The following is a 137,763-nucleotide window of genomic DNA, read 5'->3' on the forward strand; positions in this document are numbered from 1 at the left end:
ACCTATTATATGTTGGGTACTAGGAATAGGAGTAAAATATAGTCTCTGGCCTCACAGCTGACAAGGCACCTGAAGCCCAGAGGGGACACTGACTTGCTCAAGGCCAAACAGCTAAAAAGTCTGTGGCTGCACTGGGTCGCAACGCAATTCCCTAGGGACGCCCTCTTCCAGTTTCCCCATAACCGGAAGTCGCGGGTCACAGCAAAGCCAGTATCTCCTGGGTCTGGCGAGTCAAAGGGCTCCCGCGGCCCCAGACAAGATGCTACAAAGAACCAGGACGACGAACGACCAGTCCCGGGAGGTCGAGGCAGGGCCGGGAGGCTGGAAAGGAACCATGTCGCTGATTGAAAGCAGACGCAGAAGCAGGAGGCCCTTTCGCGGAGGAAGATTGTCCCTCTGCAGCCGCCGTAGTGGAGCCGGAAGTGTCCTGTGGCCACGTTTCCCATTTTGCAGGACTGAAGAGAGGGTTTCAGGATGGCTGATGTCTTGTGCTCCGAGCAGTTCGGCTCCGGGGCGGCCCGGAGCTGCCGTGCCGCCCCCGACGGGAGCCTGCAGTGGGAGGCCTGGGGCCGCCCCTGGTGGGGGTTCTCCGGGGCCTTCACAGCGAAACCCGGAGGACGAGATGGGGGCGGAGGGGTGGCTCCCGGGACTGCCTCCCCACCTCTCTCCCGGCTGTTGGCCGTGTTCCTGCCCCAGGGCTTCCCCGATAGCGTCAGCCCGGACTACCTGCCCTACCAGCTGTGGGATTCCGTGCAGGTCAGCCTGGCCGACTGGGGAAGGGAGAGACATGTAGCCGCCCTTCCCATTGACAGACGGAACACTGAGACCCAGCGACGAGCTGTGACACGTCCCAGGCCACACACCCCGGTGATGTGGGGCTGATGATAGATCTCAAAGCTCCATGCACCTGCGTTTACTCCTCACCCCACTTCTTTTCTTCTCCAGGCCTTTGCTTCCAGCCTCTCGGGCTCCCTGGCCACCCACGCAGTCTTGCTGGGCATAGGGGTAGGGGACGCAAAAGCCTCTGTTTCAGCTGCCACGGCCACCTGGCTCGTGAAAGGTGAGCTGGACCCCTGAAGCCTCACCCATCGCTCCTCTCAGCCCTGCCATCATCTCTGTCCTCCTTTTCCTTCGACGGGGAAGCCCAACCCCTCCTTTTTCCTTCTCCCAGTGTTTTGACATCTAACTCTGAGCTGTGATGAGTATGTTTATGCATTCCTGTCTGATTAAATCCAGGAGCCAAGTCTCCCCTGTTCCTCGAAGAGTGCCTTGTACCGTTAAAAAGCAAAATTCAACTGAGTAAAACATTTGTGTTGTCTTTATTGACAACTGATGAATAACACAGGGCAGGAATACCCTTATCCCGCCCAGCAGCCTTGAAGCTGCTCTTTGTTCCCCGTACATGCTGTTCAGTGTCCCTTAATCATCTGGAGCCCAGACTCCTAAGCAAAATGTTCCGCTTCCCTTTACTCTTCATCTGTGGAGGACTGCCTACAAGTTCAATTATTGACTAAAACTGCCAACTGTCTGGGGTGTGGGAAATTAGTTAATTCTAGACAAAAACAATTTTGTAATAGGTCCTGAGTGGCAGAGAGGAAGTTTGGGGAAGAATGAAAGGTGTTTTGGATCCTCTGGGAAAGTAGATGATCTATAAGTGATAACTATAGTAACCATCTGTTGCATGTATACTGCTTTTTGAAAAACCATTAGAGGGGGCGGGGAGTGCACAGAGATACAGTTTGGTACCATGCCCGCTAGAGAGTGAAGCAGAAAAGAAAGGGGGAACTGTTTTCCATCAGGAGGGCCCTTGGTTGTCTCTTGCATCCTTTGTCTTTCACTGTTGTTCCCATTGGGGATTTAAATCAGACCTAAGGCTCATTGCTCCTGCCGTCAGACTGGCCACAGCTGTGGTGAGCCTCCCTGGATCTTTTGAAGAATCTGGAGGCTCCTGCTTGTACCCTTAGCATTAACCAAACTGTCCAAATGTGAGTCACCTCTGGAAAGAAGCTGTTTCTCTGAGAGTGCATGTCAGTGGAAAAGTGGTGGTGATCCGTGGCTCTTGTTTGAGTTGTCTCTTCTTTTAATAATATTAATAATAGTTCCTGAACAGTACTTGTTATGTACTAGTCTTTGGGTTTTTTTAAATTTTGGCTGTGCTGGCTCTTCATTGACCATAAAGGCTTTCTCTAGTTGCAGAGCACAGGCTCCAGAGCTTGAGGGCTCAGTAGTTGCAGCTCACAGGCTTAGGTATGTGGGATACCAGTTCCCTGACCAAGAATCAAATTTGTGTCCCCTGCATTTGAAGGCAGAATCTTAACTGCTGGATCACCAGGGAAGTCTCAGTATACGGGTTTTTAAATGTATTGATTCAGCATTCACAATAGCTCTGAGATGGGTGTTGTCATTGTGTCCAATTTGTAGATGGGGAAATTGAGACATATAACAGTAACTTGCCCAGGGTCACAGCCAGTAAGTGGTGGGGCTTGGATTGGAACCCAGGAGTTTTAGTTGTAGGGTACATTTTCCTACCTCTACACTGTTTAATTTGGATCTTTTCTATTGCATTCCTGTTGCTTAAGTGTTTGGAAAGCAGTGGGTGCTGGGCTCAGTAGTTTCGTGTCATTTCTAAGCACTCTAGTCTAATCACCAACATATTTATATATATCCTCAGCTCAGGCGGGTTATTAAGAAAAAAACAAGACCCATTTTAAGATGAAAAAATATCCACTTACTATAAAACCTTGACATTAAAAGAAGCCCCATTCATTAGAAAGGATGTTACATACTTATTTCCATCAAACATGAGAAATTTGCATGCAGAGCTTTACATAAAAAACTCCCTTGGAATTTTTTGATATGGTCATTTCTAGTTACAGATCTCTTTATGGAACATGATGTTAACTGTCATAACTAGTGATATTAATACTATGAGCAGCCAGTATTTTGACAGCCTGCTGTGTGCCAGGCATTTTGCACACTGACATGTAATATACAGCTTAATCTCTGCCACAGCCATACTGGGTAGATGCTTTATGAATTCCTTTTCCAGAGGGGAAAGCTGAGGCCCAGAGGTTTAACTATTTGCCTATGGTCACAGGGCCAAGATTTGGACCCACACTGACTGACTCCAGTGTGCTACATTTTTAATTTATTTAATTTTTAATTGAAGGGTAATTGTTTTATGGAATTTTGTTGTCTTCTGTTAAACATCAACATGAATCAGCCATAGGTATACATATGTCCCCTCCTACTTTTTTTTTTTAGCAGCTGTTTTTTTAAAAAATCATTTTTAGCTGTGCTGGGTCTCCGCTGCTGTGCAGACTTTTCTCTAGTTGCGGCAAGCGGGGGCTACTCTCTAGTTCCAGCGCACAGACTTCTCTTGTTGCAGAGCATGGGCTCTAGGCACACAAGCTCAGTAATAGAATCTTTCCAGACAAGGGATCAAGCCTGTGTCTCCTGCACTGGGAGGTGGTTTCTTTGCCACCGAGCCACCAGGGAAGCCCCTGTGTCCCACCCTTAACTGCCACACTCTTTTGCCAGTTAGGGTTTTCAGAGGGAGCCAAGTACAATTTGTGGACAGCTGACCCCTTACTAGGATTCAGAAGTTTCTAGATCTTGCAGCTCAGCCAACTGTAAGTGAGGCAAAGAGGACCAGGTGGGAATTAAGTTTCCTAGAGTGGTGTACGGAGAAGGCAATGGCATCCCACTCTAGTACTCTTGCCTGGAAAATCCCACGGACGGAGGAGCCTGGTAGGCTGCAGTCAATGGGGTCGCTAAAAGTCGGACACAACTGAGTGACTTCACTTTCACTTTTCACTTTCCTGCATTGGAGAAGGAAATGGCAACCCACTCCAGTGTTCTTGCCTGGAGAATCCCAGGGATGGTGGAGCCTGGTGGGCTGCCGTCTGTGGGGTCGCTCAGAGTCGGACACGACTGAAGCGACTTAGCAGCAGCAGCAGAGTGGTGTACAGTGTAGACTTTCAAAGACAGCGAGGATGTGTGTCATTATTGTATCCTCGTGCCAGCCTCCACATCTGACAAGGGTTTGCGGATGACTTCCAATAGAGTAGTCCCTTTGTCAGGTGAGTATGTCCTTAATCATGGTTGCTGTCTGCTTTGGAGCCTGGAACCATGACTCTCTGGTTCACTGTGGTCCACTAGACCCTGCCACATGCACATCTCCCGGCCAGACCGTCACATAGTGCCTGGCATACAGTGGAGAGCCAGTAAGCACTTGTGCAAATGAAAGTCAAGTGGATTCCAGAAATTTCTCTGACTCACCCCAGCCTGAGGAAGCCTCTCCTTCTGCCCTATACTCCCAGCTCTCTTGTCCCCAACCTGCAGTTCAAATCCTTTTTATTTATTTATACTCTAATGACTATCTGTGAACCCACTGCCCAACCTAATAACTAGACTATCAATAGTAACCTCTGAACTTTCCACAGAGGGTTTCCTGCTTTTATAAAAAAAATAGTTTTACCATATTGATATATATACCTCAACACTATAGTGTTTAGTTTCAGTTGTCTTCAAGCTTTATGAAGAGCATTTGTTGTTCAGTCACTAAGTTGTGTTTGACTCTTTGCGATCCCCTAGACTGCAGCACGCCAGGCCTCCCTGTCCTTCACCATCTCCTAGAGTTTGCTCAGACTCATGTCCATTGAGTCAGTGATGCCATCCAACCCTCTCATCCTCTGTTGCCCCCTTCTCCTCCTGTCTTTAATATTTCCCAGCATCAGGGTCTTTTCTTTTATGAAAGCATCAGGGATTTTTTTTTCTTTTACGAACAGCATGTGCTGTATGTAGTTTTCATGACTGACTTTTTCATACAGGATGATGATACTAGGATCCATCCATGCTAATGTGAGTAATTGTGGTCCATTGGATTTTCATAACTGTCTAATATGCCCCTGAGTAAGTGAGCCAGAATTTATGCATTCTCCTGTTGGTGAGCAGTAGGTGTCCCAGTTTTTTGCTATTATAAACAGTGCTGCAAAGAATCCTTCTGGGCCATGTCTCTTGATGTGTGTGGGTACCTAGTTCTCTGGGTTACGTACTGAGGGACTACTAAGTCTAGGCACTTCTGACCCCATCATGCAGCTGCTGCTGCTGCTAAGTCACTTCAGTCGTGTCCGACTCTGACCCCATAGACGGAAGCCCACCAGGCTCCCCCGTCCCTGGGATTCTGCAGGCAAGAACACTGGAGTGGGTTGCCATTTCCTTCTCCAATGTGTGAAAGTGAAAGTGAAGTTGCTCAGTCGTGTCCAATCCATAGCGACCCCACGGACTGCAGCCCACCAGGCTCCTCCATCCATGGGATTTTCTAGGCAAGAGTCCTGGAGTGGCTTGCCATTGCCTTCTCCGATCATGCAGCTAGAACTTACTAAACCGGGATAAGCTCCCAAAGGCAGTGACCCAAGATGGAAAGCCATTTGGTTCCAGGCCCCACAGCACCCAAGGCTCTTGCTTATTCCTTACCAATGCTTCTTTCCCCCAGATTCAACTGGCATGCTGGGCCGCATCATCTTTGCCTGGTGGATGGGGTGAGTTTTTCTTCCTGATCCACAGTCTCATGTCTGTCTCACCCCTGGCTGTGTTTTCAGCTCCCCCTCATTCCTACCCATCTCCAAGGGAGGGGAAATTTAGCAGGTACATCAGAGCTAAGGAGTCTTTAATGAGTACCCAGTACAGGTGACTTCCCGGGGTCACCAAGCAGTGAAGCCACAGAGCTACTGCCGGGATGAGATCTGCCTTTAAGAGCACTGATTGGCCCCTCTGCTGCCCATCATTGGAAAAACAGAGGGAGCCAGGATGCTCTGAGCATCCTTTGCTGGCTTGTTAAAAGAGATGCCTGGGTTAGACAGTGGTCAGCTCAAAAGGAATGACCCTGCTGCAGTGAGGTGGCTTAGACACGTGGTTGAATTGTGGAGAGTGGGCTTGGGGAGGTAATTGGAATCCCTGTCCCATGTGGGATACATGTCACCATCTATCCAGAAGGAACTGAGGGCCTTGTGCTGCCTGCTTCCTCTTCTGGTCAGTACTGGAGGACCTCAGGAATGATTTAATATCTGCCATCAGTCGTGGTGGTGAGGTGCAGTGAACTAGTGTCTCTAAAGTGTTTAGCATGTAATAAGCACTCAGTAAATGCCAGCTGCGGTTATCAACCCAAACTGGGCCTCACCAGCTCTCTATGTATCCTCTCTAATTCTTCTAACAACTGTATAGAGTAGGATCAAATGTGTACTTTGTCCAGATGTAAAATAGACCAGGTCACAGAGCTTGCAACTGGTGAGATGAGATTTGAACCTAAAGCCTATGCTCTTTCTGAGGCATTGGAGCCCTCGTGTTCTAGTTCTGCCTTTGTCATGTATTAGTTCCGCCTTTATCACGTATTAGTTCCCTCAGGAGTTCCCTGTGTGCACCCCATGCTCCACCCAGGAATGCTGTCTTTCTGTCTAGAAGATTTCAAATTCAGGGTCAGTGTTAATGCTGCAAAGTCTGAGCTCACCCGAGGGCTATAGTATTTCCTGCCACTGGGATCTTGGAGAAGGGGTCCCTGGGGGTTTGTACAAGGGTCCAGGAGTCACGCCACCTGCAGAGGAGGGAACTGTCCATGGTGTCGCGAAATAGAGATGTCCTAGGCTGGGTGTCAGAGCCTGGCTCTTTCTCTTGGCCATTCCATCCTCATTCTCCACGTGATCCAAGGGAAGTTGGACCCCTCTCCAGGCTGGTTGTCTGTAACACGCAGGGTAGTGTTTACGCTAAATGTAGTGCTTACAGAATATGCGGGCTTCTTCCTGGGTACCCTCTGAAGCAGGAGGAAGAGAGGAGGGCAGATGGCAGAGGAACCCAGGGATGGTCTCCCTCCCAGGAGGGTCAGGGGATGGGGAGCAGCCACGGGACAATCAGTTTTTTCCTCGGTGCCTCGTGGGTTAGTAAGGGGGAAATGTGAGTGACCACTGAAGGTCCTCCCTCTGATGGTGGCATTTCAGGCAGCAGTCACAGGGTGTGGGGACAGAAGTCTGGCTGGGGTGTGGGTTCTTCTTCTGAGCCCTTTGGACCTTCCCAAGTCCTGAGGATGGCCCACACTGCCCACAGGATGTGTTTTCCCCTTAAATCCAAATTGTTGACCAATATCTTCTCCTCCACAGGAGCAAAATGGACTGTAATGCCAAGCAGTGGAGGTGAGAAGGGCTGGAGCCGAGGAGAGGGGAGTCTTCTAGCATGAAGGTCTCTGACCTCTGACCCCCTATCCCTTCCCCAGACTTTTTGCTGACATCCTCAACGACATTGCCATGTTCCTCGAGATAATGGCTCCCATCTTGCCCTTCTGTTTCACCATAACCGTCTGCATCAGCAACCTGGCCAAGGTACCCATCTTGGGGCACCCCTGTACCCAAGATTCCTGCCCAGCTGGTGCTTTGCGGGGGTTCACTTGGAGCCCCGAGGGCAGCCCAGCCTGGGCCCTGTGTTCAAGCCACTTCTAGAAGAGTGAAAAAGTTCAGATGTTTCTTCTCAGACCAAACGGTATATTCTGATCCTCCTCTCCAGGCAGACGCCCTCTAGAGTCTGAGGTGGTCTAAGGTGGTGTCTGGAGCCCGGGGTGGGTGAGGGACCTCTGAGCAAGAGATAGAAGGGGTGATCCATTGTCAACACCGTGGGACCAGCCCTCTGGCCTCCTTTCATTGTTTCCATAAAATATTAAGAGTGCCTGCTGCATGTTTGGCACAGAATACAGGCCCTCCCATCTTTGAAAGAAAGCTACACGTAATTAAATATTTATTGAATGATAGCTATAGGTATTCCAGATGAGAAGTATAGGGGCTGCAGGAGGGTTCAGCAGGGACTCTGGCCTGCTCAGGGGATGTAGGAAGGTCTTCCCTGAGAGTGGGCCCTGAAGAATGAGTGTGAGCTGCAGGGTGGGTGTTGTGGGCAGAAAGAGCATTGCAGGTCAAAGTCCAGTGGCCCGACAGAGCGCAGAGCAGACAGTGAAGCTGGAGGGGCCAGTGGGGTGAATCCGGACCCCTCCCTGCCGGGGTGCTCACCCATGGTTCCTTCAGGTTGGCCTCATCCGAAGACGGAACCTGAGGCCCAGCCTGTCTTGCCCACACGGTTAAGTACCAGGCGCAGAGTAAAGAGTCGGGAAGACACGTAATTGATCTCCCTGGCAATCCAGTGGTTAAGATTCCACACTTCCACCGCAGGAGGCTTGGTGTTCGAGTCCTGGTTAGGGAAGTTCTACATGCCTTGTGGTGTGGCAAAAAAAAAAAAAAAATACCTAAGACCTATCGCAAAGGCCCAACCATCCCTTCAAAATCATGTGTGTTATTCCACGTGGCATGACTGACATTTAGGAGCCGACAGCTCTTTAAGGTGGAGGCTGCTGAGCTCCCTGGCCCAGGACTGAATGCTGTGAGCACCCCTCCCCCTCGAGGGCAGGAAACCCCAGAGGAAAAAAAGATTGTGACCTCTGCCGAAGTAACTGCATTGAGCTCTGCTCTGAGGGCCTCAGTCTCTTCATCTGTTAAGTAAGGGACTCCAGCACCTATGAACTTCCCCTCCCCCTTCCCACCCCTCTCCAGAGTTCTAGTCTCGTGACCAGCACCTCCATCCCCCAGATGCAACAATCAGGAGCCTGGCTGTCATCCATGCCTTCGCCTCCTCCCCCTGTCACCTGTCACCCTCGCCTACGCCTCCATTCAAGACTATATTTTCCCCTCTTAGATCTCTCCAGTCCTTTTATGACTGCATCCCCATGTCACCTGGTGGGTCCTTGTTGCTTAAAAAAAACACAGTAATTTTCCAAGGTCATCTCCCTGAATCTGTTCTCACCGCTCTTCAGTCCTCAGAGCAACCCCATAGTCCTTATTAGAGTGGAAATCAAATCAGGTCACCGCCCTGCCTGTTGCTCTTGGTGTAAAGACCTTAATGAGGCTTTTGCGGTTCTGTGAGATCAGGTCCCCACCCATCACTGCAGCCTCCTTTCATACTGCATTCCTCTTACCTTTGAACAAACGCTGATCATGTCATCACTGGTTTATTTATTTACTATCTGATGATTTCCAAGTTTCAGAAGGGCAGCAGTTAGTTGTATCTGAAGTCTACCACAGCACCGAAATGTGTATCTGACATCTAAGAGATTCGACAAATGAGTGAAAGCCTTCAGTGGTCTAGTCGATGAGCTCTCCCATCTCAGAGGGAGAACCCTAGGCGGTCAGGGCTACTGGTGTGGTTTTTGAACCGGCCTGGAAGGCTTGGCTAGGCCTTGGCTGGGGCAGAAAGAAAATGTAGTTCGTTCCAGGCAGGGAGAATGTAAGTCCCAAGTTGCAAGCCAGACTGGTCCTGAGAGCTCCGCCAGGGGAGGAGGCAGCTAAAGCAGACGTTGGAGGCTGGGGAAGTTCTGGGTTAAGAATGGCCTTCGGGTCTCCACCTGGGGGGAAGAAAGTGAGTTTCTTGGAGCTGGGTCCACAGGGTGGCATGGCAGGCACACCTTTAGTTTTCTCCTGGAACAAGACAGTGGAGGTGGGCCTAGTGGAAATGCAGGGTGAGAATGGGAGACCAAGGACAGCATTCAGGATTTCGCTGGGGGGTGGCCTGAGGCCTACTTTTTCCAAACTGGTTTGAACCATTTGTTTGCTCACCCCCAGAAACACTTGTGTTGTCACAGCTCACAGCCCCTCTGATTTTTACTCTCCTTTTCCCCCCAGTGCCTCGTGGGTGTGGCTGGTGGGGCCACTCGGGCCGCACTGACCATGCATCAGGCCCGGAGAAACAACATGGCCGACGTGTCAGCCAAGGATGGCAGCCAGGTGAGCAGCCGGAATTGGAGGGAAGGTGTGGGGCACACGGGGAATATGGGGGTAGGGCCAGTGTGGGAATATGAAGCTGAGGGCTCCTGAGGGGAGCGCTGGGAGACAGGCGGGAGGAAGCGTCTGTGAGTCTTCGGACAGGTCATCAGGTGTGAGGGCTCAGACTCTGTGGCAACAAGTCCAGGCCCTGCCCGCTGCCCCTGTGGCCAGGAGTGAGCCCCTGCCCTGGACCTCATCCTCTTTAAGCAGAGCCTCACCCTGTGAGGTACGTGTTCTGACCGCATGAGGCCCCACATATTAAAGCTTCTGGCAAGTTAGAAAGGGAGGTGCCTGGAGTCACCGGCCTGAGGCCTCTGCTTGGCTGTACAGTAGGCGCTTCTCGCCCAGCCCCTCACCTGACCAGAGGAGCCTGGAGTGGGGATGGGGATATTCCTAGGGCCAAACCCTTAAGGTATGGGATCCTTCTGTACTCCTGTGCTAAGTACTTGTGTGAATCCTTTAACTCACACCAAGCCTCTAAGATAGACACTATTACTGTCTCTGTTTTACAGATGTGGAAAGTGAGGCCCAGGGAGGTCACAAGTGTGACATGGTTTTGACACTGAAGCAATTTAGAAATGTTTATTCTTGGGACTTCCCTGGTGGTCCAGTGGTTAAGACTCTGCACCAGTACAGGGGGCGTGGGTTCGATCCCTGGTCAGGGAACTCAGCTCCCACATGCCGGGGGTGGAGGGAGTGGGGGGTGTGTGGCAAAAAAAAAAAAAGGAACCTCTGTTCTCTCCAGTCCTGCTTTCTGGCCTTCTCTTATATGAGTCTGTGAAATAGAACTTCATTTAAAGTAAATTAAAACTAACTATTTTCAATAATATTAACACAGGTTCTTTTTATTTTTGCCATGCTGTGCTGGGATCTTAATTCCCTGACCAGGAATTGAACCTGTGCCCCCTACATTGGGAGCAGAGTCTTAACCACTGGACCACCAGGGAAGTCCCAACACAATTTAATATTTTTTAAGCATTAACCGTGTGCCAAGTATTTCATTTGTCTGAACTCATGAAATCCTTACAATGGATTCATGCAGGGTATCATTGTTGCCACTCCACAGCTGAGGTAAAAAAGACACAGAAAGGTTGATTCTCCCTGGGTCCCCCTGGGCTTGTCCCTTCTCTCAAGAAATGGTTTCATGAGTTCTTCCCCATTGTCTTTTCCAAGGTTGTTAGGGAGTGAGTACACCAGGCCCTTCCCTTTAGAATCTCCCAGCCCCATGCTTGCTGTCTCGCCTGTTCTCTTTCTAACCTCCAGCCCCTTCCACCCCCAGGCCCATTTTCCAGGGCCCCAGGGCTTCCTCAGTTCAGAGGCGGTAAGGTCATTGGGGCACCCGAGACCGGTGCTCAGCCCGGGACCAGGCCCCTGCTTTCTGAAGCTGTTGCTTTGCTGCCACTCCATGTGTCTGCTGGAGATGACCGTTCCCACCCCGGGGAGGGCCCTCTGTACCAGGACCACCTATCCCAGGGACCCCCATAGTCAGGGATCCCAGTTCAGACTTCTCCCTCCTGATGAGTCGGGGGTCATGGCCATGGGTCTTTTCCCCTAAGGTAGGCACAGTCAGGCCATGTTGGGCCATCAGTGGGGTCTGATAACATTGATTCTCCAGGGAAGTTGGGATTTTGTGCATTTCTTCCTAGGTAGTTCGTTGACCCCTTTGCAGAAGTGTCTGCCTATTATTGCATACCAAGGGGCTGGGGGGATTGGCCTCTTTTTTTGTTGGCCACACCATACGGCATGTAGATTCTTAGTTCCCTGACCAGGCATTGAACCCATGGCCCCTGCAGTGTAAACATGAAGTCCTAACCACTGGACCACCAGGGAAGTCCAGGGAAATCCCGGATCAGCCTTTTTAAGCCACCAAATAAAGTTGTTCTGCTCTGTGGACACTTACTTGCCTAAGTGTAGGGCTACACAAGCGATGCTTGCAAAACAAATGTTCCACGGGCATTGCATTTAGCTGGGCAGAGAAGCAGATGGTATCTCAAAGGATGGCTCACTCATCAAAAATGTTAACAATTTCCTAGGCACCCATATCGGTGTAGGGAGAGTCTGGGGCAGGGAGGACTATGGTGAAAGGCACTCAGGGATGTTCAGTCTGGCCTGGAGGGGAGCCCTCCAGCTCCCAACCCCTCTGCCATTTTCCAGGAGACACTGGTAAACCTGGCAGGACTCCTGGTCAGCCTCTTGATGCTGCCCCTGGTGTCCGATAGCCCCAGGTAAGCTGGGATCCAAGGCAGGGAGGAGGCGCCCGGCTGGGCCTCTGCTCCCATGGACCAGCTCACTCTCTCGCCCCAGCTTAAGCCTCGGCTGTTTCTTCTTCTTCACTGCCCTCCACATCTACGCCAACTACCGAGCGGTCCGGGCCCTTGTCATAGAGACCTTGAATGAACAGCGGCTCTGGCTGGTCCTGAGGCACTTCCTTCAGCGGGGAGAGGTACTTGGCCCCACGTCAGCCAATCAGATGGAGCCACTGTGGACAGGTGACCCAACCCCTTGGGCTCAAGTCTTATGTCTCCTAGCTCCTTCCTCTGCCCGGGCATCCTGACTCCAGCTTCCCACAGGTTTCTGGTCATCTGTATCTCTATCCTTGGGGGCCCCCCTACACCGTGTGATGTCCAGGTGAGTGGCCCAACGTCTCCCACCCATCACCTCTGTCACCCTCCCCTCAACATGTGCTCCTTGTTCTTTTTTTTTTTTTTAATAATTTTATTTATTTTTGGCTGTGCTGGGTTTTTTGGTCATTGCTGCATGGGCTTTTCCCTAGATGCAGAGAGCATGGGCTACTCTCTAGTTGCAGTGCAGGGGCTTCTCACTGTGGTGGCTTCTCTTGTTGCAGAGCACAGACTCTAGGCGTCAGTAGACTCTAGACTCGAGGGCGTCAGTAATTGTGGCACTTGGGCTCAGCAGTTGCAGCCCCCAGGCTCTAGAGCACAGGCTCAATAGTTGTGGTGCACAGGCTTAGTGGCCCCGTGGCATGTGGGCTCTTCCTGAATCAGAGATCGAAGCCATGTCTCCTGCATTGGCAGGCAGATTCTTTACCACTGAGCCACCAGGGAAGCCTGTGCTCTCCTTGTTCTGATTATCACTGGCCTCCCCTGACCAAGCCCTACCTCTCTGGTTCTTCATTTCCACTGGCGGTGGTGGTGGGGGGTGTCACTGTGGGTGCTTGAGGGCAGGCGGTGTATAACATAAATATGTGGGATCTTCGTTCCCTAACCAGGGATTGAACCCATGCTCCTTGTAGTAGGAGCACTAGAGAAATCCCAGATCGGCCTTTCTGAACCGCCAAATAAAGTAGTTCTACCCTGTGGATATTTACTTGCCTGAGTGTAGGGCTACTCAAGTGACTCTTGTAAGACAAAGAAGATATGTTTGTTGGTGTGTTTGTTGGATGCGGGAAGAAAGGAAGGGTTAATGCAGGGGAGGGTAACAGCTGAGGGGCGGATGGGAAAGGTGCAGGACAGTTTGGGTTAACCATTGGTGGCCGTGCAGTGACTGGATGGTCACGCCTGCTTTGTCTTCTCCCCCCGCCACCAACTGCACACTCTTGTTTCCTTTAGTGTCCCTGAGTTGCAACAGCTGCTTGAGGGGCACCAAGAACCCTACCTCCTTCGTTGGGACCAGTCACTAAGTAAGTGTGCCGTGTTCTCCCAGCTTCAGACTCACCCTCCTGGGCTCGGCCTCTCATTCCTCCAGCCCCTGGGCCCCAAGCTCTGGACACACACTGGACAGTTTGGAGTCTGCCTGCTGTCCTCAAGGGAGCTTGAAGCTGAGATCAAATCCATTCAAATTATATAGCTTCATGCCCCTGTAAAGTTCCCTTGGCCACTCTGTAAAGTGGAGCTAATTACACCTGCCTTATTATCTGCAGGGTTTTTGTGAGGATCAAAAAAGGCAATTATATAAAAGCACTTTTACATTGCAGCACAAACAAATGAGATTGTGACCTTTGGTTCTCCCTGAGGAACCTCTTTTGTCTCCTATTCAGGTCACCTCTTGAGGAAGCAGGCACTAAAGTTTAATGGTCTACTGGTCGTGTGTTAAAAGATGCTTTTTCTCACTATTAAAGACATGCAAAATAAGCCTACCTCAGGGAGCTGTTTTGAAATTGTATCTTGGAAATTGGGCATTTTAGCTTGGCCAGAGCATTGGGGAGTGACAGGAGATGAAGTTGGAAAGGAAAAGGTGGGAGCTGGCCTTTCATGCCAGGCCAAGGCCTTTGGGCCAGACAGGGATGAAGCAGGCAGGTAGGCCTGAGAGAGTTTCAGAGTTGGCCCCTGCCTGGTACCAGTCTGTCCCTGGATCTCTCCAGACCAGGTACAGGTTGTCCTGAGTCAGATGGCAGGACCTGAGGCTGTTCTAAGGGCTGCCACTCACGGGCTGGTGCTTGGAGCCCTGCGGGGAGATGGACCCCTCCCAGAAGAGCTGGAGGAACTGAGGAACCAAGTACAGGCAGGTAAATGCCTCGCAGTCTAGGCTTCTTCTGACCAAAGCAGGGTAGAGAGGGGAAGGAGCCTGTTCGGCACCTGGGAGCTTCTGGTTCTTCACCCCTGTCCAGGTCCTGAGAAAGAGAACTGGGTCATTGTCAGGGAGACACACCAAGTGCTGGACAAGCTCTTCCCAAAGTTCTTGAAAGGTAACATCCTTCTGCTCCACGGCTCCTGAACCTTCTCCCCAGAGGCCCTGCCTAGCCCCATCCCTACCCCTCTGTCTGGGAGGTGGAAGACCTGGATTTCTCTCTGTGATCTCAAGTCTGGGTCTCAGTTTCCCTGTCTGCAGGACGGGGAGGTTAGGATGGTCTGTGACAGACTATGGAAGCCCAGTTGGCACTGGAGAAGAGGAGTGGGTGGTGGGTTCGGTGGGAGGGGGAAGGCTCACGAATTACTGCTGATGATCTTTCATTTAGCCCCTACTCCATTCCAGCCCTTTTCCCTGCGCTGCTTGATGAATTCTTACAGCAACCAGATGAGGTTTTAGCCTCATTTTACACCAGAGATCACCCCGCAGAGGCAAGGGGAGCCTGAGCAGTGTACCCAGCCGGTGCTGCGCCTTACCCCTCTCCCCAGGGTTCGCCCAGTCTCCCCTGCAGCACCACCCCTCTGCCCTGTCCCCAGGTCTACAGGATGCGGGCTGGAGCACTGAGAAGCACCAGCTCGAGGTGGACGAGTGGAGGGCCACGTGGCTCCTGTGCCCAGAAAAGAAGGTCTTGTGAGCAGCCCCGCCAGAGGCCCAGGTCTCAGGACAGGGGCCTGGAACAAGGACATTCTGGCCGCAGCAGGACCTAGGCAAGGCAGATTTATTTGTTCTTAGGAGATCCACAGTGGCCAGCTGGCCAAGGCCTCACAGGATGTGACTACCAGTCAAATGGACTGGGTCCCAAGCAGAAACAAGTAGGGGTCCCAGGGCCTCCCCGCTACTCTCTGGGCCCAGGCCCTTCTCACCACAGGGGGCTCCCCACCTCCACTCATCTCGCAGCTGTGGCTCAGGGTGTCCAACACAGTGGGCCTCAGGCATAAAAGCCCCAGAGGAACGTGGCCACAGCCATCATGAGCAGGGCGTTGAGGTTGACCACGCGGGCCCAGCGGGGGTCCTCACTGATGTCCTCCAGCCGCCTGGCTGCGGCAGCCGTCTCCTCCTGGGTAGGGCGTGGGGGGCTGCCCGCCCCACCCCTGCTCACGCCACAGAACCAGAGCAGGCACCGCTGCAACAGGCCTGGCCTTGGGGGCGGGGGCGCTGGGAGAAGTTGAGGCCTGACAGTGAGTCTGAGGACACTCAGCTCCCCCAGCTCCCCTGCCCCAACTTCCCGGGCAGTGCCTTACCCTCCATCTCCACTGCGTGCTCAGGGCACCCGTTCTGCACGGGGGCTGCGGTCGGACCTTCTAGCTCCTGAGCATCCAGGTCCTCCCTCTCCTCCTTGCTGTGCCGGAGACTGAAAACCAGGCGGTGGAGCTGGGGAAGGGGGGAGCAGGGGTCAAGTGGGAGCGCCGTCCCCCCACCCCACCCCAGAGCAGGACGTCTCCCATCCACACCGGCACTCCCTCACTTCTTTTTGTCCAGTCTGCACAGCAGCCCGGGACCACCTTCCATGGCTGTCCTCAGGCTAAACCCAAGCTCCTCAACTGAGTGTTTAAAAACTCTTGGCCCTGCTCTGCCCTCGGCTTCATCACCCCCATGTCCCCTGTCTACACTCACAATTCAATTCTAGTACTTTAGTCTTCCAGCCCTGCCAACGTGGTGTTCCTCGCTGTGGGTGTTTGCTACCAGGGCTTCCTCTTGCTGCCTTTGCCCCTTCTGCACCTGTGGAGTCCTGCCCTTCCTTCTGGGTCCTGGCTCTTTTGTCCTGCTCCCCAGCCAGCTCTGTCCTGGGGCACCCGCCTTCCTGCAGCACAAGACCAAGCCCTTTGGGGGCTTTTGGGGTAGTACTCGGTCCCTCCTGGCCACCACTCAGGCCAAAACTCTGGGGCGCTTTCACCTCCCCCATAATCTTCAGGCCACCTCCAAACCACCTCAAATAAACTTGATTTGAATCAACACATTGTGCTTGCTTTGCAAGTAAAGCTTCAAACTGGACTCCTTGGTCTGCCCTCACTAAACCTCCTTACAGACATTTAGATCCTCCCCACTGGGAGTCGTGGGAAGCAGACTGCAGCCTCTGAGTGGAGAGGGACCACACCCGCCCACGTTTAGTGCCTGCACGCGAGGCCCGCACTTACGTGCTTGCGCGGGATGGGTGGTGTGCACAGCGAGACCACGAGGGTGAGGAGGCCGGAGCAGATGAAGAGCAGGATGGCGAAGTAGAGGTAGTGGACGCGGCAGAGGAGCGCGGGGCACGCCGAGGGGCGCACGCAGCTGCCGGAGCCGAAGGAGAACTCGGGAACCAGGCGTGCCAGACCCATCAACAGGCCCCCGATCAGTCCCCAGAAGGCGCCCTGCGGGGCCCGAGAGCGCGTCAGCCTCCTCGGGAGTCCGAGTTCGGCCCCCAGCGCCCGATGTGCAAACACTCACCTTCTCGTTGACACGGGGCACGAAGAGCGCCAGCACGAAGACGGCCGACACCGGCGGCGCCAGGTAGCTGGAGACCGACTGGATGTAATCGAAGAGCTGCCCGCCCTGCGCCGCCTGCACCACGGGCAGCCAGGCCACCGACACGGCCACGATGAACACCACCCAGAGCCTGCGGTGGGCGGCCATCGGGAGGTTCCACCCGGGACCCGGTCTCCCCCTGTCCCTACCGCCCCTCCCCCGGGGCCCGAGATGGAAAACCCAGGCCCACCGTCCTACTAGCAGCAGCTCGCGGTCGCCCGCGCGGGGCCGCAGGCGCGTGTAGATGTCCATGGTGAAGAGCGTGCTGCTGCTGTTGAAGATGGAGGCCAGCGAGGACATGAGCGCCGCCAGCATGACCGCCAGCATGAGTCCGCGCAGACCTGCGGGCGGACTGGAGCCGTGAGCCTGCGGCCGCGAGGGGACGCCGGAGGGTGCGGGCCGGGCGAGGGGGGACGCCTCGCGCTGGCGCCTGTGGGCATGGGGGGCAACCCGGGGCCCGCCCTCACCATTGGGCATGAGCTTCACGACGAGCCGCGGGTAGGCGATGTTGGAGCAGCCCACCTCGGTGCCGCACACGCGCTTACACACCTCGGGCACCACGCACGCCACCTCGTCTGCGGGAAGGAGGGCGCCACGCGGCTAGGGCGGGGCCGGGTCTGGAACTTCGGACCGCCGAAGTGGGGACCGGGAATCCCAGTGGAGGAGAGATGGGATCCCCAGGTGGGAGGCGGGACTGGGTGGCCCAAATCTTCGGACGGGAACGGAAATGGGAGACGGGCACTTGTTTCCTCCACTGAGAAAGGGTCTGGATGGGGCTCAGGATTCGGGGTCGGGACGGGGTGGCAGATGTTACCCGGGTAAAGAACGCGGCTGATCATGCCCGGCATGACCATGAGGAACATGGGCGTCAGCTTCAAGTAGCCGCACAGGATGCAGCCCGCCTTGATGTGGGTGAGGTTTTTCCCAGCCAGGCAGCGCTGCACTATGACCTGCGGCGAGGCGCTTTCAAACTACCCGCGTCCAGCCCCGGGCAGCTCGCCGTTTCTCTGGCCTGGCCCCAAGTCGCCTCTCTAATCTGGGCCCCGCCGCTGGTCCCTCGAGGCGGACAATTCAGTTCCAAGAGCAGACCTTGCCCTTGGATCCACCTCCATCTGCGTAGGTCTATTTGGCAGGCCTCCCGCCCCCACCCCAGCTCGGACCACGCCTTCCACCTGGCTTCCCAGGTGGGCTCAGGCTCCACCCATCTCAGCTCCGCACCCCCGCAGGTTCTCCCCCGGCCTGGCGTCCCGCCGCAGCCCCGACCCCTCACCTGGTCGCTGCACCAGTACCAGCTGGACACGATAGTAAGCCCCAGAAGCAGCGCGGGCCATGGCAGGTCCCCCGTCACAGGGTCCCGGAACAGGTGGTAGGAGTCCGGCCGGGGTCGATAGCAGGAGCTGGAGATGTTGCCCACGGCCGGATCCTCGGACACCGTCAGGGACGTCACTGCCCTCAAGTATTTGTCGAAAAGTCCCGAATACCCGCCCACCTCGTGAAAGGCTGTGAGGGCAAGGCCGTCAGGGGACCCGGCGCCAGCGACAAGGCCCTCCCTCGGACCATCCCGCCCCAGACGCGCGATGTCCCTGCTACCGGCTGGAGAGCTCTGCGAGCTGCGACCTCCGCGCCCCTCCCCCGTGGGCTGAGCCCGTACCGTAACCCATGAGGACGAAGGCCCCCGCAAGAATGACGAAGGTCTGCACCGTGTCCGTGTACATCAGCGCCGCCAGCCCTCCTGCAACCGGCCTGGGTCAGGGGGCACAGCCCAGACAGGCTGACTCTAGTACATAGACTGTCTTTGCGAGAATTGGAAAAGGGGTCCCCTTTTCCAGTTAATTTTCCTGGAGGGCAAATTTCAAAATGATGGCCCATTCTCCGAGCTCCTGCACTCCGGGGTCAGGAGGCAGGGCTGGGTGAGCACAGTGGGGCTGAGTTTGGGGCTCCACGGATGACAGGTGCCCCCCATGTAGGACCTCCACTACAGGCCCTCCTCTTAAGTCCAGGTTTTCTCGTCTATGTAACAGAAGGAGGTGATCCTATAAGGTCCAATTCTCAGTTCCAACCCATCCCGAGGGGCCGGGCCGTTCAGCAGGCCTTGGCACCAGGCCCCGCCCACTCTAGTCTAGCATCAGGCCTCAGACCCCACCCCGTTCTCCCCGGACGTGCACTGGGATTGGTGAGCTATCCTGGAGTCTGGCCAAGTCCACTCGCCCCTCCCAGACGTTAATAAAAACTTAAGTCTTTGTTGTCCAGGCCCAAGAGGGGCTTGGAGCTTTGAACTTCCGGACCAATCCAAGGAACGTGGAGGCGGAAGGAGGGTGGGGAGGGGGAGGGGTAGAGGATTGGGGTGGGGGAGGTGTAGTTTGCTTTCCAAAGATTTAGATCCTTCTGCTCACATCACACTTCTCCAGCCCTCTACCTTTGGTGACTCCTCTAAGCCCCACCCACATCCTTAGCACGGTTCTCTTCCCTAAGCCCCGCCTACAGTCCGCGCCCCTAGCACGGCTCCCTTCCCTAAGACCCCGCCCCCGCCACCTGTCACAGTGTAGATCATGGTGATGCCCAGGAGCGCGATGACCGAGGCATAGATGTTCCAGCCCAGAGCCTGTTGAATGAATACTGCCCCGGAGAACATGTCCACCTTGAGGGAAGGAGCGAGCGCGCAGGTCAGGATTCAGAGGCCAGGGTGGGGATCCAGGTCCACCTCCTGCCCAGAATCACGACCCAAAACTTTTGGGTCATGTTTGGGCCAAACTTTTGGCCACACCTCAAAAGTAGCCTCATTTTTTGATACCACCCACTATGGCTGGAGCCCCAGAAACCGATTCCTTCCAGGCCCTGCCTCCATTAGGTTGTTACAGCGATTGTTCCTCAGTTGTGCCCCCTCGGGGGCTTTCTAGAGACCTACATTGGGTGGTCACACCCTTCCAGGAGCCCGTTCCGCCCACCACGCGTGCTTACCGAAATCTTGGTGAAGATGTACAGAAAAAGCGAGAGCACGGACAAGTAGAGGCGGATACGATGGCCACCGAAGCGCTTGCGCAGGTACTGCGGCATAGTGATGACGCCCGCGGTCAGATACACCGGCACGAAGAACCAGCCAAGTAACAGGACCACGAACAGCGCCTGCGGGCACAGAGCGACAAGGGGGGCGGGGGGGTGACTCCCCGCCCGAGATCCTGCTCTGAGACCGTCCTCGCCCCTAAGGGGTCTGAAGAACCTTCCTCTCGTGGGGAACATGCTACTCCAAGGCAAGGTCGCACCAGGGCCCCAGAGGACACAAATGCAGACGATGACCTTGGGCTCTGGGCCTTCTGGACAAGCTCTTGATACTTCGCTGGGCCCTTAACTACAGCTCTTCTTGCCTTCCCAGGCCATGACCCCTGGCCATCTCTCCCAAGATGACCCCTAGACTCCTCCTCCTCCCACCCCCAGCACCTGAATCCAAGTACAGACCCTTCAGCCCAACCCCAGCCTCTGCCTCTCCTCTCCTCTCCACCCACCCAAACCTTCTGTCCTTCAAGGCTCAGCTCAGAGGCCTCCTCCTCCAGGAAGCCCTGAGCTCAAAGCCCTGATCTCTCCAAGTCTCAGAGGCAAGCCTCAGTCCCAGAGCTTCCTCTCCTGCCCTTTTTCTGCGAGGGGCTTTCATTTGGCTTAAAAATGCTGACAGGCTACCGCTTCGGAAAGCATCAGAAGAAGCACTTAACCAACTTTGAGACTGTTCACCCCATTTCAGAGAGGAGTAAATTGAGGCCAATGAGGGTGTGGCTGGTTTAGGCTCACATAGCAACAGCAAATCAAACCACCTGCTGTATCCCAGTATTGAACACTATTATTCGTGTGATCAGTTTTATTTACAGCCATACTATGATCAACTTTGTTATTAAAACACTGCTTACTAACAGACTCCTTCCTCTGAATTCAAGCATCTTACCCCCATGCTGATATGATCAGCTAATACACCTCCTCGAGACCTACCCTTGCCCCGATCCTGGGATCTCCCACCTGCTTCTGCCTCCAAGCTGGCTGCCTGAGCATCACTTGAAGTCTAGCCTCACGGCACAGTTGGAAAGTCCCAACTCTGGTCTCACACCTCCACCTGGAGCCTCTCCAGGTGTGACCCCTCCAGGTGTTCCCGGGGTGGGGGTGGGGTTATTGGCCAAAAGGAGGGACTCACATTCCACTCAAATCCAGCCACCGCCAGGCCGCTTGCTGCACCGGTCCCTGCCAGGCCCACAAAGTGGCCACTGCCGATATTGCTGGCGAAGAGAGAGGCCCCGACCTGGGTGGCCAGAGGTGGCGGTGAGCCAGGCTGTTTCTCCAGGCCTCCTCCCGCTCCACAGCCCTGCCTCTCTCACCGGCCACCACACCATGCTTCGTCCCGCCAGGAAGTAGCCGCCGACCGTGCCTCTGTTGGTTCTGCACATGGACTGGGGGATGGGAGTAGGGAGAGGCCTGGGTTCGGGGCACATCTTTGGACCTCATTAGCCTCCTCAACACATTCCTCAGCCTTGTTCCAGGCTGAATATTAACCAGCGTGCGGCTCCCCTGATTATTCCTCCCCGACCCCACCTCCAGCCTCCTCCCAAGACACAGATCCACCCAGGCCCTAACCCAGCATCCAGCTCCCCAAGCCCGAATGTGGCTAGATGGGGCCTGACTTTCCTGTGGGCCCTGGATACGGGTTTCTGCTCAACCAGCTGTTATGGAGACAGGGGAACAGAGACCTCATTCAGAATGCTGTCCCAATGAAAAGCCACTGACCCCTTAAAACTAGTCCAGCCCCGAAGTGGGCAGACAAGGCGCGACTGAGTGTGGGCTGGGCCGCCCTGAAACTATCAAAGGAAGAATTGCTTGTCCCACACTGGGTTTCTCCCTCAAAGACCCAGGCATCCTTCCCCCGCCACACACAGGGCTCCCTGAGAATTCCCCCCAGGCTCCAGAAGCAGGGCCCTAGCAGCATCTCCCAGCTTCTCACCCACAAGCCGACACCAATGACCAGCAGGAAATAAGCTGCGATGACTAGGATGTCAGCAGGATTGTCAATTAGAGCCTTCTGCTCCCCCAGCACTGGAGCTGAGCCTGCCTCTGTGTGCTCCTCCATTCTGCCCACGATCTGCCCCTCAGGGCCCCAGCCCCTGGATTTCCCCCTGGGAAGGATTAATGGTTACCCCGGGGGCAGTGAGCCGACAAGTTCTCCTGCTCCCCAGCTTTGTTTAGCTGAATCAGGCCTCACAGAGGCTGAAGACTGTGGTCCTGGGGAGCTGGACACTTTCAAATTCAAGCGTATTCCCCTTCCAGGGCCTTAGCCCCCATCTATTCTCCAAAGACTTGGGCTCAAAATGACTTCTTTAACCGGCTAAAAATGCCTATCCTTCAGCTTTGACCTAGGGAACCTGGCTGAGCTAGCCCCCCAGTTCAAACTAACCCAGAGGAATCCTTTTCTTTCTTTTTAAAAATGTTGATTAAAAATAATTTTTATTTATTTTTAGCTGTGCTGGGTCTTTGTTGCTGTGCAGGCTTTTCTCTAGTTGCAGCAAACAAGGGCTACTCTTTCTTTCCGTGCGCAGGCTTCTCCTTGCGGCGGCTTCTCTTGTTGCAGAGCATGGGTTCCAGGTTACTTGGGCTTTGGTAGTTGTGGTGTGTGGGCTCACTAATTGCAGCTCCCAGGCTCTAGAGCGCAGACTCAGTAATGGTGGCACAGAGGCTTAATTGCTCTGTGGCATGTGGGATCTTCCTGGACCAGGGATCGAAACTGTGTCTCCTGCATTGGCAGGCAGATTCTTTACCACTGAGCCTTTTTCTTTCTTTTTTGAAATATTTATTTATTTGGTTGTGTCGTGGGATCTTCGATCTTCCTTGCGGCATGTAGGATCTTCAGTTACAGCATTTGGGATCTAGTTGCTTGACTAGGGACCAAACCCGAGCCCCGAATCCTGCACCACTGGACTGCGAGGGAAGTCCCAAGGAATTATTTTCAGAATCAAATCTGACAGTGTCACTCCCCTGCTCAGGAAACCTCCAGAGCTCTCCATCACACCTGGGAGGAGGCAGGAGCCTCTCATCCAGAGGTTTAAGGCCTGCCGTGCCCCGACCCCTGCCCACCCTTCCCCTCGCTCCTCCACACCAAACCCAGGATGAAATCACGTTTCCTTCCCACGCCCTTGCCCTCCCCAGGCCCTGGATTCTCATACCCTCTGAGCTTTGCTATAAGCTGTGCCTTCTGCCTGGAACACCCCCTGCCTCCCAGGTGGCCAGCCCCTACTCAACCTTCAGTGCTCAGCCCATAACATCTCTTCGGAAAGACTTCTCTGACTTTCCTGACACAGTTCTGAGCACATTGTGTGGACCTTGCCTGGATCCAGATCTGTCCCCCCAATAGACCAGCGACTCCCCCAAGAGCAGGAGATGATCGGATTCATCCTTGGAGTCCCATTGCTCAGCACAGGGCTGGACGCGAGAAGGGAATGGCTTGATGAATAGATACCCGCTCTTCTATCTTTCTAGAAGAACTGACCAGACTTGGGTGTCTGATTGTGGTAGTAGGGTTCATGGTGGAAATGAGAACAGAGAACAATATTTTGAGGGAAGGTGATGAGTTGTTTAAGGAATGCCTTCATTATGGTCCCTTCGAAAACAGACTCTAAGATGAGAATTGGGGTGCAAGAACTGTATTGGGGAGCTGATTACCGTCAGGGCTGTGAAGGAATGAGGAAGAGACAAAGAAAGGAGAAAAGCCAATAAAGGGTGTGTTGATGAAAAGGTTACCACTGTGGGACTTCCCCAGTGGTCCAGTGGCCAAGACTCAGAGTTCCCAATGCAGAGGACCTGGGGTTCGATTTCTGGTCAGGGAACTAGATCCCACATGCCACAACTAAGATGCAGTGCAGCCAAATAAATAAATAATTAATAAATAAAATATTTTTTAAAGAAGTTACCACTTTGACAATCCCAGTGGGGACCCTCTGAGACACTGTGGGGAACTCACCTCAGAATTGACCCCCAGGAACCAGAGAGCTGGGATAGTTATTCACCAATCCCTATCTCTAACTGACTGGAGGTTCTGAGGTTACAGAATCCCATCTACCCACCCAGGCCCTCTTCCAGACAGAAACTCAGGGAGCACCTGGGGACACTGAGGGTCTGGGAAGTGTCTGCATATGACTTCCCAGATGGGCCAGGTGGATACAGGCAGGGCACCCACAGCATCTGCTTCAGCGGGTGATGAATTTGAAGTGTCTGACCGAGTGGTCCAGTGGTTAAGAGTCTACCTTGCAATGCAGAGGACTCAGGTTCCATTCCTGGTCAAGATCCCACCTGATCGGGTGGCATAAGATCCCACATGCCATGGGACAACAAAGCCCCAGCACCATGACTAGAGAAGCTCATGTGCCACAGCTAAGACCCGACACAGCCAAGTAAAATAATTTTTTAAGATGAAGGTCAGGAAGAAATCTAGGGGCAAGTATCAGAGGACACATTGGGGTTGTAGGCACTTAAAATCAGATCTCTGTGGCTTCCCTGGTGGCTCAGTGGTAAAGAAGCCACCAGTAATGCAGGAGTCGCTGGAGATGTGAGTTCAGTCCCTGGGTAGGGAAGATCCCCTGGAGGAGGGCATGGCAACCCATGCCAGTATTCTTGCCAGGAGAATACCATGGACAGAGGAGCCTGGAAGGTCAGTCCATGAGGTCACAAAGAGTCACACAAGACTGAAGTGACTTAGCATGCACACACCTGCCCTCATCAGAGCCTGCAGAGTGCTGTGTGATGTGGCACCTCGTTCCTCTTTGACCACATCTCCTACGACTCTCCCCTGCTTGCTCTAATCAACCACATTGGCCTTCTTTCCTTTCTTCCAATACACCAAGCTCGTTCCTACCTCCTGGCCTTTGCACTTGCTCTTTCCTCTGCCTGGGATGCTCTCCTCAGGCTCTTTGCCTTTATTTTAGAAATAAACAAGCATGGGACTTCCCTGGTGGCTCAGTGCTTGAGAATTCACCTTCCAAGGCAGGGGACAAGGATTCCATCCCTGGTTGGGGAACTAAGAGCTCACATGCCTAGGAGCAACTAAACCCACTTGCCGCCAACTACAGAGGCCAGTAAAAAAAATAAATAAATGAACAAGCAACAAATATCTGTTTGCATTAGTGATAAGTGAGGGACTAGGGAGGTGCTATGGGTGGAAACTAGGGAGAAGAACCAGCTTTACCTAAGCCATCAGGGGAGTTTTTGTTACTTTATCACACTTGTCATTGTGGTTTTGTTTCTTCTTGTTTTTTTTTTTTTTCATCTGTCTCTCCTACTAGACCAAGGAACATGTTTCTCAGCAACCAGCATGGACCCTAGCACAGTACATGGTCAATGAACTCTTGGGGAATGAATGGCTCAAGACTGGGAGGCAGTTACAAGCCAAGGGATGGACAGCACTCTCCAGGGAGGATTTGTGAAAAAGGAAGAGCCAGAGGCTTAGTAAGACCCAGGAGGGGAGCTTCAGAGAGGAAAGAATCTGGGGGAGGTAGTTTGCCCAAAGCCAAGGCAGAGAACCTCACCTTTGGCTCTTGCCCACACCATAGTTGTGAGCCCCTCTTTGAGCTGGAAGGGCCTTTGGGGATCTATTGTTTCCAGCCTCAAAAGTCCCTGTAGTTAGAGCAGGAATCTAGGCCCCCTTCCTAAGGAACTGCAGGGTCTAAGATATTGGACTTAGAAAGACCCCTGGGGTTTGGGGATTCAGATGCAGCCTGAACCTCTCAGCACCTAAGAACCCCTGGTCCCACCCTTCTCTGCAGGGGCTTGGCTCATGTGTCACCTCCTCAAGAAAGCCCTCCTTGATTTACAAGCTGAGTTAGAAGCCTCCTTCTAGCTTGTACAGTTCCCAGTTTCCCTCAGTGCCCTGACAACCCTAAGTGCCATCTTCTGCCTAAAGGAGATGTTATAAGTCAATTCTAGTAAGAGAAAAGCTGACATTTAATGCTCAGATCCAAAGGGTGAGCATAAATTGGCACTTTCAAATGGAGCCCCATCTCTGAGGGTCTTTTAAGGAAGGGGGTGGGGCTGCCTTGGACTCAGGTGGTTAAAACTGCAGTTCCAATGCAGGGGATGCAAGTTCGATCCCTGGTGGGGGAGCTAAGATCCCACATGCCGCACTGCGTGACCAGAAAGTAAAAATTAAAAAAAAAAAAAATTAAAGGAGGGGGAAAATCTGGAGACCAGACAAGGTGACAAGGGTGGAGGGAGTAGGTACAGATTAAGTGCTTATTTGAGAATATAAGGAACTGATGGGTGGGGGGTTGGCGACAGGAAGGTTTGATGGGGCTCCGCTTGAGTTCCCGTCCCTGCTGGCTGGCAGCCATCTATACAATCCTACGCACGTGGCCGACCTTTCAAGCCTCAGGCTCACCTGAAGGGCTGAGGCTGCAGGCCCGGCTCCCGCCACATGGCGGCGGCTTAGAGACCGCGGCGGCCAGAGCAGTACAAGGGGCGGGGCGTCGCGACGCGAGCCACTCCCGCGCAAAGACACAGCACCGACGTGAAGTGGAATGTGTGTTTATGTAGGTAGAAAAAAGTGCACAGAACAGTGAGGGGCGGGGAGAGGGACGTCTTGGCCTGGCCTCGGATTCGTGGGTATTGCAAGGGCCCTCCTCCTGTCTGGGAGCTCCCTCAAGGCTGGGAACAAAGTGAAGGGCTCACGTGGGATCGGTCAGTGTACGCACCCACTTCGGGAGGCGCGTGGTCGTAAGGGTTCGCAGGGCCTTTTCTGAACTCGCCCACGGAGAACGTACAGTACCTTCGGGGCCAGTCCCTCCAGTGGGGTGGGGCCTCAAGAAGCCGGGCTGGTGGAGCCCCAAGCTCCAACAGCAAGGCCTTGTGGTCTGGAGAGCCCGATCTTTTAGGGGGGGGAAGGACGAGGTCTTTGGGGCTGCGCTCTCCCGGAGGGGCGAGCCCAGCAGGCGGTCAGCCGAAGAGCTTGAGGAAGCAGGGCTGGCAGTAGGGCTTGCCCGCGCGCTCCTGGAAGGAGCCCTTGGTGAGCGGGCGCAGGCAGAAGGTGCAGGTGAAGTGGTCCGGGTGGAAGCGGCGGCCCAGGGCCGACACGCATCGGCCGGTCACCGGGAGGCCACACGTGGCGCACAGAGACCCGCGCCGCGCGTGGAAATGGTTCTCGCACAGCGGGCGGCCCTCGTGCTCGAAAAAGCTGCCTCCCGAGAAGGGCGCGAAACATTCCTGAGGAAGGGCAACCGCGAAAGGATGGGTCAGAGCCACCCTCCGGACCAAATAACTCCCTTTTGGAGCTGAATAACCCCCAGACCAGCCATTCTAAAGGAGATCAATCCTGGGTGTTCATTGGAGGGAGTGATGCTAAAGCTGAAACTGCAATACTCTGGCCACCTCATGCGACGAGTTGACTCGCTGGAAAAGACTCTGATGCTGGGAAGGATTGGGGGCGGGAGGAGAAGGGGACGACAGAGAATGAGATGGCTGGATGGCATCACCGACTCGATGGACATGAGTTTGAGTGAACTCCGGAAGTTGGTGATGGACAGGGAGGCCTGGCGTGCTGTGATTCATGGGGTCGCAAAGAGTCGGACACGACTGAGCGACTGAACTGAATCGAACTGAACTGAACCCCCAGAGACTCCCGTAGCCCCTCGCACCGCCCGCTAGCGTGAAGCCCCGCCTCCCCGGGACCCCGCTCTGACTATTAACCACGCCCAGAATCCTAGTCCCGCCTCCATTGGCCCCTCCCTCCAAGGCTCCGCCCCCACAGTCGCGTACCCGGCAGACGAAACAGTCCGGATGCCAGAGCGCGCTGAGCGCCGAGATGTAGTTGTCCAGAATGGGGCCTTGGCAACCCTGGCAGCGCGGCGCGAACAGCTGTAGGAAGTCCCGGCGGCAGTAGGGGCGGCCCTCCCGCTCGTGGAAACCTAGGAGCGGGAACAGAGGAAGGAGGAAGGAAAAGGGTGCGAGGTGGCACCGGGAGCCCACAAAGATCTGAGACTGGGGGCCCGGAAGCGGCGCAGTGAGAGGACGCAGTGGGTGGAGAGGGACAGGGTCTGGGTGGGGGGCAGAGCGGGAGCGAGTGGGATGGGAATCCACAGGTGGGATAGGCCGGGGCCAGGAGAGAGCAGGAGAAAATTCAGGCCCCCGAGGATTTAGGAAGTCCTAGTGGGCGGGCCCAAAGGGAGCGGGGCGGGATGTCGAGCCGACCTGCAGCTTTCGAGATGGGAGTCAAGCTCTCACCCTCATCTCCGAAGGGCTCCCCGCAACTAACGCAGCAGAAATGCTCCGGGTGCCAGTGGGTGCCCAAGGCAGTAACCATCTTCTGCGGGGAATGAAAGGGAACACTCAGCGTGCCCCGCCTCCAATTTCCTCTCCCCTCCCTCTTCCACCCTGAACCTAAATGAGTGGCTTGAAGTGTAAGTTGAAGCTGCGGGAGACCTAAGCAGGAACTTGGGAATCAAAGAGCGCGGAGTCGAAAGAGCTGCGGAAGAGAACAATGGAAGCGGGGGTGGGGATGGGAAACAAGTAAGTGGCTGAGGCTCATCCCACAGGCTCCTTGGGTGAAACAGAGGCGGGGCTTGTGGTCCAGGCGGGGCTCACGTGTCGGATGGGTTGATTGCAGAGGCCACATCGCGGAGAGAAGCGCTCGAAGTAGCACTCAGGACAGAAGGGAGCTCCATCCTTCTCGAAGAAGCTGCTGCCTCCCAGGGCGGTGGAACAGCCACCGCAAACGAAGTGCTCAGGGTGCCAAGCACGGCCAAGCGCCGTCACCACCTGCGAGTTGGTGGTTGAGGCGGGGTTCAGAGTGGCCCTGGGGCTGCCAGATGCCCAGTGAGCCAAGGCTTCAGTGGCACTTTTCACATCTTATCTCTGAGAAGGATGAAGTATCGAATGTCCAAGCAACTCAATCCCAAAGCAGTGGGGATTTAAGCCGGCTTCCAGAACAGTACCTAGGGCCCATCATACTTTTTGTAGGCCACAAAAATGTTGTAATTTATTTTGAAATTAGAAGAAAAAAAATGAGCTAGAAGAAAATGACTTAATATATAATATTAATGTATTCATCTTCACTCCAACAGTCATAAAATGCAATTTATATATTTTTAAATGGAGGAAGGGGCCCATGAAGGTGAAAGTGCTTAGAAAATTCATAATGTCACCCTGCTTTGCTGAGATTGGAAGTTCTCAGCAAAATGGATGGCGGTGGGGCTCTTTATCTAGCAGGAGGATCTAGATCAACCACTGGGCACAGTTGCTGATAACATCTGCTCAGTCAATAAGCCAAAAACTGGAGCTCCCAAACCAGACTGGTGGAGGAGAAACAGTCTTTGTGGGTACTGAAGAGATGTGGGTGGAGCCAATGAGGCTTTTGTGAAGACTCAGTGAGAAGGGGGACTTCCCTGGTTGTGCAGTGGATAAGAATCTGCATGCCAATGTAGGGGACACAGGTTTGATCCCTGCTCCAGGAAGATCCCACATACCTCGGAGCAACTAAGCCTGAGCACCTCAACAACTGAGCATGCGCTCTAGAGCCTATGAGCCTCAACTACTGAGCCCATGGGCTGCAACTACTGCAGTTCTTGTGCCTAGAGCCTGTGCTCTGCAACAAGAGAAGCCACCTCAATAAGAAGCCTGCGCACCACAACTAGACAGCAGCCCAAATCTCTGCAAGGAGAGAAAGCCCACGCACAGCAATGAAGACCCAGTGCAACCAGAAATGAAATAAATTGACTAATTAAAAAAATTACATGGGGGTTTATAAAGGAGCTAGCATAATGCCTGGCACATAGTAGGACTAGAATAAATAAAACCTGGGTTGGAATTCTTACTCTGCCACTCGCTGTCTGACTTGCAGCTTCAATTTCCTCATCTGCAAAATATGAATAAAAATAATACCCACTGGCTCTCAGTGAAATGGGTCTATAGGTCCCTGGGCTTCCCAGGTGGCAACAGTGGTAAAGAATTTGTCTGCCAAAGCAGGAGATATAAGAGATGCAGTTTTGATTCCTGGGTGGGGAAGATCCCCTGGAGGAGAGCATGGCAACCCACTCCAGTACACTTGCTTGGAGAATCCCATGGACAGAGGAGCCTAGTGGCTACAGTCCATAGGATCGCAAAGAGTTGGACATGACTGAAGTGACTTGGCACACAGGGGTCTCTACCCACTTACTCGCAGAGCTTCACTTACTTGCCCAGCAATGGGTTTATTGCAGGAGCCACAGAGGCCCTTGGCCTGGGTGGGAACGCCACGGCGGCTGAGGTCAGACTGAAGCAGCCCCAGCATGGTGTCCAGGCTGCCTTTGCTGGTGGGCCCTGGTGGGGAGGGGGCGTCCTCATTCACGGAGCTTGGCACTGGTGGTGGGGTGGGCCCCGAGGCTGGAAGCTACAGTAGTGAGGACAGGAGAGCTGAGTCAGCAAGGCAGCACATGTGAGGTCTCAGATGGGTTGAGAGCCATAAATCCACAGTGGCCCACCCCACACTCCCTGAGTGACTCACATGGTTCTGGACACGGAAGTCAGAGAGTGAGGCCATCAGTCTATCTAGCTCCAGGGTGGCTGAGGTGGCTGAAGGTTTTGGGAGAACTGAGGAGGGGCTGGGAGGGCTGTGAAGAACACAACTTGTGTCAGCTCAGGGTATTGCTTCCTCCAGTAACTCCAGCATCCAGAACTGACCACCTCTTTCCCAACCCTGCCAGCTATGTCAGACTCACGGGCTGGGCCTTTTCTTGTCCTCAGACTGGTCCTCCTTCTGCTCCCCGACTGTCTCCTTGCTAGATGGGAACTGAGACATTATTTCGTCTGCAGAAAGGAGAGAAGGGCACTGGGCATGGGGCCATGCACTAGCCTCCTTCCCAGTTAAGGCTCCCATCCCTTTAGCTGCTACCCTGGGAAGTCTATGGGTTCCTTAATGACTTGGACAGTAAAGAATCCGCCTGCAAGGCGGGAGACCCCGATTCAATCCTTGGGTCAGGAATATCCCCTGGAGAAGGGAATGGCTGCTCCCCTTAGTCTCTGCCCAGCCATGCCCTGCCCCCCATCTCATCAAGGCTCGTCCCAGTAACCCTGGTACCTGTTATGTTGAACTGAGTAGCGTTAAGTTCCTGAAGCAACCTGTCTAGCTCACAGAGTCCCGTGCCCAAGACACCGCAGGAAGAGGAGAATGGAGGGGTGGCAGGGGCTGCAGGCTTCGGGGACCGAGGCTTGCATACCGTGCTGGGAAAGAGGGTGGGAGCTTGGGTTCAGGGGTGGGGAATACAAGCCCAAGTCTCAATTGACCACCCCATCCCCCCATCCCCACTCTTCTCACCTGTACAGATGGTCCTTGTCCCCAGAAGCTCCTGAAGATTCCCCAGGCCCCATCTATAGAGAAGGACATGTGTGTGGGATGATATGCCTGTATTCTGCCCTACTCAGGTCCGAGTTTCCTTTCCTCTCACCAAACCTGGCCTGAGTGGTTGTCCCTCTCCCCAGCATCTGAGCTCACCTGTGTCAGAGGAGACGTGAGGGGCTCTGGGGGCCGCTCTTTTAGAGCCCCTGACCTTGGCATGTGTGAGGTTGTGGTCTCCAGGTCAGAGAGCAGGGCATCTGCAGGGAGAGGCCGTCAAGGTGAGAGGTTGAGAGGTCAAGGTTAAGGCAGAGACAGGGCCTTAAGAGATCAGAGAATAAGTGTTCTAAGTGGGCAGTGTTTGAGGAGGACAGAAGCCAGTATTAAGAGCAGAGGTCAAGAATCAGAAGAAATACAAGGCAGACCATGGCAGAGATGTGGAAGGGCAGCAAGGACTATTTACGGTCACAACATCCCACATGGCTTATCCTGAGAGTCCTTTACAAACTCACCTACCTGACTTTAATTCTCTGAATCTTCGGTAATGCAGTCAAAATTGGCTTTACTGGAGGCAAATTTGGCTCCACCCCAAATTGCCCAATTGGCTGTATGCCTGACACCTGCTTTCTGATTGGATGCTCTCTCTGTCACACCCCCTACACCTAAACAGACCCCTCCTAGCCCTGGCCCACCTCCAGATGCCACTGGGCTCCGCCCTATGCACCTCATTGGTGAGTCTGCTGGGACCTGCTTTCTGATTGGTTTATTCTTCAGTACCCGTTACTCATTCTGAGCAGCACCCCCTACTGCAGGGTGCTGGAACTTCTCTCCCACAGAGCGCACAGCCTTCCTGCCCCAGTTCCAAAGGACAGGGAGGATGAGATGCGTGGGTTCTCCATTCTGCCCCAAGTCAGAGGGACAGTAAGCACCCCCACCCCAATACACACAACCCAACTCTCCCCCTCTCCATCTCCAGATCCAGAACCTTTGAACTCTTTACCTTCCAGAATTTAGAAATCCCTGGCCCTTTACTCTGCATCTCTGAGCGCCTTGATGGAACCCTTAACCTCTCCCTGGCATCTCGGCACTCATATATTATATTTACTTTCTGCCCCAAGAACCTGACCCTACCATACTTACGGGCCCTTAACTCTTTCCTTCCCCAAACCCTAGGGCAAGCCCATTTTCTTCTCCAGAACTTACTGTCATAGTCTCCTTTCCCGACTACAGTTCCTGGACCCCAGGTCCTTTTAACTCCTCCCTTCCCAGAGCTCTCGAGCCCAGGCGCCCGCAGGCGCTGCACCTCCCTGCCCATCCGTATGCAGCCAGCGACGGGGGAGCGAAGTGAAGGAAGAAGGGAGGGAGCGACCAGTCTGGCAAAGGCAGGAAGGGAGCGGCAGGAAGGGGGACGTGGAGTCGGAAAGGAGGCGCCGGCAGAGACCAGAAGCGAGAAGACCGGGAGGCAGGGATGGAGAGATGCCGGGAGTGCGAGGGGGCCCCAGGATGGGGAAGCGGGTCCAGGCAGTGGTGAGGGGCTTGGGGACAAGGGGACCCGGACCCCACTCACCCAGGTCCTCCATGACGGGGCGCGGGCAGACCGCGCGGGGCGAGCAGGGCGGGGGCCGTGTCCGGTGGGGGCGGGGGGCGGGGGACGTCCGGGAGCTGGAGGCCCAGCCGTGACCATGTAAGGAAGCCGGGACCCGCTGGGATAAGGCTGTGGCGGGGGGGTGGGGGGGAGAACGGGAGAACCCGGGGTGGGGGCCTGTAAGGGAGGGAGGGCCCCGGCCCACCCAGGCCCAGCCCGCCTGCCTGCTGCGCAGACGGCCACACCCCAGCCTTGGCCTCAGCTGCAGGGAGCCCCAGGCGGCCAGAGTCAGAGTAAAAGAAGTGGCTCCTCCAGAAAAAGCCCGGGATCCTCTGCTCAGGGAGACTCTTAGACACAGACTGAGGCCCCCAAGCCCACCTCCCCCCATCCTCAAAGTTAGTACCTTGAGTCCTAGGCAGAGCTCCCACCCCCTGCTATTCCCAGAAGATTGCTCTAGACAGAATTTTGGAGTTGGAGGCGGTGGTGATGTTCTAAGGATCTGTCAGGTCCCAGGTTCAGAGATCTTCCCAAAGAGACTGTGATAATGACAGAAACAGAGATCCCCGAAGGCACACAAACTGGAGACAAAGAAATCTCCGAGAGACAGAGATGATGAACCCATCCTCAGAGTCTAAGCTACAGAGTTGGAAACAGACATACAGACACAGGTAAATGGAACTTGAGGCCCAAGTCCCACGCAGACTCAGGAGAAATGCTTCCAGGCAGCCAGCCCTCGGCCAACTGTCCCCTGCACCGAGATGACCCAGACCTGTCCCCCAGGGGCCCTTTCCCATGACACTGATGAATATAGAGAAGAAAGCAAGACACAGACTCTGGCCACAAAGAACAAGAGGCTTCCTCTGGACTGAGAAATCAAGTTGGAAATGAGAAACTAGAGATAGGTGTGGATGGACACAGCAGTGCTGCAGACTGTGGGTCTCAACTCAGACACAGGTTGAGAACTGAGCACTGGAATGGCAACTCGGGGGCTTTTAAAAAAATACTGATGCGGGGGGAGGGGACTACCTGGGAAGGAGAGGACATATGTATCCGGCAGAAACCAACACAACATTGTAAAGCAATTATCCACTAATTAAAAATAAATTAAAAAAAATACTGATGCCCAAGGCACTCTCCCCTCAGTCCAATTCAGTTAGAAAGGGCCCGGGTATCAGTACTTTTAACAAAGTTTTCTGGGGAATTCCCTGGTGGTCCACTGGTTAGGACTCCAAGCTTCCACTGCAGGGGCACAGATTGGACCCCTCGTCAGGGAACTGAGATCCCACGAGCCGTGCCATGCAGCCAAAAAGAAAAAATAGCTGGAGAGAGAAATGAGTAAGTCCTTACATAAGTATTTATATAGTCCATTAAAAAAAAAAGCTCTCTGGGTAGTTGTAAAGGACATCCTGAGAACAGAGACCTGGATACTCTCAGAGGCAGCAAGAGGTCCCCTTGGCTTCCCAGAAGTTAATGGGCAGCCCCAGTCCAGGCCCTGTCCTCAAAGTCAGGCTGCCACCTAAGTGGTCAATGATCTGGGAGCCAGGTTTATGGAGACCCTGCCTGGGCAACCAAAGCAATGCCAGCCTAGGGCTCCAGCTCCCTCTGGGCATGACTAGTGGCCTCAGGGACTTGAAGAACACAATAGGTCTTCCCTTAGAAAAACAGCAGGACACTTGGTCCAAGAAATGAAAATGGACCCAGAGACAGAAGGTCCACGATGGGTGATGAAACAATAGTGCCAAGGTCTTGGACATCCATCCCCACCCACACATCCCCTCAGCCCGGATCCAGGTCTGTGTCCAGCTGGGTGGCTGCCTGAGCAATGAAGTAGCCTGAGCAGGAAGCAGGCTTCCCCTGGGGCCCAAAACCACATCCTCAGGAGCAGGCTGGCAACTGTAGCTTATCCTGGGGCTCCAGGAACATGCACATTGTTACTTATTAAACTCCTGCACACCAAGGGTGGCCTATACTGAGACACAGTTGTTGTTTAATTGCTAAGTCATGTCTGACTCTCTACTAGCCCCACCAGGATCCTCTGTCCATGGGATTTCCCAGGCAAGAATACTGGAGTGGGTCTCATTTCCTTCTCCAGGGAATTTTCCAGACCCTGGGATTGAACCTATGTCTCCTGCATGAGCAGGCAGGTTCTTTACCCTTGAGCCACCAGGGAAGCCCACTGAGACAGACACAGACACCTGGACACAACCCTGCTGGATGGGTTAAGAGGTGCAGGTACTCCCACAGGAAAGGAAGCAGAGACACCACACAACAGGGGGAGCCGACTCCAAAGCTTTTAATTCCAACTCCATAAAGCTGGGCCAGGCCAGGTGCCTGGGGCCCTGGGCTGTTCTCCATCTCGAGGGCCCCATGCCCAGACCCTGGCCTTGGCGTCTCACTCCTGAGTCTTCAGACCATCACGCAGGGCTCCAGGTCCATCCTCTCATGGGCCCTTGACAGTGACTCCTTCTGCTCAGCCTCCTCCCGTTGAGAGAGACATCCTCCTAGCTAACTCATCCCTGGGTCTCCTCCCAGGATACATCAACAGTCTAGGTTGGGACCCTTGCCCCCCAATTCCACCCCCATCACCACAGCCAATAAGGCCTCGGTCAGAGGCCCGGCCTCCTCGCCGGCTGCTTTCACAAGCCCCACCAGAGCCAGGGCCCGCTTCCGGGGGCACTGCCCCGGCCCCAGGGTCCAGCGCGCGCAGTGGGCAGCCAGCCGTGGCCGGCCCAGGCGGAACACCTCCCCCACTGACTCTGGGCCACCCTGGGGTCCCAGGTGGATGCGGCCCACGGCTTCTTCCAGCTCCTCCTCCAGCCCTGGCAGGAGGAAACGGCCAGCAGCCTCCAGAGCCTCCTCAGCTTTGGAGCCCAGCAGGGGCTGGCCCAGTGGAGGGACGGGCCCCAGGGCGGCCCCACAGCCCCGGCAGCCATGCAGGTGATGCAGGATGGGCCAGGCCGCGCTGGGTGACAGGCCTCGGAGGGGCACTAGGTCCATCTGGGCTTCGGCAAAGCTGCCAGCCAGCAGGGCCCGGAAGAAGGGGGAGGCAGTGGCTGAGGTGGCTCGCTGGGCAGGGAGCCGGAGGCCTGAGTCCAGCAGGAAGTGGAGGTCGGGGGCTGGCATGGGGGCTGGGCCCAGCAGAGGTTCATAGAGGCAAGGGGAGGGTGGGTCTAGGTTCAAGGGAATTGCAGGTAGGACGGCTGGGCTCCCCGTGGGAGACACCAGGCCTTGGAGGCAGGAAAGGGAATCTGCGGCGAAAAAAAGGAAGAGCGGGTGCGGAGCGGGCCGGGTAAGTGCCGAGAGGAGGAGCCGGAGGCCGCCCTGGTCCAGAAGTAGCCGTCGCCACAGAGAGGGCTTCCTTTGAGGTGAAAAGAGAATCTTTCAGAAGCTGGAAAAGGGCAGTGCTGGAGAACAGCAATCTTGCGCCCCCTGCCCCTGTGAGGTACCCACATCTCCCTCACCGACAGATGAAGGGCAGGGTCAGGGCGCAGGCCACACGGTCCTCTGGGCTCCCAGAGAGCAGCAGGTGGGTGAGGGCCCCCACTCCAAAGGGCGACTCGGCTTGCACTGTCAGGTTCTGCAGCAGCATCTCACCTGCAGGGGCGGGCAGAGCAAGTCAGGCTGGCAGCTGGGGTGGGGGTTGGGGTGGGCAAGAGAGGCCCCTGGATTCCCGCGAGGAAGGAGGGGGTGACCTCAGGGCAAGGTAGATGACCGCAGGCCCTGGAGGGATGGCAACCCAACACATAGGAACTGGGAGGTTCAGGGCCAGAACAGGAAGTGGGATGGGCAGGGAATGACTCTGGGCCCTCGAGGGCCAAAACAGGGCACAGAAGACTGGGCAGTCCCTGGCAGGGTTGGCAGGGGACTTCGGAGGACAGGAGCCTGGGAGGACGTGGTGCCTGAGCCGCAGCTCACATCAGCGTGCTCAGTGGAGTCAGGGACGGTGCAGAAGTCAGGAATACCGGGAAATGAGACTTGGGAAGGAGAGGCAGATTCTAAGCTGTTCAGGCCAAGCCTGGTGCTGGGGTCCCCGGGCCCCAGGACACAGTCAGGGGTTGAAGAACTGTGTGTGGGCACAATGGAGAAGGGAGTCCCTCCCGGGCACCACCCGGTGGCTGCTGCTCGTAGGGATGGCGGTGAGAGCGCAGTGGGAGCGGAAGGCTGAGAAGGGCGCAGCACCCACCCAGCTCCCGGTGCTGGCTGCGGCGGGCCGGCCGGGAGCGCAGCGCCGGCCAGTCGTCGGGGGCGACGCCGAGCACCAGCCAGGCGCGCAGCAGCGCCGCCCCGTAGCTGCGCACGAAGGCCTCGAGGCAGGCGGGGTTGCAGGTGAGCCGCGCCAGGATGCGCAGTGCGCGGGGGCTCGGCGGGCCCGGCGCGCCCGTTACGTAGGCCAGCAGGCCGCACAGGGCCGGGCCGGTCACCAGCGCCGCGCTGGGGTCGGGAGCCTGGGAGAAGCGCGACAGCAGCAGCAGCGCCGGCCCCTCGCGGCCCCACGGCTCCTCGGCGGCAGAAGCGGCGGGGCTGCGGCCCGGCGGGCGCAGGGCGCGGGGCGTCCGCAGTGAGGTGGGGCTGGTCAGATCGGCCGGTTCTGGAGGCGGCGGACAGCACTCCGGGGACCAGTCGGGAGAGATGTCTCCCGGGCCTGCGGCATAGCCCTCGGAGATCAGCCAGGACCTGCAGGGGGGAACAAAGGACATGGAACCCGGAGCCGAGGGGAGGGAGCAGGTCAAAAGATAGGTCCTCCAAGAGGTGACTGAGGCAAAAAGAGAAGGCAGCCTGAGGGGGACAGGGGAAAAAGGGAATCCCAACACCCACCCGCCTCCAACCCACCATTCAGCAATTCCTGACTGCCTATTGCCTACTGCATGCTAAGTGCGTTTCAGGTACTACAACGAAGCAACAGCCAAAAAAGGTCACGACCTTCTAGAGTTTCTATTCAGCGTGGTGTGAAGTGTTTTGTGTGGAGAAAAATAAAAGGGAACAGAAACATGGAATGGGGGTGGTGGTGGTAAGGAAAGAGCTAACGTTTTAAATCAAGTCCCCATGAAGGTAAGTTCTTATCAAGGCATCTCAGAGGAGTGCCCGGGGCACAGGGAAGAGTAACCAAAGAGGCCCTGCATGTGTGCACGCACGCATGTATGCTAAGTCCCTTCAGTCGTGTCTGACTCTTTGCGACACTATGGGCCATAGCCTGCCAGGTTCCTCTGTCCATGGGATTCTCCAGGTGAGAATACTGGAGTGGGTGGCCATGCCCTCCTCCAGGGGACCTTCCTGACCCAGGGATTGAACCCAGGTCTCCGGCATCTCTTGCATTGGCAGGTGGGTTGTCTACCACTGTGCCACCTGCAGAGAGCCAAGGTCAAATAAAGGTGGCTCCAAGAGAGAAGAGATGTATTTGGGGTCTGGAAGGCGGTCATGTTCAGTGAGAACAAGGAATTAGGAGTCAGAATCAAAGTCTTACGAAGACAGAATGTGTGGGGGTGGGGTGAGTGAGGGTAGTGAAGAGGCCTCACCCCACAGTATCAGGTTTGAACTCACTGGAGGCTTCGGAAGCTTCCGGCCTCTGCCCGCTCTGGGGTCCTCTCCTCAGGGAAGTCCCAGGAAGCAGCTTCTCTTCCTTCTTCTTCCTCATCGCCAGCCTCACCACACAGCTGCCCAGCCAGGAGAGGTACCAATCCCAGAGCCTGAAGCCGGCCCAGGGCCCCTGTATCATACAGGAAGCCCACGAGGGCAGCCACCACACGAGGGTGCCAGGCGCTGGCACGGGGATCCCGCAGCAAGCCCATCAACAGCTCCAAGCCCCCAGCATCTCGCAGCCGGGCCCGGTTGATAGCCTCCCGGCACAACAGACACACGGCCCGCACCAGGGGCTGCTGGGAGGCTGGGCTTGCCCCGTTGAGGCCTCGGCGCCGCCGGAGTTCACCCAACAGCACCTCCACGCCCCCAGCATTGCCCAGGGCAGGCCGCACCAGGCCCTGGGCGCACAGGTTGGCGAGGATCAAGATGGTGGCCTCACGCACAGCTCTTTTGGGATGGGAGGTCAGGCCGACCAGTGGGCCGAGTCCCCCACCCAGACTGAGCTGCTCAGCACAGGCCCGGGAGCAGCCTCGACTCAGCTCCAGGAGGGCACGGACCAAGGCCAAGGTCAGTGCAGGATCTGGCGCTGCAGCCAGAAGTTCAGCCAGTGGGCGCACCGCTCCCTGCTGGGCCAGGGCCAGTCGGTGCTGCGGTGAGTCCGCCAGGTTGCGGAGGGCGCGGACTACACTCTGGCGGCACTGGGAGTCCTGGCAGGCCGTCAGGCTCTCCACGAGCAGGGGAACAGCACCTGGGGGTGGGGGTAGGGGGGAGATGGAGGGTGAGTGAGGACAGACCCCCGTCCCCCCCATCTCTTCTTTCATCCCCAAGTTCTAGCTGGCTCCACCCTCAAAGCCTGCTCACCAGCAGAGTGGATGTCCCCACAGCTCTCAGGTTCCATGGCTAAGTTCCCCAGAGCACGGGCGGTTCGGTTCTGGATGCTGTCTGTCTTCACACACTGAAGAATAGTCACTGCAAGAGAGTTTGGCCTCTTAAGGGTTCTATGCCTTCTTGTCTCCCTCCTTAATCACCTCAAGAATGTGGCCTCAGGACAGGGCGCTCAGGGCTGGTGCACTGGGATGACCCTGAGGGATGAGATGGGGAGGGAGGTGGGAGGGGGGTTCAGGATGGGGGATGTATGTACATCCATGGCTGATTCATGTCAATGTATGGCAAAAACCACTACAATATTGTAAAGTAATTAGCCTCCAATTTAAAAAAAAAAAAAAAGAATGTGGCCTCAGAGAGTCAGGGAGGGCCTCCAGAATAGGCCTAACACTTGCAGAATCTGGAAGGTTCGATAGGTAGGTGTTTGCTAGGTGGATGGTGGATGGGAGTGTCATGGGGCATTTCGGGTTTGGTAGCACCCTTTGCAAAGGCCCAGAAGTGAGATCTAATGTTTACGCTAGGACTTCACGAAGGGCTTTATCAGGTCAAGAGATGAGGACTTGACTGTGAAGGCACTGGGAGCCATACAGGGTTCTAAGAATGGACATGACATGATATAAACTGGCAGTCATGAGGAGAATGGATTACAGGGGAAAACAGTAAGGCAGAGGGAGCAACCCAGAAGCTGTCGCAACAGCAAGAAGATGGGTTGACCCAGATACCAGCACAGCCCAGCAGAGTCTCTGGGCACGTGATGAAGAAGGCAAAGCAGTGGGATGGATTCAGGAGATATTTAAAGTACAGAACAGTGAATGAATGATGGGGGTTATACACTAACAACAAAACTTCTATTTATTGAGGATTTAATATGTCAGCCTCTTGTCAAATACATTATGGTCCAGATACATTTTATGAAAATGGAAAATAATGTTTTATTTTATAAACAAAAATAAAGATTTCATAAAAATAGGCCCAAGTTTATAGCTGGCAGGCAATGAAGAAGAACGCTGTGTTCACAATGTTGCCACTAGAAGGCGCCAATTTAGCTGGTAAACAGAAAAGCTGGCTATCTTCTGGGTTTGTTCTTATTTGAAAAACTGAAATGTAGATAACGCACAATATTCTATAAGTTGTGTGCTCTGTTGCTCAGTCATGTCTGACTTCTTGTGACCCCAGGGACTGCAGCCTGCCAGGCTCCTCTGTGCATGGGATTTTCCAGCAGGCAGCAGGCAGAGTGCCTGCTATGAACATAAATGAAGACTAAGAATACTGGAGCGGGTTGCCATTTCCTCCTCCAGGGGATCTTCTGGGCCTAGGGATTGAACACACATCTCCTGAATTGGCAGATTCTTTACCACTGAGCCACCTGAGAAGCACCATTGTATAAGTTACAGAAGTACACTGTATAAGTTACAGATGTACAGTATAGTGATTCCCAAATTTTAAAGGTTACATTCCATTTATAGTTATAACACTGGCTTAGGATTTGTTCTTGTTTTTTTGGCTGTGCCTGGAGGCTTGCAGTTCCCTGACCAGGTATGGAACCTGGGTCCCAGCAGTGAAAACACCAAGTCCTAACCATTAGACCACCAAGGATTTCCCAGGATTTGTTCTTATTGTGCTAGTTTTTAATAAGTGGGACTACCCAGTCCATACCTTTGAGTATCTGTGCTCTGTCTTTGTATTTAATTTTCTCCCTATTCCAATTTTTTAAGGTAGTTATTATTATCCCGTTTTACAGTCCTAATCTCTGATGGGTCTAGGTGACTGCAGAGCCCACTTTCTGAACCACTACACCTGACGTCTAGCTCATCAAATGGGATTTCAGAGCTCTGCACAAGGCTAGACACAGCAGGCAGAGTGCCTGCTATGAACATAAATGAAGACTAAGAATCATTTCAGTCACCAAATAACCTTTTGGCCTCCACAAGCCCAGATGCGAGAGAGGTGATCCTTAATCAATACCCAGGTAATTAGCTGTATTATCGGATCTAGGACGGCTAGCATATAATTTCTACAAAGAGAAGTGACGTCACGGATCTCGACAACAAGAAAACTGAGGGCGCTGCGCCGTGCTAAAACACTCCTCCAGGTGGCAGCACAAAGAACTCGAGACTCCGCCCGGGCCCAGACAGAGGTATGGGTGGAAACCTTCTAGGAAGTGAGGGCGGAGCACTTACCCAAAGGGAGAATGCCTCCGAGTCTGCGCACTTCAGCCCGGCACGCCCCATCCGTACAGCAGTTGGCCAGGATGCTGAGCGCCAAGTCCAGCGTCTTGCGCAGGCGCGCTGCTGGCGAGGGTGTCGCTGGCGACGCCGGAGAGGGGGCGGAGCCCGGAGAAGGGGCGGGGCCAGAAGAAGCCGCTGACTCGACCGACGAGGGGGCGGAGCCTGCGCCAGCCTGGGACGGGGCGGGACCCGCTGCAGCCGCTCGCCGTAGCAGCGCGAGAAGGGGGCGGAGCCCGCCGCGTGCCCGGAAGCGCTCTATTCCCCCGGCTGCCTTGACGTGGCGCGTACGGAGGGCTAAGAGCGCACGGCCCAAGGGTGTCTCGTTGGTAGCTGTGTCCTTTCCCCCACCTAGTCCCTCCCCGGCCGCCGCCGTGAGCTGCGCGAGGCAGAACGAGAGCGAGTCCGTGGGGGTTGACTTCGCAGCCGCCATCTTGGCTCAGGCCTAAGGCTCCTCCCCTCTCCTCGCAGCTCGTCCAAGGGAGCGGAACTGGAAAAGATGGGCGTGGCCAGGCACCGCCTCTCTGACGCTTTTTAAATAGCGCCGCCGCTGTTCTGCAGGTCGGAAGTTGTAGTTCTCGATCCTGGTGCTCTGACTTGCACAGTCGCAGAAAAAATGTTGAGAGTAGTGGTTATCTATCTAATCGTTGTGAGAGCCCTAGAGGCGCGTGCGGTGCATGCTGGGATATGTAGTCAGCGCCAAGTGTAACACGCCTAGCTTAGGATGGATGGGAAACTCTAAAGGGCCTCAGGTGGACCAGTACCTCCGACCTTGAAGTCTCAGTACAGTGCTACTCCAGGTGACGTGTCTACTCCGTCCCCAGCGTGTCCTTGGTAACGACAGCACGCTTTGCCGCCCCCCAGCGGTGGCCGGGGCACTGAAGTCTGCGCTGATGGGCTCAAAACCTCGAGCCAGGAGCAAAGTGTCAAGTTCCTGATAGCGGCTGCAGATGGGAGCACTTGCTCCGCCAGGTGAACGAGAGGGTTAAACCCACAGAGACCGTTCGCTGCCACTTCCTAGAATGGCACGAGCTAGTGGACATTTCCGTTTCCGGTGCTGGATTCCTGGGTCCCGAGAGTCTTCAGCTCTGGTTGTGCTTGTGAGTTGAGTGGTTGGTATCTAGGAAACGGGACTCTCTTCCGGCTATGGAGTCGCGGGCTCCAGAAACGGCAAGGGAGGACTCCGACGGCGCCGAGCAGCGGGGGAACCGGTTGTCTGGATCCCAGGAAATCCCAAGATCCGCCTTTGTTTGCGGAGTTGTTTCACACAAGCGGCCCTTGGTGTCGCCGGGGCAGGCGGCCCCCTGGGAAATGATGCTGGGCCTGCGGTACCTACGTAGGTCAATCTCTGGCCCTGGGGAGAGAGAAACTCCTGCCAAGACCAACTCTCCTGCGGTCCCTGGAGCCTATGAGTATCAGCAGTGTGGATTGACTGCAGCCTACCTCCCCGATCCATCATCACCAAAGCAGCCTCGGCGGTGACAAACCCTACTGCTGTCCCCAGTGTAGCAAAAGCTTCCGACGGGGCTCAGATCTGGTTAAGGAGCACGGGGTACACACCGGCGAGAAACCGTCCCCCTGTCCCCAGTGTGACCGTTGCTTCAGCCTGAGCTCTAACCTCATGCGACACCGTCGCTCTCACTCAGGCCTCCGGCCTCATAAGTGTCTGGAGTGCGAGGAGCCTATTATTGGCCGCAGCTCGGACACCGGCGGGGGCACATGGGTGAGAAGCCTGACACTTGTGCCGAATGTGGCAAGACTTCCTGTGTTAGCTTCAACCTGATCCAGCACCAGCGCATGCGCGCGGGGAGAAGCTCGACAGCTGCAGGGGACTGCGGCAAGCACTTCAGCCTCAGCTCCAACCTGGCGCAGCACCAGCGCTCCCACACCGGTGAGAAGCCCTACTTCTGTGTCTGGTGTGGTGACCGCTTTGGGTGCAGCTCTTATCTGCTCAAGCACCAGCGATCGCACGCGGAGGAGGAGCAAGAACTTCACCCACAGTTCCGACTGCCTAAGGCACCAACTCACCCACAGTGGAGAGTGACCCTTCAAGTGTCCTGAGTGTGGCCGTGGCTTTAAGGAGCGCACCCAGTTCACCAAGCACCAGCAAGTCCACGTGGGCGAACGACCCCATGCCTGCCCAGAATGTGGCAAAACCTTCTCCTACAGCTCCAAGCTGTGGAATACAGTGCCCGCACACAGGCAAGAAATAAGTGCACCAAACTCAGCTGCAGCAAGAGTTTTGTAGACGGTTCAAATCTGCTGCCGCACCGGCACTCCCGCGGGCCAGAAACTTGAGGCTTTGAGCCAGTGTGACAGGAGCTTCCGCCAGAGCTCTCCCCTGCTCATCCACCAGGTGGCGCACCGCGGAGAGAAGCCCTCCGTCTGCCGGCAGAGTGGCAAGGCCTTTGCCCCCAGCTCCCTACCTGGGCCAGCACCATCGGACGCACCAGGGTGGCAGCCCCTGCCGACACCCCTGGCTTAAGTTGCAGCCCAAACTTCAGCTCTGACTTTGGTGCAGTCCTTCAGGAGATTGAGGGCACCAGAATTTCTCAGCAGACCTCTTCTGCTCCTCCGGGGCTGCTGATTTGTGGCCTGAATCAGGGAAGCCCAGGCTGGAGGAATTGGGACGGAAAAGTGGGGTTGGGCATGTTCTCTGAGGCCCTGGAGATGGGACTCCAGCTGGAGGGAGAGTTTGGGGATGGACTGAACTGGCCAGGTTGCTTTAAGACGCAAAGCACCTTTGGCAGCTGCTGATCAGATCCCTTTACAGGTCCAGGGAGTGAGGGGGTGAATTACACAGGAGCTGTGGCCCCTTCTGCCCAGGAGAATGGGGCCAGAAGCCAGGCAAAGCCCCGTGAGGAAGACAGTGGAGAAGAAGGAGGTCGGGGAGGGCCTTGCCTCCAGAGGGGACCATAAGGAAGAGTGTGTCCTAGCACAGGGTTCAGAGAGGTTGAACTGGGGACCATTAGGTGAGCTCTGGGGTGTATGATCTCTTTGAAAGACAACTGTCTACACGATGAAGCTGGTGGGGCCCAGGACCAAAGCAACAGACCAGGAAGCCTGGTGGCATTTCTAGGCGGGGGCAAAAGACCAGAGGTTGGTCATCTGCCCCTTCCTCTCCTTTAGCGTCTTCCCTCGAAAGTTTCCCAGGTTCCTCCTCTGATCCCTCAAAGAGGAGAAAACGGTGACATTTTAGTGTGCCCAGACACTGGGCACTGGACTCAGCACTGTAGTCTGACCACTGGGGAGGGCTGCCTATGTAAACAAATATGTTTCTGTTGGTAAAACAGTCGATGGGAGCCAGAGGGAGGCTTCTCGAAGCACAGCACAGTGTGCATGTGTGCCCAGAGCAGAGGCTAGGCTGCGAGGCTCTGCTTTCTTCCCTGTAGCCAGCTGTGTTCCTGGGAGGGGCACAGAACGTAGCCCTTTTGAGGTTGAGGGAGGCCTAGTGCCTGCCCCAAGGAATTATGAGACCCACGCCTCTGGTGCCTTGTCCCGAAATTTTGCCTCTTACCAGCTTGTTGCATCTAGAGCTGTGCCACAGAGAATAAGGGCCAAAGGGAAGGGATGTGAGCTAGCACAGAGTATCTCTTCCTAACTGCATGACCTTGGACAGGTCTGCCTCTTCTGAGCTTCAGTTGCTTCATCTGTAAAACCGAGGGTGATGGTTGCCTCCCCGGATGGTAGTAAGCTCCCATGGGATCACTGACTTGAAACGCCTGGGTCAAGGAGGTAACTCGGCAAAACTCGGCCACCAGCTCTGCTTCCAGCCGAGCACCCTGTCACTGGGGGTGTCAGTCTGCAGGCATCACACCAGCGCACTTTTTGCCTCCTCGTGAAGGTTACAGAAATGAGTGAGACAGCCTCAGCCCCAGAAGGAGATGGACTCGAACCCAGTGCTGGCCCTGGAGAAAGGGCATCACCTGCAGCGAGTTTAAGAGGCCTCATGAAGGTGCAGCTCACGGATGCCACTCGTCTCCTCAATCTGGGTCTGTGATGAAGGGAAGGGTTCTGGCATGTTCCCCGTTGTCGACAGCATTTCAAAGAGCACAAGCCAGGGTTTGAGTGGGAGGCCTGAACCGGGCACATCCCTAGTAAGCACTCAATAAATGGATGTTATGATGAGCTGCTGTTTATACTCTTACTCGTGGCCTTGGGGCCTCAGCTTCCTTAAAGCTGGATTCTATTCTCTGCAAAATTGTAGGTGCAGATGGTCATGAGGTTCATGGTGGAGGTGGGCATGGGAGGGGGATCTGTTTGCAAAAAATCCCTTTCTGTCAACTGAAGCTGCTTCTCACCTTAATGTAAGTAGCCCTGTGCGCCATTCTCTCAGTTGTAGAAACAGGTTCTGCCTGGAGCAGGGAGGCAGACCAGACCTTGGAAACAGGAACTGGGGTTTATTCAGCATTCACTGTGCCCTGAGCGGGGAGAGAGGAAGTGTCACTGCTCAGGCATGTGACCAGTGTTCAGGGCAGAGACGGCAAACACGTTAAAACTATTGAGCCAAATGTGTGTGTGTGTGTGTGTACACGTGTGCGCACTTGTGCAGCTTGAGGGATCTTAGTTCCCTGACTAGGGATCAAACCCATGCCCTCAGCAGGGAAAGCAGGAAGTCCTAATCAGTGGACTGCCAGGGAATCCCCATGAGACAACATTTAAATTTGGAGATTCCACATCACAATCTAGATTTCTGGTTTGGGAATTGGGGAGAGGGGAGAGGATAATAAAATTCAGCAACACTGGTTCTTTCCAGCAATAGCTATTGACAGGACTGAGTAATGGCTGCCTGTGACATGGACAGTCCACACTGCTCCGTGCTGTGTCCCTGAATCAATGTGTTTCATTTGTATTACTTGCTTAACTGCTACAGAAAGGTGTTTGGGGGTGACCATCCCCACCCTACACTTTCATGGGTGACCAAGACTCTTCATGCAGTGGAGGCAGTTTTTTTTCATGATCCCTTCCTGCCCCCTCCCCCAATCATTTTTTCTCCTCTTCCCTCCTCCCCTGAATCCTCTGTCTCCCCATCTGAGATATCACCCTCCAATATTGAAACTCCTTTCCGTATCTGCGAGGGAGTAGGGACAGAGCTTACAGATTCGGCAAGGCAAGGCAAACCTGTGTGCCTTGGTCAGAAGGTGAGTATTGGACCCTGTGAGCCTTCGGGGGAAATCGCCCCTGGCAGACATCCCTGGAAGGGCTATTTTGGGAAGCAGGCAAGTGTGGATACACCCAGTGGGCTCAGAGGGAGGGGGAGTCAGTAATACCATTTCCCCTGGGCTGGCTCTGCTTCTGCTTAGTTCTGGACATGAGCTCGAACTCCATCCACTTCTGTCTCTGATCTCATCCACTCCTGGGACCCAGGTTCCACGTCTGGGCCTGGTGGGCCGTACAGAGGCTGGTGCTATGTATTGGGTGTGCCATAGGCTGGCAGCTAGAGTCCCGCCCACCTAGACGCTCAACAGTGGCTGGCAAGTGCTTTGGACGTGCACTGGGGATGGGGGAACAGCACCGCAGCCCCAAGCCACAACCCCTCCCTCTCTCCCTTCTCTAGTCACACTCTGGGAGGACAGGAGCTCCATGTTTGCTGAGTCCCCGCATCCCACATGGGACAGGGGCAGATCAACTTTAGGAAGGGCTGATCACTGCCCTGGTGATTTGCCGATTCACTTCCATAGGATTCAGGATACCCTGCCCCTTTCTCTATTTCCTCCCAGTTCAAAATACTAACATCGCTCTATATACCTAAATAATGTGTATTTTCTAAAAACAAGGACATTATCTAAGTCAGTAAATTATCGATGCTCCAGTACTATCATCTAATGAGCGGACCTTATGACACCAGTGATTCCAGTAATAGACTGTATAGCACATGAAACACAAGCGCGCGATTGGGACGCCCAGGAGAGCGAGCCCTGCTGCTGCTACTGCTGCTGCTAAGTCACTTCAGTCGTGTCCGACTCTGTGAGACCCCATAGACAGAAGCCCACCAGGCTCCCCTGTCCCTGGGATTCTCCAGGCAAGAACACTGGAGTGGGTTGCCCTGGCCAAGGTGATATGGCTTAACGTGGTGCTGCTGCTGCTGCTGCTAAGTCGCATGTCTGACTCTGTGCGACCCCATAGACGGCAGCCCACCAGGTGCGGTGACATCTAAAAATCTCTCGCTTGAGGAAAGACCGCTCCTAGCCGTTTCCTCTCGCATTCTAATTAGGGGCTGGGATGCCGTTTCTCCGCGGTTCTTCGTGGTGCGTTCATTGCTCTGACCGTTTCAGCCCGTTTTGGGAAGGTTGGGGGACAGGTGGGGCGGTTTAGCGGGAGGTGCTAAGCAAGCAGGGAGACCGTGGATGGAGCGCCCCCTGCCGGACGCTGAGTAAGGCTGCCCGAGACCCTCCGCATCCGGGTCTCCGGAGTCTTTGGGGCTAGGGGTCAACGCACCTCCTTTTCCCAGGGCACCTTGCGGGGACTACATTTCCCAGCAGGCCCGGCGGAGGCTACCGGCCTTGGAGAGTTGGCGGCGTCCCTCGCAGCCTTCGCCGCCGGCTCCCCTCTGGGTTCTGCCATCTGGAGTGGGGCCCCTTGCCACGCAGCGGGTGGCTTTCCTTGAGCTGGGGTCTGGCCCTTTCCGGAGAGTGAGAGCGAACAACCCTGGCTCGTTGCACCCTCGGGTGTCATGGAGGAGACACGTGGGTGCGGGGTCTCCGTGGATAAGAGCTGGCGACGATCAGCCGCCCGGGCAGCCGCCTCTTCCCGGAGCAGTGGGGCGATTCTGAACACCCACCTCCGCCGAACCCCATTGATGCGGCGCGCCTTGAGCCCCGAAAGCACATGGGTGTTATCAGGGGCGGAACGAGCACCTCCACGGCCCTTTTCAGCTTCTCACCCTCCATTCTCTCCCTGGAGTCTAGTTATTCCATTAGCTTATCTCCCAGTAGTCCCTCAAGCAACTCCAGCTCCACCCGCCTTATAATCCGGGCATCTACTACTGTTCCTAAGGTCTCCAGCCGGGTACTGCCTTCACCCACCACACCCCTCTCACCGACCTAAACACCCGCCTTCGGTCAGGACCCGCTCTCTCAACTTTCCACAAGGCCAGTGGGTACCCCCAGCCGGAAGACAGCCATTTAGACTTAGATGGTTTGCTGAAGTTAAATTTTATCATCATGCGACATTGATGATAAAACTGAGAGCTGCGCACACCCGAGTTCAGGACCATGATCTTAGTTTCTTAATACCCTGGACCCGTGGCTCAGAAGGGAAGTACTACTGTAGTGAGGACAAACAGATGCTCCTTTAGTTCAAAGATTCTCAACCTTACGTGTGTGTTAGTCGCTCAGTTGTGTTCAGTTCTTTGCGACCCCATGGTCTCCCGTCAGGCTCCTCTGTCCATGGGATTTCCCAGGCAATAATACTGGAGTGGGTTACCATTTCCTTTTCCAGGAGATCTTCCCGACCCAGGGATCGAACATGGGTCTCCTGCACTGTAGGCAGATTCTTTACGGTCTGAGCCACCTGTATGTCATTGTGATCCCCGGGTGCAAAGTACGCAAAAGAATTTTGGAAAACTTCTGGGTAATTCTATTGTGCAGCCAGGGTTGAAACCACTGCTTTATCTCCTAGGGCAGATGAGTGGGGCCTGGGATGGCCAGAAGCACTGGGCCAGGCACCTCCAGCTGGGAACAGCCTCTACCCTTTATCCCAGTGTGGTTCACAAATCACTGTTCACATTTTGTATGTGTCCCAGGCTGTGCAAAAAGGAAGCTCTGCCCTGTAGTAAGAAACATATTTGACAACCTTATGTAAGGCAATTGGGAAAAAGGCCAAGTAGGAAACAAACTAATCCCAGCAAGGGGTAAGGAAAGCCTGGGCTAGATGGGGAATATAAGTTAGTCAAAAAGTTCAATCAGGTTTTTCCGTAAGATGGTAAAGAAAAGTCCTTATGATCTTTTGGCCAAGCCAATAGAAGGAGACAGCTGTGATATTCAGAGTAATGGATTAAATCCGGTGGCTAACTAGATCAAAGTTCTTGCGAACCTGTGACACTTCTAATGGTCAGAAGAGCTGACTGCACTGGCTATGTCCCTGCTGACTCAGGAACATTCCCAGCACTGCTGAGCTTTACCTACGGCTCCCAAGACCATGAACAGGCTAGGGTCATCACGCTTGGCTCAGGCACAGACATGAGCAAATTGAACTGCAGCCATTCATATTTTTATAAGAACTTCTCCCTTTTGAAGACCAAGGGCCCTTGCCTACATGGGGCATCAGCTATGCTCCTGATGATGATTCCTATGTGAGATTCAAAAAATAAGCTCTGTGCATGGTGTGAAGATGCTCATTCCAGAATTTTCTGTAGTAGTGAAATATTCCAATAATAAAAGAGATGAATAAAATGTGGTCTTTTAAATAAAGGAATTGTATGTAGCCATTAAAATATCATGATGAAAGAATATGAATGAGCCAGAAAATGTTCATGAGTTAAAAAAAGATTGCACAAGGACTTCCCTGGTGGGGAAGATTCTGTGCTCCCAGTGCAGAGGACTCAGGTTTGATCCCTGGTCAGAAAACTAGATCCCACAGGCCACAACTAAAGATCCTGCATGCAGCAAGGAAGATTAAAGATTCCCAGGGCTGCTACTAAGACCTGGTACAGCCGAATTAAAAATAAAAGGAGTGATATATTCTTTTTGGAAAGCAAACTTAGACTCATCTTTTGCTTGGGGTAGTTTTCTCTTGTTCAGTAGCTAAACTGTGATTGTAGAGTAGTCTAAACATGCAGGTGTGTTGGCAAAGCCTGAATAAACATGCTGAAGGTATTAGTGCTAAACGTGCTGAAGAAAATGTGAAGGTATTAGTCTTAGAATTGGTGGAATTATGGACAAAAGGAAGTTTCTATTTCAAAATTGTCCTAATGAGACAGGAGTTTGTAGCAGAGGAATTAGGAGGAAACTCTCTTGAGCCAGACCCTTTGGGTCCCGGTTCTGCTATGTATCATATGAATGATCCACTGGCAAGGTTAAGACCTCTCAGTGCCTCAGTTTAGTCATCTGTAAAATGGGAAAGCCTCTCTCTCAGTTAATTGTCAGAATAGCCCCTGGCCCATAGTAAGTACTCTGTAAGTGCTAACTATTTTATTATTTTTTAAAATACATATTTATTTATTTGGCTGAGCCGAGTCTTAGTTGCGGGACATGGGATCTTTGATCTTTGTTGCACTTGTGGTATGTGTGGTATATTTTATTTTTTTAGTGGTGGCATGTGTAGTCTTTATTTGCAGCACGCGAACTCTTAGTTGTGGCATGTGGGATCTAGATCTCTCACTCTGCATTGAGCCCCTGCCCCCTGCATGGGAAACGTGAAGTCTTAGCCACTGGACCACTATGGAAGTCCTGAAGTGTAATGTCATTTTGAGATTGAAAAGGAACAACTTCTCTCTGGTCCCTCAAACTTCACAGTTTACAAAAGGATTTAGAGAGGTGGTAGGCAAAGGTAAGTTACTGAAAACTGTATCTTCTTGGTATGGACAAACATAATAGTAAATGATGTCTCAACATCAGTGATAAATGACTTCCCTTATGTCTTATAAAAATTATTTGTTGGTTTTCCTAACAATGTGCTGTTAGCATAAAAAAAAAAAGCCCAGTTAGCTGGTGAGAATTCACACTGCACAGAAATGCCTCATAGCATTGCCCGTCGCATTTCCAGGCTTACTACCCAAGTCCTGGATTCCTCCTTCCCCCGTAGCTCTGCAGCTCCAACTCAAGTGCCTTTAGGCACCACACCCTTTCTATTTTATTTATTTTTTTGACTGTGCTAGGTCTTCATTGCGATGCTCGGGCTTTCTCTAGTTGCAGTGCTCAGGGGCATCTCTAGTTGTGAGGTGCGGGCTTAATTGCCCCACAGCATGTGGGATCTTAGTTCTCCAACCAGGGATTGAACACATGTCCCCTGCATTGGAAGGCAGATTCTTGGCCACTGGACCACCAGGGAAGTCCCCATCCTTTTTGTTCTACTCAGGGAAGATTTCTCAAGTCCATCCTTTCCTTGCTGTTGCCAGTACTACTATCTTACATGCCTATTGTTGTCATCACCTGCCTGAATTATTGCAGAAGACGCCTCATCAGCCTCCCCTGCATCTAGTCCTTGCGTTCTGGTTCATCATCTGTATAATCCACCAATGACAGCACTCCCTTAAACCCCAGGCTCCAACATCGAATCTGATATCACTGCCCCTGCTTCAAAGCATCTGTGCCTAAGCCCCACCCCCAGTGTGGCCTGCATAAGAGTCAAATGCTCCAGCATGGACACCGTAGATTCTCACCCTAGCTTTGCCCCACCTCTGCAGCTTTACTGGCTATGGCCTTTCACACCTCCATGCTTTTGTACTTATTTTATTTCCGACTTCCCATAATGCCCTTCCCCCATTTTTATCGCCTAAAGTCCTAATTATATGAGTCCCAGCTCCACTGAAAATTTTCCCAAACTCTCCTATCACATATGATGTGGTGTCTGCTTCAGCGGCCTTAAGACTCATCACGACATCAGGTCACTTGTCTGACTCCCCCAGAGACTCTGACCTAGTGTGTGACAGAGTAGGTGTTCAATAAATATTAACTGAATCAAGGAATCACTTCTGGTTGCTCAGGTTTTTTTTATGCTAAGACTCGGGTTCTTTTTCTCTTTTTAATTGGCTGCACTGGGTCTTAGTTGCCGCAGGCAGGATCTGTTTAGCTGTGGCACGTGAACTCTTCAGTTGCGGCACGTGGAATCTAGCTCCCCACTCGGGGCTCAAACTCAAGCCCCCTGCATTGGCAGTCTTAGCCACTGGACCACCAGGGAAGTCCCCAAACTCAGGTTCTTTTATCCTTGTTTTCTTTCCAATGTGGACACACTTGGAAAGTTAACCAAAGTGACCAAGGAAGGGACCACACCCAATTTAAGTCTTCCCGGTTGCTTTGCCTGCCAGTCAATGAAATCATGGTTGTTTCTATAGCAATAACATAGAAAAGCAACTAAAAAATGCTTTTTATTTGGGTCCAGTGCCTTTTTCCCACACATCTGTGTTTAGTCGCTCAGTCATGTCTGACTCTTAGTGACTCTTTGGACTGTAGCCCACCAGGCTCTGCTGTCCATGAAATTTTTTAGGCAAGAATACTGGAGTGGATTGCCATTTTCTCATCCAGGGGATATTCCCAACCCAGGGATCAAACCCGCGTCTCCTGTGTCTTCTGCACTGCAGGCAAGTTCTTTACTCACTGGGCCATCCAGGAAGCCCAGCATCTGTAGTAATGAGATTGTCACAAATGGCCAGGATGGTCTCATCAGTTTCTGCAGTAGGTGTACTTGAGCATGTGCGCCACAAGAGGGCGACAACAGCAGAGGATGCTAGCAGGCCTTGGGCCACTGGCCAAGCACCAGATAGAAAAGCTCTTAGTGGGATCTTCCAGGGTGAGACCAAGGGATGGGAATCCCCAGGGAATTGTTTGGTGATGACCAGCAAAACTCTGAGGGGAGAGAGAGAGGCACCTAGGCCCTTTTCGGGTAAAAATACATCTCTTCATTTTTGTTTTTACCAAGAGCCATAATCTTGAGTAGGGAGGGGGTTTAAGAGTTGGACTGCGTGTGGACAAAGAAATCAAGTAAATAGGGCCCTGTCTTCTTAGTAGCAAAAGTCCAACTGGGAAAAAGCAACTGTAGGAAGAATTCCATTACAGCTCAGTGAGGGCCCCAGAATAATTTAGCAATACTATATATAACATTTAACTGTTCAACAAGTTACTAAAACTTCCTCTGTTACTTTACTTAAACTTCACTGAGATCATTTAAGGTACAAATTATTATACAGTATACACCTGAATAATCCTGAGCTTCAAAAGGACACTTGATTCATTCTACAAATATTTATTAAAGGCCTACTGTGTGCCAATCACTGGGTCTAGAGTATTGAGCAAAATTAATTCCCTCCAACTATAAAAAGAACAGCATATTGTACTTTAAATGTCCCCTTACCAAAATAAGAGGCACAGTAGAGCAAGCTGCCTGGAGAGAAAGACCTCTCGCCAGTCAGGCCTCATTTTAAATATAGAAACCCCCTAAAAATAGTCACCCATGCTAGGGACTCAACAGGTGATTGGCAGGAACAGAGGGGAGGGGCACCGAGGCCTCACTGAAGGAGAAGGAAAGGACAGTGCCCTTGTCCCCGGCTTCTGCCACCGACATGGCTTTGCCTCTGAAGTCCTTGAGTCGGGGCTTGGCCAGTGCGGCCAAGGGAGACCATGGCGGGACAGGAGGTGAGTGCAGCTGGGGCCTGACCCTGTGGCGTCCTGACCTTGTCCCTCGGTTCCCCTCACCCCCTGACCCTGGGGCCCTCCGGGGTCCTGGCAACCCCCCTATCTCTCTCTCACCCTCCGCTGCAGCCCGCACCTGGCGCTTCCTGACCTTCGGGCTGGCGCTCCCGAGCGTGGGCCTCTGCACCCTCAACTCCTGGCTCCACTCGGGCCACCGTGAGCGCCCGGCGTTCATCCCCTACCATCACCTCCGGATTCGCACCAAGGTACACCGACCCCTTGCGGACGCGAGTGGACGGGCGGGTGAGCCAGGGGATGGGGGACCCCCCAGACTGACATCTCGCTCCCCTTCCCACTCTCTCCACAGCCTTTCTCCTGGGGAGACGGCAACCACACTTTTTTCCACAATCCCCACGTCAACCCTCTGCCCACGGGCTACGAAAAGCCTTGAGGCTTGGCTGATGCCCCCAGACACAATAAAATTGTGGAAGCTGTGTGTCCGCGGCTCCTTGGGGACCACGGGGCGGGGCGGGACTGGTTCGAGCTGGGCGCATGCGCACAGTGCTGTGGGTGCTCCACGTGCTCATCCGGAGATCCTGACTCCCGAGGGACTCGAGGGAGCATCCTTGATGGACAGGTAGGAGATAGCCCCTTCCCTTTCACCTAGTCCTGATTAGGGCTCTAGGTTGTAAAAGGCTTTCACATACACTGATTTCTCATGATAACCCTGGGAGCAAGGTATAATTTCGGTTCCCTTTTCTCCAGAGGAGGAATTTGAGATGCTCAGAGATTAAATGACTGAAATTCAGGCGGCTCACAGAGGCCCGGTGGGAACTCAGGGCTGCAGACCCTGAAGCACCACACGGTTGCTTGACACGCCCTGAGGGCCTCTCTGAGTTCCCACTGTGTGGAGACAACAGTGATTTCGAAGACAGATCTACAGCCCCATGTGAGAGGCTTCATGAGCTAATTCTGGATTTGGAATATTTCAGTCATGCTCTACACCATCGTTCACAGGTCTTCTGTATTATTTGGGGGAAGTTAGATACTCCCTTTCTGGAAATCTGGTTCTCCTAGCTTCTGGGGACCCCATTCAAGGGTTCAAGCTCTGGATATTTCATTCACCTTCTAGGACAGTCAGCTCACTTGTCATTACCAGGGAGCCTGAGCAGAAACCCATAACCAACACACACACACACACACACACAACTACTTTTGGCCTCCTCTCCTAACACTGCTTACAATGCACTTACGCTCACAGATCCCAGGCAACTGAGAGAGTAAGAAAACATCTCTACCCACGAGCAGCCCCACCCTCCTAGAACAGCGTTGAGGTTCCTGGATTAGAGCTCTTCCTTACAGCATGGTTATCTTATAAGTATCCTCATTTAATGTGAGAGTTCTTATACATAAGAGAATTCACGCTGGCATCATGCCTACTTCTGTGAAAAGTGGGTCATCACCAAAGAAGTCTGGTGGATATGGAAAAATATAAAAATCTTTTGACCCCTTGGGAAGATGACTTGGTACCTGGTAAGTTGCTCAGACCAGTCCCCGCAGAAGTTATTTCCCTGGAAGTGGATTGATAGGTGAAGCCAAGGTCAGCCAATGGGAATAGACATAAATGGGAAAGTGGATTACTCGGACAAAGGTGGATCTGGGGTCTCACTGTGGATATCTTCCTCGTTGAATGCAGCAGTGTCTTCAGGGTTGTTATTCATCATTTCTTTGTACTGACGTTTGAAGAAGCCACACTATGAAGGAAAATATATCAGAAAATCTGGATAAGAGGGCAGAATGGGAAGTTGGGAGTAGGAGGAACCTGAGACAGAAGGGAACTAAGTGGCCTTGTATTTGTGTGTTAGAATACTTATGTGAACAACAGCTATCACCGATTGAGTGTTTGCTGTGTGCCAAGCTCTGATCTGTACACATCATTCATAGATTCTGCATACGCTGGCCTCATGTCTCTTGTTTCAGCATTCTGTGATATAGGCATTATTATAATTTCAAAAATGAGGAAACAGGCTCAGAGAGGTTGGGCAACTTGCCTGACATTAAACAGTGAGTAAGAGCCAAAATGTGTACCCAGACCAGCCTGACTCCATGTCTGAATTCTTCCCTCTATACGATCCTGTCTATGGGAGGGCAGGGCCGGCTGCTGGTGGTCTCAGGAGTGGGATGAAAACACTCACCTTGTACAGTAAGGCTGTGATGAGGGCCAGGAGCAGCAGTCCTCCCATGGAGCTGCTCACAAGGAGGGGCATGGGGCTGTAGACCTCATACTCTTCTAGCACCATCTCCACCTGATTTGGGGGTTTGGGGGTCAGAAAGTATCGGGCCTCCCACATTCCCTTTTTTTTTTTTTTGGACTGCGTCATACAGCATGTGGGATCTTAGCTCCCTGACCAGGGATCGAAGCCTCTCCCACTGCATCCTTGCATTTGAAGTGTGGAGTTTTAACCACTGCCCCACCAGGGAAGTTCCTCAGTTTCCCAGTCCTTAACTCCCATCCTTCCTTCATCAGGCTCTGCCTCAAGAGGTGACGTACACAAGCCCTCATGGGCTTAGGGACGATTGTCCTGTCCAGGGGCCTCCATCCGTTCTTCCTCTCTCCAAACTTGCAAGCCCTGCTCCACCCCCCAACCACTCAGCATCACAGATTTAGCATCAGGAGCCCTCTGGCCAGCCCAGCCACTGCCTACCACATGGTCATTACCTGGGCTCTCAAAAATGCCTCCTGTCCTGAAATCTGGGTGTACACAGATCTGTTGAATGTGACTTCAGCCATGCTTACGACCAACATCTTCTTCTGCAGCAACTACAAAAGAGTAGGGGAGAGCTGGGAACTAGGTCTATATGGGGCAGGGGGGCACGCAGGCAGCTCAGGGATAGAGAAACACCCTGGCTTGAGAGGGGCACAGACACTTCAAGCCCCATCTGAGTCGAGGAAGGACATACTTGGCTGGCCCAGCCAAAGCTGAGGTTGCCCTTCAGGATGAAGTCAAGTTCCTCCTGGACACCAAAGGAGGGGATGTCACAGCGGAATCTCAGGCAGTCAGCAATGGAGCAGTCCTGGGAACAGGAGAGGAGTGAAGTTGAAGAGGATCTTCACTTAAGCAGGAACCACAAGACAGAATGAAACCTAGCTGATTTGGGGATGCTGCTGCTGCTGTTAAGTCCCTTCAGTCGTGTCCGACTCTGTGCGACCCCATAGATGGTACCCCACCAGGCTCCGCTGTCTCTGGGATTCTCCAGGCAAGAACACTGGAGTGGGCGATTGGGGATGGGGAATAGATAAACCATCAGAGGACATAAACATGGCTCTGAAGCTTAGCAGTCCATTTCCCGGGAGCCTCCAGTGCCCAACTGGTCCTGCAGTGGGACCTTTCTCACCAGCACAAGACTGCTTGGCATCTGGGTCTGGAAATCCGGCTGCGGGGGAGGTTCCCTCTCTGACACACAGGGGAGACTCTAGGGAAAGAGAGAAATAGCTACAGGATGATCCGCTGGTTGGAGGGTATGGGCACTGTGGGATCAGACTCTGGGGAGTGACGGAAAGCAGGCGGGCACCTGTGAAGGGGCCACTAACGCCACATCCCACACGACCACACCGTTCAGCAGGACGGGGACCCAGAAATGAACGCTGATGGCCAGTTCACGCTGACTCAGGTTATTCACCTGCAGAAAACAGAGACAAAACATGACTGTGGTCCCTGGAGCATCCCAAGTCCCACCTCTTTCCTGGCTCCAGCTCCCAGCTCTTCTCCATCCTCCCCCACCAGCTCCCTACATCCCCACAGGAGGGACAGACACGGATACCCCCTGGCCTCTCACACGATATCTATGCTCAGCTTCTTTTCTGCTCTTCTGGTCAGAAGCTGAAAAATTGAAGTACTTGGTGGATTCTTCTTGCCTGGAGAGAGAGAGGGCTTATGGGTGAAAAACAGCCCAGGGACCATCCTTGGTTGCACCCTAGCCTGCTGGGAAGGGGCGCAGCAGGTGATCCAGGGGATCGGTGATGGTCTCCATGTGCCTTGCAGCCTCAACTTTAGCCTCAGTCAGGGAACTAGGTCTCACAAGTGCAACTGAAAGATCCTGCGTGTCACAGCTAAGACCCTGTGCAGCCAAATAAATAAATATTTAAAAGGGGGTATAACAATAACTATATCATAGACCTAATGGGAGGGTTGGGCTTCCCTGGCGGCTCAGATGGTAAAGAACCTGCCGGCCATGCAGAAGACTCAGGTTTGACCCCTGGGTTGGGAAGATCCCCTGGAGAAGGGAATGGCTATCCACTCCAGTATTCTTGCCTGGAGAATTCCATGGACAGAGGAGCCTGGTGGGCTACAGTCCTTGGGGGTCACAAAGAGTTGGGACACAACTGAGTGACTAACACTGCTGCTAATAGAAGGCTTAAATTACATAAATACATGTGAAGTACTTAAAACAAGGCCTGGCAGGTCATAAGTATATAAATGTAAGCTCTTATTGTGAGTTTTAGTGTTTTCCCATGGATAGAAGGGGAAATTCACACAGAGAGTTTGGAAGGGCAATGACACTGCTTGACCCCCAACTCTAGTTCCCCTAAAAATTGGTACATCAGCAGCAGCATCAAACTCTGTCCCATGGCAATATTATAAGCTTATGACCAACTCTAAAGTCTCTGGAATTTGGCCAGGTAGGTGAGGCTCCTTGTCTTGCTTCCAGCCTGGCCTGTCCCTGCTCCCTCCGCCACTTTCAGAACCCAGAGCAGCAGCCCTACCCCTGCCTTTCCTGTGGCCTGCTGAGGCTTGTGCTGTTACAAACCATCCCGACGGCTTCTCACATCTCTGTTCTCCCCTGAGTTTTGTGAAAACCTGACCTTTCTTTGTTCTGTGTGGTGACAGACCATATCCTGTTGGAGACAAGCTCCCCACTTCAGAGTATTCAGAAAAGCCTCAGTTCTTAATCTAGTAGATCCAGTTCAGTGTGTTTGTGTTTGGCACAAAGGCTAGAGTTGGCTTCATGTTAAAGGAAGTCTGCACCTTGGAGAGGGAAGAGAGGCTGCACAGGGGTGGCAAGGTGTGTGTGTCCCACCAGCAGGTCAATTCACCAGAGGAGAACCAAGAATTATGGGAGATGGTGGTGCAGCGGATAAGAATCTGCCTGCCCACGCAGGGGACACAGGTTCGATCTCTGGTCTGGGATGATCCCACATGCTTTGGGGCAACTTAGCCCGAGCACCACAACGACTGAAGCCTGCACTCTCTAGGGTCTGTGAGCCCCTGTGTGTCAACTACTGAAGCCCATTTGTCTGGAGCTTATGCTCTGCAACAAGAGAAGCCACAGCAACTAGAGAGTAGCTCCTGATGTCCAAAACTAGAGAAAGCCTACAGGCAGCAGTGAGACCCAGTGCAGCCAAAAATAAATAAACAAATAGCAAATAAATATAGCAGTAAAAAAAAAAAAAAAGAATTATGGGACATGGTGTGCTTCATCGCTCAGTTGTGTTGGACTCTTTTCTACCCTATGGACTGTATCCCACCAGGCTCCTCTGTCCATGAGATTCTCCAGGCAAGAATACTGGAGTGGGTAGCTATTCCATTCTCCAAGGGATCTTCCCAACCCAGGGATCAAATCCAGGTCTCATGCATTGCAGGTAGATTCTTTACCATCTGAGCCATCAGGGAAGCTATGGTGCTATGCTGTAAGTATATGGCTGATCAACAAGAATTCTCATGTGAGAAATCAGAGGGGCTAGCTTAGATACCCATCTTCAAAAGAGAAGGCTGACTTGCAGGAGGAGGTACTAGGTTTGGAAGAAGGTCCAAGGAGAGGACAGGGATTAAGTACCTGCTGATCACTGTGTAGATAGCATATTTCACTGGGAGCTCCAGCTGGGAGGTAGTTTTGTTGGATGTAGGTTTATTATTTTCACTGGAGGGAGAAAAGGGTGCCTGGTTGGGAAGGAATCCAGGAAGAGTCTCCAGTTGGAGCATGGAACAGAAGAGAGAGGGACACACCCTACCTGGCCTGAGCTCACCTGCTTACGTTGGTGCTGAGATGCAACTTATCTCCTAGGGTGGCCTTGTAGGAGACATCAAATGTGACTATGAAGGTGCCCTGAGGGAGAAGAAAGAAGAGTTGAGGATGGGGAGGGCCATGGTGGAGAGAGGGAAGGAAATGGGGTCAGGATGAGGGAGAAGAGCAATGAGAATTGGGGGAAGCTCTGACCTTAATGCCCTCACGGAAGATGGGGTGGTTGACGCTACAGCTGCTGCTCTTCAGGCCCTCGTTTCCGGTGGGCACTGCCTCACATGCCAGGCGCAGGGGACGCTGACCAGGTTGCTTCAAAGGAGAAGGAATTTTTAAAAACTTAGTCACATGCATATACAGGCTTGATGCAAAACAGTGGTGGCATTGCGAAGCCGTAGGGGAAGCTCTCAGTAAATGGTTCTGGGAAAATTGGCCCATACAAAACAAGCAAACAAATGAATAAACAAACACTGAATCCCTACCTCATTCCATACATTAGAATAAATCCCAACTGAATTAAAGACTTAAATGTAAAAGGCAAAATTATAAATCTCTTAGAAGATAAGAGAGGGGGAGGTCTTTATAACCATAGAGTAGGGAAGTACTTCTTAAACATGATTCACACATAAAATACTAAATACAAAGGAAAAGTTTGATAAAAATCAACCACAATCAAATTAAGACCATCTAGGGAAGGAAAGCCAGTTAACCCTAAAGGAAACCAACCCTGAATATTCATTGGAAGGACTGATGCTGAAGCTCCAATACTTTGGGCACCTGATATGACAAGCTGACTCATTTGGAAAAGACCCTGATGCTGGGAAGGGAGAAGGGGGTAGAAGAGGATGAGATGGTTAGATAGCATCACCAACTCAACAGACATGAATTTGAGCAAACTCCAGGAGATAGTGGAGGACAGAGAAGCCTGGCATGCTGCAGTCCATGGGGTTGCAAAGAGTTGGACACGACTGAGCAACTGAACTGAACTGAACTGAACATGTTTCCATTTATATAAAGTTCAAATATTGGCAAAACTCAACAGCATAATCTAGGGATGTATTTATGGGTGGTAAAGAAATACAAGGAACTGAGTATTATAAGGCAGAATATTACCTTTGCAGAGAGTATGAGGTTAGGATGAGGAAAGTTATATTAAGGGCTTCTGGAGGTGCTAGAAGTGCTTTATTTCTTTTCTTTCTTTTTATTAATCTTTTGACTTTGCCACGCAGCATGTAGGATCTTAGTTCCCTGACCAGGGATTGATCCCCTGCCCCCTGCATTGGCAGCACGGAGTCTTAACCACTGGACCACCAGGAAAATCCTCCTCATCTTTTAAATTTATTATTATTTTAAAAAGTCCTTTGGAGTGCTTTATTTCTTGATCTAGAAGTTAATTGCATAGACTTTTGCTTAATATTTAGTTATCAAACTATACATATGCCCTGTGCACTTCTCTCTTTGTGTGTGTTGTATATTTCATCATAGAAAAAATTAAAGGAACCTATTATAACGTGGAGCAGGAGAGGTCCCAGCCACTGAAGCCCAAGGGAGCTGTTTACCTGGATTGCTAACGTACGTCGATAGGACAGCCCTGCTGGGTAGTAGAAGCTGATCACCGTTCCATAGGAATCCTCGCCCTCATTGGATACCATCACTGTCACGTTGAGCTCCAGGGAGCTCCCCACCACCAGGGTCTCCAGCCTGAACAAGGAAGGACAAGATTGGGAGAGAGGCTCCGAGGAAATAGGTCGGAATTGAATCAGGAGTGGCGGCAGGGCTGTGGGAATGTGCTGATGACCTTCCAGTCAAAAGCACTTCTTTGTTAGAAGGAGAGGCAAAAGGAAACACAGGGACTTCCCATCCTATGAGGACGGGGGCCCCCGAAGCTTTAGTGTATGTCTATGAAAGGAGACAGAGCTCACTCACCCTGAGAAGCTCAGGTCGACACTGAGGTCCCCTTCACAAAGGTGATCTTGCCCACAGTTCTTCTCAAAGGGGAGCTGCAGAAAAACGGTACATTCTCTTCCCATCCTTATCTCAGTCCATCCCCAGTCTCATCGGGAACACTCGTCAACACTGAGCATTACTGAGCGCCCACCCTGTGCTAGACTCTGTCCTAGCACGCAGTCCTAGACTCTGGCAAGGAGGGAGGGGCGGACAATGCGGAAGGGGCAGTTGGAATATAAAAGAAAGAGAAGACAAGATCCTTGGCTTCAGAGAACGTAACGTTTAGTGGAGGAGTCAAATTCAACTGGAACAAGCATTCAGCAAACATTAGTAACAGTCGATAATGAGACAGGTTCTGCACTCAGAAAGGTGGCAACTACAGGTGAATTAGACACGGTGGTTCTTACATTCAGGGAGCCGACAATCCCGGGGGACCCACAGAAGTAGAGGCAGATGGCTATCCGTCCAGTCACGTGGAATTTGGCCTGCTATCACCATGACACAGTAGGAGGCCAGAGAAGAAGTGACAGGTGCTGAGCATGGTTTTCAAAAGAGAAGGAGATAAGACTGAGGCTCTGGGGATGACGGGATCTTTGAGGTGGAGAAAAGATGTTTTTCCAAATGAGAAATATGACGTGCAGGAAGGATATAGAAATCAACTGCCAAACCATGTCTTCATCTGCTTATTATGTTGCCCTTACTAGGAACACTATGAGCAATTACAGGTACCTGTAGTCACTTGGCAGTGCCTCCTCTTGAAAACAGAGAGGAACTGCAACATGAAAAAGACAGACAACATGGACAAAGATATAGAGGTATAAATGAGAAAAGCTGGGGGACTTCCCCAGCAGTCTAATGGTCAAGACTCCATGCCTCCTGTTATAGAACACAGCGGGCTCAGCTTGGTGCTCTGTGATGACCTGGAGGGGCGGGATGGGAGGGCTGGAGGAAGACTCAAGAGAGAGGGGATATATGTGTATTTATAGCTGATTCATGTTGTACAGCAGAAACCAACACGACATTGGGAAGCAATTATCCTCCAGTTTAAAAAATTGCATCTGACTAGAGATGATCGTGAAGTCTCTCAGAGAAAGACGGACACCACCTGATATCACTTGTATGTGGAGTTTAAAATATGACCCAAATGAACCTATCTACAGAATCAGGAATCAAGAAACAGAATCAAGGATATAGAGAACAGACTGGGAGGTGCCAAGGGGGAGAGAAAGGGAGAGGGTGGGATTGGGAGGTTGGGATTAGCAGATGCAAGCTGGTATACACAGAATGGATAAACACCAAAGTCCTACTATATTGAGGGAACTATACTCAATATCCTGTGATAAAGCATAATGGAAAAGAATATGGAAAACATGTACATGTGTGTATAAATGAGTCACTTTGCTGTACAGCAGAAATTAACACAACATTGTAATTCTACCGTGTGTGTGTGTGCATGCTAAGTCACTTCAGTCATGTCCCACCCTTTGTGACCCCACAGACTGTGGCCCTCCAGGCTCCTCTGTCCATGGGATTCTACAGGCAAGAATATTGGAGTGGGTTGCCTTGCCCCCTCCAAGGGATCTTCTCAACTCAGGGATCGAACCCTTGTCTTCTACATCTCCTGCACTGGCAGGCAGGTTCTTTACCACTAGAGCCACCTGGGAAGCCCAATTCAACTATACCTCAAAAAAAAAAAAAAAAGAGAAAATGATTCCACACTCCACTTCAGGAGGTGCAGGTTTGATCCCTGGTCAGGGAACCAAGATCCCATGGGCCAAGTGACACAGTAAAAATTAGTAAAAAATTGATAAATAAATTAAAATGTGGGTTTAAAAAAGTAAAAGAAAAAGTTCGAAGGGTCTGCAGAATGAGAACCAGGGAGTTTATGTTGGGGCAAAGTGGATAATCCGCTGAGATGTGGGTCAGGCTCCAAGCCGGGCTGGGCTGTGGTAACGGGGTGGAAGCATGTTAGATTTGATGTGATTTCGTGGGCACCTGGGAGTCACCCCAGGTTCTTCAGCACACAGAGACACAGCGAGAATCAGCACGTCCCTGGGACTTCCTAGGAAGACTCACAGGGGCCGTGAAGAGGTCCTGGGAGCCCACAGCCAGCACGGGGCGGAGGTTCTGAGATGAGGCGATGGGCTCCCCAACCAGGGAGAAGTTGAGTCGCAGGATAATGGGGTTCACTATGTCCTCCACACAGTCCTGGAGAAGAAAGGGCTTTAAAGAACCTGCCCTCCTCCTCCTTACTGGCTACCCCTGGGGTTTCTCCTCTACCGCATCCACGTGGCGGAAACCTGGTTCCCCAGCCCCAATTTTCCCCTCTCCTGCCCCAGGCTCCCTGCCTTTCCTGCCTCGTTCAGGAGGGAGTGGAGGTGTCGGAGGCTGGCCTTGAGCTCCTTCCTCCCTCTCCCAGAACCCACAGTCCTCACTGGTAAAAGCAGCTTCATGGAGTCACAGTGCTCTCCCAGCCCCAGGGTTTTTCTTCGAGTCAAAGTCCAGTTCTTGGTCTCACCAAAAACAGCACGAGAAATCAGCCGACCTGGATCCAACGCCAGATCGTATGTGACAGAGCTTCGGACGTCACCTGAAGCAGGAGGGACGGAAGACGGAAAGTGAGAGAAACACGAAGGTTCTGTTTTCATTTTTTCATGCAATGGAGATTCGCTGAGCACTTTCTGTGGGCCACGAACTGTACTGGGTGCTGGGATACAGGTGGAGAAGATGGAGAAATATGGTCCCTGCCCTCCTGAGCTCGCAGCCTAGAAATGGAGACCAGCACGACGGACATAACATCACAGCGTGATCCCTGCAAGGGCCAGATCCTCAATGGTACCAGACAGGGCTTGCTAACTCAGATCTGGTGAGCAGAGATGCCTTCCTGGATGGACCTTGTCTGAGCTCTAACCTAGAGGATGAGCAGGGGTCAGGTGAAAAGGGGGAGGGGAAAATCCCATATTTGGGGAATGGTGGCTAAGACCAGAAGGGAGAGGGAGGCTGGTACATTAATTAAAAATTATACAGAGGAGGGCTTCCTGGGTAGTTAAGTGGTGAAGAATCCTCCTGTCAATGCAGGAGACACAGGTTTGATCCCTGATCTTGGAAGATCCCACATGTTGTGGAGCAACTGAGCTCATTTGCCACAGCTTCGGAAGCCCTTGCGCCCTAAAGCCTGTGCTCCACACCAAGAGAAGCCTCTGCACTGCAACTAGAGAAAAGCCCGTGGCGCAAGAAGACCCAGCACAGCCAAATATAAATAAAAGCTTTTTAAGTGTATGGACGGAATTCCCCTGCGGACCAGTGGTTAGGACTCCATGCTTTCATTGCTGGGGGCCAGGAGTTCGACCCCTGGCCAGAGAACTAAGATCTAGCAAGACCCGTGGTGTGGCCAGAAAAAAAAGGTGGGGAGTGCTTGCAGTAAGGGAGGCTGGAGAGGCAGAGGGGCCAAATCAGCGGGGTCACAGTGGGCAAGAATTTTAGTCTTTATAAATGCAACATGGGAGCGGGTGAGGAATGGTGAACTGTGTTCAGTACCAATCAAGGTAACTACACCGGGTGCATAGTGGATGGGAAGGAGCAAGAATAGCCGTGGACACAGCTCAAAGTGGGTGGGATGGAGAAGCCTTGTCCTCTGGGAAGGTGGAAAAAAGGGCAGACCTCCGGACGTATCATGGAGAAGGAACCTAAAGGCCTGGGTGTGGGGAGAGGGAGGGAGAAGGGCAGTTGGGTGGATGTGGAGGTGAGATCTGGGTTCCTGGCTCCATTCTGTCCTGAGGATAGGGCTGGGTAGGGGTGCCTCTGGGAGGTAAGGGTCTGGTCTACCAGGAGGAAGCTCACCTAGGCGATCCTGTGAGCTTTTGTGGATGGTGAGACAGACTGTGGCATGCCCAGCTTCCATGGTGGTGGTCAGCTCATCCCAGCACTGATACACAGCCTTTGTCACCTCCGGGGGTGTGAATTTCATAGTCACGTTCACCTTCAGCACCGGCAGGCTCCTGAGGGCGCATAAGGGGCTGAGGACCGGCCTCTGGCCTTCGGCGGGGAGAACAAGGGAGGGGGCAGCTTGGTGAATCAGACACAGGGGGCAGGCAAGTGGGGAGAGGGGAGTTGTCACCTGAGCAGTAGCGCGTGTCCCTGGGCCCCCACAGCAAGGTCTACCAGTCCATCCTGCGTGAGGTCCTGACCCCCGCTCAGCGAACGCCCAAAATACTGGAGCCTGAGGGAGAGCTGGGAGCCTGCGATCCGCTGGCCAGAGAGAGAAAAAAGAAGGGCAAGTCAGGGGAAGGGGATGGGAAAGGTTTGAGAAGGAAGATTTGGAAAGGGCACTGAATAGAGTAGTTGAAGAGAGGGGAGGGGAGATCCCTGGTGGTCCAGTGGTTAGGATTCCATGCTTCCAGTGAAGGGGGCGCGGGTTTGATCCCTGGTTGGGGAACTAAGATCCCACACATCACAGGGCACAGCCAAAAAATAAAATAATAATAAAAAATAAGATTTAAAAAAAGGAGGAGAGGGGTGGAGAGCAACAAAATGAGGTCCCCAGGGACCCCAGACAGAGATCAGAGCACTTTAGGTCCAGTGAGGACCTTGAGAATGCAAGTTAATGACAAAATCAAAGCATAATGAAGCGAGCATAACAGATTGATTTCCTCATCCTCTATACGTTCATTCATAAATACTGGAGGAATGGACAGCTTAGTGCTGTCCTCGAGTTAGCTTTACAAGAAGTCAGTGGAATTTGCTCATCCTTTTATGTTTCACAGAAGGAAATCAAGGTTCACAGAGGCTGAGTCAGTCACTTGCCTAAAGCCACAGAGCCCACAGGGCTGGTCAGGCATTTGACCTGGGGCCTGTGATCTTTTAACCGCTAAGCTGCCCACACAGTGTGAAGTCTGTTTGGAGTCAAAGGAGAGAAGAGAGAGCGTTTGTGCTTAGCTGGGCCAAGGGCAATTCAGGGAAATAAACCACTGAAAGGAGAAGGGGAATGGTCGCTGCCGAGACTGGGACAGGAGATGGCATCAGGTAAACCTAAGACATGGGAAAGGAGGCGAGCAGAAGAGGCTGAAGGCTGGGGGGCCTCACCTGGCTGTGGGAGGGGCTGATGCCCAGCTCTGAGGTTCCATGGAACAGATAGACAGCACCCTGGTTCTCCTGCTCTCCCGGGGCCCCAATGGCCACATCCGCCAGCCTGTCCCCATTCACATCCCCCAGCACTGTCAGGGCTGCCCCAAAGCGGCTCCAGGGGTGGCCCGGCTCCCCTCGCAGGACAGCATCACACTGCCACTTAGTCCTCTGCAGAATGAGAATGGTGTCAGGGCTCAATCCAGGCGACCCCTCCACCCACACCCAGACCCCACCCAGCCCGGGGCTCATCAGCTACTCACCCCCCGGGGAAAGGGGCACACAGACACCTGGCCCCCCTGGGTCTGCTCGTAGAAATGGGGGGCCCCGATGAGGACCAGGTCGGAGCTACTATCTCCATTCACGTCCACGGAGCAGAGGGAGGCCCCGAAGTAGGAGCCGATCTGGAGGGCAGAGTCGGGAGTCATCCTGTCTGCCCTCTGCCAGGGGCACGCCCCCTGGGCCAGGTCCCGCCTCTCCCCAGACACCCACACTTCCCGCACAGGCCCTGCACCCCCTTCCTCTCCTCCTTCTCTGCCCCTGGAGACCCCCTCCACACTCAACCTGGGTCCCTGTGACTTCAGCCTTCGGCCTCCACTGCCTGGACGCCTGGGTGAAGAGGACTGCCTTCCCCGTGTGCTGATGGCGGGGGGCCCCCAGGATCAGGCTCTGCTCCCCGCTCCAGAGGGCCAGCTCTGTGGAGTAACCTAAAGGGGCCAGGGCTCAGCACCGAGGCTTCCCCGCCCCTGTGCCCTCACCCCCAACCCCCGGCCCCTGCCCTCCCCAGGCAGCCCATCTCCTGCCCAGCCCCCAACCGCAGCCTTGTCTCACCCAGGTAAGAGTCCCTCATGTCCACGTGCTCCTGGGACATGTTGATGAAGATGGCGTTCTTATTTTGGGGGTACAGGAAGGCACCTCCAGACCAGCTGAAGCTCCCCACAGCCCCCAGAATCGGTCCATCCTGGGAGGAAAGAAAGGATTCCAGGGTGAGCAGCTGGGAAGAAGACAGCCTATTCTGAAGAAATGCCTGCCGCTGACTCCGCCCACTCATCTGGAATTCGCTCTTGTCATTTTCTAGCTCTCATCAGCAGCCTCGTGTCCCTGACTCCTGCATCTCTCAGTCCATCCCCACTGCCACTGTCAGAGCCACCCCAGTGCCTCTCACCCACTATTCTTTCTGCCTCCTCACTTGTTCTTCTCTGCTTCCTCTACTGTCCCAGAGTTGGGCTTTTTAAACCCAAATGTGCAGCCACTACCCTGCTGGCAAACCAAGGTGACTCCCTGTCATCAAACCCCCGAGGGTGGCATTTAGCATCCTTTGCAATCAAGTCTATGGAGTTACCCTGTGTTCCGGAACACACCACCCCTCTGACCTGGACACTCCTCTCTCCTTTTTCTGGGACTCAACTCTTCTGTCTGGAAGAGTCAACCTCAAAGTTACATCTGTGGGATGTTCCTGGCTCCCTCAGAAAGTGCTAGGCATTTCCTCTTCTGAATACTTTATTGCCTTTCCAAGCTCTTGATTATGGCTAATTTAGGACATACACAAAAGTCAAAAGGAACGTGTAATGAACCCTTTAGCACCCGTGACCTAGCATCACTCATGACAAACCTTGTTCCATTTCTCTGTCCCCTTCAATTTGCCCTCAAAATTATTCCGGGTAAGGGGCTTCCCTGGTGGTCCAGGAGCTAAGACTCTGCACTCCAAATGCAGGGAGCCAGGGTTCATTCCCTGGTCAGGGAACTAGATCTTACATGCCACAAATAAGACCTGGTGCAGCCAAATAAATACATCAAGAAAAATTATTCTGTTCAAAACATTTTGAACACATACTTCCTTTCAGACAACTGTCTGTCTCTATCTTTATTTTGAACTGAACTGACCATCGCTTCTCTGGTCTTTCTCAGCTCTCCAGCCCTCTCTCCATGCTGCCCCTAGCTCCCTCTGCTCCGGCTGCGCTGGCCCCTCTCACTCCAGTGTAGTAACCCCATTCCTGCCTCAGGACCTTTGCACCTGCTGTTTCCTCTACCAGGAGCAATTTCTCCCTAGATATTTCCCAGCCTCACCCTTTCTCATCATTTAGCTTCAGTGGCTATTCCTTAGCCCTCCTCTGATCACCTCTCTTTTTCTATCGCGGTGCTTAGCACCATCGGAAAGTCTTTCATTTCTTTGATTTTTACCATCTCCTCCCACTAGTTATCCATTCCAAGAGAGCAGGGACCTCAGCTATCCCATTCTCTGCTGTGCTTCTAGCACCTACATTCACTGCCTGTGTGTCTGTCCCAGACTAGACAGTGAGCTTGAGCATCAAGTCCACTTTCTTGTTTATTCTGAGTCCCAGTTCCCAGCCCCAGGCTGGTGCCTGAGACTCTTAATCAAGCACACGCTCCACCCACCATTGTGAGGATGGAACTGAAGCCTTCTTGAGACATCTCATGCTGGAAGGAGCTACTTGTCCTCGACTGCGTTCCTGTGGGGGAAATGGGTCATTCAGACTCCCAGAGACCTAGAGACCATGAGGATTCAGAGCAGAGAGAGGAGAACGTGGTTTGGGGCTTGGGTTCTGGGTAACGATTTGGGGCGAGCTAGAGTAGGGATCCAGAAAGAAGACTCTTGGACTGCAAGGAGAACGAACCAGTCAATCCTAAAGGAAATCAACCCTGAATGTACACTGGAAGGACTGATGTTGAAGCTGAAGCTCCAATCCTTTGGCCACCTATGTGAACAGCCGACTCATTGGAAAAGACCCTGATGCTGGGAAAGATCGAGGGCGGGAGGAGAAGCAGGCGACAGAGGATGAGATGGTTGTATGGCATCACTGACTCACTGGACATGAGTTTGAGCAAACTCCGGGAGATAGTGAAGGACAGGCAAGCCTGGAGTGCTGCAGTCCACGGGGTCACAAAGAGTCGGACACGACGGAGCTACTGAACAACAACACGAGTAGGGACAGATCCTCGGGACTGTGGGCGACAACTGGGTCTCGGCTCTTTCAGTTCCGACACCCGGACTCACTCCCCATTTACCCTCAACTGCAAAGATCTTCTCCTGAAGCCGCTTTTGGATGCTGCTGAGTGCTGCAAAGTTGTCCACCTTGAACACGTGGTCCTCCGAAGGCATAGAGCCAATGATGTTCAGCTCCTTCCTGGCAGCGTGTGCCTGGAAAGCATCTCCCACCTGTGGCAGAGAGGCACATGAGGAGGAGGGGCCCGCCAGCCCTTCTACCTGGGGGAGGTGAAGGCTGAGTCTGGGGGAGCCAGGAGGAAGGGACGCACCCCGATGGCGTAACGGATGATGTTGGCTTTCTCTGCCTCGGGGATGACGTCGGTGTATTTCAGGGGGTCTTTATATTTCTCCCCGTCTGTGATGACAATGATGATTTTCCTGGCACTCTTACGGGCCCCATTCTTACTGTGAAATAGTTCTCTCCTGTCAAGGAAGAAAGGGAGGGTAACTCTACTGAGATTCTGGGAAGCAATCATTTGCAGCACTAGAAGCTCCTCTGGAGAGACCAGGGAAGCCTGGTACCCTGAGACTCAGGCATGTTAAGTCATGAGTTCATACTGGCAAAAATTACTGACCCCAGCACCTAAGCCATTTTCTTCCTGGGCCACCTAGCCCCCAGTATTGGGCAGGCATGTGGTAATATGTAGACAGCGAGAATGGATGAGGGATGAGGAAGAGAAAGGAGCTGATGGGGAGAAAGGCACAAAGCAGACACTTGGCAATAATTCCCAAGTCCTTCCAGCGCGGTAAAGAGGAGCTGCATTTTTTAATTTTTTTAATAAAATCCACAGCCGTTTATCTTGGACTTCTTGGGCGGAAGCACTGCGCTCATGTTATCGTGTTTAATCCTTCCAACCAAGTTGTGAATTTATCCTCATTTGACAGTTTTCCAAGACTTAGAAAAAGCCGATTACTCCAACGGTGACCCAGGTAGCAAGCCGGGAGCTAGGATGGGAACCGAGAAGCAAACCCAGGTGGGCTCAGAGTCGAGCCAATCCAAAGCCAGGCAAAGCGGAAACACACTGCAGAGGAGTCCGGCCCTCGCCCTGGCTCAGGGGATTGCAACCAGCGAGGGGACCAGAAACACTCCAGGAAGACTCTGCCTGCGGCCCCCTCACTTCCTTGTGAGCCTTTTCTCCAGATCCTCCTTCAAACACTAGAAAGGGCTGGGCAGACCCAGTACCAGATAGTGGAGGGGAAGCATTTTATCCGCAGGTAGCGGGGGTCGGAGCTTACACCACTGTCAGGATACCGGTGGCTGTGAACGTCAGACCATTCAGCTGGGTGATGGGATCCACCAGGCTCCGAGAGCTCCGGATGGTCTGAAATTGGCTGAAGGTGAAGTGGATCTTCATAAGGTTTGAATATTGCATCAGCGAGAACTGTGAAGGCCAAGAAAAGAGCCCTGGAGCTCAGGAGTTGTTTTTTGTTAGTAAATTTTAAATTTTGGAATAATTTTGCACTTACAAACCATGTTCCACGTGATTTTGAGGCCTGACAAGTATATACTGAAACCCAGAAAAAGAAAACTGGAAAATCAAAGCTAAATACTGCTCCTTCATGGTTTACAAAGAATAACCTTGCCGACTACTGTATTTGTAAAATTTAGATTAAAAAAATTTTTTATAATACACAAAATCAATTTGAAGTCTACATTTCCTTGTTTCTCAAGAATTTATGGGCTTCCCATATGGCTCAATGGTAAAGAATCCATCTGCCAATGCAGGAGACTCAGGAGATGTGGGTTTGATCCCTAGTCGGGAAGATCCCCTGGAGAAGGAAATGGTAACCCACTCCAGTATTCTTGCCTGGGAAATCCCATGGACAGACTGGCAACAAGAATCTATATACACACACCACACCCACACCCACCCACCCACACACACACATATACACCCACACACTGGTTACTGGGAAATAAAAGAATAAGATATAGAAATCACGAGTTATATGAAAAACATGATAAAGAAATCATCAATTATTTGGCCAAGTGACCTTCAGTCAAATTTCACAACAAAATTATTTGATATTCCTTTCAATGTATTTAAATAGCAAAAATGTATTTCCTGTGGCACATGGGGACGTAGCAAATGTAATGGGGGAACCTCCTCTCAGGTCAGCTCTCCAATGGGCCCTGCTTGGGGACCATGCCTTGACCTTGGACCCTAGCTTCCTCAAGGCACAGGCCTATTGATCCAGCTCCCAGTGATGCCAGGCAGCCTCCCAGGTTGGCCTTCCCAGAGGTAGACCCTCCCCTATCCCACTCCCCAGGCCTCAGAGGGCCTAGTTTTCACCTGCGTGTTGGTGCCCTTGAACAGGTCCATCACAGCTCTGACAAAGTTCTTCATCCGTTTAAAGTCAGTTTGGACAATGCTGCCAGAGCCATCAATCAAGAAGGCGATGTCCATCTCTTGATTTGGACACTCTGCAGAGAGGAATCAGAAATGCATGTTTAAGGGGACTTCCCTGGTGGTCCAGTGGTTAAGAATCCTGCCTGCCAATGCAGGGGACATGAGTTTGATCCCCGATCCGGGGAGATTCCATATGCCTCAGGGCAACTAAGCTGTGTACCACAACTACTAAGCCCAAGCACCCTAGGTCCTGTGCTCTGCAAGAAGAAAGGCCACTGCAATGAGAAGCCTGCACACCACAACTGGAGCATAGCCCCTGCTTGCTTCAACTAGAGAAAGCCTGCACACAGCAACAGTCAAAAGTAAACGAATAAAGTTTTAAAAAAGAAACTCATGTGTGGGTCCCAGCCACTTCCTGGGGCCCAGAAACCCTTTCTGCTCCACGGAGTCAGGGAGCCACTCTTGGCACAGGGACCAATCCCCACACTATCCACAGATGAGGTGTAAATTTGTTGTCTCTGCCCCTTCTCCCTTTAGCAGAGTCCCTGTTTCTCCCCTCCTCCCACAAGGCTTACAAAAGGGGAGAAAGATGTAGAGTTTGGGGGGCTGGGTGGGCTCCTCGCTCTATTAGTCAACAATTGTTTATTGATTACACATGTCAGGGATACTGTAGCATGCGTGTGTGTGTGCGTGCGCTAAGTCACTTCAGTTGTGTCCAACTCTTTGCGATCCTATGGACTGAATGTAGCCCCTCAGGCTCCTCTGTCCATGGTATTTCCCGGGCAAGATCCTTAAACATTGCCATTTTCTCCTCCAGGCGACATTCCTGACTCAAGGATCGAAACCCTGTCTCCTGCTTGGCAGATGGATTCTTTACCATGTAGCCACCTGGGCACCCACACAAGATTATCGCAAAGATAAAAAGAATGGATATGTCAGCACTACTCTCTCCATTCGTCCCACCCTCTCCTTCCCATGCTGTGTCCTATACAGCACAGGGAGCTCCGCTCAGTGCTCTGTGATGACCTAGAGGGGAGGGATGGGGGAGCGGGAGGGAGGCTCGGGAGGGAGGCTCAGGAGGGAGGGGTTGTATGATTACATATAGCCGACTCACTTTATCGTGCAGCAGAAACTAACAGCAATGTAAAGGAGTCCTACTCTAATTCAAATAAGGAATGAATATGTGCATCAAGTAATTAAGACAGGGCTTGGCACCCCATAAGGGGTAGTTGTTATCACCATCATCACCATATACCAGGCATTTTTCTGTGCCCAAGGACACACCTGGAACAGATGCTAAGGTGTGCTCCCAAGACCTGTCCCCCATCAGGATGGAGGTGCTCATCCCCAGCTATAGGGAGTTGGCTGTCAATGGCTCCCAGTGGAGTTCCTCCAGAGGTGTCACCCTACTCAAAAGGGAGGTGTCTTGCCCAAGGTTACACTTCCTGCTCCAGGGGGCAACCTGTACCCAGCCACGCTCCAAGCTCCCGGTGGGGCAACTGAGGCCTCTCACAGTCTACCCTCTACATCTACTCAGCCCTGCTTCCCTCATGCTCTCATGGGGGTTGCACCTGAGAATATTCTCAAGGGAGCCTCAGAGTCTGTCTCAAGGGAAAGCCGATTGAAGACCAAAGTTTTATAAAAGATCTCATTCCTGCCCTTGTGGAGTCCACACGGTAGTGGAGAGACACAGCATACGCACATGAAGAAATAAGACATTTCAGGCTGTCCCCAGACTTACGTAGGGGGTTGTGGTCTCTGTGCAAAACCCAGCTGATACCTCTACCAGCACCCCACATCCTGTGTTGGTCTCGGGGTGCTGAGAGATCAGGCCACCACAAGGTTGAGGTGTGAGGCTGAGCTGTGGCAATTGGCCTCAGGTCACGGAAGCAGAAATGCCTTCTCCCAGCTCCTCACTCCTCCCCCACCCTGCCAGCTCAACCAGTATCACCAGTGCTGAGAAGAAATGGAAGAATGGAAGGTCACTTTCCTCCCCGTTTTCCTTGAAGACTAGGAAATCCAGCCACCCACATGGCAGGCTGAGTGTGTGCTCAGGTGCCCCCAAGCTGGGTAGCTGGTGTTCTCTGTAACCATATTTTGTACTTGTACCCACTTTTTTAGCTGCATGACAAAATCCCCCTCCCCCTCCACATGCTCTCTCAGACTAGGCCTGTGGTCAGTGCCCTTGCAATGTCACTTCTGTTTCTTGCTCTTTTTATTGTATCCCACAGCAGACACCTGGCTGTAGCTGATTGCCTTCTGGAAAAAGAACCAAGCCAATCAGGCAAGGTTGGTTCAAGCTCTGCGCTCTGCCACTTCCTAAAGTGGAAACTCATCTCTCTGAACCTCAGTCTTCTCATCTATAAAATGGGGATCATCCTGGCCTCCACGAGGATTTTATGAGGACCTAGAAGGCAATGCACACCCAGCTCCCAGTACCCAGCACTGCCTTGCGCACAGTCCTTCCACATCTATTCAAACCTGCCTTGTCTGCACCAGTTTTACACATGTATGTCCCATTTTCATCAGACATCACACCTCATGAGCCCCAGAAACATCTAAGAGAAGACATTTACCACTTAGTGTTCAAAGCCACCTCGCCTGCCTGCTGCACAGACATCCCCGGTGGGGCCTATGACCCACAGGAGTCTTTGCCACTCTCTCTGTTCCCTCTGTAGACTCTGCTCTCACAACTTTGTCTGGGAGCTATTTCTGCTGCTGCTTCACTTTTGGCTAAAAGCCCACGAAGTCTGGGTTCGTGTTTTCTGTGGGCCAAAACATGCCTTGGGACTCCCCTGGTGGTCCAATGGTTAAGAATCTGCCTGCCAATGCAGGGAACATGGGTTTGATCCCTGGTCCGGGCGGTAAGACCCACATGCTGTAGGGCAACTAAGCCTGTGTGCCACAGCTCCTGAGCCCAAGCTCAACAGCCCATGCTCTGCAACAAGAGAAGTCACTGCAGGGAGAAGCCCACACACCACAACTAGAGGGTGACAGTTAGAGAAAGCCTGTGTAGCAAAGAAGACCCAGTGCAGCCATAAATAGATAAGTAAACAAAAACAACAAAACATGTGCCTTGTGTGGTCCCTGGCTCTCACTGGGGGCCCATTGTTTCCTTTGACGCCACGCACGGGGTTGTTTATCTGTGCCTTCCTCCTGGTCCAAACAGATAGTTTTCAGTTAGAAAATCAGTCATAAGGGCAATCACATACACATGCCAGGCTGGAGTCTACGCACTTAGACATGTATCTTTAATCTTTTAAATCCTAATAGCCACCTCAATTATTAAGTGCCATTTTACCAATGAGAAAACTGAGGCCCAGGGAATGAAGCCACTGGCTCAAGGACACAGAAGATGAACTTGTAAAGACTGACCTTCAGAGGACTTCGCTGGTGGCCCAGTGGTTAAGAATCTGCCTTGAAATACAGGATACTTGGGTTCGATCCCTGGTCTGGGAAGATTCCACATGCCTCGGAGCAACTAAGCCCATACACCACAACTGCTGAAGCCCATATGCTCTAGAGCCCGGGAGCTGCAACTGCTGAGACCTGCATGCACTCTAGAGCCCATGCTCTGAAACAAGAGACGCCACCCCAATGAGAAGCCCTCACGCTGCAGCTGGAGAGTAGCCCCTGCTCACCACAACTAGAGAAAGTCTGTGTGCAGCAATGAAGACGCAGCACAGCCAGAAATTTTCAAAAAAGGAAAGAAAGAAAAAAAGACTGACTCTCAGAGAGAGAGACTGCTGCAGGGCCCGCCTAGGCACCATTCTCTGTGGGAGACATCAGTGCTGGCAAAATTGTGCCTCACACTTGCCATGATCGGGTCCTTTTCTGCCCTTGTAATGGGATTCATGGGGTCACGGAGAGTCGGACACGACTGAGCGACTGAACTGAACTGAACTGAACGGGAAGAGTGAGTCTGGGGCTGTCTTGGCAGATTAGCAGAATGCCCCAGGACTGCCTCCCTCTTGGATTCTTGGATCTATGGTCCTCACCTCAGGTTTTCACCACCCAAAACCCTTCCTCTGGAAACCAGGAGGCACCCCAGCACCTGTTGGCTGATGTGGGACCCTCATGCCTCCTGCAGCAGCACCCTGAGGCTCCTTCCTGGCCCGTCAGAGTCATCATGGCTCGCCCAGCTTAGGGGTCCTGCTGTGACTACACCTCCTGTCGGGCCAGACTGTGCCCCCAGCCCCTGCTGAGCTTGCAGAGCCCTCTGGGAGGGGGCCTGGGGCACAAGAGGCCCAGGAAACAAAGACCCAGGAGGTGGAGACCCAAGTTTCATGCTCTGCTCGCATGAGTGGTTCCAGCACACGCTCCACCCAGAACTGGCATCTCTGGGGGACCTACCTGGCAGGGCGGTGGGGACCGTCCGGATGATCTGCAGGTGGGAGCCCAGCAGGAGGCAAGTGCCTTTTATGTACATGTTCTCCCCACAGGCTTTGTGCACGGTTGGGCCGCAGGCCTGGGGGCAGAGGCCCGTGTGGGTGAGGAGGCCCCCCAGAACACTTCCCCTCCTTTTCCCTCAGCCCCAGCCTTCTCTCACCCCCACCCCCTGTCGACCTATTTCTCCCTCAAGACCCTCCAGGGACCCAGAAACACTCACCAACAGCTGGGAGAGATGAGTGGAGGCCGCCAGGGACAGGCCCAGGGACATGTCCACAGCCTCTGAGGGAGCTGAGAGGGCAGACACACAGGGTCACACCCACAGGTACACCCTCACTTGGGGGGACAGTCTGGGCTGGAGGTGAGGAGGGGGCAGTCCTGAGTAGGAGGGTTGAAGGACCCAGTCCCTGGGGCAAGTCACTCACTGTTGAGCGAGATGGGCCGACACTGCCGGGTGGCAGGCGTGCAGTCGTACAAACGTCCTGTTTTGTTGACTGTGACCACCTCCAAGGGGGCTCCCACCACGAGTCTGGAGGTACAACCAGGATGGACAGTCGCAGGAGGGGTGGGGGCATGGGGCGCTTTGGGCGAAGAAGTGTCATGGGGAAGTGAGATTTCACGAGGGGAGCTCTCGGCCCCGGCCTGTGTGAGGCTACTCAAAATCAGGGAGTGAGTCTAACCCACAGAGGCTGAAAGGCCATGCTGGGCTTTCTGTTTGTCTGTTTGGGTACATGTGTGTGTATATAAATATACGTATATTTGTATATGCAAATAGTTTTGGACTTTGTGTGTGTGTGTGTTTTAACATTCACTCAGAATAAAACTACTCAGAACAAAAAATAGTATTTCCCAACCACAAATCAGTGCAGTTTGTCTCCTAGGAGCTATCATTCTGACAGAGCCATTGTTCCAAGAAACAGGTCACCTCAAGTTAAATGGAAAGATGTCCTGAAGCCAATAGATAATTCTGTAATTAACTGGACTATTTATTTATTTACAATTTTATTTATTTGGCTGCTCCGGGTCTTAGTTGCAGCAATGTGGGATCTGGTTCCCTGATCAGGGATGAAAACTGGCCCTCCTGCACTGGGAGCATGGAAGTCTTAGCCACTGGACCACAAGGAGATTCCCAAATTGGATAATTTAAATATGATAAACAATTTAATTTAAAGCAACTGTATCAGAAACTGCTTCATATAATTTATATTCATTTATAAATGCAACAGTTTATTTGCAAAACACCTTGAGAGGAGAGAATTTTTTGATTTGGGAAAATGTTCTTATTACCAACAAGCTCGCTATTCAGATGAGGGAATTAGACAAATATTAATGTATTTTAACTGATTAGCCACACGAGACTTGTTGAATTGGCATTTAAAGATTCATTCTAGAGGACCATTCCATTATGCAAACCTGAAATCCTTGTTTGTCTAAGACTTGAGGATGACACTGAATCAGGTGGTTGGAGATGTAGCCATTTGTTTTCTTCTGGCACAATCAGGTAAATAAACTTTTAGTCTTAAACTATTGACCTACAGGGTTGTTTTTTTTTTTTTTTACCCCAACCCATTTCTTACATGTCAGCTCAACCTTTTCACTATCACTCAGCAGAAACCAGGAAAAAAAGGAGCTTTGTAGCAATCAGGATGTCATTCAATATATATTATACACTTGGTTGGAAAGTCACTCAGTTGTGTCCAACACTTTGCGACCCCATGGACTAAAGTACTGGTGAACAGCAGATAATCAAGAGTTTCATTTTTTAAAAAAATAGGGCCTGAACACAAATTGATGGTAAGTGGGACAGAAGCTGTCTGAATCTGTTGGGTGTTGTGTGGTCATGTGGGGCTCAAGGGAAGCCAGTGGGGGGAAATGCTGGAGAGATTCTACATCTTGTTCTAGGTGGTTCTTACCTGGATACACATATGTGAAACATTTATTGAGTTGGACTTTCTAGATTCGTGCATATCAATCTCTGTGTTATATTTCAAAACAAAGAAAATAAAGCTCTAGGGCCTGACATCTGCTTCCACGTCCTCAGCCTGCCAGTCGAGGGAGAAAGGAGGAGGGATGTACATTTAGGACTCAGTGAACTCTATGCTTCTTCTTGACTAACTGAAACTTCCTGTGCTCTCAGGGTCATTGCCAGTGCCACCGCCTCTGTGAAGTCCTCCTGGAATTCCCTCCTGGGTTTGATGTCTCCCTTCCTGTGGCTCCCAGATTTTGGTTATGCTTGCATCACATTGTGACTTCAACTCCTTGGGTCCCTGTCTCTGGGACCCAAGAATGTGCCCTTCTGGAGGCAGCGTGGGTACATAATTTGCCGATCCCAATGCAAAATAAAATTATGAGGCCTCCCTCCTGTTCTTGGAAGAAAGATTTTATTTCCTTTTCTTCTTCGGGCCCTCGCTCTCTGCTGTCCTGGTGTTTCCTATTTGCTATTTAGTGTCACGCTCCTTCATATACCAGGAATACAGCACAGATCCTTAGAGGCTGGGCAAGCCAGGTACAGCAGACCCTAACCTTGCCCGCCTCCTGTTGGTGTTGCGACCGGGTTTGTAGCCCATGCTGCCCTTCCTCCAGGTGGTAGCAATCAGAATGCCAGCCTGCAGGCCAAGAGGGCGGAGCTGGGGAAAGTGAGCGGGGCCTACCTAGATCTGTCAAACTGGACCACGCTCTGGCCAAAGCCGGCTCCGTCCTCTCGGAAGACCAGGGGCTCCTCCACATCCAAGTTGAATCCATGATAAGAAGCCAGGCCTGAGGAATATGGGGAGGTGGGGGTGGGGAGAACAGTCAGAGAAGCCCCTTCTCCTTTGGACCCCTGACTTCTCAGGGTCTTGACACCCACCACGCTCAGCCTTGATTCCCCATCTGCCCGGGAGAAAGGCATTCTTACTATTGCCACTTGTGTGATTTCCATGTCTCCTCCTCCTTTAAAAATAGTCTAATCACAATACAGAGGGCGACCATCCAGAGAAATTCCCCCTCACCCACAGTCTGAAATTAGGCCAGTCACCTCCTGGTAGGTTAGACAGAGCAGGAATATCCCTTAAAGATAAAGTGACCGTACAATTTATTGTCTAAACTGGGACCTTCCAAGAGGGGAGGGGGCACCATTAATAATTACACCAGGGACATTGGTACTGCCGCCAGGCAAACTAGGGCGTGTGGTCACTCCACTTAAAAACTGTCCTGCTCCATCTTCCCATTAGGCTTGGGGAACACACTTAGAATTCTGTGATTTATTATTTGTCGTTTTGTATTCTCCATGTCCTCGTTCCTGGTGCCAGGATCTAGGAGGACAAGGGCAACTACACCTGCCTTATCTTGGTGCCTGGAACAGTGCCTGGCCCTTAGCAGGCGACTTTAGCATTTACTGGCTGACTCTGAACCACACAGCTGGTCACTGGCACAGCCAGGATTCCAACTCGCTCTCCCGATTCTTGACTCATCCCAGTGGCTAAGCTAGAAAGCCCCAGGGGAAGACACATTACATTTCAAGAGCTTTTCCCAACCCCTTCCCAACCAATCACCTTTCCTCTCCATTCCTTCTAGAAGCCTGGTTGTCTCTGGATGGAGGAGCTGACTCCAACCCCAAGAGTAGGGAAGCTTTAAGGAGACCAGGCATCAGGCCAGGCAGTGACAAGGAGGATCCAGACACCTGAACCCTGGGGCTCTGGGCAGAGGCCAGGTGTTTAGGGTGCTGGTCCTTACTGGGGCCACATGCAAGGGAGCCTCACATCCGACATCTTCCTCACAAAGGGTGATTCTATTCCTAGTCTGGAAGCAGCCCCTGTGATCTGACAGGTAGAGGATACCAAGGGACTCAGACCCAGATGCCTCAGGGGCCAGGCAGGTGACATCAAAGCGTGAAGTGGGCGGGTCTGAGCCCAGGGGATAAAGGGGGCAGCCATTCCCAGACTCTGGTACCCAGAGCAGCCAGACCTTCCCATTTCTCAAGAGAAGCTGGAAAGACTCAGGAGATGGGCAGGACCAAGGAGGTGCCATCTAAACTAAAGTCTTCCTATCTCTTGTGGATGGTGTGGCCTCCCCTCCCAGGGGCCCTGGGGCAGACGCCCCTCACTCCCAGCACCCACTCCAGGGCCCCCAGGAGAGGAAGGGAGAGGGAAGCCATGGGCAACCTGGAGAGCAGCTCACCTTCCACCCAAGCGTAACCCATGAGCCCACTTCCCTCAGCTTTGCCCAGCTCCTGCCCCTCCCCAGATTCCAGGCCATTCCTCCCACCACACCAGACTGGACAGGAGTCCTCTCTTTTTCCTTCAGCTCCTCCTGCCTGCCCTACCAGGCAGAGACCACCGCTCCCCCAGCCTGCAACAAGGCTTCTCACAGCCCCGAGGACCCCCACTCACCAGCCAGGAACAGCACAACTGCAAAGGCCATCCCCAAGCAGCTCATCAGAGAAAAAGAGGAGCACAGGCAGCAGAGTACCGGAGGGTGCTCCGTGTCTTGGGGGGAGTTACAATAATGAGTCAGGGCTTGACGTGGCAGGAGGAAGGCCCGGTGAGGAAGTACTGGGTTATTTATAGAAAGGCGAAGGCCAAAGACACCTTGGGGAAAAGCCCCCCACACTCCTTCCCACTCTACCTCCGGGGAGTTGGCTTCCCTGGCTGTCCCAGACCACCTTCCCCCAGCCCTTGAGACCCGCTTGGTGCCCAGGGTCCTGGGAGCTCTCTGGGGCTGCATATGAGTGGAAGAGGCAGGACAGAGAGCCGGAGAAGACCCTCTGCATGGACATGAGCCTGGAGAGGAGCAGACCACTGCCTGGGTACTTGTGGGGGCTGGAGCATGGCTGAGGGTGTTGTTTAAAGAATCAGAGCCCAGAAACTTCCCTGTGGTCCAGTGGTTAAGACTGTACACTTCAAATGCAGGGAGTGAGGATTCGATCTCTGGTTGATGCACCAAGATCCCACATGCTAGGCGGCACAGTTAAAAATTACTTAAAAAAAATTTTTTTTTAAAGAATAAAGAAGTAGAGCTCAGCAAGAGGAGAATGGACAACCAAACTGGTAAATTCCTACAGAGCAGTTACTAGTCAGCAATAAAAGAGAGCAGACCAAAGATATGGGTAACAACGTGGATGAATTTCAACTTTGTCATAAGTGGAAGAAGACAGATGCCAGAGCTGTATAATATGAATCCTTTCGTAGGAAGAGGTGAAATTGATCTAGGAGGCTGGAAATCAGAAGAGTGATGGCCTCTCGAGGGGTGGGGATGTCTGATGTGTTAAATTTAGCATTCAACACACAATATTTTAACATCTGTTACACTGGGGAGGGGTAAACACACGGGTGGTTGTTATTTTCTCTGTAGGTTTCTCTGGTGTGTTTTCATTGGAGTATAGTTGATCTACAATGTTGTGTTGCTTTCAGGTATAGCAAAATGATTCAGTTATACATACATAGACATCTATTTTTTTCAGGTTCTTTTCCCTTATAAGTTATTATGAAACATTGACTATAGTTCCCTATAGTGCTATACAGTAGGTCCTTGTTGGTTATCTATTTTATAATAGTCGGGTATATATGTTAATCCTGAACTCTTAATTTTATTGCTTCCCCTCCTTTCCCCTTTGGTAACCGAATCCGCATGTGTGTGTGTGTGTTTGTATTTTGGCCAGGCTGTGTTCCCCACCCAGGAATAGAACTCATGCCTCTGAAGTGAAAGCGCCAAATCCTAACCACTAGGTCACCAGGGAACTCCCTGCGTGTGTCTTTAATATTCCACAATAAATGAATATCTCTCAAAAGGTTCAATGTATAAAAGCCCAGGAGGAGACCTAGAAGGTTAAAATATGTGACAAAAATCCCTAACTGGGGCATACTATCTCGTGTATATATGTGACAGTCATTTGAAGCACTTAAAATGAAGACTAAATGTCGAGTACCCTTGGTTCGATTTCCAAGAAAATATGAAATAAGACATTTCAGAAATAATTCATATATTTGAAATTGCACCCTTTTCTGAGTTATGTGATGGAATCTCCTACCATCTACTGCAACCCGCAAAGGACGTGAATCATCACTGGTCCAGCATATCTTGCCCATTAGTCACTTATTAATAGTAGCCAGCTTGGTTATCAGATTGATGAGGTATCCCAGTGCTTGGGTTCAAGTGACCTTTTTTTTTTTTTTTTTTTACTAAAAATGGCCCCATTGTGCAAGAGGAGTGTCGCTGGCAATTCAGATGTGCCAAAGAGAAGCAGTAAAGTACTCTTTAAAGTGAAAACGTGAACATTCTTGACTAAGTAAAGGAAGAAAAAAAATCATATGCTGAGGCTGCTAAAACCTGCAAGTACACCTCTTCTACCTGTGAAATTGTGAAAAATGAAAAAAAATTTTGTGTTAGTTTTGCTGTCGCACCTCCAACTGCAAAAATTACGGCCATGGTGCATGGTAAGTCCCTAGTTAAGATGGAAAAGGCTTTTGAAAAACTCTGCAATTAGGGACTTCCCTGGTGGTCCAGTGGCTAAGACTCCAATGCTCCCAATGCAGGTGGCCTGGGTTCAATCCCTGGTCAGGGAACTAGATCCCACATGCCGCAACTAAAGACCTGGTGCAGCCAAATAAATGAACTAAATAAATAAAAATAATTTTAAAAATTTGTTTCACCATTATGTTTTCTTTATAAAAGCTATGTTTCAAATAAAATGACTCCAAAAGACTTATAGGAAAGAAATTGGTAAGTGCAAACAAACAAAAATATAAGTTCTGTTACCCCAAGAGAAAGCATTGTGTGCCTAATCCTCAGTCGTGTCCAACTCTTTGTGAGCCTGTGGACTGTAGCCCACCAGGCTTCTCAGTCCATGGGATTCTCCAGGCAAGAATACTGGAGTGGGTTGCCATTCCCTTTTCCAGAGGATCTTCCTGACCCAGGGATAGAACCCAGGTCTCCTGCATTGCAAGCAGATTCTTTATCATATGAGCTGCAGGGAAGTTCTAAGACAAAGCATTAATAGTGGACAAAAGTAATCATGAAAACAAAAAGTCTAAGCCACAATAAAGAAATTACACTCACTTTTGCAGGATCAATGACATTGCAGTAAACATTATCACTGGGGATACAAGGCATTAAATCTTGATAATAAGGTATTTTGAGAGAAGGAGGGAGACCATATTCACATAACTTTTATTACAGTAAACTGTTAAAATTGTTCTATTTTATTATTAGTTACTGTTGTTAATCTCTGTTTGGATGGCAGTAAAACACAGTATTTCATTTGCATTGCATGACAAATGGTTAACATCCTCAGTCATAAATGGGACTTATGGGACTTCTCTGGTGATTCAATGGTTAAGACTTTGCCTGCCAATGAAGGGGGTGAGGGTTCGATCCCTAGTCAGGGAGCTAAGATCCCACATGCCTCGCTGCCAAAAAACCAAAGTATAAAACAGAAATAATATTGTAACAAATTCAATAAAGACTTAAAAAATGATCCACATAAAAAATAATCTAAAAATAAATAAATAAATGAGTCCTTAGAAACCAGTAACAAAGACATTGCTATTCCGAGAGAAATGAAAAAAAACAAAAACAAAAACAGAAGAAAATGAAATAACACAAATGACTAGTGAGGTTTAAGCATATGTGAAGATGTTTGAGCTGAACAATAACAGAAGAAAAGCAATTTCTGTGTAATAAAATACTATCAAAGATTAAAAATCTAATATTTGGACAGACCCCCATAAACACTGGGGCACAAGATTGATGAGGTCCTGTCTATATAGTGGGGGAAATACTGTTAATCTCTTACTGGGCCTAATTTATAAGTTAAACTCTATCACAGGTATGTAAAGTGAAAGCGAAAGTCTCTTAGTGTCTGACTGTTTGCGACCCCATGGATTGCAGCCAGGCTCCTCTGTCCATTGGATTCTCCAGGCAAGAATACTGGAGTGGGTAGTCATTCCTTTCTCCAGGGAATCTTCCCAACCCAGGGACAGAACCCAGGTCTCCCGCATTGCAGGAGAATTCTTTACCGTATGAGCTACCAGGGAAGCCCAACAAGTATGTAAGTGTAGGAAGAACATATAATACAGGGAGCTCAGAACTCTACAAGGTTGCAGGCAACCATGGGGGGTTCTTGGAACAGAACCCCCAGGGATATGAGGAATCCTGTAGAGACAATATCAAATAGTTTTCTAAACAAAAATAATAGCTTTATTTACTTGAGGTGACACTTAACAGTTGGAAGAAATTAATTAGATGCTGAGAAGGGCATTGGTGATGCCCTTGTAGGGAACGGGGCTGAAGATCATGAGTGCTGACTTTGAGGCTTGACTTACTTACTTCCTACAAAGATGGTCAAGGCCAAGTTGAGCAATAGCCTTCTCCCTCTTGTGCTGAGGGGTCAGTAACAAACAGCTCCCCGTCATCACTTCTGAAGATCTGGGAACTTCTCTCTGTAATTGGAACCACAAAAATAATTTATTTTTTTTTAAAGTTTTTCAAATGAATTTATTTATTTATTTTTACCTGTGCTGAGTCTTAACAAAGCAACACTCCTCAAGGGTTTCCCTAGTTGCCACGGATAGGCTTTTCATTACAGTGACTTCTCTTGCTGCAGAGTGTGTGCAGTCACTGTAGCTTAGTTCCTTTGTGCAGCATGTGAAGTCTTCTGGGACCAAGGATCAAACCTGTGTCCTCTGCACGGGCAGGCAGATTCCTAACCACTGCACCACTAGGGAAGTCCAAGAATGGTTTTTTGACAATTCTCCTCAATCCAAAAATCTGAAGTTCTCTTCATTTCCTCCACCTTCACCACACCTCATGTTTTAGAAGCATTCTTTAATGTATCACATTTTATACGTCACCTTTAATTTCAGACTTCTCTTCACAAGCAAGGCTTGAGGTTAACCGACTGTTCCAGCAACTGTAAAATTTCCAATTTTGCTTCATTTGTATTTTCACTTGTATCAGCACAAGTCTTTTGTTTTTCACTCATTTTTAAACAACAGTTAGGGCAACTGGCAAAAAGATACTCAAATATTTGTTTGAGTTGCCACCTACACGTTGCCATGGAAGTACTTTCTGCCAGGCCTGATGCTGTGGGTGCCAAGATAGTGAGAGATAAAGATAGTTATGTTGATGAGGCAACTTTTGGAAAGCAACTAAATACGGGGGCTGGTAGCCAGTGGAGCCAACCACAGTGATTATGGGTTTGGAACTTCCAGCCCCATCCCTCAGCTTTCAAGAGGGGAGAAGAACTGGAGATTGAGTTCAATCACCAATGGCTAATGATTTAATCCATCATGTCTATGTAATGAGATGGTGGCTCAGTGGTAAAGAATCTACCTGCCAATGCAGGAGACTCGAGAGACATGAGTTCGATCCCTGGGTGGGAGAGATCCCCTGGAGGAGAAAACAGCAATGCACTCCAGTATTCTTGCCTGGACAATCCCATGGACAGAGGAGCCTGGTGGGCTACAGTCCATGGGATTGCAAAGAATCAGACATGACTGAGCAACTGACCACAGAAGTTAGCTGACCACACAAGTCAGCTGACCACACTAGCCTTCTGCTCTAGCAAGACTAGCTGCAAATGAGGGTATAACTCCAGATACAGAGAACAAACTAATGGTTACCAGTGTGGGGGACATGGGAATGGCAATATAAGGGTGGCAGAGTGGGAGGTATAAACTACTAGCTATAAGGCTGCTGGGCTCAATAAAGGACAGAAATGGTATGGACCTAACAGAAGCAGAAGATATTAAGAAGAGGTGGCAAGAATACACAGAAGAACTGTACAAAAAAGGTCTTCATGACCAAGATAATCATGATGGTGTGATCACTCACCTAGAGCCAGACATCCTGGAATGTGAAGTTAAGTGGGCCTTAGAAAGTTTCACTATGAACAAAGCTCATGGAGATGATAGAATTCCAGTTGAGCTATTTCAAATCCTGAAAGATGATGCTGTGAAAGTGCTGCACTCAATATGCCAGCAAATTTGGGAAACTCAGCAGTGGCCACAGGACTGGAAAAGTTCAGTCTTCATTCCAATCCCAAAGAAAGGCAATGCCAAAGAATGCTCAAACTACTACAGAATTGCATCATCTCACACGCTAGTAAAGTCATGCTCAAAATTCTCCAAGCCAGGCTTCAGCAATACGTGAACTGTGAACTTCCAGATGTTCAAGTTGGTTTTAGAAAAGGCAGAGGAACCAGAGATTAACTTGCCAACATCCGCTGGATCATGGAAAAAGCAAGAGAGTTCTAGAAAAACATCTATTTCTGCTTTATTGACTATGCCAAAGCCTTCGACTGTGTGGATCACAATAAACTGGAAAATTCTGAAAGAGATGGGAATCCCAGACCACCTGACCTGCCTCTTGAGAAACCTGTATGCAGGTCAGGAAGCAACAGTTAGAACTGGACATGGAACAATAGACTGGTTCCAAATAGGAAAAGGAGTACATCAAGTTTGTATGTTGTCACCCTGCTTATTTAACTTATATGCAGAGTACATCATGAGAAACGCTGGGCTGGAAGAAGCGCAAGCTGGAATCAAGATTGCCGGGAGAAATATCAATAACCTCAGAAATGCAGATGACACCACCCTTATGGCAGAAAGTGAAGAGGAACTAAAGAACCTCTTGATGAAAGTGAAAGAGGAGAGTGAAAAAGTTGGCTTAAAGCTCAATATTCAGAAAACTAAGATCATGGCATCCGGTCCCATCACTTCATGGGAAATAGATGGGGAAACAGTGGAAACAGTGTCAGACTTTATTTTTTGGGGCTCCAAAATCACTGCAGATGCTGATTGCAGCCATGAAATTAAAAGACGCTTACTCCTTGGAAGGAAAGTTATGACCAGCCTAGATAGCATATTAAAAAGCAGAGACATTACTTTGCCAACCAAGGTCCGTCTAGTCAAGGCTACGGTTTTTCCCGTGGTCATATATGGATGTGACAGTTGGACTGTGAAAAAAGCTGAGCACCAAAGAATTGATGCTTCTGAACTGTGGTGTTGGAGAAGACTCTTGAGAGTCCCTTGGACTGCAAGGAGATCCAACCAGTCCATTCTAAAGGAGATCAGTCCTGGGTGTTCACTGGAAGGACTGATGCTAAAGCTGAAACTCCAATACTTTGGCCACCTCATGCGAAAATTTGACTCATTGAAAAAGACTCTGATGATGGGAGGGATTGGGGGCAGGAGGAGAAGGGGACGACAGAGAATGAGATGGCTGGATGGCATTACCGACTCGATGGGCATGAGTTTGAGTGAACTCCGGGAGTTGGTGATGGACAGGGAGGCCTGGCGTGCTGCAATTCATGGGGTCGCAAAGAGTTGTACACGACTGAGCAACTGAACTGAACTGAATAAGGCTGCAAGAATGTATTTTACAACAGCAGGGAATAGAGTCAATATTTTGTAATAGCTGTAAATGGAGTGCAATCTGTAGAGCTTGGCGGAGATGCCTCTGAAAAAAGGACAGGGATAGCTTTCTAGGAGACTGACAAAATTTGCTTTATTTTACAAGCGCTATTATAAGACTTTTAACAGCTATAGCAGCATGACAAAAACCAGGACACCTGCAGAGTGTTGATAAACTCAGATTTACATAGCTTTACTAGACGTGCTGGCTCCACTTCTAAGCGTAATCAGTTTCCTAAGCCTCAAGTCAGCTATCAATCAAGACTACCAGTACAGCTTTCGATTATCTCAAGGACTACATGCGCAGGGAGTATTCCTAAGGCTAAAAAAAAAAAAAAAGTGTTCTTTAGGCTAGAAAATGTTTCTTAAGCTACATGCCAGAAATTGTTAAGGGCTGAGTAAAACAGCTTCAAGGGACAAGATGTTTATAAAAACGTTAGAGACATGCCGAGCGAGGCTGGCCCTCCGCCAAGGCCTCTAGTAAAGACCTTCTCCTCAGGCAACCTCTTCCTCAGTTTCTGAACAGCAACCTTTAAAAATTATGTTTAAAAAAAGTAATAGTTCTTGCCCTCAGTCAGACGGGCGCGGAGACGCTTCTGGAAGTAACATCGCGATGGCTGCCCAAGGAGAACCCCAAGTTCAGTTCAAACTTGTTTTGGTTGGTGATGGTGGTACTGGAAAAACTACGTTCGTGAAGCGTCATCTGACTGGTGAATTTGAGAAGAAGTATGTAGCTACCTTGGGTGTTGAGGTCCATCCTCTTGTGTTCCATACCAACAGAGGACCTATTAAGTTCAATGTATGGGATACAGCTGGTCAGGAGAAATTTGGTGGACTGAGAGATGGTTATTATATACAAGCTCAGTGTGCCATTATAATGTTTGATGTAACATCAAGAGTTACTTACAAGAATGTGCCTAACTGGCATAGAGATCTGGTACGAGTGTGTGAGAACATCCCAATTGTGTTGTGTGGCAACAAAGTGGATATTAAGGACAGAAAGGTTAAGGCAAAGTCAATTGTCTTCCACCGAAAGAAGAATCTTCAGTACTATGACATTTCTGCCAAAAGTAACTACAACTTTGAAAAGCCCTTCCTCTGGCTTGCTAGAAAACTGATTGGAGACCCTAACTTGGAGTTTGTCGCCATGCCTGCTCTTGCCCCACCAGAGGTGGTCATGGACCCAGCCTTGGCAGCACAGTACGAGCACGATTTAGAGGTTGCTCAGACAACTGCTCTCCTGGATGAGGATGATGACCTGTGAGAAAGTGAAGCTGGGGCCCAGCGTCAGAAGTCTAGTTTTATAGGCAACTGTCCTGTGATGTCAGTGGTGCAGCGTGTTTGCCACTTTATTATATAGCTAAGCAGAACATGTGCTTAATCTTTGGATGCTGAAGGAGATGGATGGGCTTTGGAGTGAATGTGGCAGTTTAAAAAAAAATACCTTCATTTTTTGGACCTGCATATTTAGGTGTTTTGGAACACAGTTGTTTCCTCCTTGAGTTTCAAATATAAGACTGCTATAGTCACATGACAATATGAGAGGTGGAATCTTGTTTGTTACTGTCATTCCCATTCCTTTTCGTTTAGAATTAGAATAAAGTTGTATTTCAAATATCTAAAAAAAAAAAAAAGTAATAGTTCTTAAATCAAACAGAATATAATACCTATTTTAATTGGTATACAGACCCTCCCAGAAGAATACTTTGAAATCCTCAAATAGCTTCCTTGAAAGTTTCGTTGCAAGAAACTAATAAAATATTGAAGAAATAAGAGATACTGAAAAGACTATGAGATGGCTCCTATTGCTCCCCTTCCCCTCCTTTAGTTTTTTTTTTTTTTTGGCCAAGTGGCATGTGGGATCTTAGTTCCCTGACCAGTGATGTAACCCGTGCCCCCTGCAGTGGAAGCATGGAGCCTTAAGCACTGGACCATCCAGGGGAGTCCCTTTCCTCCTTTAATTTGCAATCTCATTCTAATCATCTGTCTGAATTGTCTTTCCACTCTGAAGAGACTACAAGGCCATAAACAAAAATCCAATAAGCTAATGGTGTTGAAGGAGGGCTCCCATCCAGAGGTGATGAGACTCTGAGAGATTTTCTTGTAAACTGCTACATTATTCTCTTAAACAACTAAGTGGAAACTAAAATTAAAAGTAATATGTTTTTAAAGTTGCTCTAGGGCCAGAAGTTTGCCAGAGATTGGAAGCTGATATTCAGAAGCTGATAGGAATTTTTTTTTAGGCCTTCTCCCCTAAACTAAAATAAAGCTATATACTCAGAGGGAGAAAAGCAAGTTGGGGATAATGTAGTTGGGTGGGCTTATCAAGCTATGATGTCATTTAAGTGAAGTGAAGTGTTTGTCACTCAGTCGTATCTGACTCTTTGCGACCCCATGGACTGTAGCCTGCCAGGCTCCTCTGTGCACGGAATTCTCCAGCCAAGAATACTGGAGTGGGTTACCATTTCCTTCTCCAAGGGATCTTCCCAACCCAGGCATCGAAACCTGGTCTCCTGCATTGCAGGCAGACTCTTTACCGCCTGAGCTAAATCCTTGATAAAGTGAAAGAAACTGTCTTTCTTACACGTCTTTATAAAACTGTGAATGCAACTCTAGAAAACTTTATCATCCCTCAAAGTCTTCTTTTTCATTTTTATTTATTTATTTTTAATTTTTTCAACCTTTTGGCAGTACTGAGTGGTCCATGGGATTCTAATTCCCGGGCCAGGGACTGAACGCGCACCCCCTGCAGTGGAAGCGTGGAGTCTTAATCACTGGACCATCAGGGAAGTCTGTCATCTTTAAATGCTTACAAATACTGTAAGAGATTGGGACACTGGAGACAGAATGTGTCCTACACTTAAGAAAAGAAGGAAAGTTTAAATAATAATTACTCTAGGACTTTGATAACAGGGAAATAAATCCCAAAATTTCTTGAAGAAAACTTGGACAGTTTTTCTATGGCTTTGTAATATAAATTTTCGGCCCCATTTTCTCTAGGACCAGATAGCCAATTATTTGAAATGAAAACTGTGGGGAGAAACTTCTTATCAGAAAGAGAACAGAATGAAAGAGAGGTAATAAAAAAATCTTCTAAGTGTTTCTCCTCAGATATTAGTGAAAGGCTTTAGCCATCTGAGCTGGTAATCTTAACTTCAGTTCAGTTCAGTTCAGTCGCTCAGTCGTGTCCGACTCTTTGCGACCCCATGAATCACAGCACGCCAGGCCTCCCTGTCCATCACCAACTCCCGGAGTCTGATAGAAAAATGACTTAGATCTAACTTGTTTTATAACTAGTACATTTTACATTCTTATGCCTATTTCATGACTAAAATATTAAACTGAACATGTCTGTGTGTTCATAAGTATCTATGTATATGTGTTGTGGGTATTTGCTATTTTTCCCCTGCAGTTGGTATTACTAAAATTAATTTGTAAAAGAGCTCTATTTAATTGGTTTAAAAACAAACACGCACTAACATGAGTTTAACAGAAACTTGCCCAAATGACTTTCCAGTTTACATGATCTGGGATTAATCTTGAATAAATAAAAGCTAGTTTATGGTTTTTGGTTAATTTAAAACAAGCATGTTTTTAGAGTGATCAACAATGATCAACATGTATCATGTAGACATACAACTTTTATCCCAACTGGGTTTATTAATCAAAAAAAGTTCATGTTTCTCTGTCACAAAATTTGTCAGCAAGAAAAATAACTTGGTATGACAATATTTACATAGATAATCTAAACAAATGAACTAAATGGTTGTAAGTGAGACAAAAAGTTTCTAGGTGAACTTTTAAAATAGTTTCCCCAAATCTTTTTGGTAACCTGAAACCTTAAAGATATGCTAAGTTAAATCAAATGATGGATGCATGCAAAATCGCTTCAGTCGTGTCTGCCTCTTTATGACCCTATGGACTTTGTAGGCTATAGGCCACCAGGCTCCTCTGTCTATGGGATTCTCCAGGCAAGAATACTGGAGTGGGTTGCCTTGCCTTCCTCAAGAGGATCTTCCTAGTTCAAAGATCGAACTCTTATGTCTCCTGCATTGGCAGGTGAGTTCCTAACACTTGTGCCACCTGGGAAACTAAGTGATGGCTAGTCATTGACTATCTAGGTCATTCTCAAATAAGATAAAATACTGAAACATTGATTATCGAACACAGGTTTATATACTTTTGGCTTCCTTTTACATAAAAACTTATGATATTTGGGTGCCATGCTGAGAACTTTTCTATGAGAAAGCACCTGTTTCTAGATATTATAAAAAGTACTTATAAGTCTGACAATCCACAAAATGCTAACAGAGAAGACAGTTCACGATTGCTTACTTTTTAATTTTCAGTAAAAATTAAAGATTTGTGAAGGTTAGAAATTCTAATATATGTGATTAAAGCTAAAAGAAGTAATAGAGAAAACATCTCTGTATGCAAGAAAAGTAGGATGTGTGTTTTGAGTAAAAAAAAAAGATTTATGAAAAAGAAATCTTTGGAAAGGGATTTTATGTGTGGTCAGGACTGGCTATGATTGGAATGAAATAAAGTAAGTGTGGCCCAGGTCAGCCTCGCTTCTGCCCACATCTCCTCCCTAGCCCCATGCGGTCCCACTCCTTGGTGACCTCCTCCCATTTCTGCCTCCTCCCCAGATCACCTTCACAGTCACCTTTCACGTCTCCCTCACGGCCACCCTGGGAGACAAGCTACTTCTTGACGCCAATGTGAGCAGGCGAGCTGGGCCAGGCCCAGGGCAGTGCCCCGTCCCTCTCAGTCTCCTCCCCTGAGGAACTTGTCAGCTGGGATCCTCCTCTTTTTCCAGTGAGAATAACAGCCCCAAGACAAGCAATACTGCCTTCCAGCTGGAGCTCCCCGTGAAGTGTGCCGTCTACACCGTGATCAGCAGGTGCCACACTGCGACCTCCAAGAGGTCCTCGCCCATCACACTGTGGGGCGTGATGAATTCTCTCTGTAGGAGCTGAACATCTGCCAAGTTTAAGTTTTATCGCCACCCTCTCAATTGATAGATGACACTCCTAGCAGCACTTACTAATCAATTGAGTGCTTACTGTGGGCTATTGATGATAATAATTGTGAAATTATTATCAATACATCCTACATTTATTAGAGGCTGAAGTTCTCAGAAGCTTTTCTTAAGAGCCTCAAGATTAGACTTCTCTGGTGGTCCAGTGGCTAAGACACTGTGTCCCAATGCAGAGAACCTGGGTTGGATCCCTGATCAGGGAACTAGATCCCACATGCCACAACTAAAAAGTTCACCTTCTACAACTTAGACCTGGTTCAGCCAATTAATAAATCAGTATTTTTAAAAAAGCCTCAAGATTGTCCCAGGTCCCCTAAGACACATGAGATGTGACCTTGTTTTCAAGGTTCTTACAGCCTTATGGGGGAGCAGTGTTACCCTGATACAAGGCAGAATCTCATCAGGGGCCTCCCCGAGGTTCTGTGTCCTGAGGTTGTATGAGTTTCCAAGGAGGCAGGGAGAAGGCCCCTGGGCCTCCTGTCATGGAGGCGGGGAGGCTTCAGCTAAACATCGACAGGTCCATGGCTTTGGGCTTAACCCTTGGCATCTGGGCAGGATGATTCCTCATCCCAAGAACAGATTGACACCCTGTGGGGCATTTATAACCATCCCTCCTTCCTTTCCCAGGCTCCTTTGGGAAGGACAGAAGGAGATGACCTGCTGGTTGCAGAGGTTGGGGATCAGGGAAAAGTTGGATAAAGGAAAAGGGCTTCTGTGCTTCCCAGGGAGGGGCCCACATGGTGTGTGACACTAAGGAGTCAAGTCAGGGGCTTAAGCAGACACCTTCCTTCAACAAATACCTTCCTAGCAGCTGCTGTGTTCCAGGCAGGGTGCTGTGACGACTTTCTGTAAATTCACTTGTCATTCAGCAAAGAGTTATTGGGCTCCTATCGTATGTCATCAACACCAGACACAAACCCTTGCTTTTGTGAGATCTGCGCACTCATGACGTGAAACAGGCCCAGGTGGCTTAACCCGGGGCCCCCACCCCCACCGCTGGTCCCACCTACAGGCCTCCTGCCCTGGGTTTCACACTCTCCTTCAGTCCTGCACACCCCTTCAGCCCAGGCAGGTGCAAGCTGGGAGCTTACTTGCTGGCGTGTGCACTGGGGTTGTCACACTTGCTTGCAGGGGACCCACAAGCAGGACACACCATGCCTGTGACACACCATGCCTGTGACTCATGATTGTTCAGTTGTGACTCTCTGGGTGGGGGCACTCAGGGGACAAGCTGAGGCGTCTAGGGGAGCCCTTCTGAGGGTCTAGAATTTGGATAATGCTGGCAAAGGAGTGAGTGGAGCAGAAGTGAGACCAGCCACCCAGGGAGGGGCCAGGCTGGTCAATGGGTCTCCAGATGGGCCTGGGCAGATTCAGGTGGGGTTCCTACACTGACCCCCAGCAATTTTCTTTCTCCTTCCTCCCTCAGCAGCTTAGCTTCTTCAAACGTCAGTGCAAGGAAATAATGAAGGGACCAAACGGACAGACTGTCCTAGAAAATGAAACAGGAGACCTCCCAAGTTGTGCAATAAGAAACTACCTCCTGTTGTCCTTTGGATCTGCTCTGCCCTGAGAGGTTCCCTGGCCTTCTTACTCTCACCCCAGTCAGGCCTGATGAGGAAGAAGCATTCCAAGCGAGGGGAGCTGGGATCAGCCACTTTCTGCCTTTGGGAGGATGCAGTGTGTTTGTACAAATCACCTTGCCAGGGAGAGGGCATTGGTCTTATCAAGGCTCCAACTGGAAATCCCAGGACAGGATCCCTGCTGTGCCCCCTGAGGACCTGACTTGGAATTTCTACCTAGAAATCCATGGACAAGAGCCTCAGGTTCCAGTCTCCATTTGTCTGCTAACCACTGATGACCTCTCTAAAATACAGTGCCGAGCCACGCGTGCATCTTCATCCATCTTTGGTGGCTCCCCATCACTCGAAGTGTAACTTCTGAACTTGCCAGCTTGATGTTAGAAATCCAATTCCCTTTATAAAATTCTGGCTTTGGAGCACACAGCATAAACTGCTCTGTGCCTCTCTGTCACCGTCATTTCCACAGGTAAAATGAAGCGGTTCAGCTGAGAATCATTTTCTGGAATTGAGTTGGGAATGAAATGTCTTCATGTTGGAACTCGTGAACGTGAACTGGTCAGCGTTGGAGGGAGGAGTGCCCCTCCCCCCCAGAAGGGGCATGGCCTTGATGCCACTTGGGCTCAAACAGCTCCAGAGTCTCCCAGAGATTAAAAGAGGCTCAGGGTTGGCCAGCCTGCAGTACCTTCTAAACTCAGCTCTTCATTCTGACCTCAGACTCCATGCTGGGAACTGCTGGCAGTTTAGTCTTTAGTTCTCCATTTGTTTGGAATATGCAGTCCCCATTCCTTGAAGACTGCTGGTTTAACCCCTTCCCCAGTCCCTAGCTTTTTTATTTTAAAGAATGCTTCTTTAAAAAAAAAAAAAATGGCTGTACTGGGTCTTCTAGTTGCAGCAAGCAGGCTTAGTTGCCCCTTGGCAGGTGGGATCTTAGTTCCCTGATCAGGGATTGTACCCGTGTTCCCTGAGTTGGAAGGCAGATTCTTAACCACTGGACCACCAGGAAAGTCCCCTCCACCAGTCCCTAGTCTTTTGACTACTGGTGGTGTCCACAGTTCCAGGTCCTTAGTTACTGTCGGTTTCTGTTAGTGAGCACAAGAGATAAAGACTGCTGGGAATCTCAGAAGCCAAAAAGTTGCAAAAAAATGATGGGAATAGATCAAGCAGTTTCCTGCCGCCTAACTCAAAGATCCCAGTGTCACAATGGCAGGATAAGTTGGTCACAGAACTAGTTAGGTTGGCGGTAGGTTACCTGCCAAAACATCAAGAAAAATTTTATGCAGTGAGGCAAACTGTTAAATACTGCATGATCTCCAACCAAGTGACATATCCCTTTAGGTACTGGTGTGGCTCTGAGACACCCAAAGGCTTAGCTAATAAATAAATACACTTGAGAGAGAAGATGCATTGACTCAGCTATGGCCCAGTATAGACTCAACTGTGACCTGATAGCTTGAAGGACTGCTTGGACTTTGGCTTGACTTTCCTGGCCCCTAGAGTTTTTTAAAGTCCATTTGAGGTTCCTTATAAAAAGTTCCAGCAAAGCAGTCTTAAACTTACATGATCAATCACTGCTGCTCCTGCTGCTGCTGCGTCACTTCAGTCGTGTCCGACTCTGTGCGACCCCATATACGGCAGCCCAAAGGCTCCCCCGTCCCTGGGATTCTCCAGGCAAAAATACTGGAGTGGGTTGCCATTTCCTTCTCCAATGAATGAAAGTGAAAAGTGAAAGTGAAGTCACTCAGTCGTGTCCGACTCTTAGCGACCCCATGAACTGCAACCCATTAGGCTCCTCCGCCCATGGGATTTTCCAGGCAAGAGTCCTTGAGTGGGGTGCCACTGTCTTCTCCGGATTAATCACTACTCTTTTTTATTTATTCGTTTTTGGCTGTGTTGGGTCTTCATTGCTGCACCCAGGCTTTCTCTAGTTGTGGTACTCGGGCTTCTCACTGTGGTGGCTTCCCTTATTATGGAGCACAAGCTCTAGGGCATGTAGGCTCTGTAGTTGCAGCTCCCGGGCTCTAGAGCACAGGCTCACTAGTGGCGGGATCGAACCTGCATCTCCTGTATTGGCAGGCAGATTCTTTACCACTAAGCCACTTGGGAAGCCCATGGATGCCAAACAAACACCCCCAAATGAAGCAGCTGATATATATGAATGTAAACCATGTGGGGTGGGCTTTGTGATATTTACCTGATGAACATGCCCATTACCCAGGTCATGGTAAATGCTGTGGTTAGAAGGGACCCTTTCACACGGGCACTCCATATAATGCAATTGTTGCAAAACCAACAAACAGTGCAGGAAGCTTTATTGAATTTCCTGTCTCAGCTTTCCCTCATAGGTCTTACAGATACAACCAAGTAAAGGGCTCAGGTATCCACGGCGCAGAAAGCCAAGCTGCGACAACAGGTTTTTGCAGCAAGGTAAGGATTTATTGCGGGGCGCCAAGCAAGGGAATGGCAGACAAGCCTCAGATCCATTCCAACCTGGTCTTTGAGTTAAAGGGTTTTTTCTTTTTTTCCCCAAGGTGAGGAACAAAGAGGCTGGGATTAATCATTTCTTGTGACATTTCTTTTTTAAAAAATAATTTTAAAAGTTTATTTATTTTTGCCTGTGCTGGGTCTTGGTTGCTACATGTTCACTTCCTCTACTTGTGTGTGATGCCTTCTCATTTTGGTGGCTTCTCTTGCTGTGGAGCAGCTGCTCTAGAGCGCAGCTTTCAAGAACTGAGGCACACAGGGTCAGTAGTTTCAGCTCTCAGGCTCTAGAGCACAGGCTCAGTAGTTGTGGCGCCCTGGCTTAATTGCCCCGTGGCATGTGGGATCTTCCCAGACCAGGGATAGAACCCGTGTCTCCTGCACTGGCAGGTTTCTTACCACTGAGCCCTTGTGACACTTCTTAATCATAGTTTTGGAAGTTGGGATGTCTCTGGTGTAGGATTCTCTGGTCAGGTGGTCCATATGACTAAGGAGTCTGTTAGCTTATCTTGCCCTGGAGAAACAACCTGAGTTTGTACACTGATGATTTTATCTACAATAACAATTTAAGTACATTAACGACATTTTTGACAGCAGCCAAATTTTAGTCATGTGACTCTGGCTGATTCGTGTTCGGTTAGCACAGAACTGAGGTTCTCTCTCTCTCTTTAGTCACGGAATCCTAGAGGGCACAAAATGGGGAATAAAGTTTTGCATTAAGAGATTAATTGGTAGGGAAATTTGGAAGACTCAGTTTCACAGATGGTAATAAAATATTAAGTTAATTAACAAGAGAATGAGAAGAGGTCAAGGGGAGATTCAAGGGACATCCCAACAGAGTGAAAAATTTTTAATGGTTACTAAGGATGGCATCACCAACTCGATGGACATGAGTTTGAGTGAACTCTGGGAGTTGGTAATGGACAGGGAGACCTGGCGTGCTGTGATTCATGGGGTCGCAAAGAGTCGGACTCGACTGAGCGACTGAACTGAACTGAAGAATTAAGGTGAATAAGCAAATATTGATAGGAAACAAATGAAAAGGAAACAGAAAGCGGAGAGTCACGAGACTCGTCCCAGCAGAAGGAAATCCTTAGATGATTTTGGAGAAATTGAAAAAGTCAGCAGCCATCTGGCCTAGAAACATTGAACATAAATTTTTCCATCTGTATTAAATATGTAAGGTCTTATCTACATGGATTTGATTATAGAAAATCACAAAATATTCTCTAAATAATGAAAAAAGAGAAAAGAGGGAAAAAGGAAAAAGTCAGATTGCAGAAATGATGATGAAAAACCTGACCAGTCATTGCTTGGTACAGTGGTTAGATGGGTTTATCAGGTTAAAGATTGACAGAAGGGCCTTGGTTCAATCCCACACTGATGACCAAAAGCCTTTGGCACAAGAGTGGGCCAAGTGGTTAGAGGGTGGAGAAGTTTCCAGGACTCCTTGAGAGGGAAGCCACATCCATTGGTGAAGCCCCTACACAGGCAGCAATTAGATGATGAGAATGTAAACATGTAATGATTGATAGGATTATGAAAGTTGGAATGCTGAAACAGGCTTCACATAAAGAAGTTGTGTCTCCCTCTATGGCACTGGATATTATCTTTGACAGTAGAATACTTTCCCTATCTAGTATTGTGGATGAAGTCCTAATGGAAGCTGCAGTTAGAATGTAAGGCAGAGACACAAAGTGAGCAAATGCTGTTGGGAAAATGGTGCCGATAAACATATACCACACAGGGTTACTACAAACCTTCAATTTGTTTAAAAAAAAAAAAACTTTCAATATTTGCAATGCACAGTGAAGTGCAATTAAAAAAAAAGGAATGTAAGGTAAAAGTTTGTAGGAAAATTGGTGCGTTTGAACAGTCTTTATAGTGATGACTTATTTTTTTCATTTTTGGCTGTGATGGGTCATTGTTGCTGCTCCCAGGCTTTTTCTAGTTGCGGTGAGTGGTGGCCACGCTCTAGTTGCGGCTCACAGGCTCTAGAGCATGGGCTCCGTAGTTGTGACACATAGATTTAGTTGCTCCACAGCATGTGGGATCCTCCCAGAGCAGGGATCAAACCCGTGTTCCCAGCCTTAGTGGGTGGATTCTTAACCACTGGACCACCAGGGAAGCCTTCCTGTTTAAAAAAAAAAAATGTATGTAGTTGGCTGTGTCAGGTCTTACTTGCGACAAAAGAGATCTTTGTTGCAGTGTGCAGGCTTCTCTGATTGTGGCATACGGCCTCCAGAGTGTACAGGCTCTGTAGTTTCGGCTTGCAGGTTTAGTTGACCTACATGTGGGATCTTAGTTCCTCTACCTGGGATTGAACTAGCATCCCCCGAGTTGGAAGGTGGATCCTTAACCACTGGACCACCAGGAAAGTTTTCAGTTGCATTTCTTATACTTGATTATATTCCAGGGTTGTATTCCCATGTTGAATCTCATGGGAATATTTCCCCTACCTAGTATTGTGTAAAATAGAAGACATGTAAATCTTCCCTTCAAGCAATGCTAATTGGATATGCTAAACAGAAACCAAGAATATTCCCTGAGCTCACACATCATACAACAGAAGCCAGAGTATTGGTGGGGACAGATTCTCCCTATAATAGCCCTGTGTGAGATAACCCTACATGGAACCTAGCTGGGGCTTATGGCAAAACCCTCTGAGCAATGCCTACTGGGACTTAGGCCTAGAGAGTTAAAACCATCTAATGAACATGGCAAGCCCAGGATAGTTTCCTCTGTTCAGTTCAGTTGCTCAGTCATGTCCAACTTTTTGTGACCCCCATGGACTGCAGAGCTCCAGGCTTCCCTGTCCATCACCAACTCCCAGAGCTTGCTCAAACTCATGTCCACTGAGCCAGTGATACCATCCAACCATCTCGTCCTCTGTTGTCCCCTTCTCCTCCCACCTTCAATCTTTCCCAGCATCAGGGTTTTTTCCAATGAGTCAGTCTTCACATCAGGTGACCAAAGTATTGGAGCTTCAGCTACAGCATCAGTCCTTTCGATGAATATTCAGGACTGATGTCCTTTAGGATGGACTGGTTTGATCTCCTTGCAGTACAAAGGTCTTTCAAGAGTCTTCTCCAAGACCACAGTTCAAAAGCATCAAATATTCAGCACTCAGCTTTTTTATGGTCCAATTCTCACATCTATACACAACCACTGGAAAAACCATAGCTTTGACTATACAGACCTTTGTTGGCAAAGTAATGTCTCTGCTTTTTAATATGCTATCTAGGTTGGTCATAGCTTTTCATTCAAGGAGCAAGCATCTTTTAATTTTATGGCTTCAGTCACTACCTGCAGTGATTTTGGAGCCTAAGAATATAAAGTCTGTCACTGTTTCCATTGTTTCCCCATCTCTTTGCCATGAAGTGATGGGACCAGATGCCATGATCTTAGTTTTTTGAATGTTGAGTTTTAAGCCAGCTTTTTCCCTCTCCTTTTTCACTTTCATCAAGAGGCTCTTTAGTTCCTCTTTGCTTTCTGCCATAAGGGTGGTGTGTCTACATATCTGAGGTTATTGCTATTTTTTCTGGCAATCTTGATTCCAGCTTGTGCTTCATCCAGCCTGGCATTTTGCTTGATATACTCTGCATGTAAGTTAAATAAGCAGGGTGACAATATACAGCCTTGATGTATTCCTTACCCAGTTTGGAGTAGTTTCATACTGAAATGGATATTGCTTATCTAGGGTCTCAGTCTGGGGGAGAATGCAAGGAAGAAATAAATACTCACCAGCAGGGAGACTTTCCCCCACCCCCACTGCTCCAGGATTGACTCTGGAACTGTGTGAGGAGCTGATGGATTCTAATGTCACTTGGTCAGTGCCCCATACAGCTCTCCACTGACAAAGAGCTCTTTGGTTTGTGGACGACTGTCCCAAGGTAAGTAGACAAGATTCTTGTTGGAAGGCTACCAGTTTGATTGAAGAAGGTAAAAAGAGATCAGCCTGGTATGTTGAATCGCATGCTGTTTTCCAGGCAGTGATGGAGGAGTTGACCCATGTTAAAAGTCCCTATGTTTGGGATTTTGCTTTGTTTTCTTAAATATTTATTTATTTATTTGGCTGTACCAGGTCTTAGTTATGGCATGTGAGATCTAGTTCCCTGACCAGGGATTGAACCCAGGCCCCCTGCACTGGGAGCGCAGAGTCTTAGCCACTGGACCATCGTTTGGGTTTTTAATGCGTCATAGGCAGTGGTCAATGGCCTGTCCATTTGGTCAGGTGGTAGGTTAAAGGAAACCTAAAGCGATGCTCATAAGGGGTGTGATCCTATGAAAATTGGAGGAAAGCATTAAATCAGGATATGTCTATGCCCACTGGAAGAACTGCTTTCCAAGTTTGGAAAGTGACTGTAATTGACAAGCAGATATCCGCATGTGACCTCTTGAGATAGCCACTGGGTCCAGAAATGAGGGGACATGAAGGCACTGTCTCAGTGCAGAGATGGGCTGAATCTAGACCTGTTTTTGTACCTGTTCAATAACAAAAATTCAAACAAGTAAATTTTAAAGATCTAAATGACTTTATAAAGTGATTCACGAGTTTCTTCCCTTCTGAGGCCATCACCAAAATGGTCAAAATGAAGTTCAATCCCTTCGTGACTTTGGACCGAAGTAAGAACCAAAAATGGCATTTTAATGCTCCTTCCCACTTTCACAGGAAGATGATGTCTTCTCTTTCTAAGAGCTGAGACAGAAGTACAACGTTCGATCCATACCCATCTGAAAGGATGATAAAGTTCAGGATATATAAAGGCACTACAAAGGGCAGCAAATTGGCAAAGTAGTCCAGGTTTACAGGAAGAAATGCGTCATCTACACTGAACAAGTGCAGCGGGAGAAAGCTAACGGCAGGACTGTCCATGTGGGCATTTAGCCCAGCAAGGTGGTTATCACCAGTCTAAAACTGGACGAGGACCACACAAAGATCCTTGAACATAAAGCCAAATCTTGCCCAGTAGCAAAGGAAAAAGGTAAACATAAGGAAGAAACAATTGAGAAGATGCAGAAATAAAGTCATCTTGTCTATAGCTTTCATTAAAAACTGTTAAAATGGAAAAAAATTCATGAATCAGTCAGCATCTCATCTAGAAATAGAAAGGAGCTCCGTCAAGCTGCAGATAGGAAAAGGTTTCAAAGTCAGAGAGGGAACAGAAAAAAGGAAATTATCATCAAAGAAAGCCTTGTTTTAGGCAAGGTCATTCTTCCAAGGGGGAACAGAAGGAGTTTATCAGCAGATTTAGTCCTAATGCTGACCAGGAAATTCCAGTTTGGCTGGTTAAAGGTTGAATTCCTGGGGAGGATTGAAACCGTAATTAATTATGTATTAAGTCTTGGTTTGTTGATGTGGGACAAAGATGACTCCATTTGGGGACTCCTTTGTATCATACCTTCTAAGGCATAAAATGTCAAAAAGATTATTCTGTCTGCCAGCAAAAGAGACAGAGACCGTAGGTAGTGTTGTGACAACCTCCCTGGTGGGAAGGTGCTAAACATAACTGGTAAACCAGATGGATGCTGGTAACCCTGGGGGCAGCAGATGGGTCCTGACAAGAATAGACTCTGATTCTGGATTGGGCTTTGCTTACTCAGTGGTAGATGAAAATGCTTACAGCATTATGAAAGAACTGGAAGAGAAAATATTGCATCAATATGGAGGGCTAATTATCACTTCCTCGGACCAAGAAGTTCACTCTGGAGCCTATGATGTCCAACAATCAGCAGAGAGATACCCACTTTGGAGTACTAGTTTGACAGAGAATTGGAGCTGGCAATTAGCACATCAGTTTTCAGGACTTTCCTGGTAGTCCAGTGGTTAAAACTTCGCCTTCCAATGCAGGGGGCATGGGTTCAATCCCTGGTCAGGGAGCTGAGATCCCTCATGTCTTGTGACCAGAAAACCAAAATATAAAACAGAAGCAATATTGTAACAAATTCAATAAAGACTTTTAAAATGGCCCACATTAAAAGAAAAATCCTTAAAAAAGTTGGTGGTCTAAAAACACCTGGTTTCATCACTTCATGGCAAATAGAAGGGAAAAAGTGGAAGCAGTGAGATTTTCTCCTCTTGGGCTCCAAAACCATTGTGGACAATGACTGCAGCCATGAAATTAAAAGACACCTGCTCCTTGGGAGAAAAGCTATGACAAACCTAAACAGTATTAAAAAGCAGAGACATCACTTTGCCAATGAAGGGCTGTATAGTCAAAGCTATGGCTTTTCCCAGTAGTACGGATGTGACAGTTGGATCATAAAGAAGGCTGAGTGCCAAAGAACTGGTGCTTTCAAATTGTGATGCTGGAGAAGACTCTGAGAGTCCCTTGGATAGCAAGGAGATAAAACCAGTCAGTCCTAAAGGAGATCAACCCTGAATATTCATTGGAAGGATTGATGCTGAAGCTCCAATACTTTGACCACCTGATGTGAAGAACTGACTTGTTGGAAAAGATCTGATGCTGAGAAAGACTGAGAGCAGGAGGAGAAGGGGACGACAGAGGACGAGATGTTTGGATGGTGTCACTGACTCAACGGACATAAGTGAAACTCTGGGAGATAGTGAAGGACAGGGAAATCTGGCATGCTGTAGTTCATGGGGTCACAGAGGGTCAGACACAACTTAGCAAGTGAACAAGAACAAAACAGAGTGGAGGGTGGGGATAAAGGCATGGAAAGCTAGCTAACATGCCTTCACCAGGGTGTACTCACATTCAACACGAATATGAGTGGGGCTAAAGTTGTGTCCCCACTGGATAGATTTCTCTGCTCATCCACCATACAGCAAAGCCAGTCTGCTGACACTGGCTTGTGTGGAGGGAAAGTACAGCATTTATTGCAGGGCACCAAGCAAGGAGAATGGACAGCTTGTGCTCAAAAGACCTGAACTCCCTAATGGCTTTCAGGGAAGGGTTTTAAAGACAACACTTGGGGCGAGGGGTGCAACTCCTGCATTTTCCTCCAGTTGGTTGGTTGTGAGGTAGCAGGGTGATGTTTCAGGAATCTTCATCATCAACCTTCTGGTTGCAACCAGCTGGAATCTACACGCTTGTAGTCAGCGTGTGGTCACCATCCTTTACCTGAGTGGATGTCTTAGTTTCTGCAGAACAACTCAAAGACGTGTATCAGATCATTAGGTATATTCCTTGAGGAGAGACAAGGACTCTGTTTTATCACTGAACAATTGTTTTAGTGCTGTTGTTGATTTTTAATATTTATTTATTTGGTTGTACCAGATCTTAGTTGTGGCATGTGGAATCTTTTAATTGGGGCATGTAGGATCTAGTTCCCTGATCAGGGAGTGAACCCAGATCCCCTGCATTGGGACCACAGAGTCTTAACCACTGGACCACTAGGGAAGTCCCTAAAATGTGATATATATAGTGGAGTATTATTCAGCCTTTAAAAGGAAGGAAATTCTGACAGTTGCTACAACATGGGTGAAACTCAAGGACATTATCCTAAGTGAAATAAGCCCAGTCACAAAAAAGACAAACACTGCTGTGACTCCACTTATGGGAGATACCTAGAGTAGTCAGAGTCAGATACAGAAGGCAGAATGTCAGTTGCCAGGGGCTGGGGAGAGGGGTTTATGAGGAGCTGTGGTTAAATGGGTATTGAGGTTTGATTTTACAAGATGAAAAGAGTTCTAGAGACGGATGGTGGCGACAGTCGCACAACAGAGAGCACTTGATGCTGCTGAACTTTACACTTAAAAACAGCCGGAGGGTAAAAGTGACCTTCTGTGCATTTCACCACAATTTAAAATAAAAGTAAGACTTCCCTGGTGGTCCAGTGGTCAAGAATCTGTCCGCCACTGTAGGGGACACAGGTTTAGTCCCTGCTCTGGGAAGATTCCACTGGTCGAGGAGCAACTAAGCCCGTGTGCCACAGTTACTGAAGCCTGAGCACCCTAGAGCCCGTGCTCTGCGACGAAGGAAGCCACAGCAGGAGGAGCCCGTGCACTGCAACTGGACAGCTGCCCCAGCTCACTGCAATAGAGAAAGTCCACTCGCAGCAATGAAGACCCAGGGCAGCCACAAATAAAAAAATCTCAAATGACTATATTTCTCCCTGACATCACTTTAATATGAAATACACGTCTCTCCTCGCAGCACTGCAAAGATGAACACAGTGGCCATGACTTGATCAGATTCACAATTCTCTCTCTTTTCTTCAGCACCAAATCAAGGTCGAAAGGTGTCTTGTTAACTGCACCCCCTCCCTGGCCTCCCCCGCATTCTCTGCCAACCAAGTGTACATAGACCAACTTCTTCAGGCCAGCACTCCATCAGAAGTGATCCTACTCTTTTTCTTGCCAAGCAGAGGAAACGTTAATTAACAGGATGAGCATTCGTTCCAAACAACCGAATTTCATTTTCAGTTACTCAGGTTTTCAGTGGTAAAAATTTAGCAGGCACATCTCCCCCATAAATGCACTGCAGAAAAGCCAGGGGCTGATTCAGACTTTCCACATCAGTGACTTCATCCAACATAAAGTGATATGGTTCCTAGGTCACACACGAGTTAGTCATTGCTACCTCACTGTACAGGCTTCCCATGTGGTGCAAGTGGTAAAGAACCGTCCTGCCAATGCAGGAGATGCAAGAGACTTGGGTTCAATCCCTGAGTCGAGAAGATTCCCTGGAGTAGGAAATGCCAACTCACTCCACTATCCTTGCTTGGAAAATTCCGTGGACAGAGTTACTGGTGGGCTACAGTCCACGGGATCACAAAGAGTTGGACACAACTGAGTATGCATGCAAGCAACGCTATATATAAAATAGATAAAAAACAAGGATTTACTGTACAACTCAGGGAACTATATTCAATATATTGTAATAATCTATATGGAAAATAATCTAAAAATATATATACCTACATAAATAACTGAATCACTTTGCTGTACATCAGAAGCTAACACAATGTTGTATGTCAAATATACTTCCATAAAAAGGAAAAGAAAAGAGTACTAGTCCTGGCTTGTCCTTCCTTAATGTACTGCTTTAGGGCCTTCCAATCCCCTCCCTGGAGTGGTGATACCCACCATGACAGTCTTGACAAGCTGAGAGGGGCAGCTGCCCCCATACCCAACAGGCAGATTGATTCCTTTGCCAGGCATCAAGAGGGCCCACGATAGAAAGGTATTTCCATCAGGTGCCCATCCCATGACCGGAAACCACAGGAGCAGCCGAAGACTAAAGTCAAGAAGACAGAAATGTAGTAGGAACTGATACGGGGAGGTCCTCCCCTTCTCTAAGAACTACACCTGTGGCCTGAGCCTGGGATGTGAACGTGGCTGCAGCTTTAGGAACTTGAACTGCATGTGCTGCCAGGGGAGGCAGCGCCGTCAGGTGGGAGGAGATGTATGGGCTGGGCAGGTAATGCCGGACCAGGACCCCACCTTCTCCCCTCTTTCAGTGGTGCACGTTCCATTCCAGGGAGAGTGCATTTCAACTGGTCCAGCTTGCAGCAGGACGATATGATTCCAGTGGAGAAGCAATCCACCCATCCCAGTGGGGCATCCCATCAGAAACTCTAGTAGATAACACCCTTCTCAGGTGCGATGGGGCTTGGTGGTCCCAGCAGCGCCCCATGATCCATGGTGAGAATGGGGGTGATGTCCATCTCTCATGACTTCCATACATTTAAGGTGTTGGGTGTCTCAGCTGGGTTCCCCAGCCTGGTAGATGAGGCGACAGGCCCTACTGGTTGTCATTCAAATATATGAAAGGCTGGGACAATCCTTTAATCCACCTGACCAAGTGGTTTTCAGTTCAGTTCAGTTCAGTCGCTCAGTCGAGTCCGACTCTTTGCGACCCCATGAACCGCAGCACGCCAGGCCTCCCTGTCCATCACCAACTCCCGGAATCCACCCAAACCCATGTCCATTGAGTCGGTGATGCCATCCAACCATCTCATCCTCTGTCGTCCCCTTCTCCTCTCGCCTTCAATCTTTTTCCCAGCATCAGGGTCTTTTCAAATGAGTCAGCTCTTCGCATGAGGTGGCCAAAGTATTGGAGTTTTAGCTTCAACATCAGTCCTTCCAATGAACACCCAGGTCTGATCTCCTTCAGGATGGACTGGTTGGATCTCCTTGCAGTCCAAGGGTACCTGTTAGTAATTTAATCTACTATTTTAATATTTCATGCTTCCATTTCTACGCATGCTTCTGCTCGCAGTTTGTAAAGGAGACAGAACTGTCATTCAATGTCATGTTCCATTGCCCAGTCTTGCATTTCATGACCTTTGAAATGTGACCCCCATCCCTGCCTACTCAGTGAGGGTACTTGTCCCTGGTACTCAGCCTCTCGAGTTCCCTGACTGTCTGGTTTACGTGGCCACCGGGGGAAGCTCGGGTCAGGCCAGATACAGTGTCTACACAAACCAAGGCATGTTTAGAGCCCTCACTCAGAGGGAGGGGCCAATATAATCAATTTGCCAATTCCCCACCAGCTGGGAGCTCCCTCCAGTGGATGGCCCCAGAATCCCTTGGTTATTTAGAACATAATGCTGTTTCTGCATTAACCAAGTCAGTGTATTTCAAGGGCAATCCAGCATCATTGACAACACACCACCCCACGCGGGCAAAACAACTGAAGTGCACTGCTAAGGCTCATATCCGGGCTACAGTATCAGCTTCCTGGTTGCCTAGGGCTGTCAACATCCTCTGAGCCAGGACATGGAAGACAGTGAGAACTGACTCAGGCTCTTGCAGGCAAACCCAGATGTCTTTCCACATATCCTGACCCCATCAGTGCTTATTCGTGATCATCCACCCCCCAGCTTCCCATTTTCTAAGCCATAGGGTGAATTCCTTTAGAACAGTCCAACTGTCAGTGCCAAGTGTTAGCGGCCAGAGCTCACGCGCTGAGTTCAGCCCCCTGGCAGCTGTGGTTCATGCCTGTTTCCCTCCAGTTGGTGTCACTGTTGAGCTGAACAGTGATTGTAGACGGTCACCCCAACCAGTACACCAGGCATCAGAGGGAATCTCTCCCACTCCCTCCCTACAGGCCACAGGGGCAGAATTAGGGGCAGTGGTGTTTGGAGGGCAGGGTCCCCTCTGCTGCAGAGGGGTAAGCCCCTTAGTCAAAGTGGGAGTTAGCACTACAGCAGACGTGGGTGGGTGACACATACTTGTCAACCTGCCCCTCAATAGGAAGGGAGGGTCTTACCATGATTGCTGATCCTTCGTGAGAGACTTCACCTGGAGGAACGCTGTGTGCAGTGCTAGGAACTGCTGCCCTCTGTGGGTTTATGGGGTTTGTGCCTCCTTTCAGAACTGGGACCAAAATCCTAGGGGTACTCCCTCTTGCTGTCTCTGCGACTGTCCCCACCTTATACCTTCCAGAGTCACGGAGGCATCTACCTCCCAGGAAGCCCTGCTTGGGGGATGCCCAGAGCTTTAATCTGCTTCCCTAGTGCCTTGCCTTCTCAAAGGTGGCTCGTTACTCTGATCCCCAGCCCCATACGTGCCCTACTTTCAGTTCAGTTGTGTCCGAATCTTTGTGACCCCGTGAACTGCAGCACGCCAGGCTTCCCTGTCCGTCACCAACTCTTGGAGCTTGCTCAAATTCATGTCCTTTGAGTCGGTGATGCCATCCAACCATCTCATCCTCTATCGTCCCCTTCTCCTCCTGCCTTCAATCCTTCCTTCACCAGGAGGTATAAGAGATGGAGGCACTGTGTCAGGTGGGGAATAGAAGTCCTCCAAACCTCAAATCCCCACAAAGTCTTGCACTTCCTTTGTATTCTTAGGGGTTGGAAAGGGTTGCTCCCCATCAATCACAGCTTCTGGGACAGTATGCACCTTACCTGACCAAAGTGAAAGTGACTTATCTGTGTCCTACTCTTTGCCACCTCATGGACTAGTCCATGGAATTCTCCAGGCCAGAATACTGAAGTGGGTAGCCTTTCCCTCCTCCAGGGGATCTTCCCAACCCAAGGATCGAACCCAGGTCTCCCGTATTGCAGGGGGACTCTTTACCAGCTGAGACACAAGGGAAGCTTACCTGACCAAAGGGCTCCCCAAAACTACATGGTGATGCCTGGGCTTGACTTTTCTGTGGGTTCGCCACTCATCCTCTCCCTCAAACATGTTCCAGCAGAGTCTGCAGAGTGTCCTGAGCAGAGACAAGTCTTCCTCTGTTAATACTCCATTATCAGCACTTCCCTGGTGGTCCAGTGGATAAGAATCTACCTGCCAATGCAGGGTACATGGGTTTGATCCCTATTCTGGGAAGATCCCACATGCCTTGGGGCAATTAAGCCCATGCACAATTACTGAGCCCTCAAGCTGAAACTAGAGAAAGCCTGTATGCAGCAACAAAGACCTAGGGCAATCAAAAATTTTAAAAATAAATAATAAAAAGATAGTCTATCATCAGTGTAATGAGCCCATTTTACTAATGTAGGGAAGGAGAACAGGAACAGATCTTGGGCTACCAAAGACATACAGTGAGGCTGTGCAGGCAGCCTTGGGGAGCACTTGAAAGGTGTGCCGTTGCCCCTCGCATGTGAAATCAAATTGATTTTGAGACTCAGTGGCCAGGGGTCTACTGGACCTCTTATGTGAAGGCCTTTTATCAGTATATGCCTTTATGTACTTTGTGGGTTCCTGTTCCATTCCGTCGCTCAGTTGTGTCCGACTCTATGCGACCCCGTGGACTGTAGCCTACCAGGCTTCTCCATCCATGGGATTCTCCAGGCAAGAATACTGGAGTGGGTTACCGTTTCCTTCTCCAGGGGATCTTCCCGACCGAGGGATCGAACCCAGGTCTCCGGCATTGGAGGCAGACGCTTTAACCTCTGAGCCACCAGGGAAGCCCTGTTACTTGCAGCCAAAAGCAACCTTCTGATACAGACGTTAACTTCACAGTTGGTTTTATAAGCTTCTTGGAAATTATGTTACTTGCACATGCTTATGCTACATCAGCAACTGTGATTTATGCATCTAGGGTTTTTCTGTCTTCTCTATCTTCAGATGAAATTAATTGATCTTAGATGGGGCAGTCATATGTTGCAGTCATTCTAAGAAATCTCTGTGGCTTTGTGTGAGAGGCCATTACGCTTTGTTTGAAAATGACACAACAGCTTTGATAAAATTATGGTACTACTATGGTGGATGGTTGTCCAGTAGTCAAGATTCAGAGCTTCCAATTCAAGGGATGCAGGTTTGATCCCTGGTCAGGAACTAAGATCTCACATGCCACTCAGGCAAAAAATAAAATTAGTAAATAAAACTAATTCCTGGTTGCTTAAAAAAATCCTTTAAAAATTATGGTATGACTGGACAAGGTTTCATAATGGACAATAACCAAGGAACAAATAGATACCTGATCCAATAAAATCCAATTTTCAGATGGTATATTTCCTAGACACATTTTAATTTCTCAGCTCACAATCACTCAACCCAGCATTCATACATGTCTATAGTAATGTGTTATGACCAACCTATTAGCATATTAAAAAGCAGAGACATTACTTTGCCAACAAAGTTCCGTCTAGTCAAGGCTGTGGTTTTTCCAGTGGTCACGTATGTAGGTGAGAGTTGGACTGTGAAGAAAGCTGGTCGCCGAAGAATTGATGCTTTTGAACTGTGGTGTTGGAGAAGACTCTTGAGAGTCCCTTGGACTGCAAGGAGATCCAACCAGTCCATTCTAAAAGAGATCAGTCCTGGGTGTTCATTGGAAGGATTGATGCTAAAGCTGAAACTCCAATATTTTGGCCACCTCATGCGAAGAGTTGACTCACTGGAAAAGACTCTGACGCTGGGACGGATTGGGGGCAGGAGGAGAAGGGGACAACAGAGAATGAGATGGCTGGATGGCATCACTGACTCGATGGACGTGAGTTTGAGTGAAATCCGGGAGTTGGTGATGGACAGGGAGGCCTGGCGTGTTGTGATTCATGGGGTCGCAAAGAGTCGGACACGACTGAGTGACTGAACTGAACTGAACTGAACTGATAGTAATGTGAAGTGCAATCTCGCTCAGTACTGATTTTGATGACATTGTTCTAGTTGCAGCAATTCTATTTTATTTTTTAATCACAATATTTATCCCTCGATGAATAATTTTTGAGCCATTGGTCCATTTTTGTGATTTGGGGATATAACACAACACAATAGAAACCATGAAAATTGCACATATAATGAAGGGAAACAATAACACGCACAGGAATATTATATGAAAATAGCACCACTGCCTGAATGTTAAACTACCGTCCTCGGAGCCCAGGGACAAGCTTTAGGAGCACAATTATAAGGAGATGGCAGGATTTCTGTGAAAGTCACTGGGATCAAATGTGTGAGCTGCATGGGTTTAAAATTGTTTCTTGTCTTTATTTTTCCCCTCTGAAACAGCATTTAGGAAACCTTTGGAGGTTTGTGGAGCACATTTTGAAAAACAACACTCTAAACCCCAGTTCTCCTAAGGTCTAAGTTGGAGCCCAGCTTAATGAATTTCATCATAACAGGTCCTTCTGGAGATCCCCAAACTTCCCAGTTCAAAAGGGTTTGGGACTCTATGGTGGATGGGGTGATAATTTGGGGCTTCCCCTCAAATCACATGGTCAACTGCCTCCCCTTCTGTTTTTCTAATTAAAATATCCACGTGGCCCGAGCACCTTATTGGAAGCAGCAGTAGGATCTGTCCAGACAGCGGATGGCCTGCTGTGTGTTGACTCCCAGCTCGGCACAGGCTCCATGTTGAGCGTTATGCTGAGAGAGGCGGCATTATAACAAGAATGACCTTATCTGGGGGCAGCGGGTGCCGGGGAGAGGAGTGCAAAGTGCTCTCCAGTCACCAACCATATGCAAACGATGTCCTCTTCAGTACATCCCAGGGCTTGTGAGAAGCATTTGTGTATCGCTTCACAAGCTGGGGAGTTCAGAAGTTACACTGCGAGTAAGGGGGACCCACTGAGGACGGATGAGCATGCGTGCCAGGCTTAGTCCTGTATTCTAGGAAGATCATCAGTGGTTAGTGGAGGAACAGAGTCTGGAGCCTGAGGCTTTTGTCCATGGATTTCTAGGTAGAAATTCCAAGTCAAGTCCTCAGGTTGCACAGCAGGGATCCTGTCCTGGGATTTCCAGCTGGAGCCTTGACAAGACCAATGCCTCCTCCCAGGCAAGGTGATTTGTGCAAACACACTGCATCCTCCCAAGGACAGAAAGCAGCTGATCCCAGCTCCCCTCACTTGGGATGCTTCTTCCCCATCAGGCCTGACTGGGGTGAGAGTAACAAGGCTAGGGAATCTCTCAGGGGAGAGCAGGTTCAAAGGCAAACAGGAGGTAGTTTCTTATCGGGCAAAAGCGGGAAGGCCAGGGAACTCTCAGATGAGACAATAGGACAATGGGAGGTAGTATCTTACTGGGCAACTTGGGGGTCTCCTGTCTCATTTTCTGGGACAGTCTGTTTGTTTGCTTCTTCCATCATTTCCTTGTACTGACGTTTGAAGAAACCAACCTGTTAAGGAGGAAGGAGAAAAAAAATCAGGAAGTCCAGCGGACAAGAAGAAAAGAGATGATGGAGAGGATCAGTGATCACCATTTCTGGAACCCTATGTTCCAGCACTATATTAGGAACTTTAAATTAACAGTGTCATTGAGACTCTGCCACGGTTCTGTGAGCTGGGTAGAACCACCTTCAGAATGAGAAACCAAGACCCATCATGGACCAAACACATGCCAATGGCCAAGGAAAGAATCAGTGGTGGCATCAACATCAAATCCAGGGCTTTCACGTTCTAATTTGCCTTCCAGGGAAACATGTAAAGAGGTGAAGAAGAGCGGAAAAGAAATGGAGACAGATTAGAGGAGGCTTGAGAATCAGACCGAAAGACATGGAGTCCACTGGGGACGGGTGATGTCACAGGTGGTTTCCCTGGTGGCTCAGCAGTAAAGAATTCACCAGCAATGCAGGAGACGGGGGTTCAATCCCTGGGTTGGGAAGATCCCCTGGGAGAAAGAAATGGCAACCCACTCCAGTATTCTTGCCTGGAAAATCCCATGGACAGAGGAACCTGGTGGGCTGCAGTCCATGGGGTAGCAAAAGAGTCAAACACGACTTAGCGACTAAACAACAACAATAGATGTCACAGGTGGGAAGGGATCTCTTTAGGAAGACTGTGGGCTTGACTCCATGGTGAGGTCTTTCTTACACTATAGGAAGAGTGGGATCAAATGCTGGTGGTGTCAGGAGTGGGATAAAAGCACTCACCTTGTACAGGAGGGCTGTGATGAGGGCCAGGAGCAGCAGTCCTCCCACAGAGCTGCCCACAATGAGGGGGATGGGGTTGTAGACCTCATACTTCTCCAGCACCATCTCTGTCTGGAGTGGAGATGACCCCATCAGAAAGGCTCAGGACTCCTGCTGTCCCAGACTCCTCCCAGGTCCCCTTGAACTCCCTCCCCTCCTTCATCAGGCTCCGCTCCAACGGGTGGGATACAGAAGGACTCATGGGCTTAGGAACTGCTGTCCTGCCTGGGGATCTCCATCCATCCTGCCTCTCTCCAGGCTTGCAAGCCCGCTACTCAGCATCACGGATTTAGCATCTGGAACTGTCTGACCAGCCCAGCCACTGCCTACCACATGGTCACTACCTGAGCTCTCAAAAATGTCTCCTGTCCTGGAAGCTGAGAATACACGAGTCTGTTGAAGGTGATTTCAGCCACGCTCACAACCAGCACCTTCTTCTGCTGTGTCTGCAAAAGAGAAGAGGAAAACTGGGAACTAGCTGTAGTTGGATGGGCAGGAGGGCTCGGGGATAGAGAAACGCCCTGGCTTGAGGTAGGCACAGACACATCAGGCTCCACCTGAATCTGGGAAGGGACTCTGCTCTTAGAGCTACACACCTGGCTGACCCAGCGGAAGCTGAGGTTGCCCTTCAGGATGAAGTCAAGTTCCTCCTGGACGCCGAAGGAGGGGATGTCACAGCGGAACCTCAGGCAGTCAGCGATGGAGCAGTCCTGGAGACAGAGAAGTGGCGTCAGGCCAGGGAAAGATGGGTTTGAAGGTAGAAGGCAGCATTCAACTGTCTGATTTGAGAGGAGCTGCCATGTTGGAGCTCAAGCAGGCTGTTCAGCAGACATCCATCTGATATAATACATATTCCTGAATCAAATCCCTCTGAAGTGTGGCTTCCAGTGGGAGACCACCCAGGGCCTTCTCACCAGGACAGGCTTCTTCTTAAAGTGGGTCAGGAAGTCAGACTCGGTGGGTGCTGTTCTCTCTGAAGAGCACTGAATGGAGGGGTTCTAGGAAAAAGTCACAGGGAGAAAGCAAGTGAGGGGTCATCAGGGACTCACGAAGACCGAGGAGTCCAGGCAGGGCTTCCCTGGTGGCTCAGTGGTAAAGGATCCGCCCGCCAATGAGGGAGATGCAGGTTCGATCCCTGCATTGGGAAAGATCCCCTGGAGGAGGAAATGGCAACCCACTCCAGGATTCTTGCCTGGAAAATCCCACAGATAGGGGAGCCTGGTGGGCTACAGTCTATGGGGTCGCAAAAGAGTTGGACACGACTGAGCCACTAAAGAACAACAACCAAAAAACCACAGGGAGTCCAGGGAGAGGGCGTTAATGGAGGACCCACAGAGTCTTGTGAGTACCTGGGGGTTGAGGACCTCTATGTCTTTCCACACAGCCACCCGGTTCAGCTCCACGGGCACTGAGATGCCGATGCTGACAGGCAGCTCCCTCTGCCCCAGGTTATTCACCTGCACGGAGGGCGGTGAGGCCACGATCACGCCGAGCTCCCTGCCCTCCCGGATCTCGGGCTCCTGGGCCCCCCGCCCCAGGCCCCGCTCCCAAGTCACCACACGTGCCTGGTATCTGTGCTGGGCTTCCCTGCTGCCCTCTTCCTGTGAGGCTGAGAAGTTGAGGTACTTGGTGGATTGTTCGTGGCTGCGGGGAGAGGAGGCAGGGGCGGATGAGAAGTTCCATCAGGGCCTCCTGAGGAGACTCGGGGTTGGGGGGTGACAGGACGGGTGGTCAGAGGGCCCCCGGGCTGGTCGGGAGCGAGTAGCTGACTTGGGGTAACCAGAGGGTTCAGGGAGGTGGGCTGGGCTGCAGGCTGGGTGCAGGCTTCCTGCAGAGGCTGTCTGGAAAGGAGACCACCAGGGCAGCCAGGCAGGGGAGTGGGGTCCCAGGGACTGCTGAGAGCTCTGTCTGACCCAGGGGGAGGGGCCAGGGCCTGACCTCTCTGTGCCTGGCTCTTCCTTCCGGGCCTCTGTGGACTCGGAGGAGGCCAGATGGGCGGGTGGGACACGACGAAGGTGGAGGGAGACTCAGGCTGAGTCTACTGGACCCACCCCTTCTGGCTCCCTGGGGTCTTCCCTGGGGCCCGTCTCTCCTGTTTCCCCAGTTTTTCTTTCTTCCTTCCTTCCTTTCTCCCTCCCTCCCTCTCTCTTGTTCTACCTTTCTGCTTGTGAGCTCTTAGTTCCTTGACCAGGGATCAAACCTGCTGCCTTGGCAATGAAACCTCAGAGTCTTAGCCACAGGACCACCAGAGAATTCCCTCCTCAGCTTTTCTGGGCCTGGGGTTTGGAGGCAGGGGTGGGCCCAACACAGACTCTCCACTGGGTATCAGTGTAACCACACCTCGAAGCTGCCCTCGGGCCCCAGCCTGGCCCCTCACCAGGGGGGCTGCTCTCACTTCCGTGCCCCTTCCCCTGCCCCACTCCACTCCTTGCATACTTGCCCTTCACCTGCACCAAAGGACTTCAAACCCTCACTCCCACTCTGAAGAGTCACCCTTCTCTAAGCAGGGCCCCTCCAAAACACCCCAGCTGGTCCTGGGGCCTCTATTAAATGTGGGCTAGAATGATAATGACATCATAATTATTATTCTCAATAGCCACAAAAAGCATTTGATTGATTAGTAAGTGCTGCTAGCGGTATCATCTACTTATTAAAAGGGAGCGATAAAACTTAAATTTGGGGGACTTCCCTGGTGGTCCAGTGGGTAAGAATCCACTTTCCAATGCAGGGGACCGGGGAACTAAGATCCCACATGCCATGGGGCCACTAAGCCCGTGAGCTGCGACTAGAGAAAGCCTGAGCACCGCAACGAAGACCCAGCACGGTCAAAATAAAACAAAACAAACAAACTTAAACTTGGCAGAGGTTCAGCTCCTACAGAGAGAGAGAATTCCCCACGCCCCACTGCCTGATGGGTGAGGACCCCTTGGAGGTCGTGGTGTGGCACCTGCTGATCACGGTGTAGACGGCATACTTCACGGGGAGCTCCAGCTGGAAGGTGGTCTTGCTTGTCTTGGGGCTGTTATTCTCACTGGAAAAAGAGGACCCCAGCTGGCAAGTTCCTTAGGGGAGGAGACTGAGAGGGAGGGGCGCTGCCCTTGGCCTGGCCCAGCTCACCTGCTCACATTGGCGGCAAGAAGCAGCTTGTCTCCCAGGGTGGCCGTGGGGGAGACGTGAAAGGTAACTGTGAAGGTGATCTGGGAGGAGGCAGAAATGGGAGGAGGTCACCAACGAGTGGGACTGTGTGGGGCCGGGGAGGAGGCGTGGGCAGAAGCGAGGCTAACCTGGGCACCCTCAGGGAAGATGAGGTGGCTGACGCCACAGCGGGTGCTTCGGGTGCCCTGGGTCCCAGCGGGGGCGCTGTCACAGGTCAGGCGCAGGGAACGCGACTGCAGATGGTTCTGGGAAAGCACAGATGAACTAAGGTAGGTGAGAACTTGTTAGTGTCCCGACAAAACTATACAGAAGTGACAGTTACCTGCAATTTACCTTAAGGTTATGTTTTGTTTTAAATTTTGGGGCTTCCCTGGTGGTCCAGTGGTTGAGAAGCTGCCTTGCAATGCAGGGGACACAGGTTTGATCCCTGATCCTGGAAGATTCCATATGCCTCAGGGCAACTAAGCCTATGTAATACTGAGTCTGTGCTCTGGAGTCCAGGAACCACAACTACTGGGGCCCTGGGGCCCTAGATCCCATGCTCCACAACAAGAGAAGCCACTGCAATGAGAATCCCAAGCACCTCAAATACAGAGTAGCCCCGATCACTGTAATAAGAGAAAAGCCCTCCCACAGCAACGAAGACCCAGCACAGCCAAAAATAAAGAAATTGGTGTGACTTAAAAATTTTTAAAAAATCCTTAAACACTGTCTGGTCAAACTTCCTCTTAAGGTAGAAAACCCAGATTTATTGTTAATAGCATTTCCCCTTTTTTTAATTCACAGTTCTTTTTAAAAGATTTGCATTATGAAAATTTCAAATCTACTGAAAAGTGGAAAGACAAGGTAAATCATACCACGGGACTGAAGTGACTTAGCAGCAGCAGCAACCCCCATCACTCAGATTAAATTACCAACATTTTTCTACTCTGTTTTGTTCACCTGTTTTCCACTTTTTCTCCCCTGAATTATTTAAAGCACATTCCTAATATCACATACTTTCGATCTGGAAAGACTTCAGTGTATACCACCAACAGATAAAGGCATTTTTTAACATAAGCACAAGACTCAACAAAATCAACAATAACTCCTGAAGATCAGCTGATATCCAAGTCATGTTGCTGCTGCTGCTAAGTCACTTCAGTTGTGTCCGACTCTGTGTAACCCCATAGACGGAAGTCATTCTAAATTGTATCCAAAAATGTGAATGCTATAGCTCATTTTTAGAAGCAATGTCTGGTACTTCCTTGGTGGTCCAGTGATTGTGACTCTACACTCCCAACGCAGAGGGCCTGGATTCAATCCCTGGTCAGGGAAGTAGATCCCATATGCCACAAATAAGACCCAGTGTAGCCAAATAAATATTTTTAAAAAGTAAATAAAGCTCTATCCGAAAAAGGTCCACACATGGCATCTAGTTGGTGTGTCTAGAAGTACCTCCAGTGATAGGATGTTCGCCCTCACAAGGAAGCTGGAGTTTGTCATTCCTAGACAAACATTCCTAGAAATACCTTCATCATGTATTTCTTCAGGCATTGATCAAAGTAAGCTTCCATTGGGAAGACTGGCTTAAGAGACACATGGGAGAACAACCAAACATAAAATGTGGATCTAGTTTAAATGCTGGTTCAAATAAACCACTTAAAAGGATATATTTGAGACAACTAAGGAAATTTGATTATGGTCTAAATACCAAGAAATTATTCATTTCATTGGGTGTGATCATGGCTATGGGGTCATGTAAGACAGTTCTACTGTCCAGAACAGTGAAACAGGAAGATGTGTGATGACAGGGTGTCTGGGATTGGTTTTAAAATATTTAAACCAAGAGGGGGTAAAAACAGGTGAAACAATGTAAGAAAATGCTGATGATTGTTGAATCTGGGCAATAATTTAGGAGGAGGTTTGTTGAACCACTCTCTTCTTTCGTAAATGCTTAACACAATTTTTCATAATAAAATGTTTGTTAAAAATCTCTCTTTGACTCCCTGTGGTCCTGGTTCTGTCTTCTAGAACAGGGATTGCCATATGGCAGCACCAATTTGTATAAATAAAGTTTTATTGGGAAGATGGCGGAGGAATAGGACAGGGCGGCCACTTTCCCCCCAACAAAATCAACAAAAGAACATTTGAACGCTGAGTAAATCCCACAAAAAATCTTCTGAATACCGGCAGAGGACATCAGGCACTCAGAAAAGCAGCCCATAGTCGTTGAAAGGAGGTAGGAAATAGATAAAAAGATAAAAAGAGAGACAAAAGAGGGAGGGACGGAGCTCCCTCCCGGGAAGGGAGGATTAAAAAAAAAAAAAGAGGAAGTTTCCAAACACCTGGAAACACTGGCGAGTGGATCCTCAGAGGGCCGCATAACTGGGAGACAAAAGACATAAATAATTAAAACTCACAGACTAAGTGCCCAGAGGAAACTCTCAACGGAGAAGCTGCGCAGACTCCCGCGCCCCTCACTAGCAGGCGGGGGCTGGGCAGGGAGGCGCCGGCAGCAGCGCTCAGAGGGAGAGCCAGCGGCGGCGGTGCTTAGAGGGAGAGCAGGCGCCCGCGCTTGGAGGGAGAGCCGGCGCCCGCGCGTAGAGGGAGAGCCGGCGCCCGCGCTTGGAGGGAGAGCCGGCGCCCGCGCGTAGAGGGAGAGCCGGCGCCCGCGCTTGGAGGGAGAGCCGGCGCCCGCGCTTGGAGGGAGAACCGGGCTTGGGCGCCCCAGCCCCCGCCGACGCGGGCGGGGAGGGCAGCCAGCGCCGGGGCGGGGGCAGCCGCGGCCCCAGAGAGGCTTCCCGTGCCAAGCTGCAGGCAAGCTTCCTTGCTGGCCAGGACTTCTTGGGTTCGGGCCGGTCGATATCCACCTGAGAAACTGCACCGGTTGTACTCCCAGAAAACCGAGCGGCGGGGACCGGGAAGGCGATAAGTTGCAGCGACTGCGCTCGCCAAACATCTGGTCACCTGAGCTGCTAGGACCGGGGAAGGCACAAAACGCAGGCCCAGCCAAGTCTGCCTTTGTCGAGTACCCGAGGACCTGAACCTGAGCCAATCAGACCTGGGAAGTACATGCAACCCAGCGCCAGCCGCGGACAGCTTGCAGCAGAGCAAACTAAAGCCTAAGCAGCATAAACAGGGAAAGCACACACGCCTCGAGCGGGAGCATTCCCAGTGTAGCCGAGACACCGCGAGCACTCCCCACAGACGCCAGGGGTATTTGTTAGTTGTTCCTCCCTCCCTACAGCAGGACTGAATAGGAGAGCCTGGGGGAAAAAAAAAAAAAAAGTGTCCACCACCGCATCCTGGAGTCAGGACGGTAATTAGACACTGAGGAGACCAGAAAACAGAAGAGGGAGAAGCCTTGAGCCTCCTGCAAGAATAAGACTGAAAACCAGAGGCAGAGGCTTAAGGCCAAATCCTGAGAACACCAGAGATCTCCGGTTCCAGAGAACATTAATTGATAGGTACTCATCAAAGGCCTCCATACATACACTGAAACCAGGCACCACCCAAGGGTCAACAAGTTTCAGTGAAAGACATACTACGCAAGCTATCCAGCAACACAGGAGAATAGCACTGAACTTCAATATACAGGCTGCCCAAAGCCACCCCAAACCCACGGACATCTCAAACTCATTATTGGACACTTCCTTGCACTCCAGAGAGAAGAAATCCAGTTCCACCCACCAGAACATCTACTCAAGCTTCCCTAACCAGGGAACCTTGGCAAGTCACCCATCCAACCCCACACATAACGAGGCAACTACATAATAAAGAGAACTCCACAGACTGTCAGAAGACAGAAAGGCCACCCGAACACAGCAATATAAGCAAGATGAAGAGGCAGAGAAATACCCAACAAGTAAAGGAACAGGATAAATGCCCACCAACACAAACAAAAGAGGAAGATATAGGGAACCTACCCGATAAAGAATTTCGAATTTTAATTGTGAAAATGATTCAAAATCTGGAAAGCAAAATGGAGTTACAGATAAATAAACTGGAGAAAAGGATGGAGAAGATGGAAGAAATGTTCAATAAAGAATTAGAGGAAATAAAAAAGAGTCAATATACAATGAATAATACAATAGACGAGATCAAAAACACTCTCGAGGGCACAAACAGTAGAATAACGGAGGCAGAAGACAGGATAAGCGAGCTAGAAGATAGAATTGTAGAAATAAATGAAACAGAGACGGAAAAAGAAAAACGAATTAAAAGAAATGAGCACAATATTAAAGACATATGGGACAATATTAAATGCCCCAACATTCGAATCATAGGAGTCCCAGAAGAAGAAGACAAAAAGAAAGACCATGAGAGAACACTCGAGGAGATAATAGTTGAAAATTTCCCTAAAATGGGGAAGGAAATAATCACCCAAGTCCAAGAAACACAGAGAGCCCCTAACAGGATAAACCCAAGGCGAAATACCCCAAGGCACATATTAATCAAATTAACAAAGATCAAACACAAAGAAAAAATATTACAAGCAGCAAGGGAAAAACAACAAATAACACACAAGGGGATCCCCATAAGGATAACAGCTGATCTTTCAGCAGAAACTCTTCAGGCCAGGAGGGAATGGCAAGACATACTTAAAGTGATGAAAGAAAATAACCTACAGCCCAGATTACTATACCCAGCAAGGATCTCATTCAAATGTGAAGGAGAAATCAAAAGCTTTACAGACAAGCAAAAGCTGAGAGAATTCAGCATCACCAAACCAGCTCTCCAACAAATACTAAAGGATCTTCTCTAGACTGGAAACACAGAAAGGGTATATAAACTTGAACCCAAACAATAATGAAAATGGCAACAGGATCATATTTATCAATAATCACCTTAAACGTAAATGGGTTGAATGCCCCAACCAAAAGACAAAGGCTGGTTGAATGGATACAAAAACAAGACCCCCTTATATGTTGTCTACAAGAGACCCACCTCAAATCGAGGGACACATACAGACTGAAAGTGAAGGGCTGGAAAAAGATATTCCACGCAAATAGAGACCAAAAGAAAGCAGGAGTAGCAATACTCATATCAGATAAAATTGATTTTAAAACAAAGGCTGTGAAAAGAGACAAAGAAGGAAACTACATAATGATCAAAGGATCAATCCAAGATGAAGATATAACGATTCTAAATATTTATGCACCCAACATTGGAGCACTGCAATATGTAAAACAATTACTAACAATTATGAAAGGGGAAATTAACAATAACACAATAATAGTGGGAGATTTTAATACCCCACTTACATCTATGGATAGATCAACTAAACAGAAAATTAACAAAGAAACACAAACTTTAAATGATACAATAGACCAGTTAGACCTAATAGATATCTATAGGACATTTCACCCCAAAACAATGAACTTCACCTTTTTCTCAAGCGCACACAGAACCTTTTCCAGGATAGATCACATCCTGGGCCATAAATCCAGCCTTGGTAAATTCAAAAAAATTGAAATCATTCCAAGCATCTTTTCTGACCACAATGCAGTAAGACTAGATCTCAATTACGGGAGAAAAACTATTAAAAATGCCAACATATGGAGGCTGAACAACACGCTGCTGAATAATGAACAAATCATAGAAGAAATCAAAAGAGAAATTAAAATATGCATAGAAATGAATGAAAATGAAAACACAACAACCCAAAACCTCTGGGACACTGTAAAAGCAGTGCTAAGGGGGAAGTTCATAGCAATACAGGCACACCTCAAGAAACAAGAAAAAAGTCAACTAAATAACCTAACTCTACATCTAAAGAAACTAGAAAAGGAAGAAATGGAGAACCCCAGGGTTAGCAGAAGGAAAGAAATCATAAAAATTAGGGCAGAGATAAATGCAAAAGAAACAAAAGAGACCATAGCAAAAATCAACAAAGCCAAAAGCTGGTTCTTTGAGAAGGTAAATAAAATTGACAAACCACTAGCCAGACTTATCAAGAAAGAAAGGGAGAAGAACCAAATCAATAAAATTAGAAATGAAAAGGGAGAAATCACAACTGACAACACAGAAATACAAAGGATTATTAGAGAATACTATCAGCAATTATATGGCAATAAAATGAATAACTTGGAAGAAATGGACAAATTCCTAGAAAAGTACACCTTGCCAAAACTGAACCAGGAAGAAATAGAAAATCTGAACAGACCCATCACAAGCACGGAAATAGAGGAAGTAATCGGAAAGCTTCCAGCAAACAAAAGCCCAGGTCCAGACGGCTTCACAGCTGAATTCTACCAAAAATTTAGTGAAGAGCTAACACCTATTCTACTCAAACTCTTTCAGAAAATTGCTGAGGAAGGAAAACTTCCAAACTCATTCTATGAGGCCACTATCACCCTAATCCCAAAACCTGGTAAAGATCCCACAAAAAAAGAAAACTACAGGCCAATATCACTGATGAACATAGATGCAAAAATCCTTAACAAAATTCTAGCAATCAGAATCCAACAACATATTAAAAAGATCATACATCATGACCAAGTGGGCTTTATCCCAGGAATGCAAGGATTCTTCAATATCCGCAAATCAATCAACGTAATACACCACATTAACAAACTGAAAAATAAAAATCATATGATTATCTCAATAGATGCAGAGAAAGCCTTTGACAAAATACAATATCCATTTATGATAAAAACTCTCCAGAAAGTGGGAATAGAAGGGACATATCTCAACATAATAAAAGCTATATACGACAAACCCATAGCAAACATTATCCTCAGTGGTGAAAAACTGAAAGCATTTCCCCTAAAGTCAGGAACAAGACAAGGGTGCCCACTCTCACCACTACTATTCAACATAGTTCTGGAAGTTTTGGCTACAGCAATCAGAGCAGAAAAAGACATAAAAGGAATACAAATTGGAAAAGAAGAAGTAAAACTTTCACTGTTCGCTGATGACATGATCCTCTACACAGAAAACCCTAAAGACTCTACCAGAAAACTACTAGAGCTAATCAATGAATACAGTAAAGTTGCAGGATATAAAATGAACACACAGAAATCCCTTGCATTCCTATACACTAATAATGAGAAAATAGAAAGAGACATTAAAGAAACTATTCCATTCACTGTTGCAATGAAAAGAATTAAATACTTAGGAATATATCTACCTAAGGAAACAAAAGACTTGTACATAGAAAACTACAAAACACTAGTGAAAGTAATCAAAGAGGACACTAATAGATGGAGAAATATACCGTGTTCGTGGATTGGAAGAATAAATATTGTGAAAATGAGTATACTACCCAAAGTAATTTATACATTCAATGCAATCCCTATCAAGCTACCAACGATATTTTTCACAGAATTAGAACAAATAATCTCACAGTTTGTATGGAAATACAAAAAACCTCGAATAGCCAAAGCAATCTTGAAGAAGAAAAATGGAACTGGAGGAATTAACCTGCCAGACTTCAGGCTCTACTACAAAGCCACAGTCATCAAGACAGTATGGTACTGGCATAAAGACAGAAATATAGATCAATGGAACAAAATAGAAAGCCCAGAGATAAACCCACGCACCTATGGACACCTTATCTTTGACAAAGGAGGCAAGAATATAAAATGGACAAAAGACAGTCTCTTTAACAAGTGGTGCTGGGAAAACTGGTCAGCCACTTGTAAAAGAATGAAATTAGAACACTTCCTAACACCATACACAAAAATAAACTCAAAATGGATTAGAGAGCTAAATGTAAGGCCAGATACTATAAAACTCCTAGAGGAGAACGTAGGCAAAACACTCTCTGACATAAATCACAGCAGGATCCTCCAAGACCCACCTCCCAGAATATTGGAAATAAAAGCAAAAATAAACAAATGGGACCTAATTAAAATCAAAAGCTTCTGCACAGCAAAAGAAACTCTAAGCAAGGTGAAAAGACAGCCTTCAGAATGGGAGAAAATAATAGCAAATGAAGCAACTGATAAAGGATTAATCTCCAAAATATACAAGCAGCTCCTGCAGCTCAATTCCAGAAAACTAAGTGACCCAATCAAAAAATGGGCCAAAGAACTAAACAGACATTTCTCCAAAGAAGACATTAAGATGGCTAACAAACACATGAAAAAATGCTCAACATCCCTCATAATCAGAGAAATGCAAATCAAAACCACAATGAGATACCATTTCACACCAGTCAGAATGGCTGCTATCCAAAAGTCTACATGCAATAAATGCTGGAGAGGGTGTGGAGAGAAAGGAACCCTCTTACACTGTTGGTGGGAATGCAAACTAGTACAGCCACTTTGGAGAACAGTGTGGAGATTCCTCAAAAAACTGGAAATAGAACTGCCATATGATCCAGCAATTGCACTCCTGGGCATACACACCGAGGAAACCAGAATTGAAAGAGACACATGTACGCCAATGTTCATTGCAGCACTGTTTATAATAGCCAGGGCATGGAAGCAACCTAGATGTCCATCTGCAGATGAATGGATAAGAAAGCTTTGGTACATATACACAATGGAGTATTTTTCAGCCATCAAGAAAAATGCATTTGAATCAGTTTTAATGAGGTGGATGAAATTGGAGCCAATTATACAGAGTGAAGTAAGCCAGAAAGAAAAACATCAATATAGTATACTGACGCATATATATGGAATTTAGAAAGATGGAAACCTGAAACCTGTGTACGAGACTGCAAAAGAGACATAGACATATAGAACAGTCTTTGGGACTCTGTGGGAGAGGGTGAAGGTGGGATGATTGGGGAGAATGGCATTGTAGCATGTATATTAGCATATGTGACCAGTCCAGGTTCGACGCATGATGCAGGATGCCTGGGGCTGGTGCAGGGGAATGACATGGGGGGAGGATATGGGGAGGAGGGAGGTGGGAGGGGGGTTCGGGAGGGAGAGCACATGTACACCTGGGGCGGATTCATGTCAATGTATCGCAAAACCAACCAATATATTAATGAAAGGTAATTTGCCTCCAATAAAATAAATTAAAATTAAAAAAAAAAAAAGTTTTATTGGAACACAGCCATGCTCATTCATACACATATTGCCAATGGCTGCTTTCACTTTACATCAGCAAGAATGAAGACATTGTGTGGCCCACAAAACTGAAATATCTATTCTCCAGCCCTTTATGGATAAAGTGTGCCAAGCTCTGATCTAGAGTAACCAATAAGTCCAACTCATTATTCCACAGGACAGTATTTTATTTAATTTTTTCTTTTCTATTTTATTTTCTGAGCCATAAGGCTTTTGGAATCTTAGTTTTCCCCGACCAGGGATTGAACTTGGGCCATGGCAGTGAAAAACCCTGTGTTCTAACCACTGAACCACCAGGGAATTCCCCAGAACAGTGTTTTAAAATATTTGAAGGCTGAGATATGTTCTCCTTTGAAACAGAAATAGTTATACCATGTGTAATACAAAGAAATAAAAGACAGGGTCCCTGCGCTCCTCACATTAGTATCCTCCTGGGAACTGATTCCTGACAGTCATTCTTAAAATGCCAGGCTCAGAGCTGAACACAGAATGAATTGAAGCATGCCACAGCAAACACAACCACATCCATCTAACCGTGATTAGTCCAGCCCTCTTGGCTTTCAAGAATGCTAAACAGATGAAGACCTGCCTGAGCATTGAGCCCAACACAGGAGTCTCTGCTGGCCCCCTGCCATCAGCCTTTCCTTCCCCAGAGGGGACAGTACCTGGCCCCCGGTCACACGTCGGTAAGACAACCCTGGAGGGTAGAAGAAGGTGACTGCAGTTCCATAGGAGTCCTCACCATCATTCCATACTCTCACTTTCAAGTTCAGCTCCAGGTTACTCCCCACGATCAGGGTCTTCAAGCTAACATTGGGGCAGAGGCGAGAAGGTGATTCTGTGACGGAGGCTGAAAATGGGGTGGGGATGAAATGCAGAGTGGGAAAGTGGGGGGAGAGACAGGGACAGTGTGTCTGGGTCCAGAGCCCTGGGTAGAGACGTTAGGAAGAGCCAGGGACAGGAGCCCTAGGTTCCGGGGAGCGGGGGTTGGGGAACCAGGGTAGGTCTAAGAGGCTGGACACTCACTCTGAGACCCCAAAGGAGATGCTGAGGTCATCCTGGCAGACGTGATCCGCGCCACAGTTCTTCTCAAAGGGGAGCTGAGAGGGAAGGCAAAGCAGGGTTTTCCCTCAAGATCTAGAGTCCACCCCCTCCAACCCCTCTGGGAAAGGCCAACCCCAGGACTCACAGAGGTTGTGAAGTATCTCTGGGCGTCCACTGCCAGCATAGGCTGGAGGTTTCTTAGGCTAGAGATGGGCTTGCCCACCAGGGAGAAGTTGAGACGCAAGATGATGGGGGTCACTGAGTCCTCCACACATTCCTGGGGGATGGATACAGGAGGAAGCAAGAAACGCACCCTCACAGCCACCAGCTGCATCCTGTCTCCTCATTCGTAAAATGGAGTAACAATGGCACCAACCCACAGCCCCTCATAAACGCTCATCACTAGGATCTGCATGTGGAAACCCTGCTGTGGTTGTCCTTCATCTTGAGCATCCTTCCCCCAGCCTCCCATGGGCTCCCTCACTCTACTCAAGGTCTCCCCAGACTGTTCCCCATAGCCCCCTGAAATCCTCTCTGTTCTCTCTCCAGCTTTATCTCTCTTTCATCACTATTATCTATTACCTAGGAATATTATCGACATCTATTATCTAGGAATTTGATTCGCTTCTGATCTTCCCCCACAGCTCCCCCTGATCACGATCGTTTTGTCCAATGCTGGCTCCCTGGTGTCGAGGACAGGACCTGTCTCGATAAAAGAGTGGCTGGATAAAAGAATCCCAGCCCAATGCCCCATGGCTCTCTGAAGCAGCCGAAGGCTTCTACCTGAAATCCAGCCGTGTAGCCTCTGGCTGATGCAACCAACCTCATCCATCCTTCTTCACTCCCTGAGTCGTTCAGCTAACCTATGTTAAGCCCTTCCTGATTTCCACTTGCCATTTGGGGGCGGAGCCAAGACGAGGACCAGAACACATCCCTGCGTCCCTCCCACCAGCCTCAGAGTTGCCTCCCTCTCCAGGACCCCTCACCGGAAGGAGCAACCTCACAGCCTCGCAGTGCTGCTTCAGCCCCAGCTCTCGAACACGGGTCAGATTGCGAGTTCTCGACTCTTGGAAGATGGCACGAGGACTCAGGCGGCCAGGGTCAAGGGTTAGGTCAAAGGTCACAATGCTTTGGAGGTTAACTGTAGGGGAAAGTGGGGGATGGAAAAGGCTGCGAGAGAAAGAGGAACTCCCCAAGTGGGCAAGGGGCAAGGGAGGAGACAGGAGCCTTGGGCCTGGGGACTCCCAGGGTCAGGTCATCCTGGGTCAGGGGGCAAACGACTCACCCAGCTGGTTCTTGGAACTTTGGGAAACATGGAGGCAGATAATGGCCTCGCCCAGATCATGGGGAGAGGTCATCGGCTGCTGACACTCATACACAGACCTGGCAATCTCTGCGGGTGTGATGTGAATGTTCGCCCACATCTTGAGCACAGGTCTGGTCCTGTGGGCAGAACACTGAGCTGAGGACAAGCCCCTGGTTCTGGTAGGACAACCAGGGAGGGTGGTTAGAGAGGCTGGTGCTCTCACAGACCTGGGACCACCCAGGGGGTATGTGTTCTCACCTGAGCAGCAATGCGTGCCCCTGGGCCCCCACGGCCAAGTCTGCCAGTCCATCCTGGGTGAGGTCCTGACCCCCGCTCAGCGACTGCCCGAAATACTGGAGGCTGGGGGAGAGCTGGGCGCCTGTGACCCGCTGGCCAGAGAGGGAGCGGCAAATCAGGTTGTTGTTATTGTTTAGTCGTGTCTGACTCTTTTGCGACCCCATGGGCTATAGCCCACTGGGATCTTCTGTCCATGGGATTTCCCAGGCAAGAAGAGTGGAATGGGTTGCCATTTCTTTCTCCAGGGGATCTTCCTGACCCAGGGATCCAGCCCGCCTCTCCTGAATCAGCAGGTGAGTTCTTCACCACTGAGTCGCCAGGGAAACCCAAGGCAGGTTGAGGGTGAGAAAAATAAGTTGAACAGAAGCAACAAGAGGGACAGGGAAGAGGGGATGAGGGAGACAGAATGAAGGGGTGAGCTGTAAAAAAAGACAACTCCGAGAAGTACCTAAAAAGAGGAAGTGGGAGTAGAGAAACAGTGACTAGAGACAAAAGATTTCTAGGACATAAATGAAGAAGCGGAGCTAGAAAGACTGGCCTGGTGACCTGACCTTCCTTCATTCACTTGGCTAGTTTATCTTGGGTTCCTATTCTGGCTCCTTCACTTATGAGCCATGAGATCTTAGGCCAGGAGTCAGTCTTTCTGTAGCTCAGTTTCCTCATCCCTCATCTAGGATGATAACACCTCGGAGCACTAAGCGAACTAATTCATAGAGTTCTTAGAACAGCACCTGGCATGTGGTCACCACTCAGTAACTTACCATGATGAGTATCAGAGCTAGAAGGGTCCCTCAGCAGCCACCCCCATGTCCCTCATTCTCCTCTACCCCTTGCCCCTGACAACCAATAATCCACTTTCTGACTGTGTGGATTTGCCTATTCTGGACATTTCATGTAAACAGAATCACACAATATGTGGTCCTTTGATGGATCTAGCTTCTTTCACTAAGCGTAATGCTTTCAGGGTGCATCCATGTTGGAGCATGTTGCTGACACATGCAGCATGTGGCAGTGTTTCATTCTTTTCGTGGCTGAATAATATGCCACTGAGTGGGTACATCACATTCTCTTTACCTGTTCAACAGTGGATGGGCATTCTGATTATTTCCCCCTTTTGGTTGTTACATATAACACTAATATAAACAATCATGTGTAACTTTTTTGTGTATGGACATGTTTTTAATTCTCTTGGGTGGAACTTCCGGGTCACCCAGTAACTCTAGTTTAACCTTTTGAAGAGCTGTTTTCCAAAGTAGCTGCATCATTTTACATTCCCACTTACAGGGGTTGAGTATGCCACATACTTTCACACCCTCATCAATGCTTGTTATCATCTGTCTTTCTGATTCCAACCATCCTAGTAGGTGTGAAGTGATGTTTCATTGTGGTTTTGACTTCCTGATAACTGATAACTAATGACTGAACATCTTCTTACATGTGAATTGATCCTTTGTATATCACCTTTGAAGAAAAGTCTTTTCAGATCTTTTGCTTATTTTTTTAACTGAGACTTCCTTAACTTTTGCCCTCCCTTCTCAGCCTGGCCCACCCAGTGAAGGGCTCCTGCCTATGGGTATCTGGTGGCAGGAAACAATAAAGTCATAACATCCAGGGAGATGAAGGGGTAGGCGGACAGGCAAACTGAGGCTCCCAGAACTAAACAGATTGGCAAAGCGAGCCAGATAGAGGTGGAGCACCCAGTCAGAGACAAGAGGTTGGAATCTCCCTCACCACGATTCTTGATCCACTATAAACCTTGGACAGGTCAAGGCATTTCTCTTCTCCATGCCCCAGATTTCGTCTTTAAAATGTCTTTGCTAATGCCTGGCCTATGTATGGGGTAAAACTGCTAGGGGATGAAAAGACTTGGGTGGAGAAAGTATCAAGTCACATACAAAGTAATGTTAGTCGCTCAGTTGTGTCCAACTCTTTGTGACCCAGTGGAGTGTAGCCCACCAGGCTCCTCTGTCCATGGAATTCTCCAGGCAAGAGTACTGGAGTGGGTTGCCTTTTCCTTCTCCAGGGGATCTTCCCAACCCAGGAATCAAACCCAGGGATCAAATCTCTTGCATTGCAGGAAGATTCATTACCATCTGAGCCACCAAGAATCTGCCTATACAAATTAAAGAATTACCAATGTTTCCATTTCCAAAGCTCCACAGATTTTGCTTGATGCCTACTACGTGCCCAGTTCTAAGCAAAAGAGGTAAGATGAGGGAAAGAAGAATTTTCCAGGTGGCAGTGTCAAAGACAGGAAGGTGCCAGCAGGAGGTTTTGTGGCAGCAGGGACTGTGACCAAGACTCACCTGGCTGTGGGAGGGGCTGATGCCCAGCTCTGAGGTTCCATGGAACAGGTAGACAGCACCCTGGTTCTCCTGCTCTCCCGGGGCCCCAATGACCACATCCGCCAGTCTGTCCCCATTCACATCCCCCAGCGCTGTCAGGGCTGCCCCAAAGCGACCCCAGGGGTGGCCCGGCTCCCCTCGCAGGACAGCATCACACTGCCACTTAGCTCTCTGCAGAAAGAAAATAGTGTCAGGTCCCACCCCAGGCGACCCCTCCACCCACACCCAGACCCCACCCAGCCCGGGTCTCATCACTACTCACCCCCCGGGGAAAGGGGCACACGGACACCTGGCCCCCCTGGGTCTGCTCGTAGAAATGGGGGGCCCCGATGAGGACCAGGTCGGAGCTACTATCTCCATTCACGTCCACGGAGCAGAGGGAGGCCCCGAAGTAGGAGCCGATCTGGATGGAGGGCAGAGTCGGGAGTCATCCTGTCTGCCCTCTGCCAGGGGCACGCCCCCTGGGCCAGGTCCCGCCTCTCCCCAGACACCCACACCTCCCACACAGGCCCTGCACCCCCTTCCTCTCCTCCTTCTCTGCCCCTGGAGACCCCCTCCACACTCAACCTGGGTCCCTGTGACTTCAGCCTTCGGCCTCCACTGCCTGGACGCCTGGGTGAAGAGGACTGCCTTCCCCGTGTGCTGATGGCGGGGGGCCCCCAGGATCAGGCTCTGCTCCCCCCTCCAGAGGGCCAGCTCTGTGGAGTAACCTGAAGGGGCCAGGGCTCAGCACCGAGGCTTTCCCAGCCCCGTTACCTCATCCCCCACCCCCGGGCCCCTGCCCTCCCCAGGCAGCCCATCTCCTGCCCAGCCCCCAACCGCAGCCTTGTCTCACCCAGGTAAGAGTCCCTCATGTCCACGTGCTCCTGGGACATGTTGATGAAGATGGCGTTCTTATTTTGAGGGTACAGGAAGGCACCTCCAGACCAGCTGAAGCTCCCCACAGCCCCCAGAACCGGTCCATCCTGGGAGGAAAGGATTCCAGGGTGAGCAGCTGGGAAGAAGACAGCCTATTCTGAAGAAATATTCTGACTCCGCCCACTGATCGGATGCCCACTCTTGCCTTCCCTCCTCCGTCTCTGCTGAACCCTACATCAATGGGCTGAAAGGGGTCCCACTCACAGTCGTGAACACAGCACTGAAGCCCTCCTGAGACATCTCCAATTCGAAGGAACTACTGCTTATGGTCTGCGTACCTGGGGAAAGGTATGACACCTAGGTTCTATGGGGGAAAGACAAGCTTTGCTAAGTTCAAGGAGAATCTCATCTTTAAGAGGATCTCATGTGTGTGCTGTGTGCTAGATCGCTTCAGTCGTCTCCGATGCTATGTGACCCCATGTACTGTAGCCTGCCAGGCTCCTCAATGCATGGGATTCTCCAGACAAGAATAGTGGAGTGGGTTGCCATGCCCTCCTCCAGGGGGTCTTCTTGACCCAGGGATCAAACCCACGTCTTCTGTGGCTCCTGAGTTGCAAGCGGATTCTTTACCGCTGAGTCACTGAGGAAGCCCAAGAGGATCTCATGTTGGAGCCTAAATACCCAAAGGGAGGAACTGGCCCACGGCAAAGGAGTCCAGGTTCTAGAAAAAAAGGATTTATAGGTGAGGGCTTCTGAAGCGAGAAATTCCACCTCTGACTTACCCTCAATGGCAAAAATCTTCTCTTTCAGTTGTTTCTGAATGTCTCGCAAAGCATCAAAGTTCTCCACTTGAAATACATGCTCTTCAGAGGGTGTGGAGGCAATGTCGATTAATTCTTGAAAGGAATTTCTGTATCGAAATGCTGATCCCACCTGTCCCCAGCAAAGACCAACTCAGTGAAAATAATCCGAACTATAACATGCCTGCTGGATGCTGGGCTGCTCCAGTAACCCTGCAAGGTTAATATAATTACAGCCCGCGAACAGGCAAGAAAAATGAGGCTCAGACAGCATGGAGGAGTTTAAAGAAAAGGATGCCCCCCAGGCTGGGACAAAGTTTTCATCCTGAAGGCAGAAGAAGCTAAGAGAACTGGGGGCTTCTGTCCTTGAAAGGGAAGTTGCCTTAAGAAGACCTGAGGGGAGGAGGCAGAGTAAGGGCATCCCGCTATCCTACCCCAATTGCATAGCGGATGATGCCGGCGGCCTCAGCCGAGGGAATGACATCCTTGTAATCCAGTTTTTCTGTTTTCTCCCCATCGGTGATGACGATGAGGATTTTGGAGGCATCTTCTCGGGCCCCGTAGGCGGCACTGAGCAGTCGATCTCTGTCAGAGAAGATGAGGGTCCAGAGGCCAGTGAACAGAGCCGCTGCTTGGCCCCTGATGCCTTTGTGAGGACGAGGGGATGCTCTGTCCCACCCGGAGGCCCCTGGCTTGGTCAGGAGACCACAGACTGAATTTCAGTGCCCACCTCTCCCTTCCTCACCGAGACAGAAGGGGCCCTGAAGGAGGACTCAGATGCTTTAGGGGAGGACAGAGTCAGGACTCACGTGATCAATCGGATGGCTGAGGCCGTGAACGTCAGCCCGCCCAGCTGCTGGACGGAATTCAGGTTTAGTGGGTCTGAGCTGGTAGCGAAGTCTTTGAAAGTGAAGTGCTCCTTGAACTTGTTGGAGAACTGCACTAGGGAGAACTGGGAGGACCGAGCAGCGTTGAGGGTCAGGCCGAGGCCACGCCCCTCGTGGCTCCTCCCACAAGCCTCCTCCGGGGCGGGGCGGGGGCGGGGCTACACCCGAGCCTTCCCTCCCGTGGGGGCACACCTGGGAGCTGGGACGCTGGAACTGGCTCATCACGGCCTTCACGAAGTTCAACATTTTCTCAAAATCTCTGGAGGAGATGCTGCCTGAGCCGTCGATCAGAAAGGCGATGTCCTGATCCTGCCTTGGGCACTCTGGGGGAGGAGATGGCACCAGTCCCCAGAGGGACACTCACAAAGTCCGGGTCTCCTGGCCACAAGACGAGGAGTTTCCCTCCCAGGAGCTGCCCTGACTCCTGCCTGGAACAGGGTTCCTCGGTCCGTCTCCCAAAGTCTCTAAAGAGGCCACATCTGTGATTCAGCTGCTCACCCCTGGTTGATTCAGTTTAGTTCAAAAAAGTGACAATTCGTCCAGTCCAGATGGTGAGAGGCTGGGGCCGCTCCTTCTGCCTCGACTGTCCGTGCCCCTCCCCCGGGCCTTTCTCCACCTTCTATCCCACCGTCTCCACTGTCCAGCAATAAAAGGACACTGCTCCAGCCCCTGGCTCAGGGTCAGCACCAAACTACTTTTGTTAAATATATAAACAAAATCCATCCTCAGAAGAGACAGCTCGGGGATTTCCCTGGTGGACCAGTGGTTAAGAATCTGCCTGCCAATACAGGAGACACGGTTAGATCCCTGGTCCTGGAAGATCCCACATGCTGTGGGGCAACTAAGCCTGCACAACGCAGTTACTGAAGCCGGTGCATCCTAGAGGCCGTGATCCACAACAAGAGAAGCCGCGGAAACTGAGAAGCCTATGCACTGCCACAGAGTAGCACCACCCTCCCCCACCTCCTCGCCACGCCCCCACCCTCCCCGCCGCCGCCCCGCCCCCGCCCGCCACGACTAGAGAAAGTTCTTGAGCAGCAATGAAGACCCAGGGCAGACAAAAATAACATAAATACTAAATCAATAATTTTTTAAAAAAAAGAAGAGGGAGTCCCGCTTGACTTGGCTCTCTGATGGAGATTCCTGTTTAGCCCCTAGCTTCCTCCTTCTGCCCCTGAGGCTTCCCAGCAGAAAGAGGGGTGTCCTGGTGGAAGCCCAGGGGCCTAGGAGGTGTTGGGAGGGGCACCCCAGTCAAGGCCCCGGATGTCAGTCTCCCCAGGGGCCTGGGTGTGAATGTGAAACCAAGAAGGGGCCTTGGTCTGCCCCAGGTGGGGTCTGAGAAGCTTACTGTTTCACCTCCTCATCCCCCATCCCCATCAGCACAGGGGAAGCCGGGTCCTCAACCTGTACTCACACACACATGTATACATACACCACACACACAAACATACATATAACACACAAACATACATACAACACACACAAATATATAGACACATACACACACTCGTACACATACATATCAACACACACAAACATACACAACATGCACAAACACATATATACATACATCACACTCATACACACACAAACACGCATGAAAACATACAACATGCACAAATACATGTAAACATCACACACATATACATACACACAGATGAATAAACATACACACAACACACACAAATACATGCATACATTACATACACATACACACACATAAAAACACACATACACACAACACACACACAAACATACATAAATATATATATACATCACTCTTATACACATACATATACAGACATGCGTGTACACATATACACACATATACAAACATACACACACATACAGGCACACTGCCCAGACTGCCTGTATCCTCATTACCCTTTCCCAGCCTGCTGCACAAATCAATTGGTTATATACCACAGGGTACAATGGGTGAAAATAAACGTCCTTCACTCTAAAAATTGTAGCAGCTGGCATAAACTGAGCCCTCACCACTGAGGCACTGTGCTAAACCCTGGCCGTGGACCATCTGTGTTATTCACAGTGTCAGATGTGCTATTATTCCCATCAAACAGACAAGGGCATCGAAGCTCAGAGAGAGAAAGGCCCTAGAAACACCCTGCACTGGGACAGTGATGAGGCAGGTGTAAAAGCAGGTGGTGACCTCTCCAGGCATGTTTGGAATCACTGTGCCCTCCAGCGAAATTTTTTTTTTTCTGGATCCCTCTGGTTTATCCACTCTGGTAAGAGTGTTCCTGGCCCCACGGCAAGCCCCTGTCAGATGTGGGTAGGTTCCTCAAAGGACTCAGTGGCCCCAAACACACCCTGCAGGGCAGCCGGGATCCTCTCATCCTGCCGGAACGGGGAGGTCAGCAGAAAGCAGATCCCGGTCAAGTGCATGTTCTCTTGGCATGTGTGGTGCACAGTGGGGCCACAGGCCTGGGGACAGAGGGGCTTGGTGGGAAGGGTTGTCCCTGCTACCGTCACACCCTCCTGTCCCAGCACCTCCACCCTGCACGAGACCCCCAGCACTAGAGCCCCAGGTCCCCACGCGTTCTCTCAGGATGCTCCCGTGACCCAGGGCAACTCACCAGCAGCCGAAAGGGGTTGGTGGTGGCCGCCATGGACAGCCCCAGGGACATGTTCACAGCCTCTGGAGGCACTGAGAGCACAGATGTATGCACAGTTACCTTCAGGTCAGAGGAGGCAGGGGGCACCTCAACTCTGGGAGATGAAGAGGTCTGACAGGTGAAGGGAGTTTTCAGGTCTTGATGGAGCTATGGGGGCGCAGGGGTGGGATGGGAGGGGAGACTGTGGGAGGGTCAGGAGGCCTGTCTGAGGCTCAGGGTCTGCAGACAGAGCTGAAGTCAGGGAGTGAGTCTCCTGTGTTCCCCACAGACCCACAGAGCATGGGAGCCCGAACCTGGGTGCCAGCCATGGGCAGCCACTCACCCTGCAGAGGGATGGCCTCACACCTGCCTATGCTGTAGTTGCACCAGTAGAGGCCGCCTGTTTGATTGGCAGCCTTTACCTCCTGAGGGGCTCCAACCACCAGCCTGGGGGGAAAAAGAACATGGCCGCTAAGGTCAGTTTGCTTTCCCTCTCTAAGCCTCAGTTTCCTCATCTGTAAAGTGGAGATTAATAACAATTTAAATTCCACATGAGAGAGATTTTGGTTTCTTTCGTTCTCTAGTATATGTCTGGCTCCTGAGACATATAGTAATAGATGTTCAGTAAACACTTGTTGAGTGGTGGCTTCCAACATCATATGGTTGCTGTGAGGATGAAATCAGTGCCCGTCCAAAGGTGCCTGGCACTTAGTGATTGCTCAATTAGAAAATGAAGTTAGCTGTGGTCATTGACATGGCAAGATGTCCTTTCTTCAGTCCAGTTCTTCATAGCCTTAGGGGAAATTGCCATGGTAGGTAGAGCAGAGTTTGTGAATAAAGGGAGGGATGTGGGGAGAGACCAGCCCTGAGTAGGGAAGGAGTTTATGAAAGCCAAAGACACCACACTGTCCTCACCATTGGTCATATTGGACCACACTGTGTCCAAACCCAGGGCTGTCCACACGGAAGGTTGTCGGTTGCTCTGTGTCCAAGTTGAAGCAGAGAGAGGACACCGGGGCTGGGAAGGAAGGTGAGGAGACAGCTTTGAGGAAGGGTCTCCCACCTTCCCCATCTTCCTGGCTCCCAGGCAACCTCCCCCCACGATCCCCTCCAGGCATGATGCCCCAGCATTTCCTGGGCTTCTCGACCCCCAGGCTCAGGCGTCTCTCGGCCCTGTTTGCCTCCTTCAGATGGTCCAGAGATAGCTGTTCCTCCACTAGTCTGCTATCAAGTTTCAGTTCTCCATTTCCACAGAGCAACGCCCAAATAGACCTCTTTCCCCATACCTCCCTCAGGGCTCCCATGAAGGAGAATTCAGAAAACTTGGGGCCAAACAGATGCGGGGGACAGAGCACACGATTGACTTGTTCTGCCTCCTTGAGACACTTCTGCATTGTCCAGGTAACTGGCCTCTCTTCCAGCATTTTCTCTTGAACACCCCTAAAATTGATTCAGTATCCTCTTGACCACAAACCCCAGATCCTCAACCTGGTATAACTCCAGATCCCTCCCCTGAAGTCTGAGTTCGAAAAGTGCATTCTTGGCTCTCTCCCTAGCTCGACCCCCATGTTCTCCTCCCCATCGTGACCCTCGGCTTACCCATCAACAGGAAGAGAACAACCCGGGTCCCGGTCATGACAAGAAGGTCAGATGTGGGCATCAGAGCACTTGACCCCCAAAGGGAAGAGCTGGACCAAGATGCTAAGGAAGCCAGTGAGCAGAGAGAGGCTCAGGAGGCCAGACGCAGAGAGGGAAGTCGTCAGCATGACTCAGAGGTGGGGGGTGGAGAATACAGCTGAAATAAGCAGAGAAAGGGGCAGGCAGCCCACACACACTGTGTCCAGGAGTCTTACTAAGCAGAGATGATATGACTCGCTTCTCTTGTCTCTGCGACCTAGGCTGCGATGGATGCCAATCTCCTGCCCCACCCTACCTCTCCCATGTTCCCTTATTTTACAGAAGAAAGTTTCCCCCGACCTTGAAATGTCAATGAACCAGGGCATGGGAAAGGTTAGATGCCAGGGTGTCTTCAGACCCCTGAGAG

The 137,763-nt window shown here is 50.3% G+C and overlaps 8 protein-coding genes and 2 pseudogenes across 15 annotated transcripts; 5 read left to right on the forward strand and 5 right to left on the reverse strand.

Moving 5' to 3' along the window:
• Positions 1-222: 222 nt before the first annotated feature.
• RUSF1 (RUS family member 1) lies at positions 223-16,388 on the forward strand. Of its 2 annotated transcripts, XM_055409935.2 has the most exons (13): positions 223-756; positions 946-1,060; positions 5,498-5,543; positions 7,152-7,184; positions 7,265-7,370; positions 9,708-9,809; positions 12,003-12,073; positions 12,153-12,337; positions 12,419-12,476; positions 13,418-13,488; positions 14,170-14,313; positions 14,416-14,493; positions 14,972-16,388. In XM_055409935.2, exons 1-13 carry the CDS (start codon positions 475-477, stop codon positions 15,067-15,069), a joined length of 1,389 nt encoding a protein of 462 aa, XP_055265910.2. In that variant the 5' UTR covers positions 223-474; the 3' UTR covers positions 15,070-16,388. The 2 variants fall into 2 exon arrangements, with proteins under 2 accessions (XP_055265910.2, XP_055265911.2); XM_055409936.2 differs by lacking the exons at positions 14,170-14,313; positions 14,416-14,493; positions 14,972-16,388 and adding an exon at positions 13,846-14,074.
• Positions 15,364-21,291, reverse strand: SLC5A2 (solute carrier family 5 member 2). Its single transcript, XM_088832802.1, has 12 exons — positions 21,115-21,291; positions 19,899-20,063; positions 19,473-19,578; positions 18,592-18,672; positions 18,211-18,440; positions 17,755-17,890; positions 17,408-17,515; positions 17,131-17,281; positions 16,863-17,031; positions 16,571-16,786; positions 15,677-15,806; positions 15,364-15,590 (listed from the first exon to the last, which is right to left on the reverse strand). Exons 2-12 carry the CDS (start codon positions 19,992-19,994, stop codon positions 15,364-15,366), a joined length of 1,650 nt encoding a protein of 549 aa, XP_088688928.1. The 5' UTR covers positions 19,995-20,063; positions 21,115-21,291.
• Positions 21,292-26,464: 5,173 nt separating this feature from the next.
• Positions 26,465-32,954, reverse strand: TGFB1I1 (transforming growth factor beta 1 induced transcript 1). Of its 5 annotated transcripts, none has more exons than XM_055409931.2 (11): positions 32,825-32,954; positions 31,417-31,517; positions 31,240-31,292; positions 31,003-31,145; positions 30,644-30,731; positions 30,430-30,535; positions 30,121-30,315; positions 28,533-28,706; positions 28,173-28,254; positions 27,708-27,856; positions 26,465-27,155 (listed from the first exon to the last, which is right to left on the reverse strand). In XM_055409931.2, exons 1-11 carry the CDS (start codon positions 32,835-32,837, stop codon positions 26,889-26,891), a joined length of 1,371 nt encoding a protein of 456 aa, XP_055265906.1. In that variant the 5' UTR covers positions 32,838-32,954; the 3' UTR covers positions 26,465-26,888. The 5 variants fall into 5 exon arrangements, with proteins under 5 accessions (XP_055265906.1, XP_055265908.1, XP_055265905.1 ...); XM_055409933.2 differs by having other exon boundaries at positions 31,417-31,578; positions 32,825-32,887; XM_055409930.2 differs by lacking the exon at positions 32,825-32,954 and adding an exon at positions 32,461-32,680.
• A 2,165-nt stretch (positions 32,955-35,119) lies between these two features.
• On the reverse strand, positions 35,120-42,112 carry ARMC5 (armadillo repeat containing 5). The gene is made up of 6 exons (XM_055409929.2): positions 41,485-42,112; positions 39,281-39,388; positions 38,381-39,167; positions 37,026-37,516; positions 36,304-36,436; positions 35,120-36,200 (listed from the first exon to the last, which is right to left on the reverse strand). Exons 1-6 carry the CDS (start codon positions 41,960-41,962, stop codon positions 35,381-35,383), a joined length of 2,817 nt encoding a protein of 938 aa, XP_055265904.2. The 5' UTR covers positions 41,963-42,112; the 3' UTR covers positions 35,120-35,380.
• A 468-nt stretch (positions 42,113-42,580) lies between these two features.
• Positions 42,581-45,657, forward strand: LOC148773642 (uncharacterized; annotated as a pseudogene).
• Positions 45,658-53,656: 7,999 nt separating this feature from the next.
• Positions 53,657-54,310, forward strand: COX6A2 (cytochrome c oxidase subunit 6A2). Its single transcript, XM_055409928.2, has 3 exons — positions 53,657-53,819; positions 53,946-54,082; positions 54,184-54,310. The coding sequence occupies exons 1-3, from the start codon at positions 53,747-53,749 to the stop codon at positions 54,265-54,267; spliced, it is 294 nt and encodes a 97-aa protein (XP_055265903.1). The 5' UTR covers positions 53,657-53,746; the 3' UTR covers positions 54,268-54,310.
• A 1,122-nt stretch (positions 54,311-55,432) lies between these two features.
• On the reverse strand, positions 55,433-81,140 carry ITGAD (integrin subunit alpha D). 2 transcript variants are annotated; one of them, XM_055409927.2, is made up of 30 exons: positions 81,020-81,140; positions 79,301-79,406; positions 77,075-77,178; positions 76,870-76,940; positions 76,614-76,728; positions 72,204-72,334; positions 71,146-71,291; positions 70,179-70,332; positions 69,930-70,080; positions 69,300-69,373; positions 67,734-67,863; positions 67,467-67,609; positions 67,166-67,306; positions 66,864-67,073; positions 65,899-66,029; positions 65,622-65,779; positions 64,217-64,371; positions 63,858-63,989; positions 61,761-61,834; positions 61,394-61,535; positions 60,033-60,146; positions 59,842-59,921; positions 59,652-59,735; positions 57,654-57,732; positions 57,390-57,497; positions 57,213-57,290; positions 56,778-56,891; positions 56,536-56,637; positions 56,012-56,122; positions 55,433-55,570 (listed from the first exon to the last, which is right to left on the reverse strand). In XM_055409927.2, exons 1-30 carry the CDS (start codon positions 81,063-81,065, stop codon positions 55,454-55,456), a joined length of 3,501 nt encoding a protein of 1,166 aa, XP_055265902.2. In that variant the 5' UTR covers positions 81,066-81,140; the 3' UTR covers positions 55,433-55,453. The 2 variants fall into 2 exon arrangements, 1 of the variants encoding a protein (XP_055265902.2); XR_016036584.1 differs by lacking the exons at positions 55,433-55,570; positions 56,012-56,122 and having other exon boundaries at positions 57,213-57,310.
• A 7,466-nt stretch (positions 81,141-88,606) lies between these two features.
• Positions 88,607-89,627, forward strand: LOC148773643 (GTP-binding nuclear protein Ran-like). Its single transcript, XM_088833083.1, has one exon. The coding sequence runs from the start codon at positions 88,653-88,655 to the stop codon at positions 89,301-89,303; it is 651 nt and encodes a 216-aa protein (XP_088689209.1). The 5' UTR covers positions 88,607-88,652; the 3' UTR covers positions 89,304-89,627.
• Positions 89,628-101,730: 12,103 nt separating this feature from the next.
• LOC148773644 (large ribosomal subunit protein uL24 pseudogene) lies at positions 101,731-102,164 on the forward strand (annotated as a pseudogene).
• An 8,352-nt stretch (positions 102,165-110,516) lies between these two features.
• Positions 110,517-137,469, reverse strand: LOC129545566 (integrin alpha-X). Of its 2 annotated transcripts, XM_088832933.1 has the most exons (31): positions 137,319-137,469; positions 136,635-136,737; positions 136,063-136,166; positions 135,702-135,772; positions 135,435-135,549; positions 133,297-133,427; positions 133,027-133,169; positions 132,652-132,802; positions 132,200-132,350; positions 131,682-131,755; positions 131,395-131,524; positions 131,127-131,269; positions 130,822-130,962; positions 130,521-130,730; positions 128,176-128,306; positions 127,897-128,054; positions 127,598-127,752; positions 126,757-126,888; positions 126,594-126,667; positions 126,233-126,374; positions 116,688-116,804; positions 116,521-116,600; positions 116,351-116,434; positions 114,969-115,047; positions 114,753-114,860; positions 114,318-114,401; positions 114,000-114,113; positions 113,748-113,849; positions 113,365-113,475; positions 112,517-112,611; positions 110,517-112,371 (listed from the first exon to the last, which is right to left on the reverse strand). In XM_088832933.1, the coding sequence occupies exons 1-31, from the start codon at positions 137,377-137,379 to the stop codon at positions 112,362-112,364; spliced, it is 3,504 nt and encodes a 1,167-aa protein (XP_088689059.1). In that variant the 5' UTR covers positions 137,380-137,469; the 3' UTR covers positions 110,517-112,361. The 2 variants fall into 2 exon arrangements, with proteins under 2 accessions (XP_088689059.1, XP_055265901.2); XM_055409926.2 differs by having other exon boundaries at positions 110,517-112,611.
• Positions 137,470-137,763: the final 294 nt, after the last annotated feature.

Source organism: Moschus berezovskii, chromosome 27 (assembly GCF_049115385.1).
Source record: "Moschus berezovskii isolate FMDL1 chromosome 27, NW_MosBer_1.0, whole genome shotgun sequence".
In the NCBI taxonomy this organism is placed as follows: Eukaryota; Metazoa; Chordata; class Mammalia; order Artiodactyla; family Moschidae; genus Moschus; species Moschus berezovskii.

Coding starts and splice junctions, on each gene's coding strand:
- LOC129545566 (XM_088832933.1), bottom strand. CDS start 137,379: ATGCCCACATCTGACCTTCTTGTCATGACCGGGACCCGGGTTGTTCTC. Junction 135,773..136,062: donor TGAGGCCATCCCTCTGCAGG/GTGAGTGGCTGC, acceptor CTGTGCTCTCAG/TGCCTCCAGAGGCTGTGAAC. Junction 133,428..135,434: donor GATCCCGGCTGCCCTGCAGG/GTGTGTTTGGGG, acceptor CTCCTCCCCCAG/AGTGCCCAAGGCAGGATCAG.
- SLC5A2 (XM_088832802.1), bottom strand. CDS start 19,994: ATGCCGCAGTACCTGCGCAAGCGCTTCGGTGGCCATCGTATCCGCCTC. Junction 16,787..16,862: donor TGCCCCGTGTCAACGAGAAG/GTGAGTGTTTGC, acceptor CGGGCCCCGCAG/GGCGCCTTCTGGGGACTGAT. Junction 15,591..15,676: donor GCACGCAGTGGAGATGGAGG/GTAAGGCACTGC, acceptor AACTTCTCCCAG/CGCCCCCGCCCCCAAGGCCA.
- LOC148773643 (XM_088833083.1), top strand. CDS start 88,653: ATGGCTGCCCAAGGAGAACCCCAAGTTCAGTTCAAACTTGTTTTGGTT.
- COX6A2 (XM_055409928.2), top strand. CDS start 53,747: ATGGCTTTGCCTCTGAAGTCCTTGAGTCGGGGCTTGGCCAGTGCGGCC. Junction 53,820..53,945: donor AGACCATGGCGGGACAGGAG/GTGAGTGCAGCT, acceptor CCTCCGCTGCAG/CCCGCACCTGGCGCTTCCTG. Junction 54,083..54,183: donor ACCTCCGGATTCGCACCAAG/GTACACCGACCC, acceptor CTCTCTCCACAG/CCTTTCTCCTGGGGAGACGG.
- ITGAD (XM_055409927.2), bottom strand. CDS start 81,065: ATGAGCTGCTTGGGGATGGCCTTTGCAGTTGTGCTGTTCCTGGCTG. Junction 63,990..64,216: donor CCATGAAGCTGCTTTTACCA/GTGAGGACTGTG, acceptor TTTCTTCTCCAG/GACTGTGTGGAGGACATAGT. Junction 61,835..63,857: donor AGGACCTCTTCACGGCCCCT/GTGAGTCTTCCT, acceptor GTTTTTCTGCAG/CTCCCCTTTGAGAAGAACTG.
- ARMC5 (XM_055409929.2), bottom strand. CDS start 41,962: ATGGCGGCTGCGAAGTCAACCCCCACGGACTCGCTCTCGTTCTGCCTC. Junction 37,517..38,380: donor GGAAGCTTCCGAAGCCTCCA/GTGAGTTCAAAC, acceptor TCCCCCCTGCAG/GTCCTGGCTGATCTCCGAGG. Junction 36,201..36,303: donor ACCCTGCCCTTCATCTGTCG/GTGAGGGAGATG, acceptor TTCACCTCAAAG/GAAGCCCTCTCTGTGGCGAC.
- TGFB1I1 (XM_055409930.2), bottom strand. CDS start 32,572: ATGGGCAGGGAGGTGCAGCGCCTGCGGGCGCCTGGGCTCGAGAGCTCT. Junction 31,146..31,239: donor GACAAGGACCATCTGTACAG/GTGAGAAGAGTG, acceptor CCTCTTTCCCAG/CACGGTATGCAAGCCTCGGT. Junction 28,255..28,532: donor GCAATCAACCCATCCGACAC/GTGAGCCCCGCC, acceptor CATTCCCCGCAG/AAGATGGTTACTGCCTTGGG.
- RUSF1 (XM_055409935.2), top strand. CDS start 475: ATGGCTGATGTCTTGTGCTCCGAGCAGTTCGGCTCCGGGGCGGCCCGG. Junction 7,371..9,707: donor GCATCAGCAACCTGGCCAAG/GTACCCATCTTG, acceptor TTTTCCCCCCAG/TGCCTCGTGGGTGTGGCTGG. Junction 12,477..13,417: donor CTACACCGTGTGATGTCCAG/GTGAGTGGCCCA, acceptor TGTTTCCTTTAG/TGTCCCTGAGTTGCAACAGC.